Source organism: Mobula hypostoma, chromosome X2 (assembly GCF_963921235.1).
Source record: "Mobula hypostoma chromosome X2, sMobHyp1.1, whole genome shotgun sequence".
Taxonomy (NCBI): Eukaryota; Metazoa; Chordata; class Chondrichthyes; order Myliobatiformes; family Myliobatidae; genus Mobula; species Mobula hypostoma.
Genome location: NC_086129.1, coordinates 15,185,698 through 15,329,876, shown reverse-complemented (window position 1 = coordinate 15,329,876; position 144,179 = coordinate 15,185,698). Strand labels below are relative to the sequence as shown.

The following is a 144,179-nucleotide window of genomic DNA, read 5'->3' as shown; positions in this document are numbered from 1 at the left end:
CCTGCCAGCCTAGTCATCATGTGGGAGCCCAAGCACGGGAGGATGAACCCTGGGCGCCCTCCCAAGACCATGGTCAACACGCTCCTAGAAGACAGCGGCGTGGCTAATGCAGGTGAACTGAACACACTGATGAGGGAGAGGGAGAAGTGGAGAGTCCGACATCATGCCCGATGCCGGCCCCCTAGGCCTGAGTTGACGTAGTAGTAGTTCACTCATCCTGGATCATCTGGACAGTAAAGATGCATACATCAGGATGCTCTTTATCGACTACAGCTTGGCTTTCAATATTATCGTACCCTCAAAACTAATCAATAGGCTTCAAGGCCTTGGCATCAATACCTCCTTATGTAATTGGATCCTTGATTTCCTCACTTGCAGACTCCAGTAAGTTTGGTTTGGCAGCAACACCTCCACAATTACCATCAGCACAGGTGTACCACAAGGCTGTGTGCTTAGCCCCCTGCTCTACTCGCTTTATACTTATGACTGTGAGGCTGAGCACAACTCCAATGCTGTATTTAAGTTTGCTGACATCACCACTATCACTGGCTGAATCAAAGGTGGTGACAAATCAGCATATAGGAGAAAGATTGAAAATCTGGCTGAATGGTGCCATTGAACAACTACTCAATGTCAACAAGACCAGGGAACTGACTATTGACTTAGGTAGGAGGAAACCACAGGTCCATGAGTCAGACCTCACCAGGGGATCAGAGGTGGAGGGGGTCAGAAACTAAATTTCTTGGTGTTATCATGTGAGAGGATCTGTCCCGGGCAATTACAAGTGCAATTACGAAGCAAGCATGGCAGGGATTCTACTTCCTTAGAAGTTTGCAAAGATTTGGTACGACATCGAAAACTGACAAACTTCTATAGATCACAAACAAGAGAAAGTCTGCAGATGCTGGAAATCCAAGCAACACAGAAAATGCTGGAGGAACTCAGCAGGCCAGGCAAGGTGTGTTATGTAGGACTAGATGTTAATATCCCTTATTTGCACTCCTGAGACGTGCTGCCTGGACTCTGTGGGGTGGCCAAGTGAGTGGTGGCATCTTCTGGGTTATCAAGTGGGCATCCTCTTTCCTCAGTGTTTCGCTGATAGGCCCACGACACCTCCGGAGGGTTCAGCAGTGAATCCCAGCGTCCCGGGCTCACCCCCCAGATGCCTTTCACTCACTAGGGGGCCCAGATGGAATCCTTTCTCTTCATCCAGAGCCACTGACTACCCTTTTCAGCAGCTCTGGAGAGGTCTTTGACTGCTTGTCGGTGTGTCTTCCCTCACACTCCCAACTCCCGGAGTAGTCTTGATGTTGATGTGGCTACAAATCCTCTGCGGCCTACTTCGACTGGTCCGACCCTTGCTTTCCAGCCATGTTGTTGCGCATCGGCTGCACGCTCAGTGTACCTCAGCTTCTTGCGCTCGTAGGCCTCCTCCACCGCATCCTCCCAGGGCACTGTAAGCTCAGTGATGTAAACGAGATGGAGTGAGGCCGACCTCAGCATAAGGTCTGGTCTGAGGTTGGTTTCCATGATTTTAGTTGGGAAGCAGAGCCTGTGGCCTAAGTCTGCCACCATCTTCCAAACATGTGCCCTGCCTAGCTGACCGGTGTCTGGTCTCTATGTATCGAGTCTGGCTTGACCCTTACCTTCCCGGACAAATGTTGTTAACGGCCAGCGGGATGAAGGGGGAGAGCGTTGACGCTCATCCGCCGACTTTCCAGCACTGCTGCAAGACACCATAGCACCTGGTTGTGCTGCCAGGTGCATTGGCCTTGAGTAAGGCTGGTCTTACAGCCCACCAGAATGTGTTTTAGTGTTGCTGAAGTTGGGCAGAGGGAGCATGTGGGGTCCTCTCCATACCACTGGCTGAGATTCATGGGAGATGGCAAGACATCGTAGGCAGTCCTGATGGTGAAGCTCGCTCTGAATGTCCCCATCTCCCACAGCTCTTTCCAGATCTTTCTTTTCTTCACTCCCTCCCATCTCATCCATTGCCCCTGCCTTGCCTGAGCGACGGCCTTTGTGCACCTTGCCGCCTCCTCCAGCCAACAAATCTGCTGCGTCACGAGCCCGCGTCTCTGAGACAGAGCAGCCTTGTTCCAGGCTGGTGTACTGTCCCCAAGGCCAAGACTGCTCCTCCCTTGGTGCACTCGGTCCACGATGTCCCTGTGTTTGAGTGCCACCTTTGCTTGGTCGGTTGCTTCTGATGGAGTCCATTTCCTCCCAGTATCCAGGATGTGGGCAGTTTGTACTACAAATGGATCACTCGCCTCTGTTAACATCATCTCCAGTCTTACTCTGGCACACTTGTAGTCCTCTGAAAGACTGGAAATGGGTAGCTCTAGGACTCCTTTGCCGTAGAGCCCTATGCTGCTGAGGCACCTGGGAAGACCAAGCCACTTCCTTACGTATGAGCTGATCAGTCTCTCCAACTCTTCCACCTTCGAGATTGGAACTTCATACAGGGTTACTGGCCACGAGGTGTGGAAGGAGCCCAAATTGCATACACCAGAGTTTCAACTTGCCAGGGAGTGTGGTTCTGTCGATGCTCGAGGCCACTGACGGCATCCTTCCTGAGCTGATCTACCTGCTCTGTGTCTTTGAGGGATGCGTTATACCACCGACCTAGGCTCTTCACAGGCTTCTCGAAGACTGTTGGAATCGTCTCATCGCCCATGTAGAGGCGTTGGTCTACCAGCTTCCTCTTGACGATAGAGATGCTTCTGGACTTGCTCTGCTTGATCTTCAGCTGAACCTGCTCGATGTTCTCTTGAAGCTTTCTCAACAGGCGTACAGTACAAGCCTTGGTCGTGGTGAGTGTTGTGATATTGTCCATGTATGCTCTGATAGGCGGCAGCCTCAGGCCAGGTCTTATGCGCTGTCCTCCAACCCCCCATCGAGATGCTCTAATGATCACCTCCATGGCCATGGTGAAGGCTAGCGGGGAGATGGTACAACCGGCCATGATTCCCACTTCCAGATGTTGCCACACTGTGGTGTAATCTGCTGTTGTCAAACATTGCTGCACGTCCTGGAAGTAGGCCTTAATGAGGCTTGTGAGGGCCACTGGGACCCTGAAGAAGTCGAAAGCAGTCCAGAGGAGGTTACGAGGGACTAAGCCGAAGGCGTTGGCGAGGTCCAGGAACACCACGTGAAGATCTGTTCCCTCCTTCTTGGCGACCCGGATCTGATGCCAGATGGTGCAAACGTGTTCCAGATAGCCAGAGTAGCCCGAGATTCCTGCCTTCTGGATTGATGTATCAATCAGGTGGTTTCTTTGCAGATATCTTGACAGCCTATGAGCCACCGCACTAAAGAAGATTTTGCCCTTAACGTTTAGGAGACTAATCTGGCAAAATTGGCTGATTTCTGATGAACCTTTTTCCTTTAGGATCAGGATTCCTCCGGCTCTCTGCCAGGATGTTGGTATCTCTTGCTTACGCCATACCACCTTCATGAGCCTCCAGAGGAACTGCAGGACACCTGGTGCATACTTGTAGAGCCCGTATGGCACTCCATTGGGACCTGAAGCTGCTGCGGCCCTTGCTCTATGCACAATTTTCTCCACCTCACTCCATCTAGGTGGGTTGATATCTAGTTGGTGTTCCGGTGGATGGATTGGTGGCATGTCAGGTGGGAGGCTGATCTCTTCCTGGCGTCGGTTGTCTGTGTATAACTTTTCCAGGTGTTTCTCCAGTTCTGCCTTTGACACTGAGAGACTTCCACTCTTCTCCCCTGTGAAGAGACCCTTCACAAACTTGAAGGGATCTTTATAGAAGCTTGTACTTGTCCGCTCCTTCTTCCTGCACTTCCTTACCAGGTTCTCAGCTCTCCTCAGTGTCGTGAGCCTGCTCTAGATGTCTGCTTGCAACAGGTTTATGCCTTCCTGCTCCTCCTCTGTGGCCTTCCTCCATTGTTTCTTCAGCTGCCTCCTCTCTCTGACTAGATGGATCTATTTCCTTCTGCCTCCTGGACTTGGTGGGGATTGTCAATGTAGTTTTCTTCCTCTCTAGCACGCCAAAACGTCCCGCTCCATAGCTTCAGATTAATTCCCCCATCCTTTCCAACTTCTTCATGGTGGTTGTCACGTACCTCGTGACGGGAATAAAGAACCAGCAGAGATGGAAAACATTTTGGAGTCTCGTATTGCTACAAACTACTAATATTTATTAGTAACTACGCAATACAGTAATATAAATGTAGATAAATCAAATAGGTTAGCAATGATTATATATAAAAGTAAGTGTGGAATATATATGTATGAAAAACCAAGCTTCTTTAAGTCTAGGGGTAAAAAGATACAGTCTTACGATGTTGAGTAAAGTTCAGTTCAGTTCAGTTCGTGGTATTTAGTTGAGTAGTGATGGAGAGAGAGGGAGAGGGAGTTGAGTCTTCAGGTGAGCTGATGCTGTCGATCTTCTCGTCGTCCTCCGAAATCCTTTACAAGTCACCGACTGTGACTTTAACCAGGGGGACCGGTCTTCTGTGGTGGAGCTATCACCCCGGCAAGGGTGGACACAAAGACAACTCCCCACCAGTCAACCCCTTCTCCTTCAACTGGAATAGCAATTTGGATAAATCCGCCTGATTGATCCTCCAAAACCCACGTTCTCTGCGGGCACAACAATGCTCATTCAGTGTCCAGATCATGTGTCCTGAGGTCTGTATCATCTGACCTCCCATTTATTTCTCTGTGCTGAGCATCACCTGTCATTCAAAGAGTCCCTCCGTCCTTTGTCTGCAAAGAAGTACACAAGCAGGCAACCTGTCCTTGAAATCAACAACCAGCCTTTGGTCACCATAGCAACCTTCGAGCTGCTCGGTGCTGTCTCTATCTCCAAACTCAGTAGAAATCCAAAGTTACTTCCAATGCCTTAAAGTGACAGTCCACTGTTAATCTTCGTCTCTCTCTCTCTTTTCCAAAAGCAACATATCGGTGGTAAATAACTCTGTCTCTCTCTCTCCTTCCCAAGCAAACCATCAATGATGAATGTCTCTCTCCAAACAGTTAATAGGGGCACTCCAGGATCCCCTCACAGTGATGTCTCCGAGCATCTCTAAGATGTTGGAGAGGTCAGCATTGACCTCCTCCTACATTGTCTTCTCGCAGGATTTTGGCCACTTGATCAATGGCTTTCGCCCCTGGATCTTCTTTTCCATAGAATAAAGTACAGTCGATGTTTTGGGCTGAAACCCTCAGTTCTGCTGAAAGGTTTCGGCCCAAAATGTCAACTGTACTTTTTTTCCCCCTATAGATGCTGCCTGGCCTGCTGAGTTCCTCCAGTATTTTGTGTGTGTTGCTTGGATTTCCAGCATCTGCAGATTTTCTCGTTTGCGAGTGGAATCTTCTATAGATGTGTGGTGGAGAGTATATTGACTGGTTGCATCACAGCCTGGTATGTAAACACCGATGCCCTTGAACTGAAAATCTTACAAAAAGTAGTGAATACAGCCCAATCCATCACGGGCAAAGCCCTTTCAACCATTGAGCAGATCTATGAGGAGAACTGTTGCAGGAAAGCAGCATCCATCATTAAGGACCCCCACCACCCAGGCCATGGTCTTTTCACACTGTTGCCATCAGGAAGGCAGTACAGGAGCCCGCGGACCCAGACCATCAGGTTCAGGAACAGTTATTGCCCCTCAACGTTGAACCAGAGGGGATAATGTCACTTGTCCAATCACTGAACTGGACTCACTTTCTTTTTTTTTTGTAATTTATTTTTTATTGAAGTTCATCATCAAACAAACATTTGCATAAGATGTATTTCAGATACTGTACATATGTATCATATAATTATATTTGTCACAAATCTCCACATAATATTTATCTGAGGTACACACTTATAGAAAGGAGAGGAAAGAAAGAACAATTGAAAGAAGAAAACTATGTACAAAGTAGGGAATGATCTTGTTTTTTTAACAACATATTCATTGACTTGTGAGAATAAAATCAGGCCTATGAGGTGTTATGTAGTTAACCCATTTTTCCCAGTATGAATCAAATTGTTCCAATTTATGATTAACAGATGCTGTTATCTTCTCCATTTTGTAAACGTCCATTGTAATTTCACAAGATCACAAGACAAAGGAGCAGAAGTAGGCTATTCGGCCCATCGAGTCTGCTCCGCAGCTCCCCCATGAGCTAAACTATTCACCCATCTAGTTCCAATTTCTGGCTTTTTCCCCATATCCCTTGATACCCTGACTAATTAGATACCTGTCAATCTCCTCCTTAAACACCCTCAATGATCGGGCCTCCACAGCTGTATGTGGCAACGAATTCCACAATTCCACGACCCTCTGGCTAAAAAAATTTCTCCTCATCTCTGTTTTAACTGGGTACCCTCTAATTCTAAGACTATGGCCTCTTGTCCTGGACTCACCCACCAAGGGAAACAACCTTTCCACATCTACTCTGTCCAACCCTTTCAACATTCAAAATGTTTCTTTGAGATCCCCTCTCATTCTTCTATACTCTAATGAGTACAGTCCAAGAGCCGACAAACGCTCCTCATATGTTAGCCCCTGCATTCCAGGAATCATCCTCCTAAATCTTCTCTGAACTCTCTCCAACATCAGTACATCCTTTCTAAGATAGGGGGCCCAAAACTGCACACAGTATTCCAAATAAGGTATCATTAATGCCCCATAGAGCCTCATTAACACCTCCTTACTCTTATACACTATTCCTCTTGAAATGAATGCCAACATAGCATTCGCTTTCCTTACAGCCGATCCAACTTGGTGGTTAACCTTTAGGGTATCCTGCACGAGGACCCCCAAGACCCTTTGCAATTCCAATTGTTGAATTTTCTCCCCATTTAAATAATAATCTGCCCGATTATTTCTTCTTCCAAAATGTACAACCGTACATTTGTCAACGTTGTATCTCATCTGCCATTTCTTTGCCCATTCTCCTAAACTAAGTCTCTCTGCAACCTCTCAGTTTCTTCAACATTTCCTGCTCCTCCACCTATCTTGGTGTCATCCGCAAACTTAGCCACAAAACCATTTAATCCATAATCCAAATCATCGATATACATTGTAAAAAGAAGCGGCCCCAACACCGACCCCTGCGGAACACCACTAGTAACCGGCAACCAATCAGAATAGGATCCCTTTATTCCCACCCTTTGCTTTCTGCCTATCAGCCAATGCTCCACCCATTTCAATATCTTTCCTATAATCCCTAGATTCCTGCAAATGCCTCAATTCCAGGCTTATCCCCCTCTCCTCCCCCAACTCGTTTGATCCTGGGAACAATTCTGTGCATTATTTCCGCTTCCTTTCTCTTGAGCCCAGGAACAGTTCCCTATTCCGTTCAGAATTTGGTGCGCATGCGCCTGTCGTGCATGCAGCTGGTTACAGCCGTTCCGACTAGTTTTCTTACTTTTTTAACTTACATTATTTGTTGTATTTTTTTCACGGTAACATGTTGAAGCTGCATTTAACACACTGGTGGAGAGAGTTTTATTTGGGTTTTTAGCGCTGGAAATAGTTACATTCGGACACGCCTCATTAGCGTGGCAGCAGTATGGTCGCATTGTTTATTCCAGGGACCAGCTGATTGCGCTTATGCCGGCCGGTTTAGCGAACAGAGCGGCGGACACCCCTGCTGAAATCTGGAGGAAAACACACAGAGGATGCAGGAGGGGATCAAAAAGGCGAGGAAGGAGGACCGGGTCGAGACAACAGAGACTTATAGAGAAAAGGAGTTCTCCACTTGGACTGCACATGGACATACCCGACCAAAACTTTTCCATGGAGGGCTCCCAGACCGTTCGGGCTGACCGGAAGTGCACTGAGAGCGGTAAGCATAAAGGAGTTGGGGGCTTGCTGTTCTGGTTAACAATGGATGGTGCAATCCTTGTCATATTACGATCAAGGAACATGTTTGTAGCCCGGATATTGAACTTTTTGCTGTTGGACTCCGGATATATTCCACTGAGATACAACACTGGGCGTCAGGGGAGGTTGTTCCTGCCTGTGGCCATCGAACTTTGCAGCTCCTCCCGTGGAGGGTCAGACACCCTGAGCCAATAGGCTGGTCCTGGACTTATTTCCATCTAGCATAGTTTGCATATTGTTGTTTGATTGCTTGTGGTTTTTGTATTTCTATATTTATGCTCTATTCTTGGTTGGTGCAGCTGTAACGAAACTCAATTTCCCTCCGGATCAATAAAGTATGTCTAAGTCTATTCCCTTTATCCTGGACGATGCCCCCGCCTTACCCCCAATTCTGTGATTGTGAGAATTCGGCCGTCTCAGCCGAGGAAAATGCCAGGAAAACTTATCTGGCTATCAATTAATTCCCTGCAACTAATCCCCAGCGAAAGTCCCCCTCTGCTCCCATCTGGCCCGCTGAGCTCCCTCACCCTCAGCTGATGCAGAGAGGGGCAAGAGCAGAGTGAACGGCAGGAGCGGGGGGAATGGAGGGCCAAGGAGAAGGACGTCCCTTCACCAACCCTGATCTGGGCAACTCCACCCGCAGCAACACATTCAGCCCCTTTCCCACATCCAAACCCTCCTCCTCCCCTCTTCTGCCTCTTGCTCGCTCCCATCCCGCTCTGTCTCCGCAGAGGACGCGCGGTTACTCAGGTAACTAAGGGCGTGGGACTTCAGCCTATCATTACCGACTGGATCCGGGCACCTGGCCATGTCCCGCAGAAACAGACCTGCTCCCACCTTCTCCTTCGGCGTCCCCCTCCCTGACTTGACCCTCAGGTCCCTCACCCTCAACAGTACCTCACCTAACTCCCGGTTCACGATGGCAGCCCTGACCCGTGCGCCTGCACCTGCGCACTGCGATCCTTCAACGTGAGTGGAATGCCTACTCTGACGCGTGGCCTTCTGGGTAATACAGCAGCCATTATTTGGTGCTCGGCGCCGTCCGAGTGATGGCCTGAATTCATAAACTCGAGAGATTCTGCAGATCCAGAGCAAGGCGGTTGTTGGGCTGAGGAATAGCCAGTTGAGGCTGTTGATTGAGTGGGTGGGGACTTTGGCGTGGAGGAGCCTAGTAGTTTGGAAAAGGTTAGTTTGTAGCCTATGTCTGCAAAGGGTGGGGGGTGGTGGTGGTTGAGATTGAAGGGGGAGGGTGGGAGACCGTGGAATACTCCAGAAGTAAGGGTAGCCAAAAAGGGGTGCATCAAGTGAAAGAACTGAAGTAATGGGGGACAACAAATTGAGGAAAATGGGTGAATTGGAGGAATTTATAGTTCTAAGGTCAGAAGGAAGGAGAAGGAAGATTTAGAGCCCTTAATCCTTTGAAAGTGGCAGCAGCATTAGAGAACCAAATAGGTAAAGGATTCCAGGCCAAGATTTTGTCTAATGGATTGCTGAAAATGTGTTGCAAAGATTTTGACCAATATAACAGTGCTAAAATGGTGGGAAAATTGGTTGTGAAAGTGGAGTGTATTACTCTGAAAGTTGATAGAGAGCAAAGGATAAGTAAAGAAAAGATTGGAATGATGGGGAGTCAGTTCTTTCCGAGTTCTCCAACTATGGTTCCTTCAGGCATGTTGTTGATGACTAAAGAGTCTTTTTTGGCGTTTGTTGTTGATGTACTGGTCGGGGCTAAGACTACAGCCAAGAGGTCGGATATGATAAAAGTAGTTGTTGGAGCTGCAGAGGGATTCCTTGATATAAAACAGATTTCGCCGGAAAAATTACCTGAGTATATGACAGACAAACAATCACTGAATACTTCCCAGTTTTTGGGATCAGAGAGTACGGAAGAGCTTTATGTGAATGAAGAGGCCAATAATTAGTATTTCGATGTTTTTAATATTACAATGGAATGCAAGAAGTTTATCTGCAAATGGTCAAGAATTAAAAAGATTTGTTGGAATTTTTAAAGACAAGCCTGATTTGATCTGTATGCAGGAGACATGGTTAAAGCCTCATTTAAATTTTGTGATCCCTGGATATAATAGTTTGAGAGCTGACAGAACAGGTAAATCTGGTGGAGGGTGTGCAACTTTCATAAAAACAGGACTCCAGTTTAGAAGACTTGATTTTAAATCTAACCTTGAAATTGTGGCTGTGGAGGTTTGGCGCTCTCATGGTCAAATAACTTTGATTAACCTTTATAATCCAGGTAATATGATGTTATTAGATTTGGATGAAATTATGAATAAGGTAAGATCCCCAGGAATCTGGGTTGGAGATTTCAATGCCCATAATCCTATATGGGGTAGTGAAAGTACAGATAGTAATGGAGCAATAATAGAGGAGTTTCTAGATAGATTCAACATGGTACTGCTAAATGACGGAAGGCCTACAAGATTTAATATTGTAAAGAATACCTGTAGTCACTTAGACTTATCTATCACTTCCTCAAACTTAGCTAGGGTTGGGGAATGGGATGTTATGGACAGATACACACTAGGAAGTGATCACTCTCCTATATTATGTAGATTTTGGTAGAAACTTGATAGTAGAAGTTGAGGAGAGGTCTGCTAGGTATAATTTTTCTTTGGCCCATTGGGATGAGTACCAGGAGAAAGCTGTGGATATAATGGAAGAGATTAATAGCGAGGGCTCCATAGACGATTGGAATGAATCCCTCTGTTCTATAATTCATAAAGTTGCTCAGTTGACTATTCTGCTATGGAATGTACTTAAGGCTCGAGCATTAGTTCCGTGGTGGAATAAAAATTGTGATATAGCCGTAAGAAACAGAAATAGAGCTTACAGAAAATTAAGAAAGTACCCAGTGTTAGATAATGTTATGGAGTATAAAAAGGAAAGAGCAGTAGCAAGGAGAGTAATTAAAAATGCAAAGAGGAATAGTTGGAGAAAATTTTGTGGAACCCTGGGCCCTGAGACACCTATAAAGCAGCTATGGGCAATCATTCGCAGAATGTCAGGGATATATAGGAAACCATCTATCCCAGCTTCGTTGGAAGGAGATATTGAAGCTGTAACCAATGAGGAAAAGGCTGATATGTTTGTAGAGGTGTTCCAAGCATTACACAGTTCTGGAGAGTTAGGTGATTTGAGAAAGGAAACGATGTTAAAGGAAAGTTGGAAATTGGACAGGAGCTTGGATGATAATAGCTCCATAAATTTGTTTTTCTCCCTTCAGGAATTGCAGGAAGCTGTCCAATCAGGTTCAAACACTTCTCCTGGTAGGGATGGACTGTGTTATGAGTTGCTTAAGCATTTAGATGACTCTGTATTAATAGAAATTCTAGCATTGTTTAATTCAGTGTGGAAAGAAGGAAAATTACCAGTAGAATATTAAAGATTTCCTTAAGGAAAGGACAATTCAAGTAAGAATAGGTGGAACGAGCTCCAAGTCAGTTAAAATAGGTAATGGTACCCCTCAAGGAAGCGTCATTAGTCCAGTTCTTTTTAATGTCATGATAAATGATATCTTTGATCAGGTAGGGACAGGATTTGGCAAATCATTGTTTGCAGACGATGGTGCAATCTGGAAAAGAGGAAGAAACAACAAGTATATATTAAGGCAGGTACAAAAGGCTCTAAGATCAGTTGAAAACTGGGCTAATAAATGGGGTTTCAGGATTTCTGCTTCTAAGTCCAAATACATGATTTTGGCTTTAGAAGAAAGATCCCTGATTGTGAATTGTGTCTATATGTTTCTCCACTAGAAAGAGTCAAGGTATTCAAGTTTTTAGATGTCTGGTTTGATGAAAGACTTACTTGGAGGGTTCATATAGATAAAACTTTCTCACACTTTCCAATTGTATTAAATGTTATGAGAAGTATTGCTGGATGCGACTGGGGAGCAGGGCGGGAAACTATGTACTTAATATATCTAGCTATGATTAGATCAGTTACAGATTATGGTTGTATTGCTTATGGTTCCGCTGCTACAGCAGTGCTTGGAAAACTAGACATTGTGCAGTCCAAAGCACATAGACTCTGTTGTGGAGCTTTTAGAACAACATCAATCCCGGCATTATGTGTGGAGATGGGAGGAGTGCCTCTACTTTTAAGATGAATTCAGTTGGGCCTGCAGTATTGGGCAAAACTAAATGGATTCAATCACAGCTGTCCATCAAAGTGTCTTTTGCAGGGGAAGTCGGAGCACCAAAGTAAAATTAAAAGATACCCATTTTTAGATTTGGTTAATAACTGGGCTGTGAAATTGAAACTGACTGAGGAAGACAAAGCTGACCAGATTTGCTTGCCACCCATCCCTTTTTGGCTCTTTCCAGAACCAGAAGTAGACCTATTCCTCCTTTTTCAGCTTAAAGGAAGCAGTGCGATTTCATCAGCGTTGATCACAAATGAATATTTAAATAATAAATGGTGATCTTATCTGAAGAATTTTACTGATGGCTCAGTGGACCCAGAGAGCAGTAGGGCAGGATTTGGGATGTATGTGTCTCAACTTGGAGTTAAGATTGGTCACCAGGTTTCAGATGGTGTTTCTGTCTTTGCAACAGAATTATTAGCAATCCTCTGGGCCTTATGGTGGATAGAAGACTCTCAACCATATAGGATTATCATCTGTTCGGATTCTGCTGCTGCCTTGGAGTCTATAAAAGGGAGTAAATCAAAAGCTCGTCCTGACATAGTTATTGAGATTCTCTTAGTGTTGTTTAGAGTAGGGAAGATGGGTTGTGCAGTTAGATTTTCATGGATACCTGGGCATGCTGGGGTGGAGGGAAATGAAATTGTGGATGGCATTGCAAAGTCTTCCTTACAGAGCAGGCAAGTAGAAATTAGAGTTCCCCAAGGCAGAGCAGAATTGAGAAGTAGGATTAAAAAAGGTATAGAGAAGAAGTGGCAGGAGGATTGGAAAAATGAATTAAGGGGCAGGCATTATTTTTCTAGTCACCCACTAGTTAAAAAGGTCTCAGACTGTTACCTTTTAAGTCGTAGAGATATGGTGAAATTTACAAGACTTAGGTTGGGGCATTGTGGGCTAGACTATTATTTAAAGATAATAGGAAAACATCCTACTGGATTATGTGACTGTGGTTGTCCAGAGATAGTCCAGCATGTTTTGCTGAGCTGTAATCGATACAAAATTGAAAGAAGCATGTTGTTCAAGAGGCTATCTGGCTTAAATTTATTTTGGTTTTCTATTAAGTCTTTGTTTGGCCATCAAGAGAATCAACATCTGATTGAAGAGTCTATCATTCAGTTTATACGTGAGACTAGGCTGTATTCGAGAATCTGAGTTCCTTGAAGTTCTATAATTAATTATACATCCTGCGGAGGGCTACAATATGCCTAGATGCGTCTAAACAGCCGGAAATAGAAGAAGAAGATCCAGAGCAAAATGTCTAAGGAAATCAGCGGACGGGGCAGAATCTATGGAGAGGAATAAACAGTTGACGTTCCAGGGCGAGACCTTTCATCAGGACCTCGTCCTGGAAGGTCAATTGTTTATTACTCTCCATAGATGCTGCCTGACTTGCGATGTCCTCAATTCTCGGTGGAGCCATTCAGGGAGTGAGGCACTCTTAGGTAAGAGACGGTGGAAATTTAGGTTTACAACTGTAGAACTGGTGATGTTGTGACGTTTGGCGTGTCCCTGTTGTACGGAGAGTATTGACTTGCTTTGTCAAACGTAAACTGAGTATGGAGACGGGAGTCCCGGGCAGGCTGCTGCCGAGCCACTCAATTTCCCAACATTCAATGGATTCTGGGAGTTTTACTGCAATTACAGACCAGTCAGTTTTATGTTCAGTAATGGGGCAAGATTTCAAAATAATTTGGGATAGAACTAGCATTCATGTAGATTGATTTCAGAAATTCAAGTCTGAGTTTATTGGAGGCATGTTACAGAACAGTCACAAAAGATTCTGCAGATGCTGGAAATCTAAAGCAACACACAAAATGCTGGAGGAACTGAACAAGTCAGGCAGAATCTATGGAGAGGAATGAACAGTCAACATTTCAGGCTGACACCCTTCATCAGATCTGGAAGGGGAGTAGAAGGTGGGGGAAGGGGAAAGAGTAGAAGCTAGCAGGTGGTAGGTGAGGTCAGGTGAAGGGGATGAGGTGAGAACCTGGTCATTTATCTTCCCTTTTACTCCTCTCTTTCTCCATTCCCCATTCTGGTTACCCTTTCATCTCTTCTCCTCACCAGCCCATCTCCTCCAAGTAGTTAAAATAAATGACAAATAACAATGGGCTAAACACCAATCACTAGTGACTCCAGTCCACGAAATAACCTTCCACCACCACCACCCCCTGCTTCCTAATATTGAGCCAAAGATGTATCCAATTAACTGCAGTCCATGCATCCTAACTTTACATTGCAGGAACTTCATCAACCTCGGTTACTTCTTCAAAACACTCAGTCAAATTTGCAAGACCTGATCGTCCATGCACAAAACTGTGCTATTACTAATCAACCCATCATTTCAGGTGCACATACATCTTATTCCTCAGAATCCCCTGCAGTAACTTACCGACCATGGATGGTAGGTTCACTGGTCTTTAGTTCCAGCAGGATCCTGCCACCAAGGACATCTTTCTGTTCAACACCCCACCACTTCCTGCTTTCTGCGGGGGTTGCTCCCTACGTGACTCCCTTGTCCATTTGTTCCCCCCCCCCCACATCAACTGATCTCCCTCCTGGCACTTATCCTTGCAAGCGGAACAAGTGCTACACGCGCCCCGAGATCTCCTCCTTCACTACCATTCAGAATCAGGTTTATTATCCGGCATGTGATGTGAAATTTGTTAACTTAGCAGCAGCAGTTCAATGCAATACATAATATAGAAGAGAAAAAATAATAATAATAAGTAAATCAATTACAGTATACATATTGAATAGATTAAAAACATGCAAAAAACAGAAATACTATATATTAAAAAAGGTGAGGTAGTGTCCAAGGGTTCAATTTCCATTTAGGAATCAGATGGCAGGGGGGAAGAAGCTGTTCCTGAATCGCTGAGTGTGTGCCTTCAGGCTTCTGTACCTCCTATCTGATGGTAACAGTGAGAAAAGGGCATGCCCTGGGTGCTGGAGGTCTTTAATAATGGACACTGCCTTTCTGAGACACCGCTCCCTAAAGATGTCCTGGGTACTTTGTAGGCTAGTACCCAAGATGGAGCTGACTAGATTTACAACCCTCTGCAGCTTCTTTCGGTCCTGTGCAGTAGCCCCTCCATACCAGACAGTGATGCAGTCTGTCAGAATGCTCTCCAAACAGTACTTTCAGGTGAGGCGACACTTCACCTGTGTGTCTGTTGGGGCCATCTACTGTATCCAATGCTCCTGGTGTGGCCTCCTGTACATCGGTGAGACCCAATGTAGATTGGGAGACCGCTTCACCGAGTACTTGAAGAACTAGAAGAAGCAGGATCTCCCAGTGGCCACCCATTTTAATTCCACTTCCCATTCTGTTATGTCTATCCATGGCCTCCTCCATTGTCATGATGAGGCCACACAAGTTTGAGGAGCAACACCTTATACCCTGATCACAAAAAAGAGAAAACCTGCAGATGCATCACTGCCTGATATGGGAACTGTACCTCCCTTAGTCGCAGGACTCTGCAGAGAGTGGTGTGGACAGCCACCAGCATCTGTAGATGTGAACTTCCCATGATTTAGGACATTTACAAGGACAGGTGTGTAAGAAGGGCCCGTAGGATCACCGGGGACCCAAGTCACCCCAACCACCATCTATTCCAGCTGTTACCATCCGGGAAGCAGTACCACAGCATAAAAACCAGGACCAACAGGCTCCAGGACAGCTTCTTCCACCAGGCCATCAGACTGATAAACTCACGCTGATTTGAGTGTACTCTGTATGACATTGACTGTTCTATTTATTATAAATTACTATGATTGCACATTTAGATGCAGACGTAACATAAAGATTTTTACTCCTCATGTATGTGAAGGATGTAAGAAATAAAGTCAATTCAGTTCAGATGCTGGAAACCCAAGCAACACACACAAAAATGCTGGAGGAACTCAGCAGGTCAGGCAGCATCTATAGCAAAAAAGACTTTTTGGGCCAAGACCCCTGCAGCATTTTGTGTGTGTACCTTCTATTCCATCTGGGTCACCTCCAACTTGATGGCATGAACATCAATTTCCCGAACTTCCAGTAATACACTGCACCCCTCCCCACCATTCCCCATTTCCCTCTCTCACCTTACTTCCATATCACCTCCCTTTGATGCTCCTCCCCTTTTTCTTTCTTCCATGGCCTTCTGTCCTCTCCTGTTAGGTTTCCCCTTCTCCATCCCTTTATCTCTTTCACCAATCGACTTCCCAGCACCCCTCCCGACTGTTTACTCTTTTCCATAATCTTACCTCAGTTACATGCAACAATTCCATGTGTTTTATATTATTTTATGGAATGTGCGCATAGCTGAAAATGCTGCATTTAATGTTCCTCCACATTACCTCCATAATGTGTTGTGTGCTGGGACAGCAGGCTGAGGGGAGCAGACACCAACAGAATCAACAAACTCATTCATAAGGCCAGTGATGTTGTGGGGATGGAACTGGACTCTCTGACGGTGGTGTCTGAAAAGAGGATGCTGTCCAAGTTGCATGCCATATTGGACAATGTCTCCCATCCACTACATAATGTACTGGGTGGGCACAGGAATACATTCAGCCAGAGAGTCATTCCACCGAGATGCAACACAGAGCGTCATAGGAAGTCATTCCTGCCTGTGGCCATCAAACTTTACAATTCCTTCCTTGGAGGGTCAGACACCCTGAGCCAATAGGCTGGTCCTGGACTTATTTCCTGGCATAATTTACATATTACTCTTTAACTATTTATGGTTTTATTACTATTTAATTATTTACGGTGCAACTGTAACGAAAACCAATTTCCCCCGGGATCAATAAAGTATGACTATGACTATGCTGCCCGGCCTGCTGAGTTCCTCCGGCATTTTGTGTGTTGCTTAGATTTCCAGCATCTGCAGATTTTCTTTTGTCTGGACTGACCTTTAGTTCCCAGGTTTTGTTTTTACACACCTCCTCTGGAAGAGAGAGAGAGGAAAAAAAATTAATAATAAATAAATAACAGATGGGGTATGAAAGGGAGGTGGAGGAACAACATTCGAAGAAGGAAGTCTGAGAATCAGAGCGGGAGTGCGGAGGAAGCCATTTTAAAATTTGTCATTTTTTTTCCCCATCGGCGTTCAGAGAGGCGGGACTGCGCAGGCGTGTGACGTCGGGCAGTGAAGCGCGGAAAATTTAAAAGGAACAGAGCCTCATACAGCGGGCAGCGTAGTGAGCCGGGAGCAGTGTGAAGGCTTAAGGGCTTCGGCTCAACGGGCTTTGGCGGAAACGGGCGAGGTTTGGTATTCATTTTTTTTTGTTGTTATTTGAGGAGAGGGGCAATATGAGTGTGAGGGCAGTTTATTGTTCTCGGTGCAGGATGTGAGAGGCCCTGGAGTCTCCAAGCCTCCCGGACGTCCACATCTGCGCCAGGTGCGCCGAGATGCAGCTCCTAAGGGACCGTGTTAGGGAACTGGAGCTGCAGCTCGATGACCTTCGTCTGGTCAGAGAGAGTGAGGAGTTGATAGAGAGGAGTTACAGGCAGGTGGTCACACCGGGGCCACAGGAGACAGACAAGTGGGTCACGGTTAGAAGGGGGAAGGGGAAGAGTCAGGTAATAGAGAGTACCCCGGTGGCTGTGCCCCTTGACAATAGGTACTCCTGTTTGAGTACTGTTGGGGGGGACAGCTTACCCGGGGGAAGCAACAGTCGCCGTGCCTCCGGCACAGAGTCCGGCCCTGTAGCTCAGAAGGGTAGGGAAAGGAAGAGGAGGGCAGTTGTAATAGGGGACTCGATAGTAAGGGGGTCAGATAGGCGATTCTGTGAATGCAGTCCAGAGACCCGGATGGTAGTTTGCCTCTCTGGTGCCAGGGTCCGGGATATTTCTGATCGTGTCCAAGATATCCTGAAGCAGGAGGGTGAGGAGCCAGAGGTCGTGGTACATATAGGTACCAATGACATAGGTAGGAAAAGGGGAGAGGTCCTGAAAGGAGAATATAGGGAGCTAAGAAGGGAGTTGAGAAAAAGGACCGCAAAGGTAGTAATCTCAGGATTACTGCCTGTGCCACGTGACAGTGATAGTAGGAATGCAATGAGGTGGAGGATAAATGCGTGGCTGAGGGATTGGAGCAGGGGGCAGGGATTCAAGTTTTTGGATCATTGGGACCTCTTTTGGCGCAGGCGTGACCTGTACAAAAAGGATGGGTTACACTTGAATCCTAGGGGGACCAATATCCTGGCAGGGAGATTAGCAAGGGCTACTGAGGTGACTATAAACTAGAATGGTTGGGGGGTGGGAATCAAATTAAAGAGGCTAGGCGTGAGGAGGTTAGTTCACAACAGGGGGATGGGAACCAGTGCAGAGAGACAGAGGGGTGTAAAGTGAGGGTAGAAGCAAAAAGTAGTAAGGAGAAAAGTAAAAGTGGCAGGCCGACAAATCCAGGGCAAGCATCAAAAAGGGCCACTTTTCAACATAATTGTATAAGGGCTAAGAGAGTTGTAAAAGCGTGCCTGAAGGCTTTGTGTATCAATGCAAGGAGCATTCGTAACAAGGTGGATGAATTAAAAGTGCAGATTGTTATTAATGAATATGATATAGTTGGGATCACAGAGACATGGCTCCAGGGTGACCAAGGATGGGAGCTCAACATTCAGGGATATTCAATATTCAGGAGGGACAGACATGAAAGAAAAGGAGGTGGGGTGGCGTTGCTGGTTAAAGATGAGATTAACGCAATAGAAAGGAAGGACATAAGCCGGGAGGATGTGGAATCGATATGGGTAGAGCTGCATAACACTAAGGGGCAGAAAACACTGGTGGGAGTTGTGTACAGGCCACCTAACAGCAGTAGTGAGGTCAGGGATGGTATTAAACAGGAAATTAGAAATGTGTGCAATAAAGGAACAGCAGTTATAATGGGTGACTTCAATCTACATGTAGATTGGGTGAACCAAATTGGTAAAGGTGCTGAGGAAGAGGATTTCTTGGAATGTATGCGGGATGGTTTTTTGAACCAACATGTCGAGGAACCAACTAGACAGCAGGCTATTCTAGACTGGGTATTGAGCAATGAGGAAGGGTTAATTAGCAATCTTGTCGTGAGAGGCCCCTTGGGTAAGAGTGACCATAATATGGTGGAATTCTTCATTAAGATGGAGAGTGACATAGTTAATTCAGAAATAAAGGTTCTGAACTTAAAGAAGGGTAACTTTGAAGGTATGAGACATGAATTAGCTAAGATAGACTGGCAAATGACACTTAAAGGGTTGACGGTGGATATGCAATGGCAAGCATTTAAAGATCGCATGGATGAACTACAACAATTGTTCATCCCAGTTTGGCAAAAGGAAGGTAGTGCACCCGTGGCTGACAAGAGAAATTAGGGATAGTATCAATTCTAAAGAAGAAGCATACAAATTAGCTAGAAAAAGTGGCTCACCTGAGGACTGGGAGAAATTCAAAGTTCAGCAGAGGAGGACAAAGGGCTTAATTAGGAAGGGGAAAAAATATTATGAGAGAAAACTGGCAGGGAACATAAAAACTGACTGTAAAAGCTTTTATAGATATGTGAAAAGAAAAAGATCGGTTAAGACAAATGTAGGTCCCCGACAGACAGAAACAGGTGAATTGATTATGGGGAGCAAGGACATGGCAGACCAATTGAATAATTACTTTGGTTCTGTCTTCACTAAGGAGGACATAAATAATCTTCTGGAAATAGTAGGGGATAGAGGGTCCAGTGAGATGGAGGAACTGAGGAAATACATGTTAGTAGGGAAGTGGTGTTAGGTAAATTGAAGGGATTAAAGGCAGATATCTCCCCAGGGCCAGATGGTCTGCATCCCAGAGTGCTTAAGGAAGTAGCCCAAGAAATAGTGGATGCATTAGTGATAATTTTTCAAAACTCCTTAGATTCTGGACTAGTTCCTGAGGATTGGAGGGTGGCTAATGTAACCCCACTTTTTAAAAAAGGAGGGAGAGAGAAAATGGGGAATTATAGACCGGTTAGCCTAACGTCGGTGGTGGGGAAACTGCTGGAGTCAGTTATCAAAGATGTGATAACAGCACATTTGGAAAGCGGTGAAATCATCGGACAAAGTCAGCATGGATTTGTGAAAGGAAAATCATGTCTGACGAATCTCATAGAATTTTTTGAGGATGTAACTAGTAGAGTGGATAGGGGAGAACCAGTGGATGTGGTATATTTGGATTTTCAAAAGGCTTTTGACAAGGTCCCACACAGGAGATTAGTGTGCAAACTTAAAGCACACGGTATTGGGGGTAAGGTATTGATGTGGATAGAGAATTGGTTGGCAGACAGGAAGCAAAGAGTGGGAATAAATGGGACCTTTTCAGAATGGCAGGCAGTGTCTAGTGGGGTACCGCAAGGCTCAGTGCTGGGACCCCAGTTGTTTACAATATATATTAATGACTTGGATGAGGGAATTAAATGCAGCATCTCCAAGTTTGCGGATGACTCGAAGCTGGGCGGCAGTGTTAGCAGTGAGGAGGATGCTAAGAGGATGCAGGGTGACTTGGATAGGTTAGCTGAGTGGGCAAATTCATGGCAGATGCAATTTAATGTGGATAAATGTGAAGTTATCCACTTTGGTGGCAAAAACAGGAAAACAGATTATTATCTGAATGGTGGCCGATTAGGAAAAGGGGAGGTGCAACGAGACCTGGGTGTCATTATACACCAGTCATTGAAAGTGGGCATGCAGGTACAGCAGGCGATGAAAAAGGCGAATGGTATGCTGGCATTTATAGCGAGAGGATTCGAGTACAGGAGCAGGGAGGTACTACTGCAGTTGTACAAGGCCTTGGTGAGACCACACCTGGAGTATTGTGTGCAGTTTTGGTCCCCTAATCTGAGGAAAGACATCCTTGCCATAGAGGGAGTACAAAGAAGGTTCACCAGATTGATTCCTGGGATGGCAGGACTTTCATATGAAGAAAGACTGGATGAACTAGGCTTATACTCGTTGGAATTTAGAAGATTGAGGGGGGATCTGATTGAAACGTATAAAATCCTAAAGGGATTGGACAGGCTAGATGCAGGAAGATTGTTCCCGATGTTGGGGAAGTCCAGAACGAGGGGTCACAGTTTGAGGATAAAGGGGAAGCCTTTTAGGACCGAGATTAGGAAAAACTTCTTCACACAGAGAGTGGTGAATCTGTGGAATTCTCTGCCACAGGAAACTGTTGAGGCCAGTTCATTGGCTATATTTAAGAGGGAGTTAGATATGGCCCTTGTGGCTAAAGGGATCAGGGGGTATGGAGGGAAGGCTGGTACAGGGTTCTGAGTTGGATGATCAGCCATGATCATACTGAATGGCGGTGCTGGCTCGAAGGGCTGAATGGCCTACTCCTGCACCTATTTTCTATGTTTCTATGTTTCTATGTAACACCTTATATTCCGTCTGGGTAGCCTCCAACCTGATGGCAGGAACATTGACTTCTCTAACTTCCGTTAATGCCCCACCTCCCCTTCAAACCCCATCCATTATTATTTATTTATTATTATTATTAATTTTTTTCTCTCTCTCTCCTTTTTCTCCCTCTGTCCCTCTCACTATACTCCTTGCCCATCCTCTGGGCTTCCCCGCCTCCCCCTTCCTTTCTTCCCGGGTCTCCTGTCCCATGACAACCTCTCATGATAGCACACACCCTCTAGACCAGGCAGCTTCCTGGTGAACCTCTTCTGCACCCTCTCCAAAGCCTCGACAGCCTTCCTGTAGAAATGAGACCAGAACTGTATGTGATACTCCAGATGTGGCCTAACAAGAGTTTTATAAAATTGCAACATAACCTCCCGACCTTTGAACTCAATGCGTTGACTAATAAGAGCAAGCATTCTACAAGTCTTAGTAACCACTGAAACCTGTGGAGCCACTTTCAAGGAGCTATGAACTGGGACCCCAACATTGCTTCTGCTCAGCAACACTGTTAAGGATCTTGCCCTTGACAGTGTACTGTCTCCTGGCATTTGCCCCACCAAGGTGAAACACCTCACACTTATCTGGGTTAAACTCTATCTGCCATTTCTCAGTCCATATCTGCAACTGATCTATATCACATACGCCGTAATCTTTGCCAGACCTCTACACTATCCACAACTCCACCATTCTTGGTATCAGCTGCAAATTTACTAACCCACCCACCTACATTTTCATCCAGGTCATTTATATACATCACAAACAGCAGAGGCCCCAGCACAGATTCCTGCAGGACTCCAATGACAGACCTCCAACCCTTCAACCACTACCCTGTCTTCTTCGTGCAAGCCAGTTCCAAATCCAAACAGCCAATTTGCTGTAGACCCATGCATCTTCTGGATTAGCCAAACACTAAAACCAGGGATTTGAACCCGGGATCTCTCGCACCCTAAGCGAGAATCATAGTCCTAGTCCGATGAGCCTACACATGCTAAATGCTTTTTCACCATCCTGTCTACTATGGCTTCACGTTAAATGAGCTATGTACTTGTTCTCCCAGGACCCTCTGTTTCATTACCATCCTGCCTTCCACTGGCCTACCATTCACAACAGTTGGCATTGTTTCATTATTGTCACAAATACCGAGAACAGTGAAAAGCTTGTCTTGCATACTGTTCATATAAATCAAATCATTACACAGTGCATTGAGATAGAACAAGGTAAAACAATAACGGAGGAAGTGGCTGAAACAGGTATAATAGTATTATTTAAGAAACACTTGGATAGGTACGTGGAGGGGCAGGGCCGTACAGAGATACGTGAAGAAAGCAGGAATTTGAGTCTATTTGGATGGGTAAAATGGTCAGCAAGGATTGCTTCAGCTGAAGGGTATGTCCCTGTGCTGTATTGCTCTATGATTGTCAATGCATTGCCTCACTTACCTGTATTGAAATCTTTTTGCCACTTCCCAAACTGATCAACCTTCTACAGTCAACAATGTCATCCACAAACCTATTGATCAAGCCTTTTGCAATCGCGTCAAAATCATTGATATAAATAATAAATAACGAGGCTCCCAACACCAAACCCTGCAGCACACCAAAAGCCTTCATTCTGAGAAACAGCCTTCAACCACCCACACGTTGCAGGAGGCGCATTCCACCACGCTAGTTGTCACTGAGAGAAATACTAAAGCTGAACAGAAAAATAAAACTTTGTGTTTGTACCTGCTCCACACTTGTGCCTGTCCACCTTCGCCACTCCAAAATTAATGCTCTTCTTGAGCCTACCTACTTTTTATTAGCTGCTGTTAAGTAACTAATTAGCTGAATAACAATTAACTAACAAGGGTTTACTCACTCTACTAGCAACTTAGTAAGTTGCTAACTTACCTCAAAGTCTCCCACTTTTGCTCCAAGTCCCAACTCCTGCAAAGTGAAAATCTCAGTATATTTGAGAGCTCATTGAATCACCTCGAAAATGGGACATGATACCATTCCATACAAGGAGACGCGTTATTGACATTGTTATTTATTAACAGTTGCACAATAAGTGAGGGCTTCTTTTTCTTTTTCAATATTTTTATTGATTTCTTACATAATAGAATACAGAGTACAGTAGGATATAATATATATTGATTGCAATATATTGGAATTACAAATATAGTCTCATTACCCCATATCTGTATACATTAAATTTAAACATAATATTGAAAAGAGATAATTTTATTATGCAAAAAAAACTACACCCACTACCAGAAAATAAAACAGCTGTTTGGTTTAAAAAAAAGGAAAAAATCCTTATCATATAATAAAACATATTGTTAGCCAATATCTGTGCTTAATAGCAAATCAAAGATTTTGAAAATAGTTCAAAAAAGGTCCCCATAATATTAAAAAATCTTGTCTAGGTTCAGAAATTGTCTAAAGAAATATTTCTCATTCCCAGCAAAGATATAGATCCATTATGGAAGGGTTTCAAATTAAAAATTGTATCAAGTAAATTCTTATCTGGACTTTTAGGAAATGTATGTACTTGAGAACGCAGAAAGTCTCTAATTTGTAAATATCGAAAAAAGTTAGTTTTGGGTAGGCTATACTTAGCAGACAATTGTTCAAATGAAGAGAGACTAACTCCAACAAACAAATCCTGAAAACATTTAATACCCAATCTATTCCACTCTTTTAAAAACTACATCAGTCATAGAAGGTTTTAAAAAACAGTTAGAAAAAATGGGACTTGAAAGTGAAAAACTCAATAAACCAAAATATTTTCTAAATTGTACCCAAATCCTCAAGGTGTGTTTAACTACAAAATTATCAGTTAAATTACTTAAAGATGAAGGAATTGAGGATCCGAGAAGAGAAATGATAGAAAATTTATAAACAGAATTAGCTTCTAAAGAAACCCAAGGTGAGGGCTTCAACAAGGAGAAACTCAGTTATTACAGTGTTATTTGTTATTCAGTGAACAAAAATGAGTGCTCAATCATGAGCACTGGACTCTGTAGTATCCAGGACATCAAGGAAGGATGCCTCAAAAAGGCAGTGTCCATCATTAAGGACCCCACTGAGATACAGAAGCCTGAAGTCACACACTCAGTGAGTCAGGAACAGCTTTTTCCCCTCTGCCATCCGATTCCTAAATGGACATTGAAGCCTTGGACACTACCTCACTACTTTTTTGTTCCATTTTTACACTACTTATTTAACTTAACTATTTTATTGGTATATAGTTTTTTTTTCTAATTCACAGTTATTTTCTCTATTATCATGCATTGCATTGTACTGCTGCTGTAAAGTTAACAAATTTCACAACATATGCCGGTGATAAACCTGGACTCTGACTGAAAGAAATAGTGCAAACTGACAACAATGAACTCTGTTTCATCAGAGCTGCAGCAGGATAGGAGGTGAAGTGATAATGAGCAGATCCAAGCTTAAATGCCTTTTCCAACTCTTCCACTGAGGAGTATTTCTCTTTTGCAGGAGCATCAGCCACAGTTCCTTTCACTGCTCTCCCAGCCCAGTTACCTACACTGACCTTTCTCCAGACAACGGAGGTTCAAATACTGCAGCAGAAGTCCCTTCCTCGCCTACTGCTGCTGCTGCTACACGTGAACAACTAGTAAACACAATGTACATCACTGCATCTTCATTGGCTGAGCAACAGTTACATTTCAGTGCAAGTAACTTGCACGTTTGGTCACTTCACCCCTTTTCTCATCAACTTCTAAAGATTCCACTGCTTTGCACTCTTCTCAGCTTTGACTTCATCATTTAGGTGAATGCATTCTATTTTGTATGTTCTGTACCTGAGTTGCATTTAGTGCAAATCTAAACTACTGAGAGTGTAAACTCTCATCCTTTTCCTACTGCCCCCAATTTAAATTGGATGGATGGACTGTATCAAATCTTAAAATTATCAGCGGCCAAACAAAAATATGATTGGCTCTCATTGCTTCAATATCACAACTCACAGAGTGAGTGCCAGTAATATAATATGCTCTCCTCCACCTGATGACTGAGCAACATGGTTATGTTCAGCAAAAAGGCAACACTACATGGGAATCTAGTCAGCCATTAAGCTGGCAAGTTATAATAATTTGATTTTGCATTAATTTGCTCACAAGCCATTTCTCCACTTAGCTCCGAGATGGCACAAAATGGGAAATAGCTAGTCCCAGGTCTCCTCGCACTCAGCAAGTTATGCACTCTCACACATTCCAACTCTTTTCATTAACCTATTGTAACAAATAACTAATAGTTCATGAAAATGTGTTAGAAAACTGAAATACGTAAAACACAAAATGCTGGAAACACTCAACAGGTCAGGCAGCAGCTGTGAGAAGTGAAACAGAGCTAACATTTTGGGTCAAGGATAACTGACAATAAATGGTGAAACTATCAGTCCATCTTTGGAATGTGGGAGAAACTGGGGCATGTGGAGAAAATCCACTGGGTGAACTCCACACAAAAAGCATTCAAGCTCAGGATTAGACTTGGGTGCTGTGCCACCGTATCAGTCTTGAGGAACGTAACAGGACAGATGCAGCAGAAATGATTTCCCCTCAGGCAGAGCAATAGAATCAGGTGTCACAAGCTCAAAATAAGGGGACATCCATTCAGGAACAAGACAAGAAGAAACCTCTTTACCCAGAAGTTAATGAATCTTTGGAACTCCACCCAAGATGGTTATAGAGACTTCACTACTAAATACAGTTTATACAAATCAGTAAGATTTTTAGATATTAACAAACATTATGTTAGTGCAAGAAACTGGCATCAAATTGTGATTTTAGTGAACAGCAGAGCAAATGAAGAGCAGTTGGCCTCCTTCTGCTTCTGTTCCTTGTGCTTTAATATTTTTGTACATCCACTTGAGTAACAAGTAGTAAAGGAGCAGCAATATGGCACTCCTAGTGTTAGAAAGCAAAGCAATAAGACTGATTCCAGGAAAAATGTTTCAAGAACTTTGCATTAGTTTTTAAATCATACTTTGCGGGTTCCCAATCCTTGGGCATTACACACCTTTCTTCCGATCTACCAGGAATCAGGAACTCAAGACAATCACTACTAGAGCAAAATGTAGAATATATGAACCAGAAGCACCTGGGAAAGATGCATTAGAAAATATATTAATCTTAAGAAGCATGAGTGATATGGCCATACCTAAATATAATACACCTGCAGAGATCTCTCAGATTTTGTACTTTTAAAAAATCAATATCACTGTCAGTTAAAAGACAGCTGAATCAAAATTAATCTTATATAAGAACATGAGTCACAAGAACAATCAATTTTTGAAGGGCTGATAGAAGGCTCAATATGCATTTTATAACCTAACCAGCTCACTTTGTTACTTGAATCTTTTGATTCCATCTGATGATTTTTTTTATAAATGATCATTTTTGGGTATGATGAATGTTGGGGCAGGCAACTTAGAACTTCTGCTGTATAGAGGACATTTCTTCAGATTACAGGGCCATTCCCTCCATGCATAACGAATTCCGTTCACTTTCTGCTGGCACTCTTCCAGTGACAAAAACACTAAGTTGACAGAACTGTTAACCATGGGGGCCGAAACCCACTTACAGTTCGAATTATACCACTTTGAACAGCATCGAACCTATGGGGAATAAAAACGTCCAATCATTGACACTGGTTCAGTCCACCTCAGCTCACCAATCTCACCAATCTCAACACACTTGTTCATGTAAAAATGATCACAGGCAATTTTATTCCATAACTACAAACTAACTTGGTCCTGAATTGCCAAGAAAAGCTCTGCCTGGTTTATTGCTTCCTGCTCCTGACAGAAACCTGCTGATCAGTGTGACAGGCACAGAAAATGATCATGGGTACCACACATCATAGTGGTACGGTACCATCTTCCTCCCCATTGCAGTTCTCAGGGGCAAGTAATTGGTAAGTGTTGAGTACATCCAACACTTTGTTTGATTACAGGACACAATGATTTTGTAGGAGCAACGATTATTAAAAGAGTAGTAGAGAGACTGCTCAATTCCTAGCCTGGAGCTGTGCAAAGGATTGATTTCAGAGAGAGAACAATTTTTTTTCCATACAGCACTGATCAGCATTTATTTACCTGACTGAATTAATAACTCAAAGGCTTTGAAGGTACAAAGGAAGCAAGCAGTAATTGGTTCTTACTCAGAGAAAGTTTTGAATAAACGTGTTAATAAATCTGTCAACACATATCTGTTTATTGGAACTGTCTATATCTAAACATAGCATTGTATAGCAGAAAAACAGGCTCTTTAGCCTTTTTGCTACACGAATCCCATTTGCCTGCATTAGGTCCATATCCTTCTATGCCTTGCTTATTTAAGAGCTTATCTAATTGCCTCTTAAACATAGCGACCGCAAGAAAATGCAGAGTGTTGTGGACACATCATGAGAACCAGCTTCCCCTCTGCGGACTCTGTCTGCACTTCTCGTTACCTGAGTAAAGCAGCCAACACATTCAAAGACCCCACCCACCCCAGACATATTCTCTTCTCCACCTCCCCTTAAGCTGATGATGCAAATGCCCAAAGCACGTACCACCAGGCCCAAGGACAGTTTCTATACCACTATTATGAGACTATTGAACATCCCCTCGTGCAAGATGGACTCTTGACCACACAATCTACCCCATTATTGTCTCCCTGTACAACACTATCTCTATAACTGTAACATTTGATTCTGCATTCTATTGATTTCCCTTGTACTACCTCAATGCATTGTTGTAATGATGGTATGCTAACCAAAGATTTTCCACTGTACCTGGGTACAAGTGACAATAATTAACTAATTTATCAATTGTATCTGATTTCTCCACCTCCTCTGGCAGCATTTTCCAGATTTCAAACACTGTGTAAGAAAAAAAACCTCCCCTCAGATCTACTTTAAATCTACTACCCCTCACCTAAAACCTGCCTTCTCTTATTCTTGATACCCTTAGCCCTGGATTCACCGGAACCAATTCCAGAAGATCTGTTAAATAAAACTTTTCTTCAATAAATTCACGTTGACCATGCTCAATCCTATTATGCTCTCAAGTGTGTACTGCATTAGCACATCTCTGAAGCTAAATTTTGCCTCTTTTAGTTATATTATTGCTAATCCATAATCAGGTGTGGCAGTTCAACCAGTCATCAGAAGCTGACTGTATCTGTACCATACCTCAAACACATCTTTACTGAGCTCCAGTACAGCAAGTTCCTGCGAATAGGTGATACTCAATTCTGTGGAGTTCTTTTGCTGGAAGTGCTTTGGAAAAGGACCTTGGAAAACAACTTCAGTCTCTCCGTAAGCTATGGCAAGAGCACCAAGGTATAATCTGTAGGCTACTTCTTGTTTATACCGCGGATGAATGCTGAAAAACATAAAAGTAAGTGTTTGCTGTCACTTTATACAAACCTGATTCTCCAGAGTTTGAATTTTATGGATTCCAGACCATCTCTCAAAGTTAACCCGACAGCCCAGGTAAGCACTTGGTGCAATACTCTCAAAAACTATGGCACATTCACTCCTGCTGAAGATCCCGTACCAAATAAATGAATGCCGGTTCTCTCAGGGTTCCACCTAACTATCATTCATTTGGGATTTTGTGGGATCTTGCCATTCACAAATTTGCTACTATGTTTACCCAAGTGCATTACAACTCCTCCCTTGGAGGGTCAGACACCCTGAGCCAATAGGCTGGTCCTGGACTTATTTCCTGGAATAATTTACATATTACTATTTAACTATTTATGGTTTTATTACTATTTATTATTTATGGTGCAACTGTAACGAAAACCAATTTCCCCCAGGATCAATAAAGTATGACTATGACCACGACTATGTCCATCAAAGGAAAGTTCGTGTTTGTGATGAATTCCAATAATAATTATAACAAATGAAACCAGGTCTTTCATCTGCTAATAATTCTTCACATGGCTCTTTTGCTACAATTATAACTCTGCTGAAGGTTGCACCTCATTGATGTTGTCACTTAGTCTATTCCTTTTGCCCGTCATCACCACCTGGCTGTGATATTCCATCTCCTGTGAAAATACATCCTGGAATGGACAATGCTCACTGAGAACACAGTGTGCTCTCTTCACATCCAGCTGTTTCTGACAGAAGTTATTCAGCGGCATCTGGAAATACATTTTAAACTTTGTCACTTACGTGCCATAAGGAGATTTCTCGTCCCCCAGGTCCATTGCAACTGCCATGAATGTCCTTTTCATTTTAGGATTTGGAGCATAACCAAAATCAGCCGTTTGATGCCAGCGAATCCAAGGGAAGGAATCGTCTGGGACTTTATGGTGATAGGTAGAAAGCTACAAAAAAGTAAATCAATGTTAAAGACCGGAGTCAAGAAGATTTGTGTTCTGAACAGGGGCAAGGCAAATTTTGGTGACGTCAGTCAAGAGGTTGCAAAAGTTGATTAGGCTAGGTTGTTTGCAGGTAAAGGAGCTTAGGCAAGTGGGAGTTTTTTTCCAAGTGGGATAACATGAGTTCAAAGACCACATGTTCCCATTAAAGTAAAAGACAAAGCTGTAGATGTTGGGAACTCTGGATGTCAAGAGATATTGTAAATCTGGTCAAGATAAAGGAGGCTCAAGTTAGATACAGGTATCTGGGTTAAAGTGGATGCCGGTGTAGACTCACAAAGGAGATTAGGAGGGCCAACAGGGGGCATAACATGGCCTTGCCAGAGAAAACTATGGAGAATCCTAAAAGAGTTTTATTTTTTAAGTATATTAAAGAGAAAGGAATAACTACGGTATGTAGAGGACAGGGCCTGTCAAAGACCAAGCCAGAATCTATGTGCAGAGGTGCTGGAGGTCGGCAAAGTTCTCCTTTGTTTTTACCATGGAAGAAGATGTGAAGACTTGGGAACTTGGCAAGGTTAATAAAGTCATTTTGAGATCATTCCATGTTACAGTAAAAGGGGTGCTTCATGTGTTTAGATGTATGAAGATGGACAAATCTCCACGTCAGGACAGGGTATATCCAAGAACATGATGGGAAACTGTGGATTCTCACTGTGATATTTACAACATTACTATCTTTCGGCAAGGTACTAGAAGACTAGGAGATAGCAAACTAGAAGATAGCAAACGTTGTGCCTATATTTAAGAAGGGCTATAAGGATAGACCTAGTAATTATACACTCAGTGCCACTTTATTGGGTACACCTGCTCATTAATGAAAATATCTCATCAGCCAATGCTGCTCAATGCAGAAAAGCAAGCAGGCATGGTCAAGCGGTTTAGTTGTTGCTCAGAGCAAACATCAGAATGGGGAACAAATGTGATCTAAGTGACTTTGACTGTGGAATGATCATTGGAGTTGTTTGAGTAGCTCAGAAACTGCTGATCTCCTAGTATCTTCACACACAACAGGCTCTAAAGCTTATAGAGAACGGTGTGAAAAACAAAACATCCACTAAGTGGGCATAAACACCTTATTTATGAGAGAGGTCAGAGGAGAATAGCTGGACAGGTTCAAGCTGATAGGAAGGCAACAGTAACTTAAATAACCCTGCATTGCAACAGTGGTGTGCAGAAGAGCATCTCTGAACACACGTGTCGAACCTTGAAGTGGATGTTCTACACCAGCAGAAGGCCACGAACCTGTTTGCCGAAGTCTATTTTATCCCTCAGGGTGCTCTCCAGCAACTTTGTTCGTGGAAGGTAAGTTGCTGGAAAGCATTCTCAAGGATAAAATACACTTACACCTAATAAGACAGAGTTCAACTCGGATAGCCAGCGTGGCTATGTGCGTAGGAGATCTCGGCTTATGACTTTTGAGTTTCTTGATGAATAAACGAAGAGGGTTGACGAGGGGAGGATGACAAACAGAGTATATGTGGATTTCAGTGAGGCTTCTGATAAGGGCTGCTCTGGAAGGTTAGAGCACATGATATCCAAGGAGAGTGAGTAAACCAGATACAAAATTAGCAGGATAGTAGGGTGGTAAAAGGGTTTTCTCAGACTGTAAGTCTGTGACTAGTGGTGTGGCCCATGGGTCGTTGCTGGACCCTTTTGTTATTTCTCAGTGATATTAACAACTTGGATGAGAATATAAAGGGAATAGTTAGTAAGTTTGCAGATGATACCGAAATAGGTGGTGTCATAAACAGTGAAGAGGATATCAAGAATTGCAGCAAGATCTTGATCTTAATCAGCTCGGTAGGTCACCATTCTGGTTTCTGCAACAACTGGTAACTTCCACCAACTCTTGCCTTTTAATTCCAGATTTACCTAATTAATTGTTACACCACAATTAAACTCAAGTCTCCAGATCAATAGTCCAGGCACTGGATACTGGCCCAATGACATCCAACATGTATACCAGTGGAAGGGACAGTCCTGGGAAGGTGTTGTATTGGGGTGCACTCATGACAGAATGCTGCATTGGGAGGGTCAGACCCACAATGTTGGACTGTGTAGGTGGGTGTCTGTGATGACATCCTGCACTGTTGGAAGACAATTATGTTGTTGTTGTACTTCTCCAACATGTCATGTTGCAGTGTTAGAGGGCCAACAGGAACATAATGTCCGTGCTCATTACAAGCCAAAAAGATGTACCTGATGAAGATGCAGCCAGTAATATGAAGCTCTTGAAGTTCTGGCTACAATTTGAAAATCGGAATTGCATAAATCAGATTAATACTTTAAGTTACCTGGACAAACCCAAAAGGAAAATTGATTTCTGTAGAACCTTCAGACCCTTGATGAAAAGTTTCCCTCCAATCCTCAATCATAGCAGGAAAGGTGCAGTTATATTCAGCGTTATGCCAGGCTGCGTTCTCTTCTCCTACAAGAGGACCACAGGAAGCTGAGCTCAGCCAGAGAACACAGTAATGGATAAAGTATGTCAAATCACAAACAAGAGAGAACCTGCAGATTCTGGAAATCCAAGCAACACACACACACACACACACACACACAAGATGCTGGAGGAACTCAGCAGGCCAGGCAGCATCTATGGAAAAGGGCACAGTCAACATTTTGGGTTGAGTCCTTCGGCAGGGTAAATTATGTTAGATTAGATTACATTATGAGGACACGCAGTCCTCTTTTATTGTCACTTAGTAATGCATGCATTAAGAAATGATACAATGTTTTTCCAGAATGATATCACAGAAACACATGACAAACCGACTTAAAACTAACAAAAACAATACCGTAATTTGATAAGAACAGATCATGGGCACGGTAAAAAGTCTCAAAGTCTTTCGAAAGCCCCATCATCTCACGCAGACGGTGAACCTCCAGCGCCGCCAACTTGCCGATGCAGCATCTTGGAAGCATCCGACCACAGTCCAACTCCAAGCTTCCGACTAGCTCTCTGACACTGAGCACCGAGCACTTTGGCCCCGGCAACAGGCAATAGGCAAAGCCGAGGATTTGGGGCCTTCCCCTCCGGAGATTCTCGATCGCACAGTGGCAGCGGCAGCGAAGCGGGCATTTCAGAAGTTACTCCAGGTGTTCCTCCGTGCTTCTCACGGCTGTCTCCATCAAATCCGGATTGTGCACAGCCCCCTAGTTAACACATACAATATCATTCGGAACGGCCACGCACGCTGCGTCACTCCGCCATCTTCTCCTCTCTCCTGATGTTTTGGTTTTACCATTCAACCAAGCTCACAGTTTCAACATTCTTTGTATTTTTTTGGTGCAATTACAGATGTGGAATTCAAAAAAAATATTCACCACAGCACTTAATTTAATACATCAACAGCTGATCGTCACCAAGGAACTAAACATCAGGAAGGGTGAACATTCCCCAGATGATGTGAAAGAGGGTTCAGTGATGTAGGAACAAATGCTTCTCTTTGTCCCATTTCTGTGGAAGATCAGCTGTTTGAAATGTTTCTGTCTCCACAAATACTGCTGAATATTTACAGCGCATCCATTTTTCTTTTAAATTTCAGGCTCCCAATGGATTTAAACAAGGAAAAATCTCTACTGGCCTGGATCAGCAACTTATTCAACGTGAACCATGGCCCTTTGCCTTTCATAAACAGTGTCTCAGCATCTTTCCAAATATCCTCTCCTGAAGATAGTGCCCAATCCCAGAAAATGCTCCCGCAATATAGAGCCTGAAATCAATGCCCTCCCTCCCACCCACAGCATCATACCTGAACAGCTTCTGAGAATAAGAACAGCTTATTCACCACCCAAAGCACCAGCCCAGATTTTTGAAAGGAATAGCTGGCATATCCTGCTTTAAACCCTGGTTAGTACAGGACCTCTGTGTGTGACTAAAAATTCCTGGAACTTTCAAACAATTGTCAGCAATGGTTGTTAACATGGGGTCCATTATAATATGACTTGTTTGATTAATATTTCAACAATTTCAAAGAGCTCTATGTTATAATGTTAGAATTGTTTTGAAATGTATCCATCAAGCTGGTATAGGAGCTTGAAGACCCACACTCAATGTTTTATGAATAGTTTCTTCCCCGCCATCATCAGATTTCTGAATGGACACTGAACCCATGAACACCAGCTCATTAGTTGTCTTTTGCACTATTTATTTCTTTTTGTGACTTATAGTAATTCTCATGTTTTGCATCGTGCTGCTGCCACCTGTGACGAAAGTACACATAGACTAAGATGTTAGCTGTCCTGTGCTGGCACCAGTGGGATCAGCAGTTGGTCTGCCACCTGTCTTCAGGAGAAAGAGAGATAAGGAAAACAATGGAGCAGCATTTGGAGATGTTAATGAAGGGACGGGAGAGTTTAACGGAAGGAGACACGGTCTGAGAGCTGTCAAGATCGGCTGCTCTTTGAACCCTGAACTGTTTGAAGTGATGGACAGGCGATACCCCAGCAGGGGGATAAAAAGGGACAGGTTCGCTAAGGCAGGACACACACGACACCACAAGGTAACAAGACCCTGGAAGCGGTGCGCCTCCCACAAGTCGGTGGGAGTTTTGGAGAGCTGGTCGCGGGACCAAGCCATAGACGCACAGGTTGGAAAGGTACGATCGGCGGGAACCTGGTGTGTGTCCGCCCTTGCCTGGGGGCCAGGTTCACTGCAGAGGAGCGATCGTATCTGAAAACGGAGGGGTCACAGTCGGTGACCTCGGAAGACATTACAAAGGGCTCGCCCAAAAGCTGACTACGAAGAATATCGAAGGTCTGGGTGGAAGCCGTTTGAATATTCATTCGCTTTTGCTCTCTCTCTCCTTCCCCCCACTGTCCATCGCCACGGCAGTGATTACTGTGAACTGAACTGAACTCAATTGAACTGAACTTTGCGTCACTTTGAAACTGGTCATTTACCCCTAGACGACGATAGAGCTTGATTGATCCTGTTATCCTAATTCTGTGTACATGTGTGTTTATCATTGCTGAACTGTTGCATTTATATCCTTACTATTAGAGTACTGTGTTGCTTATTTCTTTAATAAAACTTTCTTAGTTCCAGTAATCCAGACTCCAACTGAGTGATCCATTTCTGCTGGTTTGGCAACCCAGTTACAGGGTACGTAACACACCAAACAACAAATTTCACAACATTTGTCAGTGATAGGGGCGCTACGGTAGCGTAGTGGTTAGTACGACGCTATTACAGCGAGGGGCGCCCGAGGTCAGAGTTCAATTCCGGCATCCTCTGTAAGGAGTCGGTACGTCCTCCCCGTTGAATGCATGGGTTTCCTTCGGGTGATCCGGTTTCCTCCCACAGTCCAAAGCCGTGACCTTTGGAAATGAATTGGTCATTGTAAATTAGGCTACTGTTGAATCGGGGGATTGTTGGGGCAGCGTAGTTCAAAGGGCCAGAAGGGCCTACTCCGCACTGTATCTGTAAATAAAAAAATTAAAAATAAAGTAATAAACCCTATTCTATCACCTCACCCTCAGCTCTGAACTGAGAAGTGCTTACAAACTATTTTCAAAACCAGTTCCCCACAAAACCAATCATGGCCACAGTAAGCTCATGCACAAAACACATGTATGCTTTCTCTCAGCACCATCCCACACACATTTCAAAATGGCTGCTCAGTACCACCTTCTCAAGGACAATTATTTGCAGGCAATACATACTGACTTGTGTGTGTCACTCAGACCCAATGAATAAGCTGTCTGACCAAGTACAGGTGGTCACAGTCAGCCACTGTGTAACTTTGAATGAGGTTGTTTCGAGTTACTAGATGCTCCAGTCTTCTTCCAAAGTGCTACAGGTTTTGGGACTGTTGTACATTGGAGGGCAGCAAATACGATCCCACTATTTAAGAAAGGATGGAGAGAAGGGAAACAGGATTGAAGATTGATTCATCGGAACAGAGTCTGAAGAGTAACACAGCCTCTACCACTTTCTGGCAGCTTATGCCATTTCCATGTGAAAAACCTTCCCGCTTTAAATATCTGCTCTCTCACTTTTACCCTCTAGTGTTAGATACCCCTACCCTTAGAAAAAGACTGTACCCATTCACAGGTGTGAATGTCTATAAAAAGAGAGGGGCAATTTGAGCTCAGGTTGTAATGGCTGTGTACCTGCTCAGCCACTACAACAAGAGATCCACAGACCAAGTCACTGCACCTCCACTGAAGGATGCCACAACTTCAGAGGTAATTCTGCCCAAAAACTCACTGCAAAGTTGAATGGTACGAGCTATCATTCAGACAGTTGTACGATAATGTTCACCATGAGGCCATCTCAGATTTACAAACATTGGAGGACAGTGCCTGGAGGATGTACAAGTCAGTAGCTCAGGCTGCTAATAGCAAAGCAGCTGAAGCAACAAGGTTTAGAGAGCAATAAAGCTGTCGAGTGACAGAAGGGGGACTGGTAAACAGTTGCATTCACTGGGATAAACACTGCAACCTCATTAGTTAATATTTTAGATACATGCAGAATCAATGGGAAAAGTTAGGAAAACTAAAGAATGTGATTCAGGGGTTAAATGTGGAACCAGTACATTCTCATCAAAAAGTAAAAAAGATTTGTTGGGTTAGATGCAGGGAACATGTTTCTCCTGACTGAGTGGTCAAATCAAGCTTATCTACTCCTCTGCTAAGATATACACAGCATCTTATTAACCTACCAGCACACTTTTACCATGTAGAGGAAATTGGAGCACACAAGACAAACAATGTGCAGAGTGACCGAAACCGACCACAATACTCCAAGTGCGGTCTCACCAACAACTTTACGACTCAATGCGACCCATTATTATACTCAGTGCCCTGACTTAGGAAGGCCAGTGTACCAAAAGCCTTCTTCCCTAACCACAGAAACATAGAAAATAGGTGCAGGAGTAGGCCATTCGGCCCTTCAAGCCTGCACCGCCATTTATTATGATCATGGCTGATCATCCAACTCAGAACCCTGCACCAGCCTTCCCTCCATACCCCCTGATCCCCGTAGCCACAAGGTCCATATCTAACTCTCTCTTAAATATAGCCAATGAACTGGCCTCAACTGTTTCCTGTGGCAGAGAATTCCACAGATTCGCCACTCTCTGTGTGAAGAAGTTTTTCCTAATCTCAGTCCTAAAAGGCTTCCCCTTTATCCTCAAACTGTGACCCCTCGTTCTGGACTTCCCCAACATCAGGAACAATCTTCCTGCATCTAGCCTGTCCAATCCCTTTAGGATTTTATACGTTTCAATCAGATCCCCCCTCAATCTTCTAAATTCCAACGAGTACAAGCCTAGTTCATCCAGTCTTTCTTCATATGAAAGTCCTGCCATCCCAGGAATCAATCTGGTGAACCTTCTTTGTACTCCCTCTATGGCAAGGATGTCTTTCCTCAGATTAGGGAACCAAAACTGCACACAATACTCCAGGTGTGGTCTCACCAAGGCCTTGTACAACTGCAGTAGTAGCTCCCTGCTCCTGTACTCGAATCCTCTCGCTATAAATGCCAGCATACCATTCTCCTTTTTCACCGCCTGCTGTACCTGCATGCCCACTTTCAATGACTGGTGTATAATGACACCCAGGTCTCGTTGCACCTCCCCTTTTCCTAATTGGCCACCATTCAGATAATAATCTGTTTTCCTATTTTTGCCACCAAAGTGGATAACTTCACATTTATCCACATTAAATTGCATCTGCCATGAATTTGCCCACTCACCCAACCTATCCAAGTCACCCTGCATCCTCTTAGCATCCTCCTCACTGCTCACACTGCCGCCCAGCTTTGTGTCATCCGCAAACTTGGAGATGCTGCATTTAATTCCCTCATCCAAGTCATTAATATATATTTTAAACAACTGGGGTCCCAGCACTGAGCCTTGCGGTACCCCACTAGTCACTGCCTGCCATTCTGAAAAGGTCCCGTTTATTTCCACTCTTTGCTTCCTGTCTGCTAACCAATTCTCCATCCACATCAATACCTTATCCCCAATACCGTGTGCTTTAAGTTTGCACACTAATCTCCTGTGTGGGACCTTGTCAAAAGCCTTTTGAAAATCCAAATATACCACATCCACTGGTTCTCCCCTATCCACTCTACTAGTTACATCCTCAAAAAATTCTATGAGATTCGTCAGACATGATTTTCCTTTCACAAATCCATGCTGACTTTGTCCGATGATTTCACCGCTTTCCAAATGTGCTGTTATCACATCTTTGATAACTGACTCCAGCAGTTTCCCCACCACCGACGTTAGACTAACCGGTCTATAATTCCCCGGTTTCTCTCTCCCTCCTTTTTTAAAAAGTGGGGTTACATTAGCCACCCTTCAATCCTCAGGAACTAGTCTGTCTACCTGTGACCACACCTTGTTAATGAAGGAGGTTGGAGGAGAACGGCCAAACTGGTTCATTCAAGCTGACAGAAACGCAACAGCAACTCATGTAACAATGGGTCAGGAGGCCTCTTCTAAGAGTGCCTCCAGTACGAAGCCTGCTTGTTGTACTGAATAAAGACACCAGCTTCAGTTTCTCTGTGGTGACTTCAATCACAGTCACAACACTGAGCACAACTAACGTCTTAATGTCTCTCCAACATACACTCAGTGGCCACTTAATTAGGTACACCTGCACTCCTGCTCATTAATGCAAATATCTAATCAGCCAATCATGTGGCAGCAACTCAATGCAGATAAACATTTTATGTTTTTCAAGTGGTTCAGTTATTGTTCAAAGATCAGAACGGGGAAGAAATGTGATCTAAGTGACATTGACTGTTGGTGCCAGCCAGGGTGGTTTGAGTATCTCAGAAACTGTTGATCTCCTGGGAATTTCACACACAATGGTCTCTCCAGCAGGGGTTACCAACCCTTTTTATGCTAAGGAACCTGACCATTAACTGAGGGGTCTGTTCACCCCAGGATGGAAACCCCTGTTCTGGAGTTTAGAGAAAGAGTGCGAATAACAAGAAAAACATCCAGTGAGCAGTAGATCTGTGGGCCAAAAATGTGTTGTTAATGTGAGAGGTCAGAGGAGAACGGGCACACTGGTGCAAGCTGACTGGAAAGTGACAGTAACTCAAATAACTACGTGTTACAACAGTGGTGTTCAGAAGAGCATCTCTGAACACACAACATATTGAACTTAGAAATTATTGAGTTTAATTAACGGCAGCAGAAGACCATGAACATAAATTTAGTGGCCACTTTATTAGTTACAGGAGGTACTTGATAAAGTGGCCACTGAGTGTATATTTCTTCTGCAAGTTATTGTAGTTTCTCTTATGACTTGTCAACTCTTTATTTCCAAACCTGTCCCATCATAGTAAAGCCAGACTTCAGTTGTCATCTCTTTTGGGGAAGGAAAAGTCAGCCACAAGGATATTTGGGTTAGAGTTCACAGCTGAGCTCTGGTTGAATGCTAGAATAAAAGAGACCTTGAAGTGGATACCTACAAATCATTCAAAAATCATCCACAATTGGTAGAGAAAACCATGAAATGGGACAATAGAACAGTACACACCAAGGACAGGCCCTTCAGCTGACCGTGTTTGATGCCAGACTATCTCATCCTTTCTGTCTACACTTTATTAACTAAGATAAGTATGTTTATTATCTAAAGCAGAGATTACAGGAAGGTCATGCCAGAAACATATAAGAAGTATAGCTAGCGCACTGTACTGTTTTGGTCATGTTACAGGAAGGATGTTGGGTTGCATAGCTTTGCACAAGAACACAAAGACAAGGGCAGGAATAGGTCGGTGCATCTTTCAAGCCTAATCCACCACCCATTTCCGCTCTCAGTCTCAGAATTCTCAATTCTATTATAGCTTAAACAATCAGCAATCACTGCCCAAGTGCCTTCAGTGAGACTGATTCCTCAGCTCTCCAGAGTCGGGTATTCCAAACATTCCCCTGACAAAAAATGAAATTTCTTCTCAACTCTTTAAATGGAGGACCCTTTATTTTCCAAAAATGACACTATCAGAATCAGAATCAGGTCACCCACATATGTTGTGAAATTTGTTGTTTTGCAGCAGCAGTACAGTGCTATACATTAAAAAAGTTACAATACAAAATACATTTTTTAAAGTAAACAGGTATTTCAAGAGCAACATAGTGAGGTAGTGTTCATGGTCCATTCAGAAATCTGATGTCAGAGAAAAAGGAGCTATTCCTAAAACGTTGAATGTGCATCTTCAGGCTCGTGTACCTCCTCGCTGACTGTAGTAATCAGGAGAGAGCATGTCCTGGATGGTGAGGGCCCTTAATGATGGATGCTGCCTCCTTGAGGCACAACCTTTTGAAGATGTCCTCGATGACAGAGTTGACTGAGTTTACAACCCTCTGCAGCTTTTATTAATCGTGTAATTGGTGCCTCATTATCAGATAGTGATGCAACCAGTCAAAATGCTCGCCAATTTTTATAGCTGATGTCTTTAACTTCACCTGCAATTGCTTTTACAGCATTCGGTGGGTCATACCTGGACTTCCTGTAAAGTTCTGGATCACCGGCCTTGAAAGCCACAAATCTAGCCCTCAGCAGACTGTATCTCCTGATTCATCCACGGCTTCTGGTTTGGGTGTGTCTGATAAGTTCTCGAAGGCGCACACTCCTCTAACAGGTTTTCATCAGGTTGGGGACACATGGCATATTCATTCAGATATGGTCAATACTCAGGGGTTCACCTTCAGATCGGAAAGGCATCAGGATACGCTGTCTCCTGACTGTTGATTATGGTGCTCAGCTCCTTCAATGCCAGTCTGTTGTTGGCCAGGGGTGGAATGTATACTGCAACCAGGATGATGGTGGAAAACTCCCTCGGCAGATAAAATGGATGACACTTGACGGCCATATGTTCCAGGTTGGGGGAGCAGGACTGAGAGAGAACCACCATGTCTGTGCACCACAATGTGTTAATCATGAAGCAAACTCTGCCTCCGCTACCTTTAACTTGTCTCCACTGTTTGTCCATGCAGTTGAAGGTGACACCCTCAGGATGCAGCACTGTGTGTGGAGTGCTGGGGGTAAGCCATGTCTCTGTGAAGCAAATTACACAGCAATCTCTGTCCATCAGGTGCTGCAATCTTGCTCTGAGGCCTTCAATTTCATTTTCCAGAGACTGTACATTAGCCAGCAGGATGGTAGGGAGTGGGGGCCTCAGGGCCCTGTGTTTTGATCTTGCAGGCCAACACGCTTTTCCATGTTTCTTTTTTCTTCAAGGGAAACTACACTCATGACCCAAGTCTGCCAATTTTGAGGGTGGATAGATTTTTTTAAAACATCTCAAAACAATGTTGCTTACTGAAGTACCCATGGCTGTGATTGTGGGTTTCAGCCGTAGTCGTCCTAAATGGGAATATTTGATAATTCCCTTCGGAGCTGCATGCAAAGAGTTGCCACTCTCCGGCATCAGCTTGGATCAAATCCTGATGAAGTGAAACATCTTCTCAACCCACATCAAGCCCATTTTGTATCCTACATACTGTGGCATGAGGATGAGAGTTGTAACGGGATCATTATCATGTCATAACATGTGTTATTGCGCTGGAAACATGATGCAAAGCCACCAGTCCGTTTTGTCCCTTGGATTGGTGAGGGGACTGCTGTGGCTTCACATTGCTGAGATGTGTTGTTCACACTGCAGTCTCCAGAGCACACCGTCTCCCTCATCACCACTTGCTGGGTGTGAAGCAATCTCCCTTTTTAGTTGTGTAACTGCACAGCTGCTCCCAGCCTGTGGCAAATATTATTGCAATTATGATTATGGAAAGAAAGAGCTCAAGAGAGCTATGCAGCCAAACAATGAGGGAGTGATGGCAGCTTCCATTAATCTAAAGAGACTGTAGGGTCTAGGCAGTCTGCCAACACGAGGGATAGGTGCTGCCAGTCCCTAGCAGAGTCTGAGCGCCCCCCCCATCTCGGTAATATTTTTGTCATAAGGTTTTCTCTGATCCAGACAGTGCCCTCGTAAATCTTCTCTGCACCCTCTCTACGCTTCCACATCCTTGTGGTCTAACAAGAGTTTTATAGAGCTGCAACATTACCTCACTACTCTTAAACTCAATCCCTCGACTCATGAAGCCCGACACACCATACACCTTCTTAACTACCCTATCAATCGATTTGGAAACTTTGAGGGACCCAAGATTCCTTTGTTCTTCCACACTGCTAAGATTCCTGCCATTAACCTTGTGCTTCACTTCCAAGTTCGATCTTTCACATTTTTCCGGATTGAACTCTCTCTGTCACTTCCCTGCCCAGCTCCGCATCCTGTCAATGCCCCAATGCAACCTACAAATGAGGGAAAATTTCTTCAGACAGAAGTAGGCTTGAGGGGGCAAATGGTCTATGCCCACTTCAGTTTCTCTTATTCTTGTGGAGACACCAGACAGCAAGGGGACACCGGCCCCAATAAAATGTGTAACTGGATACAAGAGGTTATGCAGTACTTGTCATCAGGTGGTGGCAAGAAATTCAAATAACCCAATCATAGAAAAAAAACAAAAGCCACTGCGCAGAGAAAGAGAGAGCAAAAAACACATTGTGCAAACAATGGAAGCAAGCCAACAGCTGTCCAAACCAGAATGAATCCCAGAACCACTCCTGGAACAGCCAGAGTAGGCCCAAGCCAAGCCTCAGTCCCCAGTTTTAACACCAGCAGGGCAGGAATGCATAGCAGCCAGCTCAGTTCACAGCCTCAGAGCCGCAGAGAAAGGAATAAACATTCACAGGGAGTGAGTGAAATCACCCGGCCCTCGCCTTCGTACCCGACACTCGGGTTTCCAGTCTGTCTGTGCCAGCGGTTAAATTGTCCAATCACCGAGTAGTGCCATGTTCTAGGACCTGGATCCCAGCGCCCCGATATGCCTGAAGTCGTTCTCGATCTCACCAAGTCGGCTCGGTGCTTTGAGTGATACAACTTCACACCCGAGTTAGGTGGATGGGCATTGAAACTCTTCCATGTCGATTCTTCTCCAAGTTGCCACTGCATTTCCGGTCGCAATATGAACCCTGATTGCTTCCCTGGTGGCTCGAACACATTGCGCCTCATCCCCGAACCAGCCTCGTCTCCCCACTGTCTGCAGCGACTGTTCACCACAATTTGCTTCATGAAAGATGTTAAAACTAATTCTTTCCGTCGCTCCTCTTGCCTTATGATTTACCAGTAAGCTGTCGCACATATTCAGTAGTGCCATCTCATTTTGTAAATGATTTGAATGTGAATGTACATGGATCAATTAGCAAGTTTGCTGATGACTTCAGCTCTTTCCTGTTGATAGTGAAGCAGGTTACAATAAATTGCAAAGAGAGATGGGCTGAGGAATGTCAAATGGTTCTCAACTTAACCAAGTGTGGGGTATTGTATTTTGGACAGTCAAACAAGGGTAGGAATTGTACAATGAATGGCAGGACACTGATAAGTGCTGTGGATCAGAGGGACCTGGGAGTACAAGTGTATAGTTCATTGAAAGTGGCCACACAAGTAGACAGGGTGGTGAAGAAGGTGTTTAGCATGCTGGGAGTGTAGCAGAATGAGGGGTGACCTCACAGAAGTTTAGAAAATTGTGAGTGGTACGGATAAAGTGGACAATGATAGTCTTTTCCGAAGGTGGGGAGACCAAAACTAGAGAGCACAAATACATGAAAAGAGAACAGAATTAAAAGAGACCCCAGGGGTAACTTCATGACACAGAACAAACTGCCTGAGCAAGTTGGGGAGGCGGGTAGGATTATACATTTAAGAGGCATTTGGATAAGTGCGTGAAGGGGAGGGCCTTGGATGGGTAAGGTCTGAACATGGGGAACTGGGACTTGCAGGGAGGATGCTGTGTTTGGCACAGATGAGTTGGGCTGAAGAACTTGTTTCTAAACTCTAAATTACAAATGGGAGACTTTCACAAGTGTGATACCAGGAGTCCAAGGGTCGCATGTTCCTGTTAGGATGAAGGGTAAACCTGGAAAATTAAGGAAACTGGCTGACGAGAGATGTTGAGACGTTGGTCAAGAAAAAGGAAGAATTACGGTTGGGTTTAGGAAGTTGGGGATGAGTAAATCCCTTAATGACTATAAAAAGATCAGAAATACACAAGAGAGAAATCAGGAAGGCAAAAGGTAAATGGTATGGATCTGGCAGGCAAGGTTGAGGAAGATCCCTCGATGTTCTATAACCATGTTAAGAGTAAAAAGGATGGCTAGGGATAGAGTAGGTCCCCTTAGAGATCAGCATGTTATGATGCGACCTACAGGGGATGGGTGGGATTTTTAACAAATATTTCTCTTTGGTGTTTACTGAGGAGAAATTTATGATTACTCAAGAGGTAAGGGAAAAACAGAGATGTTTTCAGAGAAAATTCTTACTACCGGGAAGGAGGTACAGTATTTGTAGCCTTACAGTACATGAAGTGGATAAATCCCCAGGGCCTGATCAAGTGTATCTTAGACCTTGTGGGAGGCTAGAGAGGAAATTGCAGGGGCTCATTCTGAGATTTGCTTCATTGTTAGTTCCCGAAGACTGAAAGATGGGTAACGTTGTGTCATTGTTTAAAGGTAGCAAAGAGAAGCCAGTGAACTACAAGCTGTTCAGCCTGATACCAGTGATGGGGAAGTTATTTATTTAGCGATACAGTGCTGAGTAGAACTTTCCGGGTCACCCAAACACTGGGGCCAGCCAACCAGATCACAGGCTGTTCCTTTTGCAAGCCTGCTATTCTTCCTAATAAACAGCTTCTCTCAAATTTAACAGATCATTAGCAGAAGCTCATTGTGTCCACATTCAACTGCTCTGATTAAGTTATCCCAGAGCAAGAACCAATTCATCAAACAGTTCACAAAATGGCAGCAGCAAGGGCAGTCTCACAAAATGGCCATCTCCATTCCTGCCAGCACAATTACTGATAAGTCCTGAAGATTAGAGTTATGCAGCACATAAATAAATCTTTCAGCCCTTCGTGCCCATGCCAATAATCAAGTACCAGTCAATACTCATCCCATTTACCAGCAGTCTGTAGTCATCTAGGTGTGGAGCAACTAAAGGTAGGCAAGCTCCTAATATTTTTCATTTGTATTTACTGTGGAGAGAAACGTGGAAGTGCTTTATACTTACACCCCCACCCCATCCCAACTTACATGCGTGTCCTCTGGTATTAGGCATTTTGACTCTGGGAAAAAGATACCGCTGTCTGTCTATCTATGATAACCTTATACACAAAACTGCGCAAAAGTCTTAGGCACTCCAGATTTTTATATACATTTTGTTTCACATGTTTATATTTTGCCTTCTGCATTAGTGTGTCAATAGAAAAGAGCAAATCTTAGATTTCCAAGCATTCATTTTCCAAAAAAATTAATTGTTACAGAGAAAAATATGTATTTTGTTAAATAAATTTATCATTTATCAAATAAAAACTTGACGACTTTGTAGGTCTCTAGCCCAGTGCGTGATTAAACAAAGATAACAAACAGGTGCTCATGATCAATGACATAATGGGTTGAATGAACTAAACTGATTAACTGAAACAGAAATGGGTGTGGAAGGAATCAAACCGAGTGAAGTACAATCAAACTAAAAGGTGAGGGTTTGACAGATACGATAGTTAACCTTCAAATCATCAATTATTATACCGCAGCAAGAGTGAGCATAGCAACAAGACACAAGGTGGTTAGCCTGCGTAAGCAAGGTCTCTCTCAAGCAGAAATGTTATGGCAGACAGGAGTTACAAGATCTGCTGTCCAAGCTCTTCTGAAGAAGCACAAAGAAATGGGCAAGGTTTATTTAGGACCAGAAATGTAGTGGTCAGCCATAGAAACTGAGTGCAGGAGAGAAGAGATATACCAAACTGACGTCCCTTCCAAGTCAGAAGAAGTCCAGCAAAGCTATCAGATCTGAAATCTCGGAAACCACTAGAACCTCCCTACCCCTCCCATCATGTACCTATCCAAATTTCTCTTAAATGTTGAAATTGAACTCACATCCAGCACTTCTCACTGAGTGAAGAAGGTTCCCTTCATGTTCTCCTTTAAACACTTCACCTTCCACCCTTAACCCATGTTCTTTAGTTCTAGTCTCACATAACCTTAGTGGAAAAAGCTTTGCCAGATGGAGCAAATTTGAACCACTGTCATTCGTCGCCATCTCTGTTGACATTGATTAATTAAGTTTTTTTTGACAGCCACATATCTGACAGCGATTAAAATTTAAGCATTCAGCAGGAGGTGTTTGATTATTTATCATAGCCCCAAGTTCCACAACAGAAGGAATTGAGTATTTTATACAGCACCAGAATTTCACCAGGGTTCTTTGTGTCCCAAATCCACACACATTTATCTTATTGTAATATGACTCAGCGTTTCATCTGAAACTTTGACAAACTTCTATAGGTGTGTGGTGGAGAGTGTATTGACTGCCCGGTATGGAAAGACCAAATCCTGCAAAAGTAGTGGACACGGCCCAGTCCATCACAGAATAAACCTTCCCCACCATTGAGCACATCTACAAGAAACGCTGTCACAGCAAAGCTGCCTCCATCATCAGGGGACTCCACCACACAGGACATGCTTTCTTCTCACTGCTGCCATCAGAAAGAAGGTATTGGAGTCTCAGTATTCACATCACTAGGTTCAGGAACAGTTGTTACCCTTCAACCATCAGGCTCTTGAAGCAAAGGGGCTAACTTCACTTAACCTGTGAGAAGGCGGAGCTTAGGAGGATTAATGCTGCTTAACGGCGACTGCTTCGCTTGCATCTTCGGAAACAGCTCTATTTCTATCTTTAATGTCTCTATTTTACCCTTTCAGGCTTCCTTTGAAGACCCTGACCTGGAGTTACATGCTGACTATGGTTCTTTGAGGGAATGCACTCACTGAGACAACAGTGCAAGTAAGTAAGATGCAAGCTAACATTTTCAGCAAACAGGAGCTCAGGACTCTCAGGGGTTCACAACTGGCCATTGTTTGGCATGCCAAGGGCTCGGCCTAAGAGCTCTGCTTGCCTTTGGAGGACCGGGATCTCGTAGCTCTGGAGACGGAGGGATTGGAGGAGATCGATGTGTCTTTGGAGACAGGAGATCGCTGGCTGTGTGCCCAGAGACCCGAGATCTTTGGGCACAGAGCTCGGAAAACGCGACGCAACGGACTTTTAACATCGCAAACCAGCCAGTGTCACAAAGGGGGGCATTGGGAACGGACCCAAATGCAAGACACAGACACTGAAGTACAAGGAACAGGACTTGACTAGAGTAGGGACGTGACAGGATAGAGGCAAGGAGCAGGGACAAGAACGCAGACTTGGGCTAGGGAAAGCGGGACGAGGACTAGAAACCATGGACTAGGAGACAAGGCTTCGACTCCGAGCCCGAGACTGGACAAGGACCCAGAACCTGGGTCTTGCCTCAGGCTCGGACCCCAGAACCAGGCAAGGACATGACATGGCTTCAGGACAGGATGTGGCTGGGGTCTATAGGCCTGAGTTCGGACAGGACGTGGCTGGGGTCTTGAGTCTTGAGCTTGGCTGCAGGCTGGGGTCTTGGGATCTTCGAGGCTTGTGTTCTTGGTTCAAGGTCACCACTTAATATTCCTGAGCTCCTGTTTGCTGAAAATGTTAGCTTGCATCTTACTTACTTGCACTGTTGTCTCAAGAGCAGAACGCTAGAACGACAATCCAAAAGAACACTGGTATCGAGCTACAATGCTGGAAGTGCTCTGGTGTGAATGAGGGTCATGACTGCAGTTTCAATTAGATGCAAAAAGTACTGGCATGAGTAGGTGTGAGCTATTGAAGGGAGCTATTCACAGAAATTTGGCCAACACTTACGGTCACTTTATATTTGCAAAAATAGATTATCTACACTTTATGTTTGTGAGGGCTCCAGGAATACAATTAGGTCTGTGTTACTTTATCAAAAAGGAATATTTCACTTTCAAACTATTTATCATAAAAAGCTATTTTCTTTGACCACGTTTCAGTATTTTTCATCCTGGCATATAGAACAGCATTTTTCAAATGTTTCTCTGTTAGTCATCATCATCATCATCATGTACTGTGTCATGTGACATGAGTGATCAAGAACTTTGCCAAGAACAGTTTCTTGGCAAAGTTTTCTGCAGAAATACTTTGCCATTCCCTTCTTTCTCAGCCGTGTCTTTACAAGATGGGTGACCCCAGGCGTTATCAATACTCTTCAGAGATTGTCTGCCTGGTGTCAGTGGTCACATAACCAGGACTTGTGATATGCACCAGCTGCTCACATGGCTTCACGTAACTTGTAATTAGCCTCAGTTGCCGTGTGTAACATTTTGCTGTACACATATTGCTTGCTATTATTTCATTCATCCACAGGATGTGGACATCAACAGCAAAATTGTCATTTCATAAACGAAAAAAGATTCTGCAGATCCTGGAAGTCCAGAGCAATGCACACAAAATGCTGGAGGAACTCAGCATCAATATAAATGAATAAACAGTGAATTTCTGGGCTGAGACTCTTCAATATTACCATTTATTAAACATTTTGAACTGCCCTTGAATTGAGTAGCCATTAAATGTCCACTACGTTGGTGGGTCTGTGGTTCCATACAGTGTGAAGATAAAAGATTCTCTCTCCTGAAGAACAATTTCTTTTCCGGTCATTCTAATGGTGACCACAGTACAAAAGTAAAGAGATTGGTCACTTGACCTCTGCTTTGCACTGTGTGTGTCAAAAATTGCCTTAGGAATGCTACAGCAATCTTCTTAAACTCTTGAGAGGAAACGAGGCAAAGTGAGAATCGGAATGCAAACAGCGGCTAGGTGAGAAGCAACAGGTTACTAATAACATCACACAGAGTGCAGTGTGCACGGTCGTGAGACAATTAGCAAAGAAGGAGGCAAATAAGTTGGCTGCAAAGGCAATTAAGTCATCCCTTTCTCAAGTAGAGCTGATGGACTGAATGAGAGTTAGTTAACAGTAGTGTGACAGAGGCTTACTGATAGGTTGCTGTTTTCCCACAGCTTCTCTTCAGTATCTCATCAATTGTTCCTTAAAATTGCAACAGCTGGGGAGTGCGGTAGTGGGGATAACCTTCCATTACCTATCAAATGCTCCCAATGGCGTGCATCTCAAATCACCCCTGACAACCAAGTCCAGCCCCTGGCCTTCATGTGTGGCGTAGCTACTCAGCCCAACTGAACTGTTTCTACTGACAGGAGAAGGGGCACCTTAAAACAAGTCACTTTGGGCAGATGGGGCTCGTCAGTCGTGGTTGGCAGCTCATCTCGGAAAAGCAAACTCTGATCTCAAACCTCTTCTGCCATGTACCATGCCCACTCATGGGGAGGGCTTCCGATGTAAACACTGAGGAAAAAATCCGGAGCTGGAGTCCCTCGGCATTGAATTCAATGCTGTTGGCAACTCTGGAGACGCCGCTGGTGCCAAACTGTGTCGGTCTTTGCTGTTGCTTTGGATTCGTTAGCTGCGTGGCAGAGGGGTGGGGTGCTGTGTGTGTTGGAAGCCTGCTGCATGGGCAAAAGCTTGCTCTCAATAACGTATTGCCCTGGCTTGCATATTAGCTGAACGTAGACAGCTAGGACACAACATCCATGGTTGACCCTGACCCAGTGGAAGTCCTCAACGTGATAGACTGTCAGGGTACTTCGGACTGGATGGTAATCTGACCCAAGGCTGTCCATGAGGGTAGAAGGTTTGTGCTACATTCGCAGGAGGAGGAAGATAATCATTCGGTCCTGTGAGTTCAGGCAAAATTATATTCAGTTAATTTGATAAACCTGGAGGAAGAAGTGGTACTGAAAATGGTAATAAAACTATTAAAACCCTATTCAGCCTATTTTATGGAAAAAAATACCTAAAACATTTTTTTTTTGGAAATATAGGAATCCGTTAGTCTCGTGGAAGGTTTCCAGGGCGCAGGCCTGGGCAAGGTTTTATGGAAGACCGGCAGTTGCCCATGCAGCAAGTCTCCCCTCTCCACACCACCGATGTTGTCCAAGGGAAGGGCACTTGGGCCAATACGGCTTGGCACCGGTGTCGTCACAGAGCAATGTGTGGTTAAGTGCCTTGCTCAAGGACACAACACACTCCCTCAGCTCGAACTAGCGACCTTCAAATCACTAGACCGATGCCTTAACCATTTGGCCACATGCCAAAAAGTATTTTGGAAATACAACATGGTTATAGGCCTTCTGAGGCAATGAGACCATTCTGTCGAATTATTACCATGTAATCAGTTAATCTATGAACCTGTAGTCTTTGGAATGTGGGAGGTAACTGCTTTTGAGTCGAGTGATCTTGGTGTGAATGCTACGTAGCCTCCTCCCAGATGAGACTGAGACAAACAGTTCATGAACAGGTTGGGTGGGGTCCTCAGTGCTATTAGCCCTTTTCCAGTACCTTTCTGAAAATAAGACAATAAGATATACGAGCAGAATTCTGACATTTGGCCCATCGAGTCTGCTGTGCCATTTCATCATGACTGATCCATTTTCCTCTCAGTTCCAATCTCCTGCCTTCTCCCCATATCCTCCACGACCTGACTAATCAAGAATCCATCCACCGCTACTTTAAATATACCCAATGACGACCTCTGAGCCACTGGTGGCAATGAATTCCACAGCTTCACCACTCTCTGCCTAAAGAAATTTCTCCTCATCTCCAGTCTAAAAGGATTCCGAGACAGCATCCTCAGGTCTTAGACTCTCCCACCACAGGAAACATCCTCTCTACGTCCATCCTAGTGAGGCCTTTTAACATCTGATAGGTTTCAATGTGAATCGTGAGTATATGAGAGCAGTGGTTGAGTCTCTACTCTATACTGCGTGCCAAGGCATTGTACAACAAGCGGGTGAGTTTCTTGAAACTGTGCAGCTGCTTTACGACTTCTTTTCAAACTCAGTTGCCCACGATCTTTTCATGAAGAAACAGAGAGAACTGAAAACAACTGCACAGCCCATGGAGTTGAAGAAATCGTCAGATACATGCTGGGCATGGCAGTATACAGATTTGTGGGCTGTAAGGAAATCACTCCCTGCCATTTTAGCTACACTACAGTATATTATGTGTAACCGGGTGACCGTCGGATCTTATTCAGTATCATTAAAAGTATACTTGGGCATCCATCCGGGTAATGCTTGAACAGTTGTCTGTGCCTTTAAGGGAGACGGTGATGTCATTACACATGCACGGGATAGTGGGGAGACCATTTTGTTTCTGCAGAAGACGCTGGTGGGACGTTGGTTAAACTGAGATTGTAATAGCAAGAACTGGTTGGAATTTGTTCGTTTTGTTTTGTGACCCTCTTCTGGCACTTAAACATCTAAAACAGACAAAGGAATTAAAACCCGAAAAGGAATTTGTTGTCCTGAGTGTGTACTTTTCTCCAGGCTACATGTGTTTTGTCACGTACCTATCAGAGCATCTACAAACTCTTTACAACAGAGGAAGTATTTCTGAGATGCATTTATAATCGTATAGAACATTCAATTTACATATGGTCAGCCGACAGATTGCAATGTGTTAAATCCTGCTGATGTGCTTAAGGAATGATTGTTGATGGATAATTGTTACCCAGGGCAACAAGAATAAGTCCTTTGGTTTTCTCTGAAGTCGTCCCAATGACCATTCAAGTTCAAGTTCAGGTTTATAACCATTCAATCACTCACATGTTTACGGCCAAATGAGACAACGTTCCTCTGAACCAAGGTGCACGATACAGTACATAGAACTCAGACACATAATACATATTATCACAAATAAATTAACAAATAATAAGGTGCATATACAATACAAGTTAAAAAGTAGACAGTATAACATCACTGGCTCTTCATATGTGATGAGTTCTGGGTGGTGTCTGGGAGTTCAGTAGTCTTATGGCCTGGAGGAAGAAGCTGCTCCCATCCTGACTGTTCTTGATCTAATGTTACAGTACCTCCGGCCTGATGGTAGGAGGTCAAAGAGATTGTTGGACAGATGTAAGAGATCACTGACAATGCTGATGGCCCTGCGTTCCTCATCTCAGGAAGCAGCCACAAGCTCATTTTAACATCATATCCCATCACAAGCAGAGCTACACCCACTGAGAGGGGCAGCCTACGTCTGATGTTCAGTTCTTCAAAGCAGGCTTTGCACCCACAAGTTTCTGAATCAGAAGTGAGACTGCAATAAACACACTACATATTTATGAAGACAACATCATTTTCACAACGGCCTTTGCTTTTTAAGGTTGTTAAGAGTGGTCACATCAGAAGAGAAAAAGACAAAAGAAAGTGGCACCATGGTATGACAGGTCGTCCTGCCACATCAACCCAACCATAAGTGTAAGTGTTGCAAAGTTGTGAAATTAACTGAACAGGTGGAGATACAATATTCCAGCTTGGGGCTTCGGTGTTCAGAGTTCAATCCCAGCGTCCTGTAAGGAGTTTGTACGTCATCCCCATGGAATGTGTAGTTTTTACCCAGGTGCTCCAGTTTCCTCCCAGAGTCCAAAGATATGCCAGTTAGGAGGTTAATAGGTCATTGCAAATTGTCCAGTGATTAGGCTAGGGTCAAATCACAGGTTACTGGGTGGCCCAGCTTGAAGGGCCAATGGGCCTACTCTGTGCTGTATCTATAAACACAATCAAAATAAAATACAAATTAGACAGTGAATGACTGAACAAGTTCAAGGGACTGATGGTCCACATGTGGAGGGGCTGAGTTCGGTAGAACAAGACCGAGGCCGATTCTCGGTGCTGGGGTGAGGGAGGGCACGGCTATTTACCTTCAGAGGAAAGTATGCTGTCGTGGATGAAGATGAATGAGGGGTAACAGGGTAACTCTTTGGTTAGTCCTACAGAGAAGCACAAAGTTTCAGAGATTAAGGTCAAAGTTCAAATGACTTCGTTATCAAACTATGTACGATATAACTATGATCTGAGCAATGAGATCAACATGCACAAAACAGCTCACCCTAACGCCTTTGCCATCATTTTGGGAGATTTTAACAAGGCCAGTCTGAAAAAAATCACTGAACAATTTCCATCAACAGATGACTCGCAATACCAGAGGAAACAACACACTGGACCATTGCTATGCCACCATCAAGAATGCCTACCGTACTATTCCATGCCCTCACTTCGGGAAGTCTGATCACCTGGGTGTACTTCTACTCCCTGAGTATAGGCAGAGACTGAAGACTGCAGCACCAGCAGTGAGGACCAAGAAGGTATGGACAAGGGAAGCTTTGAATCGGTGGACTGGACTGTATTCAGGGATTCATCTTTCAATCTGGATGAGTATGCTGCAGTTGTTACCGACTTCATTAAAACCTGTGTGGATGACTGTGTTTGCTGGCCACAGCTCAAATACCATCTATAAATTTGCTGACGACACAACCATTGTTGGTAGAACCTCAGTAGAAGGCTGGGCCATAGAGATCAGTGGAAAGACCCATGTGTCTGACTTGGCCAAGCTCAGCAGCTGCAGTGAGAATCCAACTTATCCCCATGCTGAGGCTGAGGCTCAGCTGAGAAAAGGCACCTTTTCCTGAGATCGAAAGCTGGCAAAAGCCCCCAAATGTTTCATCACAATAGTTAAAAATTCACACTTTATTATTATGATTATGAGGACACGCAGTCCCCTTTTATTGTCATTTAGTAATGCACGCATTAAGAAATGATAAATGTTTTTCCAGAATGATATCACAAAAACACATGACAAACCGACTTAAAAACTAACAAAAACCACATAATTATAACACAAACAACAGGAATTCTGCAGATGCTGGAAATTCAAGCAACACACATCAAAGTTGCTGGTGAACGCAGCAGGCCAGGCAGCATCTGTAGGAAGAGGTGCAGTCGACGTTTCAGGCCGAGACCCTTTGTCAGGACTAACTGAAGGAAGAGTGAGTAAGGGATTGGAAAGTTGGAGGGGGAGGGGGAGGGATGGAGCCAAGAGCTGGACAGGTGATAGGCAAAAGGGGATACGAGAGGATCATGGGACAGGAGGTCCGGGAAGAAAGACAAGGGGGGGGGGAACCCAGAGGATGGGCAAGAGGTATATTCAGAGGGACAGAGGGAGAAAAAGGAGAGTGAGAGAAAGAATATGTGCATAAAAATAAGTAACAGATGGGGTACGAGGGGGAGGTGGGGCCTTAGCGGAAGTTAGAGAAGTCGATGTTCATGCCATCAGGTTGGAGGCTACCCAGACGGAATATAAGGTGTTGTTCCTCCAACCTGAGTGTGGCTTCATCTTTACAGTAGAGGAGGCCGTGGATAGATATGTCAGAATGGGAATGGGATGTGGAATTAAAATGTGTGGCCACTGGGAGATCCTGCTTTCTCTGGTGGACAGAGCGTAGATGTTCAGCAAAGCGGTCTCCCAGTCTGCGTCGGGTCTCACCAATATATAAAAGGCCACATCGGGAGCACCGGACACAGTATATCACCCCAGTCGACTCACAGGTGAAGTGTTGCCTCACCTGGAAGGACTGTTTGGGGCCCTGAATGGTGGTAAGGGAGGAAGTGTAAGGGCATGTGTAGCACTTGTTCCGCTTACACGGATAAGTGCCAGGAGGGAGATCAGTGGGGAGGGATGGGAAGGACGAATGGACAAGGGAGTTGCGTAGGAAGCGATCCCTGCGGAATGCAGAGGGGGGGGGGAGGGAAAGATGTGCTTAGTGGTGGGATCCTGTTGGAGGTGGCGGAAGTTGCGGAGAATAATATGTTGGACCCGGAGGCTGGTGGGGTGGTAGGTGAGGACCAGGGGAACCCTATTCCTAGTGGGGTGGCGGGAGGATGGAGTGAGAGCAGATGTACGTGAAATGGGGGAGATGCGTTTAAGAGCAGAGTTGATAGTGGAGGAAGGGAAGCCCCTTTCTTTAAAAAAGGAAGACATCTCCTTCGTCCTAGAATGAAAAGCCTCATCCTGAGAGCAGATGCAGCGGAGACGGAAGAATTGTGAGAAGGGGATGGCGTCTTTGCAAGAGACAGGGTGAGAAGAGGAATAGTCCAGGTAGCTGTGAGAGTCAGTAGGCTTATAGTAGACATCAGTGGATAAGCTGTCTCCAGAGACAGAGACAGAAAGATCTAGAAAGGGGAGGGAGGTGTCGGAAATGGACCAGGTAAACTTGAGGGCAGGGTGAAAGTTGGAGGCAAAGTTAATAAAGTCAACGAGTTCTACATGTGTGCGGGAAGCAGCGCCAATGCAGTCAATAAAGTCAATGAGTTCTGCATGCGTGCAGGAAGCAGCGCCAATGCAGTCAATAAAGTCAATGAGTTCTGCATGTGTGCAGGAAGAATAAAGTCAATGAGTTCTGCATGCGTGCAGGAAGAATAAAGTCATATAACATATAGTTACAACAGTGCAAAGCAATACTGTAATTTGATAAGAACAGACCATGGCACAGTAAAAATCTCAGAGTCTATCGAAAGTCCCATCATCTCACGCAGACGGTAAACCCCCAGCGCCGCCAACTTGGCGATGCAGCATCCCGGAAGCATCTGACTCCGAGTCCGTCCGAAAAACTCCAAGCCTCCAACCACCTATTTGACACCGAGCACTGAGCACCACCTCTGCCGAGCATTTCGACCCCAGCCCCGGCAACAGGCGATACGCAAAGCCGAGGATTTGGAGCCTTCGTCTCCGGAGATTCTCAATCGCACAGTAGCAGCGGCAGCGAAGCGGGCATTTCAGAAGTTACTCCAGATGTTCCTCTGCGCTTCACGGCTGTCCCCATCAAATCCGGATTGATGCACAGCACCCCTAGTTACACATATCGATATTCATACGGAATGGCCGTGCGCTGCGTCGCGCCGCCATCTTCTCCTCCCTCCCACCTTTACATTTATTACATTTTTTGTAATAAACCATGATTGAAGCACCATAGCAAAGGCCAGTGCTTTCCCTTTCACAACACAGAAAGGCAGCCATCCGTTTCTCAATATGTACTCATCAAAAAGGAAGGAGCTGCTGATTAAAGCGGGTCTCTGGCCCAGAGCAGGTGACCAGTTGCACCTGCGGAGGACGGTACTTACGGCAGTACCTATACAATGCAAAGGGGGTAGAGGCTGAATGGTACAGAGGCTGAAGACTCTTGAATGAGCAGAACAAATGCAAGCGACCTGCTCACCACCCTGTGGACTGATCAAAATGCACTGCCTCTGCAGTGGGACCTTGGGTAGGCTGCCCTTCGACCGATTACACTTTACAACCACTCCATGCAATAACAGGGTTAAAAAAACAAAAGCATTTTACAAGGTTATTAGTAATAGCCCTGAGTCAAAAACCAAAGAGCTCGCACCAGTGTGCAGAAATAGCACATTTCACAATGCATATTCCTACTTCAGATATACCAGCAAGATCGTTGTATGTGCTTTCAGCTTCTTTTAGAGTGATTCAGCATGGGACCAGGCCCTTCAATCCAACACATCTATGCCCACAACAAGCTAGTTCCATTTGCCGATGTTTAGCCCACATCCTTCTGAACCAGGAGTTCCCAACTGTTATTACCCTACCCATTAACCAAGGGGTCCATGGACCCTAGGATGGGTGCACTTGCTCTAAACAATTCCAATCCAAATGTTAACATACCTACTTCCTCTGGCACCTCTTTCCAACCCCAGTGAAGAAGTCACCTCTCAGGTCACTTTTAAATCGTTCCCCTCACCTTAAACCTTTCCCCCTAGATTTTGGCAAGGGAAAGGTGGTTACATGGAAACTGCCTATGTTCCAAATGAGCGGAGGCAATGGGCTGACATCGACTCAGTTACAGTGACAATTACAATAGTTTTAAAGTAGGCTTTGGAATCCTGGCCTGAGCAACACCAAGTGTGTTTCTGGACTCTCAGTGTCAGCTGATGAAAAGTTCCTGATGTGTATGCAAAGAGCCCCAGAATATGTAGGGTTCCTGCTGGTGCCATTTTCCAGGGTTTTCTGCTGGGCTTGGGCCATTAGTCATGGATATAATACAAACACAGATACATCCAACACTGGCATCAAGGATTTCCAGTAATGTCATTTTGGAGATGGGAGTTCAATCCAGAAAAGTGTGAAGTGATTCACTTTGGAAGGTCGAACTTGGAGGCTGAGTACAGGATTAATGGTAAGCTTCTTAGTGGTGTTAAGGATTCCCTCAACAGGGATCTCATGGTCCATGTCTGTAGATCCCTCAAAGTTGCTGCACAAGTCGATAGGGTTGAATTAGAAGGCGTATAGTGTGTTGGCCTTTATTAGTTGGAGGATTGATTTCAAGAGATGCGATGTAACGTTGCAGCTCTATAAAATCCTGCTTATTGTGTATTGTGTTCAGTTCTGGTTGCCTGAAAAGGATGTGGAGTTTTTAGATGGAAAACAGAAGAGGTGCTGCCTGGATCAGAGAGCTTGCCTAATAAGGATAGGTTGAGTGAGGTAGGGCTTTTCTCTTTGGTGTGAGGGAGGATGAGAAGTGACCTGTTGCAGGTGTACAGCAATGCTAAAGGCATTGAGAGAAAGGACAGGCAGAAATGGCTAATATAAGGGGACTTAATTTTAAGGTGACTGGAGGAAAGTATAGGGGGATGTCAGAGATTGTTTGTGTGTTTTTTTTTTAAACACAGTGGTAGGTCCGTGGAATGCCCCATCAGGGTTGGTGGAAGAGGTAGATGCATTTGGGATATTTAAGAGACCCTTAGATAAGCACAGGGATGATAGAAAATAAAGGGCTATGTAGGAGAGAAAGGAGTAGGTTGCTAGGTTGTGGGCTGAAGGGCCTGTACTGCGCTGTGCTTTTCTATGTTATTTCCACGCAGCAGTTCACTGAACGTTAATAGTGAATCCCAATACTCAACGATTAGGACATTTGGAACCAGTTCCTTTGACTAGGTCCTTAATCAGTATATCAATGAGAAGACAGTGAGGCAAGTTCTGCACGGTGCCAGGAAGTAAGAAACTGCACCATGTGGCACCGCACAGACTATCTTAGAAAAACAAACACCAAAAAGCGCTCCAAGAAAAAGAGCAACCAAGAAGTTCCTTACGAGGAAGTAAAATTAAAAGACCCGTCCAGCTGAGGCACAACCTAGAAAACCATCAGACCACCTTGGAGAGTGGACTGTATGATGCTGGGGTCCGGGGAATATAAAGGAAATGGAAAAACCTTAAGGCAATAGATGTTTTATCTCCTGTAGTGCCTAGACCAAACTGTTTAACCATATACAGGTGGCTACTCTCCACAGTCAAGGCGTAGTTTACATTTAGTGACTGATGAAGCGTGAACCAGTTTGCTGGTCTGAGAGCGGGAGATCACCTCTCACTGTCACGCTGCAGTTCATGATCACGTATTGCCTCAGGAAACCCTCAACTGACCAAACCTGTCCCCCTTAACATCCGACATGCCCAAACTTCCTTTATGAATTGCATCTGCCTTGCAACGTCTGCCCAGCTCCCTCACAAGGCAGCTTCAAACTGCAGGCTCAGAGCACAACATATGGTCTGCTCAAGATGTAGATCAGGAATCAGGAACTCTTTTCAGTATTTTGCAGCAAATTGACTTCAGCCCAGGTTTGGTTTGGAACAATAAATGCTGCAGACCGCAGCCCAGAGTAGTTCCAAGCTGTACCTAGAATACATCTCGGCAGTCCCAGGCCCCGGCACAATGCAGTCAATATATTTTTTTGCTTTCTTTATTGATAGTGCTTTGAACTTTAAGGAAGGAGCGAAATCCTACATAAAAACTTTATGAAGGCACGCCTATGACAGCACCCTTTGTTTCTACCATTGGGCGGCAGCTGTTCCTGGTGTCTAATGAGCAGAGCCTTTAGCTGTCAGCCTCTCCCTGCGGCCTGTGGTCCCCAGTGGGTTGCTGCTCACCCACGCTGCGGCTCAGCAAGCGGTTGATCAACTGGCTGATCTCATGCTGGCCTCGGTAGATGCGCTTTAGGTCCTGGGGCAGACAGCAACAGGATGTAAGGTTCAGGTAGCTGAGCTGTGAGCAGCTGCTCACCACCACCCTGGAGAACAGAGAAAGAGAAAAATCAAACCTCTCTCCACAGACCTAAAGCAACAAACAGAAACATTTCCTGAGAGAACTGTGGTAATGAAAGGCAGGCTCTGCTTGCAGAGATTCTGCATGGAAAGGAAGATTTAATTAGACCGAATGTTTTTGTGACGAGAAAGCATTTCAGGATGTATACTGTATACATTTCTGACATTAAACTTGACCTTTGAACTGAATTAAGAAAAGATTCACTTTATTTGTCACGTGTATAGCGAAATAGCCATACACCATAAAGAAAGCAAAAGCAATGTTAACATTCATTTGGAGAGGACTAGAATATAAAAAGCAAGGATGTAATGCTGAGGTCTATAAGGCATTGGTCAGACTGCACTTGGAGTACTGTGAGCAGTTTTAGGCCCCTTATCTAAGAAAGGGTGTGCTGGCATTGGAAAGGGTCCAGAGGAGGTTCATGAGAATGATCCTGGAAATGAACAGGTTAATCCATCGGGAGTGTTTGATGGCTGTACCAGCTGAAGGTTAGGAGAATGAGGGGAGATCTCATTAAACGTAGTACGTAAATGCCATTACATAGAAAGCACGGCAGTACCTCCACTTAGAAGTTTGAAAACATTTGGCATCGGTGTGCAGTGGAGAGTATATCGACTGGCTGCATCACAGGCTGGTATGGAATGCCCTCGCGTGGAAAATCCTACAAAAAGTAGTGGATATGGCCCAGTCCATCACGGGTATGGCCCTCCCAACCACTGAGCACATCTACACAGAGCACTGTTGCAGTAAAGCAGTACCCATCAAGGACTGCTGCCACCCAGGCCATGCTCTGTTCTCACTGGTGCCATCAGGAAGGTGCTACAGGAGCCTCAGGACACACACCACCAGGTTCAGAAACAGTTACTGTCCCTCAACCATCAGGCTCTTGAACCAAAGGAGATAACTTCACTCACCCCAACACTGACCTGTTTCCATAACTTATGGAGTCACTTTCAAGGACTTTTCATCTCATGTTCTCGATATTTATATATTTATTATTTCCTTCTATTCTTTTGTATTTGCCTTTTAAACATTGTTTATCCATCCTGTTGGTGTGGTCTTTCATTGATTCTATTATGGTTATTGAAGTTACTGAGTATGCCAAAAGGATAATGAATCTCAGGGTTATATACAGTGATATATATGTACTTTGATCATAAATTTACTTTGAACTTTGATTAGACCACACTTGGCAGTATTGTGTTCAATTCTGGGTGCCTCAGTAGAGGAAGGATGCGGAAGCTTTAAAGAGGGTGCAGAGGAGATTCACCAGGACACTGCCTAGATTAGAGAGCATGTCACATGAGGCAAGGTCTAGTGAGCGAGGGCTTTTCACTTTGGAGCAAATGAGGATGAGAAGTGACCCGATAAAAGTGTACAAGATGATATCAGGCATAGATCGAGTGGACAGCCAGAGACACTTTCCCAGGAGGAAAGGGCTAATTTGAGGAGGCAAGATTTTCAGGTGATTGGAGAACAGTATTGGGGAATGTCAGGGGTAAGTTTCTTTTAAAAAACAGAGTGGTGGGTGCATGGAATACACTGCCAGGGGTGGTGGGGTGGTGGTAGAGGCAGATACATTTGGGAATTTAAGAGCCTCTATGATAGCCACATGAATAAAAGAAAAAAAAATTTCGGTGGCTCAGGTGCATTGAGTGTGAGTGTCAGTGTTGGAGCCCTACAGACGTCAGGAGAGATAGAGAAAAAAAAAGAGTATAAAAGGAGCAGCTTCGGGTAAGGCTGGGCTTTCCTGGCAGCACAACGTGATAAGTGTTGGTATCAGAGGCCAAAACTCAGCTGCAAATAAAATCAAGGGTCAAGCAGAGATGCCAGTACGCCAGTGATAGGAAGGCTTTGGCTTAACAGTTTTCAGTGTACGCACGCAGGCGGAGGCACAGATAAGAAGAGATAGCCTTTTCTTTAGTATAGAGGAGTCAGGATGGAATGCTCCTCCTGTCAGATGTGGATATTCAGGATACCTGACAGTTTCCCTGACGACTACACCTACAGGAAGTGCACCCAACTTCAGGGTCCAACTGACTGGGCCAAAGAGCTGGAACTGGAGTTGGATGTTCTTGGGATCATTTGGGAGGCTGAAGAAATTATAGGTGACTCTTTTGAAGAGGTAGTCAGACCCAGAGTACAGGCTTTGGACAGTAGATGGGTAACCACCGTGAGGAGTAAGAGGATTAGGAAGTATGTGCAGAGCGTCCTGTGGCCATTGTCCTCAGCAACAAGTATACCTATTTGGATACTACAAGGGGTTGGGGTGGGGGTGGAGAGACATCCACTGGGGCACAGCAGCAGCAGCCAGGCTGGTGGGTGTGTGGCCGGCTCTGAGGCTCAACAGGGAAGTGTAAAGTCAGGCAGTGCAGTAGTTATAGGGACCCAATAGTTGGGGGGACAGAAGGGAGATTCTGTGGCTTCAAAAGAAACACCAAGATCGTGTGTTGCCTCCCGGTTGCAAGGGTCCAGGACATATCAGAGCATCTGCAGGATATTCTCAATAGGGTGAACAGCCAGAGGTCCTGTTGCATATTGGCACCAACTACATAGGCAGGAAGGGGGAAGAGGTCCTGCACAGTGAGAATATAGAATTAAGCTACACAGGCCGATTAAGGTGGTTAAGGCGGCTTATGGAACGTTTGCTTTTATTAGTCAAGGCACTGAGTCCAAAAGTCAAGAGGTTATGTTGTAACTTCATAAAACTCTGGTTAGGCCACATGGAGTATTACGTACAATTCTGTTTGCCCCACTAGGAAAGATGCTGAGGGTGTAGAAGATGTTTACCAGGACTCTGCCTGGTTTAGAGGGCATGTGCTATCACGACAAGCTAGATAAGTGTATTGTTTTCTCTGGAGCAGCAGAGGCTGTGGGGAGATCTGATAGAAGTTAATAAGATTATAAGAGACTTCGATAGAGTAGACAGAGAGCATCTGTTTCTCAGAATTGAAATGTTTAATACCAGAGGACGTGCCTTGAAGGTGAGGGGGTAGGTTCAAACTGGATGTGAGGGGTAAGATTTTTTACTCAGAGTCGTAGATGCTTGGAATGTGCTGCCTGGTATGGTGGTAGAAGCAAATACATTAGAGTCTCTTAAGAGATGCTTGGACAGGCACACGGATGTGAGGAAGGTGGAGGCATAGGACATGCTATATAGGTAGGAGGGATTAGTGTTTGGGTGTTTTTAATTTGCTTTTTAGCTGGTTCGGCAAAACTTTGTGGGCTGAAGTGCCTGATCCCGTGTTGTACTCTTCTATGTTCTATGTTTAAAAATGGAGGGCTATATGGAAGAGAAGGGTTAGATTGATCTTCAAGAGCACATTAAAAAGTTGCACCACATCATGGGCTGAAGGGCCTGTACTGTGCTGTGTGGTGTTCTGTAGTCTCTGTGATATTAATTGGTCTTTTCACACTTCAAATCTACAATATAGCAAAGGTGAGCACCACACTGATAACTACCTGACAGCATCCAAGGTGACTTTTGTCCCAGCCAGGTTGAGGGAGCGTAGGATGACATTGCCCTCAGTCCCTGCCAGGATCTCCATGGCTAGCTCAAGGTCCTTCCCTTTGTAGAACTGACCACTGATATCCAGCACCTCCAAAGAGTGTCTCCACTTCAGAGCTATTTGCTGTGAGCCCTGCTTAGCCAGCTGTAGCGTGCTATAATCCAGTCCCAGGAACAACCGCGAGAGGTCTGGTGATAGAACAAGCAGAGAGTTTCGTAAGAACCCAAGAGATTCTATAGATGCTGGAAATTATGCTCAGCAGGTCAAGCAGCATCTAAGGAGAGGAATAGTCAACATTTCAGGAAGGGTCTTGGCCCAAAACGTTGACTGTTGACTCCTTTCCATACGTGCTGCCTGACCTGCTGATCTTCAAAAGAAATCACTTTGGCTCGTTAGCCTCAGATACTATAAGATTGTCAGGGGCAGGCCATTCGGCCCCTCAAGTCTGTTCCACCATTCAGTAAGATCCAACTTTCCTTATGTTTCCTCTCCCCACATGTACTGGTTTTGGTTTATTATCGTCACATGTACTGAGGTACAGTGAAAGCTCGTCTTCTGTTCATGCAGATCATTTAATTACACGGTGCATTGAGGTAGAACAGTGGAAAATAATAACAGAATGCAGAATAAAGTGTTGCATTCAGAGGAAGTGCAGTGCAGCTAGACAATAAGGTGCAAGACCATAACACAGTAGATTGTGAGGTCAAGTGTTCATCTTATCGTACTATGCAACCGTTTAATAGTCTTATTACTGCAGGGTAGAAGCTGTCTTGAGCCCACGGCTGCAAGAAACTGCAGAGAGTTGTGGATACAGCTCAGCACATCACAGAAACCGTGGACTCTGCCCGCAGTTCTTGCTGACTCAGTAAAGCAGAAGGACACCACCCACTCCAGGCATTCTCTCTTCTCCCCTCTCCCAACAGGCTCAAGGACAGCTTCTATCCCACTGTTATCAGAGTCTTGAATGGACTCCCTTGTACAATAATATAGACAATTGACCTCACAATCTACCTTGTTGTGATCTGTTTACCTGCTTTTCTCTGTAGCTTTACCATTACACACATGAAAAAACTCTAAGATAAAGAACACAATAATAAAAAAACCACAATAAAGATAAATACACAGATAGCTTTGATACATAGATTACATGCATGCCCGTAAAATGATGCCAGACACAGGAGTGTCTGTACATAAGGTGACTGACAGGATATGATAAAGTAGTGGTGGTTGGGGGGTGTGGAGGGGTGGGTTAGTGGGTGGAGGTGTTGATCAGCCTTAGTACTTGGGGAAAGTAACTGTTTTTGAGCCTGGTGGTCCTGGTGTGGATGCTACGTAGATTCGTCCCTGATGGGAGTGGGACAAACAGTCCATGAGCAAGGTGGGTGGGAGCCTTCATGATGCTACTGACTCTTTCTATAGCGCTAGCAGCTTGTTGTGGTTTAGAGGGTGCTAAGAAATACGTTACTAACCAATTGGGATAATTGTTATGGTTTTGGTGTATTTGAAGATACTGTATGCGCGGGGTTTTGGGGCAGAAGGCGGGAGAGCAAGACAGAGGATGGACCAGGTGCTGTGAGTCCGCTAACGGGGTCGGACCCCGAGCGGGACGTTCGGCGAGGAGACGGAGACGGACTCGTGTGGAGCGTCTGGTTGACCACCGTTATTGGTCCCAGGCGGCCGGTCGAGGTGGTCCGAGGGGGGGCTCACAGGGTGAAGAAGAAGGTCCTTGAGCTCCAACGGTTTTTGTGCACGAAGAGATTGAACTTTGATAAGTGTGGCGCCTTTTATTTTCCTTTTATATTTTATTCTCTTTTAATTATATAGTTCCAGTAATATCTATAAACTGTAAATCATTTAATTGCATCTGTTATTTGGGCAGGGTGGGGTACCTCACACAGCATCCACACAAACGAATTATCCAGTTTGGCGGGGCCGAGGCTGTTTCCCTAGACGACAGCGAGCCGAGCGACCCTGAGGGTGGCCAGGGGGGAGATAGAGATAGAGATAGAGATAGAGATAGAGATAGAGATAGAGATATACACACACCCCAAAAGAAAAAAAAACCTAAACCAACTAGAAGAAAATTAAACTAAACTGAAGAAAAAGAAAAGAAAAAGAATGGGCTATTATGATACCTCAGATAAGACCATTAGTGTCGTTAACTCTGCTCCTCTCTCCGTATATTGAAGTAACAAAACAGAATTGGAAAGGGTCAAATTACATCATATGAAAGTATTGAATAAATGGTCTCCAAATCTCTTCAAATTTAATAGAAGGGTCGTAAATGACGCTTCTAATTTTTTTCTAAATTTAAACAAGACATAGTTTGAGAAAACTATTGAAATGTAGTAGGAGGATTAATCTCTTTCCAATTCAATAATATGGATCTTCTAGCCATTAGTGTAACAAAAGCAATCATCCGACAAGCCGAGGAGGTCAGATGATGTTGTTCTATCACTGGTAAACCAAAGATTGCAGTAATAGGATGAGGTTGTAGATCAACATTCAAAACAGCTGAAATAATATCAAATATGTCATCCCAATATTTCTTCAGCAAAGGGCATGACCAAAACATATGAGTTAATGAAGCTATCTCAGAATGACATCTATCACATACAGGATCTATATGAGAGTAATAACGAGCTAATTTATCCTTGGACATATGAGTCCTGAGCTTTCCTGATTGTGTGGAATGTGTTCTGGAACCATGACTCTTTATTCTGAACTGTTATTGTTTTACCTCAATGCACTCAGTGACAATTTGACATATTTGAGACCAAATAATAGTGTCTTACATTTTTATAAAAGTCTCTCATGACACACAAATCCTCAGAGAGGAATCAAACAGAGGAAGAGGAGAGAGACAGTTCTCCCTACCTTGGCAGGGCAGAAGCTGTAGTGACGCCGGTGTGATCCGATAACAACCTCGGAGGTCCAAGCTCCGCAGCTTGGTCGACAGGTGCAGCAGCTTTACCAGAACCTCATCTGTGACCAGCGAGCATGAGGTGGCCAAGCACAGCTCCTCCAACTCAGAGAAGCCGACCTCAGGGGAAACGATCGCTGTGGAAACCCTTGGGAACCAGGCCAGATTCAGCAGTCTTAGAACCTGCACCAAATGACACAATTGGTTAAAGACTGGCAGTAGCTGGTTTACTGCAAAGAGGCAAGTTAACACAGACAGTAACTTCTACATATCAAAGGATTTGAGCACCTGAATCACCCTAGCATAGAAAACCACAAGCCAAGTGCTGCTAAATGGCAGTAACACAATGGGAGCCCTCCTGATCAGTACGGGAGCAAAAAGGCTTGCTTCGATGCAAAGTGATGTGATGCATTTCTACAATATAGGACAACGCAGCACAGGCACAAACCCTTCAGCCATCATGGCTATGACAACCACAATACCAAATTAAACTAAACATAATGAGCAATTGAGACTGCTAAACAAGAGAAGAGCCCATGGTGTTACAGGAAAGATACTATATAACCATATAACAACTACAGCACTGAAACAGGCCATCTCGGCCCTTCTAGTCTGTGCTGAACTCTTACTCTCACCTAGTCCCAGCGACCTGCACTCAGCCCATAACCCTATACTAGCATGGACAGAGCAGTGGCTGACTGGCAGGAAGCAAAGAGTGGGAATAAAGGGGGCCTTTTCTGGTTGGCTGTCATTGACTTGTGGTGTTCCACAGAGGTCTGCTTCTTTTCGTATTATATGTTAAGCTGTATGACAGAATTGATCACTTTGTAGCCAAGTTTGTGGATCATACCAAGATAGGCAGAGGGGCAAGTAGTGTTAGGGAATCAGGGAGTCTGCAAAAAGACCTAGCCAGATTAGGAGAGTGGGTAAAGAAGTGGCAGATGGAATATAGGGCAGGGAAGTGTATGGTCATGCACTTTGACAGAAGGAACAAAGGTGTAAACTATTTTCCAACTGGAGAGAAAATTGAAACAGCAGAGGTGCGAAGAGACTTGTGCAGGTTTCCCTAAAGGTTTACTTTGCAGGTTGAGTCGGTGGTAAGGAAGGCAAATACAATGTTAGCATTCATTTCAAGAGGACTAGAATATAAAAACAAGGATGTAATCCTGAGGCTTTATAATGCATTGGTCATATAAGGATATCTAAGAAAGGATGTGCTGGCACTGGAGGGGCTCCAGAGCAGGTTTACGAGAATTATCTCAGAAATGAAAGGGTTAACGTACAAGAAGTGTTTGATGACTTTGGACCTGTACTTGCTGGAATTTAAAATAATTAGGGGAGGGATCTCACTGAAACCTATTAAGTATTGAAAGGCCTTGATGGAGTGAAAGTGCAGAGGATGCTTCCAGTAGTGGAACAGTCCAGGGCAGGCTCAGAGAAGAGGGAGGGCACTTCCGAACAGAGAAGAGGTGGAATTTCTTTAGCCAGAGGGTGGTCAATCTGTGGAGTTCACTGCCACAGAAGGCTATGAAGGTACATTAGGTACATTTAAAGTGGAGGTTGATAGTTACTTAATTATTCAGGGTGTCAAGGGTTATGGGGAGAATGCAAGAGACTGGGTTTGAGAGGGAAAGTAAATCAGCCGTGAATGAATGGCAGAACAGACTCGATGGGCCAAATTTCCTCATTCTGCTCGTATGTCTTATGGTCTTACAGCATCGTAAAGAGACAAGCCAACATGGATGGTGAAATTTACATAGTGAAGGGCTTGAGCACCTGAATTACCCAGGCTACGAGCTAAGTGTTGGAAGATGGCACTGACAGATGGGCGCCCACTAGTCCATATGGTGGGCTGAATGGCCTGCTTCCATGCTTTGTGACTCTCTGCCTTTCTGGAGCACAGAATAGCATAGCATGGGTACAAGCCTTACAGCCAATGATGTAAATTAAATGTTTTTTCGGTTGAGGACCAGTACTATGAAACACTGGTCTATCTTCTACCTGCCTGCATGTGCTCAGTATCTCTCCATTCTTACCCGGTTTGTGTACCTGTCTAAACCACAACTATCGCATCTGCTTCCCCCACCACCCCTGGCAGCCATTTCCACACCCTTAAAGCCATTGAAAAGTTCAAAGTAAATTTGTTATCAAATTTCATATATGTCACCATATACAACCATGAGATTCATTTTCTTGCAGGCATTCACAGTAAATGCAAAGAAACACAATAGAATCAATGAAAAATTGCACACAACAAAACACAAAAAGAAAAATAGTAATAAATAATAATATAAATAAGCAATAAATATTGAGAATATGAGATGAAGAATCCTTGAAAGTGAGTCCACAGATAGTGGGAACACACATCAAAGTTGCTGGTTAACGCAGCAGGCCAGGGAGCATCTCTAGGAAGAGGTACAGTCAACATTTCGGGCCGAGACCCTTCGTCAGGACTAACTGAAGGAAGAGTTAGTAAGAGATTTCAAAGTGGGAGGAGGAGGGGGAGATCCAAAATGATAGGAGAAGACAGGAGGGGGAGGGATGGAGCCAAGAGCTGGACAGGTGATTGGCAAAGGGGATATGAGAGGATCATGGGACAGGAGGTCCGGGGAGAAAGACGGGGTGGGGGGGGGGAAAGAGGATGGGCAAGAGGTATAGTCAGAGGGACAGAGGGAGAAAAAGCAGAGTGAGAGAAAGAATGTGTGTATAAAAATAAATAACAGATGGGGTACGAGGGGGAGGTGGGGCATTAGCGGAAGTTGCAGAAGTCGATGTTCATGCCATCAGGTTGGAGGCTACCCAGACGGAATATAAAGTGTTGTTCCTCCAACCTGAGTGTGGCTTCATCTTTACAGTAGAGGAGGCCGTGGATAGACATGTCAGAATGGGAATGGGATGTGGAATTGAAAGAGTTAGTCCTTACTCTTAATAATTTCTCCTTTGGCTCCTCCCACTTCCTCCAAACTAAAGGTGTAGCTATGGGCACCCGTATGGGTCCCAGCTATGCCTGCCTTTTTGTTGGCTTTGTGGAACAATCTATGTTCCGTGCCTATTCTGGTATCTGTCCCCCACTTTTCCTTCGCTACATCGACGACTGCATTGGTGCTGCTTCCGGCACGCATGCTGAGCTCGTTGACTTTATTAACTTTGCCTCCAACTTTCACCCTGCCCTCAAGTTTACCTGGTCCATTTCCAACACGGCCCTCCCCTTTCTAGATCTTTCTGTCTCTATCTCTGGAGACAGCTTATCTACTGATGTCTACTATAAGCCTACTGACTCTCACAGCTATCTGGACTATTCCTCTTCTCACCCTGTCTCTTGCAAAGATGCTATCCCCTTCTCGCAATTCCTCCGTCTCTGCCGCATCTGCTCTCAGGATGAGGCTTTCTATTCCAGGACGAGGGAGATGTCCTCCTTTTCTAAAGAAAGGGGCTTCCCTTCCTCCACCATCAACTCTGCTCTTAAACGCATCTCCCCCATTTCACGCACATCTGCTCTCACTCCATCCTCCCGCCACCCCACTAGGAATAGGGTTCCCCTGGTCCTCACCTACCACCCCACCAGCCTCCGGGTCCAACATATTATTCTCCGTAACTTCCGCCACCTCCAACAGGATCCCACCACTAAGCACATCTTTCCCTTGCCCCCTCTCTCTGCTTTCCGCAGGGATTGCTCCCTACAAGACTCCCTTGTCCACTCGTCCCCCCCATCCCTCCCCACTGATCTCCCTCCTGGCACTTATCCTTGTAAGCAGAACAAGTGCTACACATGCCCTTACACTTCCTCCCTTACCACCATTCAGGGCCCCAGACAGTCCCTCAGGTGAGGCGACACTTCACCTGTGAGTCAGCTGGGGTGATATACTGCATCCGGTGCTCCCGATGTGGCCTTCTAAATATTGGCGAGACCCGACGCAGACTGGGAGACTGCTTTGCTGAACACCTACGCTCTGTCCGCCAGAGAAAGCAGGATCTCCCAGTGGCCACACATTTTAATTCCACATCCCATTCCCATTCTGACATGTCTATCCACTGCCTCCTCTACTGTAAAGATGTAGCCACACTCAGGTTGGAGGAACAACACCTTATATTCCGTCTGGGTAGCCTCCAACCTGATGGCATGAACATTGACTTCTCTAACTTCCGCTAATGCCCCACCTCCCCCTTGTACCCCATCCGTTATTTATTTTTATACACACATTCTTTCTCTCACTCTCCTTTTTCTCCCTCTGTCCCTCTGACTATACCCCTTGCCCCTCCTCTGGGTTTGTCCCCCCTCCCTTGTCTTTCTCCCCGGACCTCCTGTCCCATGATCCTCTCATATCCCTTTTGCCAATCACCTGTCCAGCTCTTGGCTCCATCCCTCCCCCTCCTGTCTTCTCCTATCATTTTGGATCTCCCCCTCCCCCTCCCACTTTCAAATCTCTTACTAACCCTTCCTTCATTTAGTCCTGACGAAGGGTCTCGGCCTGAAACATCGACTGTACCTCTTCCTAGAGATGCTGTCTGGCCTGTTGCGTTCACCAACAACTTTGATGTGTGTTGCTTGAATTTCCAGCACCTGCAGAATTCCTGTTGTCCACAGATAGTGGGAATAGTTCAGTGATGGGCTTATCCCCTTCGGATCAAGAGCCTGTTGGTTGAGGGCCAATAACTGTTCCTGAACTGGTGGTATTTGACATTCTATGCTGGGCGATGGGGGGGGGGGGGGTTGGCACGTGGCCAAGTGGTTAAGGCGTTTGTCTGGTGATCTGAAGGTTGCTCGTTCGAGCCTTGGCTGAGGCAGCGTGTTGTGTCCTTGAGCGAGGCACTTAACCACACACTGCTCTGCAACGACACCGGTGCCAAGCTGTATCGGCCCTAGTGCTCTTCCCTTGGACGACATCGGTGGCGTGGAGAGGGGAGACTTGCAGCATCGGCAATTGCCGGTCTTCCATACAACCTTGCCCAGGGCTGTGCCCTGGCAACCTTCCAAGGCACAAATCCATGGTCTCAGGAGACTAACGGATGCCTGTTAAAAAATACTGGTGGGGGAGGGGGAAGATGTCTACCCTATATATACTGTATACCCCTTGTAATTTTTGTAACTTCCAACACATGCCAAATGCTGGAGGAACTGAAAGGATAAGGTAGCATCAACAGAGCAAAATAAATGATCAATGTTTCATCTGATGAGGGGTCTCAGCCCAAATGTTATAATTGTATTCCCCTCCATAGATGCTGCCTGACCTGCTGAGTTTCTCCAGCATATTCTTTGTATTGCTCAAGATTTCTAGCACTTGCAGAGTCTTTTGTTGCTATAAACTTCAATAGGTCTCCCCTTAGCCTTTGTAGGTGGAACGTAAATGGATAGGCAAGGGTGTTCTTTATGAGTGAGGGGTCATTGAAAGAGAGTTCAATAGACAGGCAGTAATTTTATTTTCATTAGAAATAAAGCACCTTAACACCCCACCCAATTAGACTCCTGTGACTAATTAACCCACTAACCCATACGTCTTCAGAATATGGGAGGTACCACAGCACGCAGAGGAAACCCACAATGCTACAGAAACTCCATACAGACAGTGGTGGGAATTGAACCCGAGTCACTAGCATTGTAATTACATTACACGAACCGCTACATTACAGTGCCATCACCCTCAACACCCCAAGTACCTGTAGTTTGGGGCAGCCAGTCTGTAGCATCTCAATGCACAACAGGAAGAAGGGATTAGTCCGCCTGATCTCGGAGTTGATCTCCAGTACTCTGAGTTCAGTGCAGCAGCCAGACTAGGAGACAGGAGCACACAGATTAGGTGAAGGAAACTGTTAGCAAACTGGACCAAATACCAACCAGCTGCATAAAGACATCAAATAAAACATGGTGATTGTCAGCTAATTGGAAGATTGGATCTCACCTATATCAAAACTCCTCTCCAGTAACTTTACAGAGATAGTCCATTGTGGGTAAAGTCCTCGCCACCATTGAGCACATCTACACAGAGCACTATCGTAGGAAAGCACCATCTATCATCAAGGACCCCCACCATCCAGGGTATGCTCTCTTCTTGCTGCTGCCATCAGGAAGGAGTTACAAGAACCTCAGGATCTTCACCACAAGTTCAGGAACAGTTATTACCCCTCAACCATCAATAAAGCTCTTGAACCAAAGGGGATAACTTCACTCATGCCAATAGTGAACTGTCCCTTCAACCTATGGACTCACTTTCAAGGACTTTTCATCTCATGTTTTTGATATGTATTATTGTTTTCTTTGTATTTACTGTGAATGCCTGCAAGAAAATTAATCTCAGGGTTGTATATGACGTGTTGGCGTGTGGCCAAGTGGTTAAGGCGTTCGTCTAGTGAGTTGAAGGTTGCTAGTTCGAGCCTTGGCTGAAGCAGCCTATGTGTCCTTGAGCAAGGCACTTAACCACACATTGCTCTGCGACGACACCGGTGCCAAGCTGTATGGGTCCTAATGCCCTTCCCTTGGACAACATCGGTGGCGTGGAGAGGAGAGACTTGCAGCATAGGCAACTGCTGGTCTTCCATTCAACCTTGCCCAGGCCTGCGTCCTGGAAACCTTCCAAGGCACAAATTGATGGTCTCATGAGACTAACGGATGTCATAAATAAATATGATGATATATGTACTTTGATAATAAGTTTACTTTGAACTTTAAATCACCAGTAGTCTGATCATATAGATGAAATTCTGCTCTGAAAACATTTGAATAAGATTGTATGTTTCAGAATCAGGTTTATTATCACTGACACATTTCCTATACTGGGGGGGTCTAGGACTGAAGGGCACAACCTCAATTTAGAGGGACACCTACATAGTACAGAGATGAGGAGGAATTTCTTTCGTCAGAGGGTAATGAGTCTGTGGAATTCATCGCCACAGATGGCCGTAGAGGCCTAATAATTGGGTACATTTAAAGCGGAAGTGAACTCCACCACGAGTGTCCCAAACCGACCGCAAAAGGAGGCGGGTTGGGCATGGGGCTAGCAACCCCATCCTGTGGAGAAAAAAAAAGCAGTGCTACTGAAACACCAACGGAAGCTCTAAAGACACCATCCCTGGGACAGGAAGGATAAACCAAGAGGCAGGACAGAGGACTCTGGCGAGCTACTGTCAGTGGCTTTTGCCCCAGCAGGTGTGTTGGGGCTTAAGTAAAGCAGAGGTTGGTAGGCTCTTGATGCCTTGACTCAGAAGTTATGGGGAGAAAGCAGGAGAACAGGGTCGAGAGGGATAATAAATCAGCCATGATGGAATGCCGCAGCACCTGCGATGGACCAAATGGCCTAGTTCCGCTCCTAAGTCTTACCTGATGTGAAATTTGTTGGTTTGCAACAGCAATAACATTTAAGAACAGTAAGAACATTTAAAAATATATAAATAACAAAAATAAATACATAGTACAAACAATAAAAGGAATAATAGGTGGTGTTCATGGCTTCATGTGTGTGTGTGTGTATATATATATATATACACACACATTTAATATAAGTATACAAGCTCTCACATATTTGGCGATACTCAGACTTGTACATATGTTTTTATGATTGCTTTTACATTTTACATTGTGTTTTATGCTTCTTGTTTTTTTGAAAAATGCTGCATCGGATCTGGATCTGGAGTAACAATCATCTTGTTCTCCTTTGCACTCATGTAATGAAAAATTACAATAGACAACCTTGAAATTGTGCTGGGTGGGGGGCTGGTCCCTCCTGTCAGTGCTGTCCTCCAGGGTTGGCTCAGTGGAAGGCAAGCTGAACTGCATTCATCTGCAGCTGCACTTGCGCGACATGTGGAACTGCTGTGGGCTGTTCTTCCAGAAACGTGGCTCCGGGACAACATCCCATGTACCATCATTCTACAGGCCACGACATCCAGGGGCTTGGGCTATATATGTTTTTGTGTAACTGTATGTTTTACTGACAATGTAATTCTATGTGCAATATCTGCCTTGTGCTGTGTGACTGTTGGTACTATGCTTTGCATCTAGGTCCCAGAGAAATGCTGTTTTGTTTGGCTATATACATGTGTATGGGTGAATTACAATGAAAACTTGAACTTGAATCTTGAGGGGATGTGGGCTTCACAGGTTGAGCCAGCATTTAATTACCAGTCCCTAGTTGCCTTCAAGGAGGTGCGTGGCCTTCTTGAATCGCTGCAGTCCCTGGGATGTGAACACACCCACAGTGCAGTGGAGGAGGGAGTTCCAGGACCTTGACCCAGTGACACTGAAGGAATGGTAATGTATCTCCAAGTCAGGATGGAGTGTGGCTAGAAGGTCGCTACTGAACATTCACAAATTTCCTAACAGCAGGTGACCAGAGTTAGATACAGTATTCTGGAGGCAGTGTTCATGGATTATTCAGAAATCTGATAGTGGAGGAGAACAAGGTGACCCTAAAACATTGAGTGTGTTTCTTAAGGCTCCTGTACCTCCTTCCTCATGGTAGTAACGAGAAGAGAGCATATCCTGGGTGATGGGGTCTTTAGTGATGGATGCCACCTTTTTGAGGCATCGCCTTTTGAAGATGTCCCAAATGCTGGGAAGGATAGTGTTGAGATGTTTCCTATGGAGGATCCCTCCATATCAGATGGTGATGCAACTAGTCAGAATGTTCTATCAAAATTTGCTGGAGTTGGAGATAACTCAGAAAATGTGTAGCTCGGGTGGTTGATGGTAGGGTCGCTAGAGTCTTTGGTGACATACCAGATCTCTTCAAATGTCTAATGAAATATGACTGCAGGCGTGACTTCTTCATAACTGCACAAATAAGTTGGGCCCAAGACACATCTTCAGTGATGTTGAGACCCAGGAACTTGAAGCTGCTCACCTTTTCCACTGCTGATCCCTTGTACAACCAAACAAAATAACGTTTCTCAAGACCATGGTGCACCCACAAAACATATCACTCACACACACACAGGATACAAAACAAAATATTACCATAAATAAGTGAAAATATAATATAAAAAAGACTGTAGTATGCAGTACAAAGAAACAGTAAACCGCTCTCTGTCCAAGTGACAAAAGCTCAGTGGTGAAAGGGTATTTATTAGTCTCACAGCCTCAGGAAAGAAGCGGTTACCTAGTTTGGCAGCCCTAATCCTGATGCTCCTGTACCTCCTTCTTGTTGGTAGTGGGTCAAAGCGATTGTGGAATGGGTGGTGGAGAACCTCAACAATACTTCGGGCCCTTCATCTGCAACACTCCTGGTAAATGTCACAAATGGGGGGGGGGGGAGAAGAGGCAGGAAACCCCGGTGTCCTCTCAGTTCATCCCTTCCTTCCCATGGCACAACCCAATTATAGTGGGATCCTGCAACTCCACCCCATTGCCCACCTCCTGAGCACAAGGTAACCTTACCATAATGGCATTCAAGATGTTGTGCGGGCGAATGCTGTACGTCACAAAGAGCTGTCTGAGGTTCAAACCTGCTGTCTCCAGAAAGCTGACTACTGCTGCTGTGTTAACCTGCAAAGAAAGGTCAGGGATAGTCAATCAATCAGGACCCCTCAACCCCTCTTTACCTTCGTAAGATCTAGGATCAGAAGATCAATTAGATCATGCCTAATTGTATTTCAATTTTGGTTCATGACTTGGCTTCCACATTCCTGTCTAATCTTCTTTCCTTATTTACAGATAGAGTGCAGAACATGCCCTTCTGGTCCTTTGAGCCACAGTGCCCAGCAACCCCCATTTAACTCCAGCCTCATCACAGCACAATTTACATAACACCATAAGAAATAGGAACAGAATTTGGCCATTTGGCCCAAAAAGTCTGCTCCACCATTTCATCATGGCTGATCCATTTTTCCTTTCAACATCAATCTCCTGCTTCCCTGCATCCCTTCATGTGTTGACCAATCAAAAATCTATCAGACTCTGCCTCAAATATACATAAAGACTTGGCCTCCAGAGCTACCTGTGGCGAAGAATTCTACAGAATCACCACTCTGTCTGAAGAAATTCATCATCTCCGTTCTAAACAGACACCCCTCTATTCTGAGGCTGCATCCTCTGGTCTTAGACTCTCCCACCATCAGAAACATTCTCTCCACATCCACTCGATCAAGGCCTTTCACCATTCGATAGATTTCAATTAGGCCACCCCTCATTCTTCTGAATCTAATGAGTACAGGCCCAGAGCCATCAAACGCTCTTCATATGGTAAGCCATTCAATCCTGGAACCATTATCATGAACATCCTTTGAACCCTCTGCAGTTGCAGCATATCCTTTCTAAGATAAGGGGCTCAAAACTGCTCACAATACTCCCAGTGAGGCCTCACCAGTGCTTTATAAAGTCTCAGCATTACATCCTTGCTTTTATATTCTAGTCCTCTTGAAATGAATGCTAACGTTGCATTTGCCTTCCTCAGCACAGATTCAACCTGCAAATTAACCTTTATGGAATCCTGCACATGACTCCCAAGTCCCTTTGCACTTCAGATTTTTGAATTTTCTCTCCATTTAGAAAATAGTCAGTCCTTTCATTTCTGCTACCAATGTGCATGACCACACAGTTTCCAACGTTGTATTCCATCTGCCTTTTCTTTGCCCATTCTCCTAGTCTGTCTAAGTACCCCCTCTTCTTCCTCAAAACTACCCGCACATCCACCTATCTTCAAATGGTCTGCAAACTTTGCAACAAAGTCATCAATCCCATTATCCAAATCATTAACATATAACACAAAAGAAAGGGGAGGTGCAACGAGACCTGGGTGTCATTATACACCAGTCATTGAAAGTGGACATGCAGGTACAGCAGGCAGTGAAAAAGGCGAATGGTATGCTGGCATTTATAGCGAGAGGATTCGAGTACAGGAGCAGGGAGGTACTACTGCAGTTGTACAAGGCCTTGGTGAGACCACACCTGGAGTATTGTGTGCAGTTTTGGTCCCCTAATCTGAGGAAAGACATCCTTGCCATAGAGGGAGTACAAAGAAGGTTCACCAGATTGATTCCTGGGATGGCAGGACTTTCATATGAAGAAAGACTGGATGAACTGGGCTTGTACTCGTTGGAATTTAGAAGATTGAGGGGGGATCTGATTGAAACATATAAAATCCTAAAGGGATTGGACAGGCTAGATGCAGGAAGATTGTTCCCGATGTTGGGGAAGTCCAGAACAAGGGGTCACAGTTTGAGGATAAAGGGGAAGCCTTTTAGGACCGAGATTAGGAAAAACTTCTTCACACAGAGAGTGGTGAATCTGTGGAATTCTCTGCCACAGGAAACAGTTGAGGCCAGTTCATTGGCTATATTTAAGAGGGAGTTAGATATGGCCCTTGTGGCTACGGGGATCAGGGGGTATGGAGGGAAGGCTGGGGCGGGGTTCTGAGTTGGATGATCAGCCATGATCATAATAAATGGCGGTGCAGGCTTGAAGGGCTGAATGGTCTACTCCTGCACCTATTTTCTATGTTTCTAAAAAGAATCGGTCCCAACACTTTGGAACACCACTATTCACCAGCAGCCAACCAGAAAAGGCTCTTTGCCTCCTGCCTATCAGCCACTGCATTATCTATGCTAGAATCTCTCCTGTAGTACCATGGGTTTGTAGCTAGTGAAGCAGCCTCATGGGTTAAAGGCCTTCTGAAAATCCAAGTACACAACATCAAGCGATTCCCCTTTGTCTATCCTGCTTATTAGTTCTTCAAAGCATTCCAACAGATTTGTCAGGCAAGATCTTCCCTTGAAGAAACCACCCTGACTACAGCTTATTATCATATGCTTCCAGTACCCCAAAACCACACCCTTAACAATCGACTCCAACATTTTCCCAACCACTGAGGTCAAGCTGACTGACCTATAATTTCCTTTCTTCTGCCTCTGTCCCTTCTTGAAGAGTTGCAATTTTCCAGTCATCCGGAACCATTCCAGAATCCAGTGATTCTTGAAAGAACATTACTAATTTCACCACAATCACTTCAGCCAACTCTTTTAGAACCCTTCGTGTATACCATCTGGTCCAGGTGACTTCATTTACCTTCAGACCTTTCGGTTTCCCAACAACCTTCTCTCTAGTTATGGTAACTTCACATACTTTATGAACCCTGACTCCTGGAATTTCTACCATACACAATGAAGATGGATGGAAAATAATTAGTCAGTTTGTCTGCCATTTCTTTGTCCCCCATTACCACCTCTCCACCAACATTCTTCCGGCGCTCTGATATCCACTCCCCACTCCCTTTTATACTTTATGCATCTGAAGAAACTTTTGGTATCCTCTTTGGCCAGCACTTTCTGATTCCATCTTTACCTTTTTAATGTCTTTTTTGTTGCCTTTTGTTGGTTTTTAAAAGTTTCCCAACCCTTTAACTTCCCACTAATTTTTGTTCTATTATATACACTCTCTTTGGCATTTCTGTTGGCTTTGACTTCTCTTGTTAACCACGGTTGTGTCATCTTTCCTTTAGAATACTTCTTTCTCTTTGGGATCTACATATCCTGTGCCTGCTGAATTGCTTCCAGAAATTCCAGCCATTGTTGCTCTGCTGTCATCCCTGCCAGTGTTCTTTTCCAATCAGTTCTGGCCAACTCTTCTTTCATGCCTCTGTAATTCCCTTTACTCCACTGTTATACTGATACATCTGACTTTAGCTTCTCCCTCTCAAATTTCACAGTGAATTCAATTATATTATGATCACTTTCCTCTAAGGGTTCTTTTCCCTTAAGCTCTCTAATCACTATTGGTTAATTGCACAACACCCCGTCCAGACTAGCTGCTCTAAAAAGCCAATTCATAGGCATTCTAGAAATTCCCCCTCTTGGGATCTAGCGCCAGCCTGATTTTCCCAATCTACTTGCATACTGAAATCCCCCATTCCTATTGTAACGTTGCCCTTGGCCTTCATTTTCTATCAGTTTGAGGTCTGCATATAACTCCCAACACAGTTTTTTTACCCTTGCAGTTCCTTAATTCTATTACCAAGATTTTACACCTTCTGACCCTATGTCATCTCTTTCAAATGATTTGATTTCATATTTTACCCACAGAGCAATGCCACCCCCTCTGCCTTCTTGCCCATCCTTTTGGAACAATGTGTATCCTTGGACATTAAGTTCCGAGCTATAACCTTCTTTTAGCCATGATTCAGTGAGGCCTAAAACATCGTACGTGTCAACCTGTAACTGTGATACAAGTTCATCCACCTTATTCCCGTATACTGTGCACATTGATAGACAACACCTTCAGTCCTGTATTCACCCTTTTCGATTTTGTTTGCCTTTTACATTGCAACTCATCCTGTTGACGGCAATTTTGCCCTATCACCAGCCTGTCCTTGCTAGGAATCTCGCTACTCACTGGCTTTGTTTGTAAACCAAGCACCTCATCCTCAGCACTATACTCCGGTTCCCATTCTGCTGCCAAATTAGTTTAAACCCTCCTGAACAACTCTAGCAAAGGTGCCACAAGGGTCTCAGACTCCTCGGGTTCACGTGTAACCGATCCCTTTTGTACAGATTGCATCTTCCCCAGAAGAGATCCCAATGATCCACAAGTCAGAATCCCACCCCCTGTATCAGTTCCTCAGCCACGCATTCACTTGCCAAATCATCCTATTCTTACCCTCATTGGCATGTAGCATGAACAGCAACCTAGAGATTACTATCCTGGAGGTCCTGTTTTTCAGCTTTCTACCAAGCTCCTTAAAATCTCTCTTCAGGACCTCTCAACTTACCTACCTATGTCATTGATGCCAATATGTACCAGGACTTCTGGGTGCTCACCCTCACTCTTGCAAATGTCATGGAGCCAGTCCAAGACATCCCTGAACCTGGCTCCAGGAAGGCAACATCCCACCTAGGTGTCTCTATAACACCCACAGAATCTCGTCTCTGTTCCTCTGACTATGTATGGAATCTCCTATCAACACTTCACCAATCTCCTCTTCATCTCTTCACCCAGTCACTGTGGCTTCCCCCGGTAGGTCATCCCCCTCAATAATATCTAAAGTTAGATATCTATTATTGAGGGGAATGGCTACAGGTGTACTCTGCACTGGCTGTGTATTTTCCCTCCTTCTCCTGACTCTCACCTGTCTCCTACAATCTAGAGGTGACTACCTCCCTCCAGGCTCCTGTCTATCACCTCCTTATTCTCCCGCACAAGTCCAAGGTCATTGAGATGCAGCTCCAGTTCCTCAACATGTTCTCTCAGGAGCTGCAACTCGGTGCACCTGGTGCAGATACGTTCAGACTTCCCACGTCCCACACAGAGTACTGTCACTGAACTACTATGCCCAATAGATGAGGAAGGAACAAATAAGAACAGTAAGAGTGAAACCAACCAGAGCCTTTACGTACTACCTCTTGCTGATTAGTTGCTCAACGCAGAGAAACTGCCAGAAAGCAGTTACAAAGGCCAATTAACCTACTAATGGGTAATCTTTTTACTGTGGGAGGAAATGCACACATTCCACTGGGAGAACGTACATACTCCTCACAGAGAACATCGTATTGAACTCCGAAGTCCAACACCCTGAGCTGGTATAGTGTCATGCTAACGGCTACATTACCGTGGCACCCAATTACATCAGTTCAATTAGATTAGATAAATTCAATTAGATCGTGACTAATCATACTTTAATTATCTCATTACTTTGCTTGCATGTCCCTTTCTTATCTCCTCAACAACATATTGTTCAAGAAGCAAAGAAAACTGTAAATCATAAGAGATTATGCAGATGCTGGAAATTCAGAGCAACACACAAAATATTGGAGGAACACTGCAGGTCACACAGTATCTATGGAGAGGAATAAACAATCAACGTTTTGAGATGAGATCCTTTATCAGGATAGGAAAGGAAGCAGGCAGAAGCCAGAATGGAAAGGTGTACAAGCTGGCAGGTGATAAGTGAGACCTGGTGAGATGAAGATGGGTGGGTGGGGAAGGGGGCTGAAGTAAGAAGCTAGGATATGATAGGTGGAAAAGATAAAGAGCTAAAGAAGATGGGGCTCATCAGCTGTGGTTGGCAATTCTTCCGGGAGAGGGAAAAACTCTGATCTCATCCTCCTCTGCCTGCAACTACACCCACTCATGGGGAAGGCTTCAGAAGTAAACCCTGAAAAAAAATCCTTAGCTGGAGTCCCTAAGGCAGTCCTACATTGAGTTCAACACTGACTGGCGGACCTTCGCCTGCGGCTCGATGGAGTAATACATAAATTTTGCGGCTGCCTTTAATTTCTCCTTTTTCCCAGTTTAAACCTTGAATTTTTAACTTTTATTTCTCGGATCTTAGAGGGAAATAGTTATTATTATGTCATATCCTTTAAGAAGTGGAAAGCAGCCTCTTGAATCCAGCAATGGAAAGGGAAAAACTTTGAAAGAAAAATCGGAAGATATGCCTGTCTGGGCTGAGCGTTTGGAACGTGTGTTGATGGCTCTCGACAACAAAACAGACAATAACACTTTTGAGTTGAAGTCGTTCCGACAGAGTTTTTAGACTATTGAGGAAAATATTATTTCCTTGAATACTGACTTTAAAGAATCGAAACGTCAAATTGTGGATATTTCAACCCGCTTGGAACAGGCTCAATGTAAAATTGTCCATTTGGAAGCGGTCTCGTCGGAATAATATACGAATTATCGGACTAAAGGAAAGTTCTGAGAGTGGGAATTTATTGGATAATTTTACCAATTTGTTTTAATCTTTGTTTCCGGATATTCTCCCTCAACCTCCTGATATTGAAAGAGCTCAGAGAATTTTCATTTCGAATTCTCAGATTTCAGGTAAACCTCGGCTTATTTTGGTCAACTTTCTTCGCTTTAAAGTTAAAGACCAAATCATAAAATGTGCGAGGAAACAGAGAGTTTTTAAATTTAACGGTTCCGAGATCCATTTTTATGAAGACTATCCACGGGAAATTATGGAACAGCGGATCAAATTTGTCCCAGCGATGAAAATTGCTCATGCAAAGGGAATTTTTCCATTGCTTCGCTACCCGGCTAGACTAAAATTATTTCCTAACGATTCTGCACCTCGTCAGCTTTTGGATCCCCAAGTGGCATTGGACTTTGTTAACTCTATTATGGCTGTCGCATAAAGGATACTTGGGCTGCTGAACAATTTTCTGAAAGAAAACAGGCTTTGAAGATTTTTGATATGCTGAAGATTTCCTTTGATTGATGAACTACTTAAAAAAGAGTAGAACTTCTTGGTTTGACTAATGAATGACTTTTTTGAAGTCTGGTATATGGAGTGAACTAACACAGTGGACAGATTATTAACTGGTTTGATTATCTGCTTCTTTCTTCCTTTCCTTTTATTAATTAAGTGATAGCTTTCATAGTTTATATAGACTCTTTCTTATATAGTGAGGAGTGTTTAGAATAGCTTTAGTTTCCTTTGTTAAAGTTGGGTAGTAAGCTAAAGGAATAATGGTGTCTTTTTCTTGTTAGAGATTGTATTGTTTAGGTTTAATAGCGTTGTTTTGACGCTTCTGGAGACTGTTTCTGCACTCCTAGTTTATTTTCAATGATTAACTATAAACATCTTTTTTCTGCTTCTCTGGTATCTTAGGGTCATGTAATTTCTTTGTAAAGGGGAGGGGGGGAATTGGGAGAAAAACTTTTAAATCACTATTTAAAAGTGCACACGGCACACGGAGTTCTGCTTTTTCTCTTCTCTTTGGGGAGGTATTCCGGCTTTTTCCTGCAACACACATCAAAGTTGCTGGTGAACGCAGCAGGCCAGGCAGCATCTCTAGGAAGAGGTACAGTCGTCGTTTCAGGCTGAGACCCTTCGTCAGGACTAACTGAAGGAAGAGTGAGTAAGAGATTTGAAAGTGGGAGGGGGAGGGGGAAATCCAAAATGATAGGAGAAGACAGGAGGGGGAGGGATGGAGCCAAGAGCTGGACAGTTGATTGGCAAAAGGGATACGAGAGGATCATGGGACAGGAGGTCCGGGAAGAAAGACAAGGGGGTGGGGGAAACCCAGAGGATGGGCAAGGGGTATAGTCAGAGGGACAGAGGGAGAAAAAGGAGAGTGAGAGAAAGAATGTGTGTATAAAAATAAATAACGGCTGGGGTACGAGGAGGAAGTGGGGCATTAGTGGAAGTTAGAGAAGTCAACATTCATACCATCAGGTTGGAGGCTACCCAGACTGAATATAAGGTGTTGTTCCTCCAACCTGAGTGTGGCTTCATCTTTACAGTAGAGGAGGCCGTGGATAGACATGTCAGAATGGGAATGGGATGTGGAATTAAAATGTGTGGCCACTGGAAGATCCTGCTTTCTCTGGCAGACAGAGCGTAGGTGTTCAGCAAAACGGTCTCCCAGTCTGCGTCGGGTCTCACCAATATATAAAAGGCCACATCGGGAGCACCGGATGCAGTATATCACCCCAGCCGACTCACAGGTGAAGTGTCACCTCACCTGGAAGGACTGTCTAGGGCCCTGAATGGTGGTAAGGGAGGAAGTGTAAGGGCATGTGCAGCACTTGTTCCACTTACAAGGATAAGTGCCAGGAGGGAGATCAGTGGGGAGGGATGGGGGGTCGAATGGACAAGGGAGTCGCGTAGGGAGCGATCCCTCGGAAGGCAGAAGGGGCGGGGAGGGAAAGATGTGCTGAGTGGTTGGATCCCGTTGGAGGTGGCGGAAGTTACGGAGAATAATATGTTGGACCCGGAGGCTGGTGGGGTGGTAGGTGAGGACCAGGGGAACCCTATTCCTAGTGGGGTGGCAGGAGGATGGAGTGAGAGCAGATGTGCGTGAAATGGGGGAGATGCGTTTGAGAGCAGAGTTGATGGTGGAGGAAGGGAAGCCCCTTTCTTTAAAAAAGGAGGACATCTCCCTCGTCCTAGAATGAAAAACCTCATCCTGAGAGCAGATGCGGTGGATTGATGGTGGAGGAAGGGAAGCCCTTTTCTTTAACAAAGGAGGACATCTCCCTCAGCCTGGACTCCTTTTTTAAAGAAAGGGGCTTCTCCTCCTCCACCATCAACCCCGCCGCATCTGCTCTCAGGATGAGGCTTTTCATTCCAGGACGAGGGAGATGTCCTTCTTTTTTAAAGAAAGGGGCTTCTCTTCCTCCACCATCAACCACCGCATCTGCTCTCAGGATGAGGCTTTCCATTTCAAGACGAGGGAGATGTCCACCTTTTTTAAAGAAAGGAGCTTCCCTTCCTCCACCATCAACTCCGCCGCATCTGCTCTCAAGATGAGGCTTTTCATTCCAGGGCGAGGGAGATGTCCTCCTTTTTTAAAGAAAGGGGCTTCCCTTCCTCCACCATCAACTCTGCTCTCAAACGCATCTCCCCCATTTCATGCACATCTGCTCTCACTCCATCCTCCTGCCACCCCACTAGGAATAGGGTTCCCCTGGTCCTCACCTACCACCCCACCAGCCTCCGGGTCCAACATATTATCTTCCGTAACTTCCGCCACCTCCAACAGGATCCAACCACTAAGCACATCTTTCCCTCCCCCCCTCTCTCTGCATTCCGCAGGGATCACTCCCTTCACGACTCCCTTGTCCATTTGTCCCCCCCATCCCTCCCCACTGATCTCCCTCCTGGCCCTTATCCTTGTAAGCGGAACAAGTGCTACACATGCCCTTACCCTTCCTCCCTTACACTTCCTCCCTTACCACCATTCAGGGCCCCAGACAGTCCTTCAAGGTGAGGCGACACTTCACCTGTGAGTCGGCTGGGGTGATATACTGCATCCGGTGCTCCCGATGTGGCCTCCTATATATTGGCGAGACCCGACGCAGACTGGGAGACCGCTTTGCTGAACACCTACGCTCTATCCGCCAGAGAAAGCAGGATCTCCCAATGGCCACATATTTTAATTCCACATCACATTCCCATTCTGACATGTCTATCCATGGCCTCCTCCACTGTAAAGATGAAGCCACACTCAGGTTGGAGGAACAACACCTTATATTCCGTCTGGGTAGCCTCCAACCTGATGGCATGAACATTGACTTCTCTAACTTCCGCTAATGCCCCACCTCCCCCTTGTACCCCATCTGTTATTTATTTTTATACATACATTCTTTCTCTCACTCTCGTTTTTCTCCCTCTGTCCCTCTGACTATACCCCTTGTCCATCCTCTGGGTTCCCCCCCCCCCTTGTCTTTCTCCCTGGGCCTCCTGTCCCATGATCCTATCATATCCCTTTTGCCAATCAACTATCCAGCTCTTGGCTCCATCCCTCCCCCTCCTGTCTTCTCCTATCATTTTGGATCTCCCCCTCCCCCTCTCACTTTCAAATCTCTTACTAACTCTTCCTTCAGTTAGTCCTGATGAAGGGTCTCGGCCTGAAACGTCGACTGTACCTCTTCCTTGAGATGCTGCCTGGCCTGCTGCGTTCACCTGCAACTTTGATGTGTGTTGCTTAAATTTCTGGCATCTGCAGAATTCCTGTTGTTTCTGGCTTTTTCCTTCCTTTTTGCCGGATTTCTACCTTTTGGGATGGTGGGAAGATTCGGGGGTTTTTGCATTTTGGGATTTATTACAGGTTTTTTCCCATTATGGAGCTCTGGAGCATGCGTGTTTTCTATATGGTTATACTCATCACCACCATCTTTGATTAGCCCACGAGGGTATGCGTGTATTTTTGTGTTTAAAACAATATTCTATGGTTACTGAACAGATAAACGTTATTAATTGGAAAGTACGTGGCTGGAATCACCCTATTAAGCAAGAGAAGACTTTTAAAATTATTAATCGATTCCAGCCCGATATAATTTTTGTTCAAGAAAGGCATATCAGAATGGGCGAACAAAATAGATTTTTTAAAACATGGAAGGGCCTTCAGTATCATGTTACTTGTCAAAATAAAACAAAGCGAGTATCTATTTTTACTAAATCTAATATTTTATTTATCCAAGGAGATATCGTCTCAGATATCAATGGTAGATTTTTAATTATTAAAGGAACAATTTGTAATAGAAAAATTGTCTTGATTAATCTATATGCACCTAATGTAGATGATTCTTCTTTTTTAAAAAATGTATTTGGTTTATTACCAGACTTAAATGAATATAAGCTGCTGATGGGAGGTGACTTCAACTGTTGTTTAAACCCTGTGTTTGACAAGAGTTCAACCACTCAGCAGCTTCTGAGTTGTTCAGCATCACTTATTAATTCCTTTTTAATTGATTATGGTTTGATAGAAATCTGGAGAAATCTACATCCTAATGATAGAGATTATTCTTTTTATTCACACAGGTCCATAAAAAATACTCGCGAATTGATTATTTTATAGCTGATTTCCGATTTTCATCCAAAGTCCAGAAATGTGAATATGATGCTATTGCTGTCTCGGATCATGCACCTTTAAGCTTAACTTTTGAATTGAATGATGTTAGTAATGTAAACTTGCCTTGGCGTTTTCCAGAAAACTTATTACAAAGTTCAGACTTTGTCAAATTTATAGAGATTCAAATAAAAGATTTTTTTCTTTTTAATAATGCGGGAGATGTGACGAAATTGATTATATGGGATATATTTAAAGCGTATTTGCGAGGTCAGATAATCTCCTATTTGGCTAAGCTTAAGAATCAGACAAAAATAGAGTTGGATAGGATTTCAAAACAGATTAAAGACCTGGATAACACTTCTGCAGTTTCTCCTAATATTGATTTATTTAAACAAAGGGTTGAACTTCAATCACAATATAATTTATTATTAACTTATCCTATTGAAAGAAATTTGCTTAAATTAAAAAGTAAATTTTATGTGTTTGGAGATAAAAGTAATAACTACTAGCATCCCAACTAAAAGCAGTTAGAGCTTAAGAGACAAATTTTAAAAATTCGTAAGGGAGATGGCAGTTTAGCTTGTAACTATGAAGATATTAATAAAATTTTTCAAGACTATTACAGTGAACTCTATAAATCTCAATTTCCAGCTGATCCTTCTAAATGAATGCCTTTTTACAAAAGATTGATTTTCCTAGAATATCTGTTGAAGATCAACAAATTCTTGATACTCCTTTTACTGAAAGAGAAATTCAGAAAGATATTTTTTCAATGCAATCTGGTAAAGCTCCTGGACTAGATGGTTCTTCTGCAGGATTTTATAAGAACTTTGAAAATTTGCTTACTCCTTATATGTTGGAAATGCTTAAAGCTTCTTTTTTGTTAGGACAGTAACCTTCTACATTTTATGAAGCTTCTACTTCTTTAATTCTCAAGAAAGATAAAGACCCTACGGATTGTGCTTCATATAGACCTATCTCATTATTAAATGTAGATGCCAAAATTCTTTCAAAAATAATGGCTAATCAGTTGGAGAATATACTAGCTAAAATTATTTCTCAGGACCAAACAGGTTTTATAAGAGGCCGTTATTCTTTTTCTAACACTCGGAGACTGTTAAATGCTATATAACTCATCCCCCTCGAAAACTCCCCAATGTGTTGTTTCTCTTGATGCTGAAAAGGCATTTGATAGAGTTGAATGGAAATATTTATTTAACGTTTTAGAGAAATTTAGCTTTGGTACTAATTTTAATAAGTGGATTAGAATGATATATAAAAGCCCTATTGCCACTGTGATTACTAATAATTGTAGATCCCCCTTTTTTCGACTTTCACGGGGTACGAGACAAGGATATCTGTTAAGTCCTTTGTTATTTAATTTGGTGCTGGAACTTTTGGCTATTGCACTTCGTGAAGCCAAGGATACTCAAGAAATTTCCATTAATGGGTTTATTCAAAAGATTTCCCTTTATGCTGATGATCTCTTAGTTTATATTTCGAATCCTGAAGAATCTATTCCTAGTTTATTGAAATTATTAAGTGAATTTGGAATGTTTTCAGGATATAAATTAAACCTGCATAAAAGTGAATTATTTCCTTTAAATGATTCTGCTTTTATATATGATGTTCCTTTTAAAGTTACAGATTCTTTAAAATATTTAGGTATTATCATCACTAAAAATTATGGAGACCTTTATAGAGCTAATTTAGTTCCATTAGTGGATTTTATGAAGCAATTATTTTCTAGATGGAATCCCCTTACACTTCCGTTAGTTGGTCGAATTCATGCAGTTAAAATGATGATCTTACCAAAATTTTTATATGTATTTCAAGATACTCCTATTTTTTTAACTAAGAAGTTTTTTGATCAGATTGATTCTATTATTTCATCTTTTGTTTGGAATAATAAAAGACCAAGGAAAATGTCATTTACAAAAATTAAAAAAGGATGGAGGTCTTGCTTTGCCTAATTTAAGAATGTATTATTGGGCAGTTAATATACGCTATGCGTGTTCTTGGTTATATTGGACTGATAAAAATGAACGACCACCATGGGTTGACTTGGAATTGAAAGCTGTGAAACAATTTTACTTAAGTTTGTTATTAGGAGTTTCTTTACCTGTACAACTAGCCAAAATTTCTATTTTAAATATAAATCCTATGATTAAGCAGTCATTACGAATTTGGTACCGGTTTCTTAAGTTTTTTAATCTTAAAAAATTTAACCTTCTTAGTTTAATTTATCAAAACTATTTATTTAAACCTTCACTTAGTGATCCTACCTTTTCTCTTTGGAGGAAAAGGAATTTATTCCTTTATGGATTTGTTTCAAGAAGGCCGATTGATGTCCTTTGAGAAATTAGTAACTAAATACTCTCTTTCATACTCACACTTTTTGCAATACCTTCAGGTCAGACATTTTTTTACAAGAATATTTAAGTAATTTTCCATATATACAAGATTCTGACCTGTTAGACACTATTTTAAAAATGAACCCTTTAGTGAAAGGTTTTATCAGGAAAATTTATAATTTACTATTACAACAGGATAATTATCCTCTATTTAAGATTAAGCAAGATTGGGAAAGAGAGCTTAACATGACCTTGATAACAGAGGATTGGTTGCAAATTTTGAAGCTGGTTAACTCTTCTTCGATTTGCGCCAGTCATTCTTTAATTCAATTTAAAATTGTACCTCGTTATTATTTGACAAAGGAGAGACTGTCCAAAATTTTTCCTAATGTTAATAGTCAGTGTGATAGCTACATTGGCACATATGTTTTGGTCATAGAAACCATAGAAACTACAGCACAGAAACAGGCCCTTTGGCCCTTCTTGGCTGTGCCGAACCATTTTCTGCCTAGTCCCACTGACCTGCACACGGACCATATCCCTCCATACATCTCCTATCCATGTATCTGTCCAATTTACTCTTAAATGTTAAAAAAGAACCCACATTTACCACCTCGTCTGGCAGCTCATTCCATACTCCCACCATTCTCTGTGTGAAGAAGCCCCCCCGCCCAATGTTCCCTTTAAACTTTTCCCCCCTCACCCTTAACCCATGTCCTCTGGTTTTTTTCTCCCCCTGCCTCAGTGGAAAAAGCCTGCTTGCATTCACTCTATCTATACCCATCATAATTTTATATACCTCTATCAAATCTCCCCTCATTCTTCTACACTCCAGGGAATAAAGTCCTAACCTATTCAACCTTTCTCTGTAACTGAGTTTCTCAAGTCCCGGCAACATCCTTGTAAACCTTCTCTGCACTCTTTCAACTTTATTAATATCCTTTCTGTAATTTGGTGACCAAAACTGAACACAATACTCCAGATTCGGCCTCACCAATGTCTTATACAACCCCATCATAACATTCCAGCTCTTATACTCAATACTTTGATTAATAAAGGCCAATGTACCAAAAGCTCTCTTTATGACCCTATCTAGCTGTGATGCCACTTTTAGGGAATTTTGTATCTGTATTCCCAGATCCCTCTGTTCTACTGCACTCCTCAGTGCCTTACCATTTACCCTGTATGTTCTACCTTGGTTTGTCCTTCCAAAGTGCAATACCTCACACTTGTCTGTATTAAACTCCATCTGCCATTTCTCAGCCCATGTTTCCAGCTGGTCCAAATCCCTCTGCAAGCTTTGAAAACCTTCCTCACTGTCCACTACACCTCCAATCTTTGTATCATCAGCAAATTTTCTGATCCAATTTACCACATTATCATCCAGATCATTGATATAGATGACAAATCACAATGGACCCAGCACTGATCCCTGTGGCACACCACTAGTCACAGGCCTGCACTCTGAGAAGCAATCCTCTACTACCACTCTTTGGCTTCTTCCATTGAGCCAATGTCTAATCCAATTTACCACCTCTCCATATATACCGAGCGACTGAATTTTCCTCACTAACCTCCCATGCGGGACCTTGTCAAAGGCCTTTCTGTATTGAAACAGTTTTGGAAATCTATTTTTTCTACAATTTCTAAAGCTTTAAAAATTAATTTACAACCTAATAAATTGACAGTTTTGTTTGGTATAATTCCTCAATATATTCATTGTATTTCTATATCAGACCAACATGTAGTTGCATTTGTTACATTATTGGCTAGAAGGGCTATTTTATTAAAATGGAAAGATGCTTCTGCTTCCACTTTGACACAATGGTTCTCTCAGGTGATGCTATGTCTTCATTTGGAAAAAATCAGAAGTCGAACTTTTAATCCTCGATTGGACTTTGAGAAAAGGTGGGGCTCTTTTGCCTGCTACTATCATTTGATTTGAGTTAATTAAGATGGTCCCCTTCTGATTCTTGGGTAAATAGATTTGGTTGGCGGATTGATGTTTTTTTTTATATAGAAGCTTTTATGGCGTATAGCTCCGGGTTTGTGCTCCAAATGGGGTTTTTTTCCTCTTTTTTTTTGTTAGCTGGGGATTTTTTGTTTTAGTTAGTAGGGGTTCTTTTTTCTTTCTTTCTCTTTTTAAAAAAAAATAGCTTTAACATTTTTTAAATTATTATTATTGATATACTGTTTAGCTTGGTTAATAGTTTGACTCATACATATTGATATATTGACTTGATTATGTTAATGTATTTTTTGTTGTGAATTTTCAATAATAATTGATAAAAATATTTAAAATAAAAAATAAAAACACTGACTGGCAATATCTGCAGTGCTGCTGGTGCCAATCTGAGTTCATCAGATGCATGGAAAAGGGGAGCTTGCTACATGGGCAACAGCTTCTTCTCCATACTGAGCTGCCCTGGCAACATCCATGGTCGACCCTGACCAACAGAGGTCTCACTGCTAAAGGAGGAGTCTGACTGGAGAGGAAATTGAACAAAGAAAACACAAAAGTGCTGCAAATACTCAGCAGGTTAGGCAGCGTCTATGGACAGAAAACCAGGAGTTGATGTCTCACCAAGGTGAAACTGAAAATTAATTCTTCACTCTTCAAGGTGTACGATGACACACTGGACAGTGCTGCTGCCTCTCAGCTCCAATCAGCCATGACAAGATAGGCCAAAGCCAGCATGGTTTCCTGAAAGGAAAATTCTGCCTGACAAACCCACTGCAATTCTTTGAGGAAATTACAAACAGGGTAGACAAAGCAGATGCAATAGATGTGGTGTACTTGGATTTACGGAAGGCCTTTGACAAGGTGCCGCACATTAGGCAACATAAGAGCCCAAGGAATTACAGGGAAGTTACGAGCATGGGTGGAGCACTGGCTGATCGTCAGAAGACAGAGAGTAGGAATAAAGGGATCCTATTCTGGCTGGCTGCTGGTGACCAGTGGAGTTCCACAGGGGTCAGTGTTGGGACCACTGTTTTTTAACGGTGTATGTCAATGATTTGGATTATGGGATTAATGGATTTGTGGCTAAATTTACCCATGATACAAAGATAGGTGGAGGAAACAGAGAGACTTAGATAGTTTAGGGGAATGGGCAAAGAAGTGGCAAATGAAATACAGCACTGGAAAGTGTATGGTCGTGCATTTTAATGGAAAAATAAACCGGCCAACTATTATTTAGATGGGGAGAGAATTCAAAATGCAGAGATGCAAAGGGACTTGGGAGTCCTTGTGCAGGATACCCTAAAGGTTAACCTCCAGGTTGAGTCGGTGGTGAAGAAGGCAAATGCAATGTTGGCATTCATTTCCAGAGGTATAGAATATAAGAGCAGGGATGTGATGTTGAGGCTCCATAAGGCACTCGTGAGACCACACTTGGAGTATTGTGTGCAGTTTTGGGCTCCTTATTTTAGAAAGGATATACTGACATTAGAGAGGGATCAGTGAAGATTCATGAGAATGATTCCAAGAATGAAAGGGTTACCATATGAGGAACGTCTGGCAGATCTTGGCCTCTATTCCTTGGAGTTCAGGAGAATGGAGGGGGGGGATCTCAAAGAAACATTCCAAATGTTAAAAGGCCTGAACAAATTAAATATGGCAAAGTTACTTCCCATGGTAGGGGAGTCTAGGACAAGAGGGCTTGACTTCAGGATTGAAGGACATCCATTTAGAACTGAGATGCAGAGAAATTACTTTAGTCAGAGGGTTTGTGGAATCTGTGGAATTTGTTGCCAAAAGAGGCCGTGGAGACCAAGTCACCAGTTGTATTTAAGGCAGAGATAGATAGGTTCTTGATTAGCCAGGGCATCAAAAGGTATGGGGAGAAGGCAGGGAAGTGGGGATAACTGGAACAATTGGATCAGCTCAAGACTGAATGGCAGAGCAGACTCGATGGGCCGAATGGCCTACCTCTGCTCCTATATCTTATGGTGGCACGGCTCATTGGGTGGAAGGACCTGTTTCGCACTGTATCTCTCAATAAATAACCGGGGAATTCATTCACAACTCAGCTGCAAAAACTTACTAACATCTTACCACTGAGTGCTGGAGATTCAGACTTTCCAGCTTCTGGGAATGGGTGGCCAGCGCTTCAAAGACATCAGATGAGATATCGTTACAGTTGGTCAGTCGCAAGGAGGTTAAGTGAGGACAGGACTCAGCGACAACCTGGAGAGAGATGGTGACATTGTAAGAACAGTGGAATAACTTGGTCTCTACATCTTAAGTTGGACTCCACAACTCACGTTACCAGCACTGTTTGTTTATTTATTTATTTATTTATTTATTATTAGTATTTGCACTTTCTGTCTTCTGTTGTGCGTTAGTTGTTTGTCTGACTTGTGTGTAATTTTTCATTGATTCGATTGTATTTTCAAATTCAAAATGTTTAATGTCATTTCTAGTACACAATGTAAAGAAAAATGAAGTAATTGTTACTCTGGATCTGATGCAGAACAAAAATAACTCAATAGGATAAAAAACAATAAATATAAATACATAACACATCTGATATGAATAGATTGATTGTACTCTTTATTCTACTGTGAATGCCTGCAAGAAAATGAATCTCAGTGTAGCACAAGTACATTGAAATTAAATTTACATTAAACTCAACACTCTGCTCCTAAGTCAAACAGAATTAGAGTGCATAAAACAGATCTACTGTATTGGAGTTCTCCATGGATGAGGGATTTCAGTGACAACATTAGACTGGAGAAGCCGGGCCTGTCTCGTTGGAACAAAAAGAATGGAAGGAAATTTAAATTGGTAACTTGGTGTATTGTTGTCACATGTTCCAAGGTGAAGAAAGAAGAAAGGTAAGCAGACATCCCACCCTGTAAAAACTCATTTCAGGCAGGGAGCACCACCATTTCAGGGAGGTAGCACCCCACCCCCCGCAACCCCATATCCACCCCGCCCCCAGTCGACCTCCAAGGGTGTATGTAATACTTTGTTTAGTCATTTTGTCTAATCTGTAAACCAAGTTGGGTATATGCAGAAAAGGTGACATTAAAATATGTACTTATATGAAATTATCATGTTTATTCTATTACAACTTTAAGCAAGTCTACAGGGGGTTTGGCCTCATCACGAAGGACATCAATAGCGCAGCTCCTTAGCAGCTAGCCAGCTAGTTTAAATAACGTTAGCTATGCTAATGAACGAATGACACCTGTTAAACTCACCTCAACATGTCTTTTACATTTTAACCGACCATGGGCAATAGAAAAGTCACCGTTGCAAACAGTGCAGCGAGCAACACTGTCATTCTTTTTGAGGTCGACTGTAAAGCCCGCCCACAGAGAAAACTGATAGGTCTACTTAGCAGGGGTCCCCAACATTTTTTGCACTGCAGACCGGTTAATATTGACAATATTCTTGCGGACCGGCCGATGATGGGGGGCAGGGGTGTTAATCACGACCGGAATATAGGTAATAAGTCAACTACAAGTCACTTATAAGTGGCTAATACACTCAGTTTCATTTCTAAAAGGGTTTATCTAACGAATTTAATATTAAACACACAGCGCATATTTTCCTTGCGTGAATATAGTGAGAAGTCAATTATAAGTCAATAGCATCATAACATTTTAAGTAACGTTTAGGTATTAAATACAGTGCATATATTCCTCGTATGAACATATAAAATCATTGTAACACACCAATATCGCTGAATCAGTGGGAGCCCTGGGCTTGTTTCCCTGCAACAAGACGGTCCCGTCGAGGGGTGATGGGAGACAGTGATACTCAAAGGGGGTTCCTTATGTCCAGTCTATTCCACAATTTAGTTTTCATTGCATTCATTGCAGAAAACTCCACTTCACAGAGATACGTTGGAAATGGAAGCAACGTTTTCAGTGCTTCCGAGGCAATCTCAGGATATTCAGCCTTGACTCTGATCCAGAATGCCGGCAAAGATGTTATGTCAAACATACTTTTCAGCCCACCGTCATTTGCAAGCTCAAGGAGTTGATCTTCTTCCCACGCTGACATGGACGTTCACTCTCCCTCTCCCTCTCTTTCTCAAAAAAAATCGATTTCCGGGATATTGTATATAATTTCCAGGCATCAGGGAGCAACTATCAATATGCGGGAGACTCCCAGAACTTCCGGGAGAGGTGGGATGTCTGGGTAAGGTACAGTAAGAAGTGTGTCCTGCATACTGTTCATAGAGATCAATTCATTTAACAGTGTATTGAGGTACAAGAAGGGAAAACCCCAAATGTACAAAAGGCGTAAATCAAGTGGGCACCCAGAGACTTTTTCCAGGGGCAGAAATGGCTAATATCAGGGGCCATAATTTTAAGGTATAGGATGGATGTCAGAGGTAGGTTTCTTACACAGACAGTAACACACACAGAATGCTGGAGGAACTCAGCAGGCCAGGCAGCATCTAAGGAAAAGAGTGAACAGTCAACCTTTTGGCTGAGACCCTTCATATTTTCGGCCTGAAATGGCGACTGTTCACCCTTTTCCATAGAAGCTACCTGGCCCTGCTGAGTTCCTCCAGCATTAGGGTGTATTACTTTGGATTTCCAGCATCTGCAAATTTTCTGTTGTTTGCAGTTACACAGAGTGGTAGGTGCGTGGAACACACTGCTGGGGTGCTGGCAGAGGCAGGTACATTTAGGTACATTTAAGTGTACAAACATAAGACACAGATGAAGAATTAGGCCAATCGACCCATCAAATCTGCTCTGGCAGTCCATAATAGCTGATCTATTATCCCTCTCAATCTCATTCTGCTGCCTTTTTCCCATAACCTTTGACACCCTGACTAATCAAGAACCAATCAGTCTCTGCTTTAAATAATCCCAATGAACTGGCCTGCACCGCTGTCAGTGGCAACAAATTCCACAGATTCATCACCCTTCATCTGCATTCTAGAAGAATGTCCCTCTATTCTGAGGCTGAGTCCTCTGCTCCTAGACTTGCCCACTACAGCAAACATCCTCTCCACATCTGCTCCCTCTAGGCCTTTCAGCGTTCGATAGGTTTCAATGGGACCACCCGCCCCCCACCATTCCAGCAAGTACAACCCTAGAGCCATCAAATGTTCCTCATATGTTAACGCCTTCATTCTCGCGCGCTTCTCCAATGCCAACCCGTCTCTTATGAGGTAGAATGGAGCACTGTGTGGGAGGGAAGGATTAAATTGATCTCAGAGTAGGTTAAAAGGTTGGTACAACATTGTGGGCTGAAGGACCAGTACTGTGCTGCAATGTTCAATGTTCGAAGACAACAGAAGAATGCAAAATAATGTCCTAATAAAAGGACATCATATTAAACTGATGGGCAAAAGATGTTGGATGACATTAGATCTTTTGTTTTCAGTAACCAGTCTAACCACAACTGCTCAAGTGCACCCTCATGAATTTTCCACAACCAATATCAGGATCCTTCTATCTTGAATGACAACTACCACATATGTACAGCAGTATGTACAACTGTACATATGTACAGCCCTTCGGCCCGCAATGTTGGACCAAACTTTTAACCTACTCTGAGATTAATCTAACCCTTCCCTTCCTCAAACCTCTCCATTTTGCTATCATCCATGTGTCTATCTAAGAGTGTCTTAAATGTCAATAATGTATCTGCCTCTACCACCACCTCTAGTTCCAGAACCTAGCTCTGATATTCCTGCTATACTTCCCTCAAATCACTCTTCCTCACCCTAGGAAAAAGTCTCTGGCTGTCCACTCGATCTATGCCTCTAATCATCTTGTACACCTGTATAAAGTCACCTGTCATCCTATTTCTATCGAAAGACAAAAGTCCTTTCTCAATCAATCTGTCTTCCTCTATAATCCAGGCAGTATTCAGGTAAATCTCTTCTGCACCCTCTCTAAAGCTTCCACATCCTTCCTATGAGGAAGTGACTACAACTGAATACAAACTGTTACGTATACGTGGCTTCTGACTAAAGAAGAGATGGTTGGAGTCGCTTCGCACTTTTGTGCCTGGGTGTTTACTCGGTGAGTCAAAAAAAATCAATCTTATATATAAAAAAAATCGAAAAAAGAATTCTACCAATATTTACAAAAGATATCTACCAGAATAGGTCCCCATTACTTCCAGTGTGAACTCCTGGCAGCTTGATCTCTTCCAGCTACTAACAGCAATCAGCTCTGTTATGTTTTTTAGACACGAGGACATACCATCTTTGATTCAGCAGAAAATCCTACAAAAGGTAGTGGATTCAGCCCGGTACATCATGGGTCAAACCCACTGAGAACATCGACATGAAACGCTGCCATAGAAAAGCAGCATCAATCATCAAAGATCCTCACCACCCATGCCATGCTCTTTTCTCACTACTGTCATCAGGTAGAAGGTAGAAGTACCTCAGGACTCGCAAGGGAATAACTACACTCAGTTACCTTTCTATAGGTTTACTAAGTATGCCCGCAGAAAAAGAATCTCAGGATCGTATGTTCTCTGAAATAAATTTTACTTTGAACTTTTGAATTAAAATATGATGCACCCTAAACAGAAGTAGCTACTTTAAATACAGTATACAAAAAACATAAACATATTTTCACATCCCCGTTACCAAAGAGATGGAATATTCCGCAGTGCATGGTGGGAAGGGCACCATAAAGCCAATCCTTTACAAGAATATACTGGGGGGGAAAGACACTGAGGCGCGCACTCTCAGCACCTTAACAACAGAATGACAAAGTAATGTCTGTTTGTTTATAAATGCTGTTTTTTATTGCACATCTACATGCATGTACATTTGACAATGAACAAAGTTAATTCTCATCTATATTTCAAGAATAACTTCATTTGTCTATCACACGTACATTGAAACGTACACTTAAAATACATCAGATGCAAGCATTGCATTTCACTGTGTTTCAATGTACATGTAACAAATAAAGCTCATCTATTATCTGAAATGTGTCTTATGCATCAATGGTCAAAGTAGTCCGAGCATGTGCTAGGGGCATCTCGCAAGTGTCACCACATCTCCAGCACCATCAGAGCATGCCCATAACTTACTAACCCTCCCAATTTCAGATTCCCTCATTGCAACTTCACCATCCAGTACAGATGTACTGTGGAGGGCATTCTGACTCCCTGCAACACCATCTGATATTGGGGGCTACCGCACAAAATCAAAGTAAACTACAGAGAGTTGTAAAATTAGTCAGCTCCATCATGGGTCCTAGCCTGCATAGTATCCAAGACATCTTTAAGGAAAGCTGCCTCAGAAAGGCAGTATCCATCATTAACGATTCCAGCCACCTGGGACCTGTTCCCTTCTCATTGTTACCATCAGGAAGGAGGTACAGATGCCTGAACACACAATCACTGATTCAGGAACAAAATTCAAAGTTCAAAGTAAAATTTACTATCAGAGTTAATGCATGCCATCACATGCTATAAGACATAGAAACAGAAATAGGCCATTTGGCCCATCGAGTCTGTTCCACCATTCAGTCGTGGCTGATCCTTTTTCTCCCCCTCCTCAGCCCCACTTCCTGGCTTTCTCCTCCTAGTCATCAATAGTGTCCAATCAAGAACCTACCAAGCTCTGCCTTAAACACACCCAACAACTTGGCCTCCATAGCTGCCTGCGGTAACAAATTCCACAAATTCACCGCCCTCTGGCTCAAGAACTGTTTTAAATGGACCCCTCTCTATCCTGAGGCTGTGCCCTCTTGTCCTAGAGTCCCTCACCATGGGAAACATCCTTTCCATATCTACTGTCTAGGCCAGGGGTCAGCAACCTTTTTGCCTCTGTGGGCCAGATCGCGTATTAATGAGCGGACAGTGGGCCAGATAAATGCCATAAGAAACTTGAAATATGGGAATTATCCATTTAAATACATCTAGTTATGTTTTGCCTCAAATTAAAGAATAACGCATGCTAGAAAATCGTTTGTGCTTAACCAAGGATGCCAATTAGTAATCAAAGAACTCAGTTTAGTTGCAATTTATTTCAATCAAGGCATCTTTTGAATCTATTAAAAGGACACAAAGAATCCTTAAACATAAAACGTATGAACATGATGCAGTCAATGGTGGTAAATTAAGTATAATAAAAAAGAACATTTTAATGCAAACAGTCGATAAATCAATGTGAAACTTGATGCTGTTTGTGGCTTGAAAGCTTCTCAATATTGGGTGTCAGACTTGTTGATGCCAAGACCAAGACATCATCCAGATGGGCATTAGTCAATCTTGTTCTCAAATGGTTCTTGGTTGTTTCATTTTTGAAAATAATTGCTCACACAGATAAGTGCTGCCAAACAATGATGCCATCTTTTTTGCATGGTCCACTAAGTTAGGAAAGATGAATATATTTTCTATAGAAGTCAAGCACTGACACATCTTCAGAATGAAATTTCAATCTCAATATGTCGTCACACTGAATCTCAATATGTCGTCACACTGCATCTCAATCAATTCCATTTGAAGAATTTCTGATGCAGTGTCCACTTCCACATCATATGGAGTAGCAAGCAGCTTGAACTCATTTGCATGCAAGCGAAAATCAGCAAAACGAGATGAAAACTCTTTTCTCAATTCTTGGACCATATTCACAAAACTGCCTAGATCTTGTGCTTTACTTTTTTGACATTTCTTCAAGTTGCCGTGTGATCGTTCTTGCTGACAGGCTGATAGATGCAAATAAAGATTTCTTTTCAGGACAAACAATATCCACCACTGCCAGTAAACATTCTTTGAGAAACTCTCCATCTGTAAAAGGCTTTATCTTTTCTGCAATACGTTTTGAGACTTCGTAGCTGGCACAGGTATTTCCTTCATTTTCACTGCTTTTCTTGGGGAAAAAAATGATGTTTATTTTCCAAAACTAGCCTTTATTTGCTCAACTTCATCTTTTCTTGCTTGCCCGGTAAACTTGTTAAAATTTCCACTATGGCGGGTCTCGTAATGTCGCCTGATATTTGCCACCTTCTTCACAGCAACATTTTCCAGGCAAATGAGACAAACTGGTTTCCCAAGTTTCCAAGTGTCTTGGAAATTTCGGCACTCAGTGTCTACCTTCCTGTGTTTTGCATTCATTGCCATTGGAATGTTTTTCTTCAATTTTATTTCGTAACGCGAGTTATTCAACAAGTATCATAGCACATGTAAATATCTGGATATTTAGCGTGGATTTCATGTTAAAACACAGTGACGCTGTTTCTGTTTACAAATTTGAACGATCCCATCTGAAAACCTGTGCGTGCATGGAGTGTATCTAATACATATTAATAAGGTAGTCTGCCTTCCCGTCATTCGCATATGACCAATGTTTGGTTTGGAAGAAAACAGAACCTGGGGCCAGTGTAACAAGACGCCATGCACGTCCATCAGTGTGGTCGTGCGAAACACTCAGAATAAGGAAAAATCGCTCACGGGCCGGATAAGCATAGTTTCCCTAATATTTGCTCGTGGGCCAGTCAAAATACCTTCACGGGCCGGAATAGGCTGCCTACCCCTGGTCTAGGCCTTTCAACATTCCAAAGGTTTCAGTGAGATTCCCCTCCCTCATCCTTCTAAGTTCCAGCGAGTACAGACCCAGAGCCATCAAACTTCCCTCGTAAAATAACCCTCTCATTCCCAGAATCATCCTTCTGAACCCTCTCCAATGCCAGCACATCATTTCATAGATGAGGGGCCCAAAACTGTTCACAATACTCAAGGTGAGATCTCAGCACCACATCCTGCTCTTGTATTCCAGACCTCTTCAAATGTATACTGACACTGCATTTGCCTTCCTCAGCACCAACTCAAACCTGCAAGTTAACCTTTAGGGTGTTCTCCGCAAAGACTCCCAAGTCCCTTTGCATCTCAGATTTTTTGAATTTTCTAGCTTGCTTTCATATTTCAACTTTTCCTTCCTAATGATTCTTTTACTTTCTCTCTGTAGGTTTTTAAAAAGCTTTCCAATCCTCTGTCTACTCACTAATTTTTGCTTTGGTGTATGTCCTCTCTTTTGCTTTTACATTAGCTTTGACCTCCCTTGTAAGCCACGGTTATACTATATTGGCATTTGAGTATTTCTTTGTTTTTGAAATACATCTATCCTGCGCCTTCCTCATTTTTCCCAAAAACTCATAGCAATGCTGCTCTGCTGACATCCCTGCCAGCACCTCCTTCCAATTTACTTTGACCAACTCCTCTTTCATACCACTGTAATTTTCTTTACTCCACTGCTACGTCAGACTTCACTTTCTCCCTATCAAGTTTCAAGTTGAACTCAATCATATTGTGATTGGCCCTTGTGGCTACGGGGATCAGGGGGTATGGAGGGAAGGCTGGTGCAGGGTTCTGAGTTGGATGATCAGCCATGATCATAATAAATGGCGGTGCAGGCTCGAAGGGCCGAATGGCCTACTCCTGCACCTATTTTCTATGTTTCTATGTTTCTATGATCACTGTCGTTTCAGGGTTCTTTTACTTTCAGCTCCCTGATCACCTCCACTTAATTACATAACACCCAAACCAGTATAGCTGATCTCCTCGTAGGCTCAATGACAAACTGCTCTAAAAAGCCATCTCGTAGACATTCAACAAACTCACTCTCGAGATCCGTTACCAACCTGATTCTCCCAATCGACCTGCATGTTGAAATTTTCCCATGACTATCATAACATTGCCCCTTTGACACGCCATTGTACTTACCATTGTAATCTGTGGTCCACATCTCAGCTACTGTTGGGAGGCCAGTACATAACTGCCACGAGGGTCATTTTACCGTCGCAGTTTCTTAACTCAACCCACAAGGATTCAACGTCTTCTGATCCCATGTCATATCTTTCTACTGGTTTGATGCTATTCTTCACCAGCAGAACTACACCATCCCCTCTGCCTACCTTCCTATTCCTCTGATACAACATGTAACTTTGGCTATTCTGCTCCCAGCTACAACCATCCTTTAACCACAATTCAGTGATGGCCACAACGTCATACCGGACAATTTGTAATAGTGCAACTAGATCATCCACCTAAATTCTTATACTCCGTGCATTGAGATACAACACTTTAAGAGTACTGTATTCGCTACCCTTCTTGATTCTGCATCCCTAATGCACTGGTACTCACTGTGATAGCTACAATTTTGTCCCATCATCTGCCTGCCCTATCTTAAGTCTGACAGCATGCAATCTTTGCTTTTTTTTTTACCATCCTTCTTACCGAGTCCCTTCACTCCAGTTCCACCCCGTCAGATTAGATAAAAACCTCCCCAACAGCTCTAACAAATCTGCCCGCGAGAATATTGGTCCCCCTTGGGTTCAAGTGCAACCCATCACTTTTGAACAAGTCATACCTTCCCCCAGGAGATCCCAATGATCCAAGAACCTGAAGCCCTGCCCCACTGCACCAGCATCTCAGCCACACATTAATCTGCCAAATCATCCTTTTTCTACCCTTATTGCTGCATGACGCTGGCTAGCTTTCTGCCAGGCTCTCTAAATTCTCTTTTCAGGACCTCTTTGCCTTTCCTTCCTATGTCACTGGTACTAATATGTACCAAGACATCTGGCTGCTCTCCCACCCTCTCCAAAATGTTATGGACATGATCTGAGACGTCCCTGACCCTGGCACCTGGGAGGCAACATACCATTCGGGTGTCCCATTCACATCCACAGAACCTCCTGTCTGTTCCACTGACTATTGACTTCCCTATCACTACCACAACCCTTTTCTCCCTCTTTCCCTTCTGCATTACAGACCCATGCTCTGTACCAGTACCCTGCCGTGGCATTCCTCAAGGAGGCCATACCCCACAACAGTATACTTACTTTTGAGGGGAATAGCCACAGGGGTGCTCTGCACTAACTGCCTATTCACATTTACATTCCTCCTGACAATCACCCAGCGACTCACCTCCTGCGACTTAGGGGTGACTACTTCCCCGTAACTCTGATCAATTATCTCCTCACTCTCCTGTACCAGCTGAAGGACATTCAGCTGCTGCTCCAGATCCTTAACATAGTCTCAAGGTGCTGTAGCTGCACGTATTTCACACAGATTTAGTTCCCTGGGAGATTCTGGGTCTCCCAGGACTCTGATATCCCGTATGGAGAACACACAACAGCCAGGTACAGCAAGAGTAAAAAGGGAACCTTAACAGAAGGTGACCTAGAGCCAATGCTTCTTTGAGCCAAAGCCTGACACTTCTACTCTCATCACTGGCCTACTCTGCCCCAACAATGGCCATCCCTTTTGTACTTTTAAACTGCGAGAAACCTTGTTGCTATGGCCTGCTCCTGCCACTGATTGTGCCACCAGAATGACCCTGAATGCCTCGAAGCTCTCCTTTTAAACAAGCGTTGCTGATCTGTGACAAACCGCGTCGCTGTGGCCTGCTTCTGCCGCTGATGGGGCCACCGGAATACAACCTGAGAATATTTTTCTGTGAGCATATAGAACAGTGACTGTAAACAGGGTCAGTGCACAACACACTGTGCAAATGCAGATATGAATAAATAGCAATAAATAATAAGCATGAAATAACAACATAAAAGAGTCCTTAAATGAGTGTAGTTATCTCCTTTTGTTCAAAAGCCTTTTGGTTGAGGGGTAGTAGCTGTTCCTGAACCTGGTGATATAACAGCTTCTTCCCCTGTCATCCGGTTTCTGAATGGACATTGAACCCATGAACACTACGGCACTACTTTGCAAAATTTCTGTTTTTGTATTACTTATTTAATTTAACTATTTAATATACATACAGTGCCTATAAAAGCTGTTCACCCCCCCTTGGAAGTTTTCATGTTTTAGTTTTACAACATTGAATCACAGTGGATTTAAGTTGGCTTTCTTGACACTGATCAACAGAGCAAGACAAAGTGAAAGCAGATTTCTACAAAGTGATCGAAAGCAATTACAAATATAAAACACAAAATAATTGATTGCACAAGTATTCACCCCCTTAAAGTCAGTATTTAGTAGAGTAGATGCACCTTTGGTGGCAATAATAGCCTTGAGTCTGTGTGAATAGGTCTCTATCAGCTGAGCACATCTGGACACTGCAATTTTTCCCCATTCTTCTTTAAAAAACTGCACAAGCTCTGTTAGATTGCATGGGGATCATGAGTGAACATCCCTTTTCAAGTTCAGTCACAAATTTTCAATTGGATTGAGGATTGACTCTGACTTGGCCACTCTAGGACATTAACTTTGTTGCTTTTAAGCCATTCCCGTGTAACTTTGGCTTTATGCTTGGGGTTGTTGTGTTGCTAGAAAACAAACCTTCTCCCAAGTCGCAGTTCTCTTGCAGACTGCATCAGGTTTTCCTCCAGGATTTCCCTGTATTTTGCTGCATTCATTTTACCAGCACCTTCACAAACCTTCCAGACCCTGCAGCAGTGAAGCATCCCCACAAAATGATGCAGCCACCACCACATTTTACGTTAGGGATGGTGTGTGTTTGGCTTACACCATATATAGAAACAGTAAATCAACAGCACATTACAGCCCTCAGGCCCACAGTGTTGTGCCGACCATGTAAACTACTCTACAAACTGCCGAGAACTTCCCTACCGCACAGCCCTCTATTTTTCTAAGCTCCATGTCCCTATCTAACAGTCTCCTCAAAGGCTTTTATATTATATTCCCTTTGAACTGTATGTTATTTCCCTTAAGTGTGTTGGACACTTTACACCCTGGTTCGAAGAAACGTTGTCTCATTTCTACATACATTATATATGTTATATACATTTATGCAGTTAAACGACAATAAAGTTCACTTGATTGGCTTTGAAAAGAACACTGGCAGGGATGGCAGCAGAGCAGCAATGGCTGGAATTTCTGAAAGAAATTTGGAAAAAACAGGATATATACATCCCAAAGAGGAAGAAGTATTCTAAAGGAAATATGAAACAACTGTGTCTAACAAGAAAAGTCATAGCCAGCATAAAAGCCGGAGAGGGCACCTAACAAAGGAAAAATCAGTGGGAAGTTAGAGGATTGGGAAGCTTTTAAAAAGCAACACAAAGCAACTAAAAAAGTCAATCAGAAGGTAAAGAAGGAATACAAAAGTAAGCCAGCCAATAATATTGAGGAGGATACTAAATATTTCTTCAGATACATAAAGTGTAAAAGAGAGGTGAGAGTGGATATCGGACTGCTGGAAAACAATGCTGAAGTAGTAGTAATAGGGGATGAACTGAATAAATGTTTTGCATGTCTTCACTGTTCATGTTGTGTAGTTGGATGTTCAGAAGGCCTTTGACAAGGTGCCACACATAAGGCTGCTTAACAAGCTACGAGCATGTATATGACAGGAACGATCCTAGCATGACCAAGAACATAGAAATCTACCTCACATTACAGGACCTTTGGCCCACAATGTTGTGCCGACCATGTAACTTAGTCTTGAAACTGCCTATTTCCCTACTGCATAGTGCTCTATTTTTCTAAACTCCATTTATCCCTCAAAAGACCCTTTTGTATCCACCTCCACAACCATCGCTGGCAGTGCATTCCACGCACCCACCACTCTCTGTGTAGAACAACTTAGTTCTGTCATCCACCTTGTACCTACTTCCAAGCACCTTAAAACTATGCCCCCTCGTGTTAGCCATTTCAGCCCTGGGAAAAAGCCTCTGGCTATCCACACAATCAATGCCTCTCATCATCTTATATGCCTCCCTCACCAGTCCCTTCTTGCACGGTCACTCAGTTTTTGAGGGTGGCCTGCTCTAGGCAGATTTACAGCTGTGCCATATTCTTTCCATTTCTTGATGATAGACTTAACTGTATTCCAAGGGATATTCAGTGACTTGGAAATTTTCCTATATCAATTTCCTGACTTGTGCTTTTCTATAACTTTTTGCGGAGTTGCTTCAAGTGTTCTTTAGTCTTCGTGGTATAGTTCCTGTTAAGATACTGACTCACCAGCAGTTGGACCTTCCAGATACAGGTGTATTTTTACTACAATCAATTGAAACACCTTGATTGCACATTGCGATCTCCATTTAACTAATTATGTGACTTCTAAAACCAATTGGCTGCACCAGTGATGATTTGATGTGGCATAATAAAAAGGGTGAATACTTCTGCAATCAATTATCTTGTGTTTTATATTTGTAATTAACTTTAATTACTTTGTAGAGATCGTTTTCCCTCTAAAACAAAAGTGTCTATTTTCTATTGATCAGTGTCAAAAAAGCCAGACTAAATCCACTGTGATTCAATATTCTAAAACAATAAAACATGAAAACTTCCAAGGGGATGAATAGTTTTTATAGGCCCTGTATATATACTTACTGTAATTCAGTTTTTTCTTTGCAATATTTATCACATATTGCACTGTACTGCTGCCTCAAAGTTAACAAATTTCATGACATATGCCTGTGATATTAAAACTGATTCTAATTCTGAGGTCATGATCTGTTCTTACTGCTACCATCAGGCAGGGGGTACAGGAGCCGTAGAACACACACCACCAGGTTCAGGAACAGTTATTACCCCTCAGCCACCAGGCTCTTGAACCAGAGGGAATGACTTCAACTCAATTTCACTTACCCCAACATTGAACTTTTCCTGCAACCCATGAACTCACTTTTAAGGACTATACAACTCATATTCTTAATATTTATTGCTCATTTGTTTTTTATTTTTTCTTTTATTTCATATTTGCACAGCTTATTGTGGTTTGCACTGTGGCTATTTGTCCATTTCTGTCGTGTGCAGGTCTTCAATGAAGGGACTGTTCCATGTTGTATCTCAATAAAAAATTACGATGACATATAGGTACTTTAATAATAAATTCTGAGGAGCCAAACTGAAACAAAGTGATGCCTCTGATGTGTCAGGAGAGGAAGTTACTGGCTTACCTTCAGGGTGTAACCCACGAGGCTGTTCCAGTGGCAGAGAGAGAACACGCGAAGTTGTGAAAACCTGTGTGTAAAAAAGCACATCAATGCAGATCAATCAGTTGGCAATTTCTCTCTCTGTTCCCTACCTCTATAGTAGGAAAGGAACCTGAATTCGGAGAACCAATAACTATCTACACATTAAACTCATTTCACCGCACATTTTTATCAACTTGGGTAGCACAGCCAGACATAGGAGCAGAATTAGGCCATTCTGCCATTTATTTTCCCTTTCAATCCTGTTTTCTCTCTGTGACCTTTGATGCCTTAACTAGTTAAGTACCCATGAACCTCTGCTTTAAATATACCCAATAAATTGGCTTCCACAGCTTATAACAGTGGGATAGAAGCTGTCCTTGAGCTTGGTGGTACGTGTTTCCAGGTTTTTGCATCTTCTGCCCAATGGGAAAGGGAAGAAGAGAGAATGTCCGGGGGAGGGGGGGGAGGTTTGGTCATTGATTATGCTGGCTGCTGTATCAAATCAGCGAGTCCATTGAGGGAGGCTGGTTTCCATGATGTGCTGGGCTGCATCCCGAAGACATGGTGGTTGGTGGGGTGATTGGCCAATGTATGTAGGCAAGTGGTGGAATCTTGGGCAGGGAGAATCAAAAAATGGATCCGCAAGGACTCAGTGGGCCAAATGACCTTTGCTGTTGTCTCTCTTACAGAGGTAGAATCCAGGTAAGAGGGTTGACAGGAATAAGGGGAGAATAAAACAGGATTAGTACTAGGATTAATATAAAAATAGGTGCAGACCGTATGAATGTTTGATGGCTCTGGGTCGGTATTCACTGGAGTTTAGAAGAATGAGGGGGGATCTTACTGAAACTTAACAAATATGAAAGCCCTACATAGAGTGGATGTGAGAGGATGTTTCCTATAGTGGGGGAGTCTAGGCCTCAGAATAGAAGGATGTCCATTTGAAACATTGTTTTGCGGCAGCAGCAGAATGCCAATACATAATAAATTACAATATGAAATACATACTGTACATAAAACAAATTAAATTAAATAAGTAATGGAAAAAGGGAGCAAAGAAAAAAGAAAAAAATAGTGAGTTTGTGTTCAGGGTCCATTCAGAATTTGGATAGCAGAGAACAAGCTGTTCCTGAAACATTGAATATGTGTCTTCAGGCTCCTGTACCTCCTCCCTGATGGTAGGAATGAGAAGAAGGCATGTCCTGGGTGACGGGGGTCCTAAATGACTGATGCTGCATTGCCTTTTAAAGACGTCCTCGATGCCCTCCTGGGGTATGACTCGATTCCTCTGCAGACTTGCAGTTCTTGTCCTCAAGTTTAAGTCCATTCAGAGACAGACCATTTCATCTCTCTTCACGGTACATCAGAGCCCTCATTTATGTCCCCCAGCTGAAAATACATCAGCTCTGACAACCCCAACCAATCATGTCAAAACCACTAATGACAACACTTCTGCCTTAACAAACCTGTTCTCTGTCAGCCAGCTTAAGGTGTTCTGGATTTTTTGCTGAACCGGTGGCTGCAATTTATTTCCAGGCCTGGCCCAGCAACGAGAGATGGTAACCTTGCGCCACAGTGTGGGGGTTTCAGCGGCTGCGTTCCATAGCTGACACACTCGAGCCATTCTGTTTCAAAATGCAGGATCAAAGATCAGATCAAAAGAACACCTCAGCCAAAAGATAGAGATTAGCTTTAACTGTCACACGTAAATCCAAATGCATTGAAACAACCAACACAGTCCAAAGAAAATGTGTGGCCTACAAATGTCGCACACTTCCAGTGCCAACAGAGCATGCCCATAACTTACTAACTCTAACCCGTACACCTTTGGGATGTGGAAGGGAAGTGGAACACCCAGAGGAAACACACAGTCACACGGAGAATGTACAAGCTCCTTGCAGGCAGTGGTGGGAATCGAATCCCCATTGCTGGCGCTGTAAAGCACTGTGCTAACCACGCTACCATGCCGTGTATATCCAGTCTGTAACTCTCAGGGTGCAGCAGAGGCATTCTTGTTCTATCCAACTGTATGAAACAGAAATTTAAAGTCACCATCCCACCTCCAACTTTGAGCTCTCTCACGATCCTCCCACCTCCCAAATCCAGAGTACTCCCAAGTTCATTGACGGTACAGAACACCCAAAGGGTTAATTAACTAGTATAAACCTGGAGCACCACACACCAAGTGCTGGAGGAACTCAGCAGGTCAGGAAACATCTATGGAAATGAACACATTTGACGCTTTGGGCTAAGACCCTTCATCAGGACTGAAAAGGAAGGGGGAAGATGCCAGAATTAAAAAGGTGGCAGGGAGAGAAAGGAGGACAAGCTAGAAGGTAATAGATGAAGCCAGGTGGGTGGGAAAGGTGAAGGCTGGAGAAGCAGGAATCTGATAGGAGAGGATAGTGGACCATAGGAGAAACGGAAGGAGGAGGTGATAGGTAGGTGAGAAGAGGTAAGGAGCCACAGTGGGGTCTCGAAGAGGGAAGGGAGTGGGGAAAAGAAAAAAATGTGGAAAAAAAAGTTACCCAAAGGAGTAATTGATGTTCATGCCATCAGGTTGGAGGCTCCTAGACCTCCTCTACCCTGAGAGTGGCCTCATTGTGGCACACGTCAGAACAGGAATAGGGATAGGAATTAAAATGGTTGGTCACCAGGAATTTCTGCTTTGGCGAATGAAGTGAGGTCCCCAATGTATACTGTAAATGAGTGGTGGAATCAAAGGGGAGCTAATGGGAGTGCAGGGAGAATGAAATAGGATTGGTTGTGGGATTGGCATCAATGGGTGTTTAATAATTCGCACAGACATTGGGACAAAATTCCTGTCCTTGTCTAAATTCTGTACTCATCACCATCCACCTCCCATGGGAACCAGTTACCACCCCACCCTCCCCTCCATCTCCAAATCCCACTTTCATCAGCCCTACACTCACATGCCACTAGTCACCACACATGTGCATCAATACCTCAATGCAGAACATAGAACAGCATATCACAGTACAGACCCTTTGGCCCACAATGGTGTGCTAAACTTTTAACCCACTAAGATCAATCTAACCCTTCCCTCCCACATAGTGCTCCATTTCTCAGTCATCCATGTACCTAAGAGTTGAGAGTCGAGTCATATAACACTACAGCACAGAAATAGGCCATTCAGCCCATCTAGTCCATGCCAAACTAATCTGCCTAGTCCATTGACCTGCACCCGGACCATAACCATCCATGTACCTATCCAAATTTCTCTTAGGTGTTGAATTTGAACCCACATCTACCACTTGCACTGGCAGTTTGTTCCACACTTTCACCACCTTCTATGTGAAGTTCCCCCTCATGTTCCCCTTAAACATTTCACCTTTCACTCTTAACCTCTAGTTCTAGTCTCACCCAACCTCAGTGCAAAGAGCCTGCTTACAAATTACCCCATCTATACCACTCATAATTTTATATACCTCTATCAAATCTCCCCTCATTCTCCTACACTTTAGAGAATAAGGTCCTGACCTGTTCAACCTTTCCCCATAACTCAGGTCCTCAAGTCCTGACAACATCCTTGCAAATTTTCTCTGCACTCTAAATATTTCTAATGTATCTGCCTCTACCACCACCCACACATCCATGCATCTACCACTCTCCAAATAAAAAGCCTACCTCTGAAATACCCCTATACTTCCTTCCAATCACTTTAAAACTACGCCATTTCATATTCACCATTTGGCCCCGAGAAAAGGTCTCTGGCTGTCCACTCAATTTACGCCTCTTATCATCTTATACACCTTTATCAAGTCACCTCTCATCCTCCTTCACTCCAAGAGAAAAGCCCTAGTTCACTCAGTCTATCCTTATAAGACATGCTCTCTAATCTCGGCAGCAACCTAGTAGATCTCCTCTGCACCCTCTCCCACCTTGGCCCCTCACCTGCAGAGAAATGGTACAGCTCCACTGGATGACACCACGTAACTGAAGATATGAACCAATACTTCAATCGGAAGCTGTTGACCCCACCAGTCGACTTCCTCTTCTTTCTGGTCCTCTGGTTCTGGATCTGTTGCTTTGTCCTGATCTTCAGCACATTTGGAGCTGGTGCCCCTCATCTCCGCACGGGCATTAGGCGTCTTGTTGAGCCAGTAGTTGTTTCTCTTGCCACTTGACTTTCTGGGCCTGGGCCTCCTCTGCCCATTACCCCCATTGGAAGTCATCAGGAGCCTGTCACTGTCGGTCTCATGGACCGTATCATTGGTGCCATTGCACCGCCTTGTCCGCACCATCTACTTCGCTGGCTTGGTTGTCACCCAGCTGCGTGATCCACCCCGACTTTCCACACTCCCTTCCCGTTTGCGAGATGCCTGCCTAGAGGTGTAGGGAGACAAACAGCCTCCTATCGGGGTGTCCCCTCTCAGTCCTCCTCGTGAAATAATTTGGCTGGACAAGTCCTTATCCAACAGCAAAAGCACAAAGAGGAATGTCACAGTGTCACTAGAGAAAGAAAAAAAAAATCATCATTTCACTGTTTGCTGACTGCAATCTCACCCGTGGCAGTGAGGTAAAATACTATATAGACCAGGCCCTTCGGCCCACAGTATCTGTGCCAACTATGATGCTGTTGCAGTGAGCGTCCATCATCGAAAGCCACTCCCCCGTGGTAGCCAGCGACTGACCCATTTAAGAAGCATTGCAGCCCATCTCACTAGCTGCTGTTTAGCTGATGAGACCACGGCATCACTGGAGTTCACATCTAGCACATGGAAAGCAACTGCTCTCCTTTTGCTCTGTGGATCACTGTGACCCAAATCACAGATGGTGCCACAGAAAGTGGAAGTTTGCTGCAGGAAGAGAGGGCCTTGCGCACAAGCAGTAGGAACAGAGTATAACTTGAAGGGTTTACTGAATGTTTAGTGTGTCTCGCCTGGCAGATGACCAGAGAAGGTCATCATTTAAGCTGACAGGAAGGCAACAGTAACTGAAATAACCACGCGTTACAACAGTGGTGTGCTGAAGACCATCTCCGAACAGACAGCTCGTTGAACCTCAAAGTGGATGTACTATAGCAACAGAAGACCACACACATACAGAAACACACTTCGTATACTTGGATGCCACAGTGGCGTAGCAGTTAGCGCAAAGCAATGGCAGCTCAGGGTGTCGGAGTTTCAAGTTCAAATCCAGCATCATCCATACGCACTCTCTGTACGTCCCACACGTGGAATGTGTGGGTTTTCCCTGAGTGTCCTTCCTCAGTCCAAAGACATACTGGGTAGGTTAAATGGTCATTGTAAATTGTCAAGTGATTAGTTTAGGGTTAAATTGGGATTGTGGGGGTTACTGAGGCGGTCGGCTTGAAGGGCAGATTCCACACCATCAGCAAAAGAGCTCCCAACCACTAAAGAATTTACTGGATACGCAAGAAACAACGGGTGCTGGAATCTGGAGCAACAAACAATCTGCTGGAGAAATTTGGCAGGTCAAGCAGCATCCCAGTGGGGAGAGGGGTGGTAAGGAATCGGTGATGTCTCGACCCAATTCCTCACCAGTCCCCTAGCCACAGCTACCTTTCAACCAGCAGACTGCTGCACACACCACTGTTGTAACACGTGGTTATTTGAGTTACTGTTGCCTCACAGTCAGTTTGAACCAGTCTGCCATTCTCCTCTGACCTCTATCATTAACAAGGCATTTTCACTCACAGAACTGCCACTCACTGTATGTTATTTGGTTTTTCACACCATTCTCTGTAAACTCTAGAGAATGCTGTATGTGAAAATCTCAGGAGATCAACAGTTTCTAAGATACTCAAACCACCCCATCTGACAACAACAATCATTCCACGGTCAAAGTCACTTCGATCACATTTCTCCCCCCACTCTGATGTTTGGTCTGAACAACAACTGAATGTCTTGACCATGTCTGAGCACTTTCATTCATTGAGTTGTTGTCACAGGATTGGCCGAGTAGATATTAGCATTGATGTGCAGGTGTACGGGTGTAGCTGATAAAGTGGCCGCTGAGTGTCATAATGAGAACAAAAGAAATAAGATGATGGTGAGGCCTAATTTGGAGTATTGTGTGCAGTTCTGGTCACCTACCTACAGGATTGAAAGAATCAGGGAAAATTTACAAAGATGTTGCTGGCACTTGAGGACCTGAGTTATAAGGAAAGATTGAATAGGTTACAGCTTTATATCCTACAGTGTAAGAGAATGAAAGAAGATTTGATAGAAGTTTATGAATGGGGATGTAATTTTCACGGACATATTTTTTAAACTCATTATAAATATCCTCACCTCTCGTTCTCTCCTTTAATTGCAAAAGAGTGAGGAAGACCTCATTGCTGTAAAATCCTGGAATGCCATTCTGACAAATACAACAAGCTGAGCTGTTTGCATTACATCCAGGGATTCATCGAACTGTAGTGAAAAATATCCATGTCCTCTGACAATGACTCTACCCTCCTTGTCACTGTTGCAGGGCCAAGCGGTATATTATGTATTGCGGTTGTGATGTCCTTTTTGTTTTTAAAGTCATTAAAAACAGTCTCTGCGGTAATGGCTATTGCTTCCTTGAATAAAAATCGCCATCTGTAAAAGGCTTCTTGTGTTCCAGTGGTCCCCAACCTCTGGGCTGCTGACCGATACATTGCCACGAAGAATGCAGGGGTGCAGCGGTAGTCGGAACACACCCAGCACTTCTTTAAGAAATAAGCCAAAATAAAGATCATCTGGGCCGATATTAGGACATTAATTAAGGCGGCACTTAATTAATTAGCTTGTTTATTTTGGCTTTTTCTGGTGGTTGGTGTTGTGGTGCCGCTCCAGATTCCCTCTTTTAGTCAGTGCTTGTGTTTGGTGGCACAACATACATACACACTTGTCTTTCACCAAGGTAAATTGAAATTCCTCTTCCCATTCTGGATGGGATTTGTAAGTTGTTGCCTTCTTTCGCGTAGCCTCCGCCATGCTATCAGGATATCACCAGCTAGTGTTGTATATTGATGTTTGCGACAGTTTATACTCTTATCTAATCTAACTGGTCACTTTGATGCAGCACAAGCTACGCTGAAAATACGGTGCATGGTGGGGGAGCTACACACATGCACACTGGGGAGAAAAAACTCCACAACCTGGAAACAATCTCTCTTTACAAACAGCTTTCAGTAGTGAAAGGATTGCTATATTACCATTATCCTAATTAGTATTACTTATTTTTATAATGCTCACATTACAGCACTATTTGTGTATTTATTTTTGATCTTTTTCGGGACCGACTGGGAAAGTCTCAAAGATCGACCAGTCGATCACGATCGACGGGTTGGCGACCATTACTCTACACCTTCTTATCCTTTGTCATCCCTTTCTAATGATTTAATATTATTTCTTATAAACGTTTCCACACTCCCTCCTCTGTCTATTAACCTATCTTTCCAATACACTGTATATCCTTGGATGTTCAGCTCCTAATGGCAGACATTCTTTAGCCAAGTTTCAGAGATGGCCACAACGTCATACTTGCCACCCTGTAGATGAATTTCAAGATCGTCTATTATATTAGTGTCAAATATAACACTTTGACACAAATATAACACTTTCAGTCCAGCATTTGTTGCTTTCTGTTGTAAATCATTCCACCTACTGTGATTATGCCTCATTTCCTGCCTAGCCTTTCTATCATCTCTGCTGCACGCCATCTTTGATTTATTTATTTTCCCCTTCCTCAGCCCGATCACTCCAGTTCCCATCCCCATGCCAAATTAGTTTAAACCCTCCCTGACAGCTCTATTAAACCTGCGTGCTAGGATATTGGACCCCTTTGGGTTCAGGTATAACCCGTTCTTTTTGTACAGGTCATATTTCCCCCAGAAGAGGCCCCAATGATCCAGGAATCTGAAGCCCAGTCTCTCAGCCACGCATTAATATGCCTGATCATGCTATTCTTGCGCTCATTAGCATGTGGCACAGGCAGCAATCCTGAGATTACTACCCTGGAGGTCCTGCTTTTCAGCTTCCTGAATTCTGTCTTCAGGAACTCCCTCCCTCTTTCTCCCCATGTCATTGGTACCAATGTCTACCAAGACATCAGGCTGCACCCTCTCCCTTCAGATACGCTGCACCCGATCCGAGACATCCCATACCCTCGCGCCTGGGAGGTAACACACTATGTTACCAGCCAGCTATCTATCCTGGAAGGCAAGCTTTCACAATGCTGTGGAAGGACTAAGTCTTAAACTTAGTGAAGAGCTGGGCCTTCTCTGTAATTGGCTTGGCTTCCAACATGCCACAAGGGTTAAGGCAGTGTACACTGCTAATGCAGCTCTGGGTCTAAAAATGCTGGGGCAGAGGCTGGTCAATCGAAGAATGTCTTTTCAGCAGTCTCGACAACTTTCCAAACTCTCACACAGAACGGTGGGAGCTACTGGAACGTGCGGATCTGTCGTTGGAATTACAACCAACAAAAAATGAGGGTTACCTACCAGGACTGAATTTCTCAGATGCTGTAAGAGGAATGAACCCCACAGTGGAGAAGTGAAACAAGATGAAATTCATCTGCCGACACACAAACTTTGAAATTACCCTAGTTTTATCCGTTTAACTTCTGGCAACACCTCATTCAAAGAGAGGTCATCAGCAGAAAGACGGAAAACCAAAACCCCTATCACGATCAATAAAAAGAAATAGAAAACTCTGGCACAGACCATTACCCGTCCATAAGAAACTTCACTCCCTAAAGGAAATGCAGCGAAAAACCACTGGCAGCCTGGCAGCACTCAGTCTGTTTCACATGCTGTGCTTCAATGGGACACCAAAGGACGGAAAGGCTATCGTACACTGCACCGACAGCAACAGTGACCAGGACATATCAGTGCTACATTTAGGGCCAGCACCTTGGCTTCTACCGGTTCCAGCATACCCACAGCAGAGTACGGTGAGGAGCCGGATGATCGTCCGTCAGGTGTAGCTACTTCTCAGCCACAGAGGTATCTGGGACAGGGTTCCCAGCATCGCAGAAGCTCTAAAGCAGAGGTTCCCAACCTGGGTGTACAGACCCCTCAGTTAATGGTGGGGGTCCGTGGCATAAAACCCCTGATCTAAAGTGAATCCATGCACAGATCCAGGGCCGTCACGTGGACTGTCAAGGGCTGCACACACACAGTCATCCGGGACTCCAATACCCTCCCTGAGTTTCCACATTGCACAGGAGAAGCACGATACAGAACTGAGCTCATCTGCAATAACTAAAAAAGTTTTGAGGGTGGAAAGAAAGACAAAAAGAATGAACCTACCCTCACCTCAATGCTACTCATCTCCTCACCAAAGTCCACACTATGACAGCCATCAGGACTCAGATTAGAAATCAACCCTCTCCAATGGGCCACTGTGCGTGACCCTACTTCTTTTTATTGGCTGTTAGTACTTAGCCAATCATCTATTAATTGACAGGTGACATGGTAGCGTACCAGTTAGTACAAGGTTATGACAGCTCAGGGCATTGGAGTTCGGAGTTCAATTCTGGGCACATTCACCCCGTGAACTGCGGGCGGCTCCTCCCACAGTCCAAAGACGTACCGGATAGTAGGTTAATTGGTCATTGATAGTTGTCCTGTGATTAAGTTAGGGTTAAATAGGTGGGTTGCTGGGTGGTGCAGCATATTGGGCCGGAAGGGCCTGTTACGCACTGTATCTTTAAATAAATAAAATTAACAATTAGCTGACCCACCTCTTTTCCTGCGAGTGAAATTCTCGCACAAGCAACAAGAATCACTTCTTTTCAATTTTCCTGTTCTTGCTCTGTCCCGGGTCCTGCGAATGAAACTTAATAATAAAACAGAAAGATGTTCACCTTAGCCTTGGCCTCGGAGCCAAAGCCTCAGCTCCCTCCTCTAACCCTGTCCACTCAGACTGCAGCTGCTCCCAGAATAGCTGTGCCACTTAATCCCAACTTTTTATTGGCCCTAGTGAAACACACAACCAAGGAGGCTTGTTCTTTTCAATGTTTTCCACTGCTATTCACAATCCTTCAAAGTCCTCAGGCAACATCTATGGGATGAGAAACAGAGTTAAAGTTTCAGGTGCAAGAACCTCTACCTCAACGAGAAAAGAGCAATAACAAAGAAAGTTAAGATGCAGAGAAGGCAGCAGGATGAATGAGAAGGACAAAGGTGAAGGTCTGTGAAAAAGGTGAAGCCAAGCTCAACCTGCCGCAAAGAGTCATAGAGCCCTTCAGCACACAGAAGATGAACATGGACCATCTAGTCCATGCCTAACTTAGAAACCATAGAAACTACAGCATAGAAACAGGCCTTTTGGCCCTTCTTGGCTGTGCCGAACCATTTTCTGCCTAGTCCCACTGACCTGCACACGGTTATATCCCTCCATACAACTCCCATCCATGCATCTGTCCAATTTATTCTTAAATGTTAAAAAAGAACCCGCATTTACCACCTCGTCTGGCAGCTCATTCCATACTCCCACCACTCTCTGTGTGAAGAAGCCCCCACTAATGTTCCCTTTAAACTTTTCCCCCTCACCCTTAACCCATGTCCTCTGGTTTTTTTCTCCCCTTGCCTCAGTGGAAAAAGCCTGTTTGCATTCTCTCTATCTATACCCATCATAATTTTATACACCTCTATCAAATCTCCCCTCATTCTTCTACGCTCCAGGGAATAAAGTCCTAACCTATTCAACTTTTCTCTGTAACTGAGTTTCTCAAGTCCTGGCAACATCCTTGTAAACCTTCTCTGCACTCTTTCAACCTTATTTATATCCTTCCTGTAATTTGGTGACCAAAACTGAACACAATACTCCAAATTCGGCCTCACCAATGCCTTATACAACCTCATCATAACATTCCAGTTCTTATACTCAATACTTTGATTAATAAAGGCCAATGTACCAAAAGCTCTCTTTACGACCCTTTTAGAGAATTTTGTATGTGTATTCCCAGATCCCTCTGTTCCACTGCACTCCTCAGTGCCTTACTATTAACCCTGTATGTTCTACCTTGGTTTGTCCTTCCAACGTGCAATACCTCACACTTGTCTGTATTAAACTCCATCTGCCATTTTTCAGCCCATTTTTCCAGCTGGTCCAAGTCCCTCTGCAGGCTCTGAAAACCTTCCTCACTGTCTACTACACTTCCAATCTTTGTATCATCAGCAGATTTGCTGATCCAATTTACCATATTATCATCCAGATCATTGATGTAGATGACAAATAACAATGGACCCAGCACTGATCCCTGTGGCACACCACTAGTCACAGGCCTCCACTCGGAGAAGCAATTCTCTACTACCACTCTTTGGCTTCTTCCATTGAGCCAATGTCTGATCCAGTTTACCACCTCTCCATGTATACCTAGCGACTGAATTTTTCTAACTAACCTCCCATGCGGGACCTTGTCAAAGGCCTTACTGAAGTCCATGTAGACAATATCCACTGCCTTCCCTTCATCCACTTTCCTGGTAACCTCCTCGAAAAACTCCAATCGATTGGTCAAACATGACCTACCACGCACAAAGCCATGTTGACTCTAATAAGTCCCTGTCTATCCAAATGCTTGTAGATTCTGTCTCTTAGTACTCCCTCCAATAACTTACCTACTACCAACGTTAAACTCACTGGCCTATAATTTCCCGGAATACTTTTCGATCCTTTTTTAAACAACGGAACAACATGAGCCACTCTCCAATCCTCTGGCACCTCACCTGTAGACAGCGATATTTTAAATATTTCTGCCAGGGCCTCCGCAATTTCAACACTAGTCTCCTTCAAGGTCCGGGGGAACACCCTGTCAGGTCCCGGGGATTTATCCACTTTAATTTTCCTCAAGACAGCAAGCACCTCCTCCTTTTCAATCTGTACAGTTTCTATGATCTCACGACTTGTTTCCCTTAATTCCATAGACTTCATGCCAGTTTCCTTAGTAAATACAGACGCAAAAATCCTATTTAAGATCTCCCCCATTTCCTTTGGTTCCGCACATAGCCGACCACTCTGATCTTCAAGAGGACCAATTTTATCCCTTACAATCCTTCTTATACTCCTCAAGCACTTTAATTACTCCCTGCTTCCTATACATGTCATACAACTCCCTCTTCTTCTTTATCAGAGTTGCAATATCCCTTGAGAACCCAAGGTTCCTTATTCCTATTCACTTTGCCTTTAATCCTGACAGGAACATACAAGTTCTGCACTCTCAAAATTTCTCCTTTGAAGGCTTCCCAGCTACCGATCACATCTTTGCCAGAGGACAACCTGTCCCAATCCACGCTTTTTAGATCCTTTCTCATTTCTTCAAATTTGGCCTTCTTCCAGTTCAGAACCTCAACCCTAGGACCAGATCTATCTTTGTCCATGATCAACTTATTCTGCTTGGTCTCATCAACCCACACCTGGGCCATATCCCACCATATCTTTCCTTCCATGTACTTATCCAAACTTCTCGCGTGTTAAAATCAAGTAACACTCTGAGTGAAGAGGTTCTCCTGAAATATTTCACCTTTCACCCTTAGCCTATGACTAGAGCTCTAGTCTCACCCAACTTCAGTGGAAGGAGCCTGCTTGCATTTACCCTCTCTATACCCCTCATAATTTTGTATACCTTTATCACATCTCCCATCGTTCTCCACATTAACCTGAGAATTCCTAGTGTATTCTTACCATGTGGAGAAAGATATCAAGTTGACTTCATTCGAGATCGTTAAGCTAAGTATTGTACTGTGGTGCAAGATATGAACAAGACTCTTAATACTAAATACTGCGACTGTCCTCAAAAAAGGGGGCAGTAAATCATAAATACAAGAGACTGCTGGAAATCGAGAGCAACACATACAAAATGATGGAGGAACTCAGCAGGTCAGGCAGCATCTATGCAAATCAATAAACAGTTGACATTTTGGCCCGAGACCCTTCATCATGGTTGGAAAGGAAGGGGAAAGAAAAAAATGGGGGGAAGGGAATGAGTACAAGCCAGAAGGTAATACAGGTTTCCCCCGCCATCCGAAGGTAGAGCGTTCCTATGAAACGGTTCGTAAGCCAGAATGTCGTAAAGCGAAGAAGCAAATGCCATTTATTTATATGGGAAAATTTTGTGAGCATTCGCAGACCCAAAAATAACCTACCAAATCATGCCAAAAACCTAAAATAACAGTAACATCTAGTAAAAGCAGGAATGATATAATAAATACACAGCCTATATAAAGTAGAAATACTTTTCCACAATCATTGCCGGCACTGTTCCCCATAGCGAAGATCTCACGCAAGCACTCTTGGCAGAAAATCTCACGCAAGCGCTGTTGGCAAAAACACTCTCTCCAGTAACCTTTAAGCTATGAAGTTGCCAAATCATACCAAATAACACGTAAAAATACACAGCTGATATAAAGTAGAAATAATGTATGTACAGTGTAGTATCACTTACAGGAACCGTGAAGACATCGAGCACACTTATGTGTGTTAGACTGAGTCATTGGAGTTTGGGGTGGTGTAGTGGCCCCCACCCTCCGGGCCGCCGACCGATACCGATCTGCGAAGCATGCAGGGCTACAGTGGTAGCCGGGAGGCACCCAGCACATCTTTAAGAAAAAAGCAAAAAAAAACATGCCAATTAATTAGGTGCCGCCCGGCACGTAAATGTCGGCGCAGATCAGAGGCGACGCAATCGGCAATCCCCTCTGATCTGGACCGACATTTACGTGCCCGACGGCACTTAATTAATTAGCATGTTTATTTTGGCTTTTTTTTTAAGATGTGCTGTGTGCCTCTCGGCTACCGCTACATTCTCCGCGAATCAGTATCTGTCCGCGGCCTAGGGGTTGGGGTGATGGGACACTGGGGTGTCATCTCATCGTCGTCTGTTTCCATCAGGGCAGGCAGCTCATCTTCTCCTATGACTGCCCGCCTCGACGTCGAAAGTCGAGGTTCGTCATCTGCTATGGCTGATGTGGAAGGCTTGCTTGACTGCTGAGCCTCGCGCATTTTTCTATCATACAGTTCTTTGTAAGGACTCAAACCATCTTGCAAATATGCCCTAAACGGGTGTATCCTTTCAAAATTAAAGTCGTACTTTATCATTGCAGCAAAAATCTCACACAGTTGCTTCATGTTCAGTTCCTGGACGACTTCACTTTCGCTGCTGAATTCGGTTTCGATTGTTATCCTTTCCTCTTGCAATTGCAGCAGCTCTTCATCTATCAGTTCTTGGTCATGGGGTGCCAAAACCTCTTCAACATCATCTTCGTCAGCTTCCACAAGCCAAACTCACTTTGTCCTTACTTCGTTCACCACGATCGAAACGCTTAATTATGTCTAGTTTTACACTAAGTGTACCACCCTTACGAGTTCTTTTCGGCTTTTCCGATACCTTAGAACTCATCTTGCTAACGGCTGCTCACAGGTACGTGTTTAAGCAATGCCAGCGAGAATGCCGTTCCGAATCCGGGGAGAGCGGCTGCTCGGGGCGCGCGCTGATTTTTTTCACCGCATGCTGATTTTTTTCGCGCGCTGATTTTTCTGCACGCTGCCTTTCTTCGTAACAGTGAAAACACCTTCTGTTAGCGAAAACAGGTAACTAATGTAGGCCTTTCGTAACAGTGAGGTTTCGTAAAGCGGAAGTTCAAAAAGCGGGGGACACCTGTAGGTGAAGCCAAGTGGGTGGGGGGGGTGAAATAAGAAGCTGGAAGGTTATAGATAGGAAAGGCAAAGGTCCAGAGAAGTAATCTGATAGGAGAGATTGGATCATGGAAGAAAAAGAATGAGGAAGGGCCTGGGGGGAGGTGACAGGCAGGTGACGAGACTTGAATTGAATTGACTTTATTTCTTACATCCTTCACATACATGAGGAGTAAAGATCTTTACATTACATCTCTGTCTGAATGTGCAATGTGCAAATTAGAGTAATTTGTAATAAGTAATATGATTAACAACACAACATTAAGACATACAACAGAACAGTCAATATAGCTAAGAAATACGATTCTGTCAGTGTGAATTAGTCAGTGTGATTGCCTGGTGGAAGAAGCTTTTCTAGAACCTGTTGGTCCTGGCTTTAATGCTATGGTACCATTTTCCGGATGGCAGCAGCTGGAACAGTTTGTGGTTAGGATGACTCGGATCTCTAATGATCCTCTGGAACCTTCTTACACACCTGTCGCTGTAAATATCCTGAATCATGGGAAGTTCACATTCACAGATGTGCTGGGCTGTCCACACCACTCTGCAGAGTCCTGCGATAGAGGGAAGTACAGTTCCCATACCAGTCAGTGACACAGCCAGTCAGGATGCTCTCAATTGTGCCCCTGTAGAAAGTTCTTAGAATTTGGGGACTCATGCCAAACTTCGTCAACCGTCTGAGATGAAAGAGACGCTGTTGAGCTCTTTCTACCACACAGCAGGTTATGTACAGACCAAGTGAGCTTCTGGGTGAGGTGTATACTGAGGAAACACAGAAACATAGAACACCTACAGCACAATACAGGCCTTTCGGCCCACAATGCTGTGCCAAACATGTACTTACTTTAGAAATTACCTAGGCGTACCCTTAGCCCTCTATTTTTCTAAGCTCCATCTACCTATCCAGGAGTCTCTTAAAAGACCCTATTGTACCATCGCCGGCAGCCCATTCCACGCACTCACTACTCTCTGCATAAAAAACTTACCCCTGACATCTCCTCTGTACCTACTTCCAAGCACCTTAAAACTGTGCCCTCTCGTGCTAGCCATTTCAGCCCTGACTGAGGGAGGGAGGAGAAGATGGCAGCACGACATAGCTCGCAGCGGCCACTCCGGTGATGAATATCTGTTATCTGTCAAGTAGGGTGCCGTGCACAATTCTGATTTGATGGAGGCAGACGTGAGAGCACAGAGGAACATCTGGTGAAACTTTTGCCTGCTTTGCTGCCGCTGCTCCTGTGTGATCCAGAATCTCCGGAGGAGAAGGCCCCTAGTCCTCGGCTTTGCTTGATGCTCGGCGGCCGTGGCAGGGTCAGCAGACGATGGTGCTCGGTGTCGGAGAGCTGGTCGGAGGCTCGAAGTTTTCGGACGGACTCAGAGTCCGCTGCGGTCGGGTGCTTCCAATGGCGCTGCATCGGCAAGTTTGCGGCGCTTGGAGGTTCAGGGCAGGGAGAGTTTCTCTCTTCTACCACCTGCGTGAGATGATGGGGCTATCAGGACTTGAGACTTTTTTTATCGTGCCCATGGTCTGCTCTTTATCAAATTACGGTATTGCTTTGCACTGTTATAATTATGTGGTTTTGTCAGTTTTAGGCTTGGTTTGTCCTGTGTTTCTGTGATATCATTCTGGAGGAACACTATCATTTTTTAATGCATGCATTTCAAAATGACAATAAACGAGGACTGAGTGTCCTCATAATCTAATCTATCCATGCAACCTATCATCATCTTATACACCTCTATCAGGTCACCTATCCTGCTCCATCGCTCCAAGGAGAAAGAACACTGATCACCTGGAGTGGTCAAAGAACACTGAGGCTGTCAACAAGAAGGGTCAAAGCCGTCTCTATTTCCTGAGGAGACTGAGGTCCTTTAACATCTGTTGGACGATGCTGAGGATGTTCTACGAGTCTGTGGTGGCCAGTGCTATCATGTTTGCTGTTGTGTGCTGGGGCAGCAGGCTGTGGGGAGCAGACACCAACAGAATCAACAAGCTCATTCATAAGGCCAGTGATGTTGTGGGGATGGAACTGGACTCTCTGACGGTGGTGTCTGAAAAGAGGATGCTGTCCAAGTTGCATGCCATCTTGGACAATGTCTCCCATCCACAACATAATGGACTAGTTGGGCACAGGAGTTCATTCAGCCAGAGACTCATTCCACCGAGATGCAACACAGAGCATCATAGGAAGTCATTCCTGCCTGTGGCCATCAAACTTTACAACTCCTCCCTTGGAGGGTCAGACACCCTGAGCCAATAGGCTGCTCCTGGACTTATTTCCTGGCATAATTTACATATTACTAGTTAATTATTTATAGTTTTATATTTCTATATTTATACTCTATTCTTGGTTGGGGCAACTGTAACGAAAATCAGTTTCCCTCGGGATCAATAAAATATGACGATGACTATGACTAAAAGGCCAAGTTTACTCAACCTATTCTCATAAGGCATGCTCCCCAATCCAGGCAACATCCTTGTAAATCTCCTCTGCACCCTTTCTATAGTTTCCACATCCTTTCTGTAGCGAGGTGACCAGAACTGAGCACAGTACTCCAAGTGGGGTCTGACCAGAGTCTTATATAGCTGTAACCTTACCTCTCGGCTCATGAACTCAATCCCACAGTTGATGAAGGCCAATACACCGTATGCCCTCTTAACCACACAGTCAACCTGCGCAGCAACTTTGAGTGTCCAATGGACTCAGACCCCAAGAACCCTCTGATCTTCCACACTGCCAAGAGTCTTCCCATTAACATAATATTCTGCCATCATATTTGACCTATCAAAATGAACCACCTCACACTTATAGACAATTGACAATAGGTGCAGGAGTAAGCCATTCGGCCCTTCGAGCCAGCACCGCCATTCACTGTGATCATGGCTGATCATCCACTATCAGTATCCAGTTCCTGCCTTATCCCCATAATCTTTGATTCTGCTATCTTTAAGAGCTCTATCTATCTCTTTTTTGAAAGCATCCAGAGACTTGGCCTCCACAGCCTTCTGGGGCAGAGCATTCCATATATCCACCACTCTCTGGGTGGAAAAGTTTTTCTTCAACTCTGTTCGAAATCGCCTACCCCTAATTCTTAAACTGTGGCCTCTGGTTCTGGACTCACCCATCAGCGGGAACATGCTTCCTGCCTCCAGCGTGTCCAATCCCTTAATAATCTTATACATTTCAATAAGATCCCCTCTCAACCTTCTAAATTCCAGAGTATACAAGCCCAGTTGCTCCAATCTTTCGACATATGACAGTCCCGCCATCCCGGGAATTAACCTTGTGAACCTACGCTGCATTCCCTCAATAGCAAGAATGTCCTTCCTCAAATTTGGAGACCAAAACTGCACACAGTACTCCAGGTGTGGGCTCACCAGGGCCCTGTACAGCTGCAGAAGGACCTCTTTGCTCTTATACTCAATTCCCCTTGTTATGAAGGCCAGCATGCCATTAGTTCTTTTCACTGCCTGCTGTACTTGCATGCTTGCTTTCAGTGACTGATGTACAAGAACACCTAGATCTCGTTGTGCTTCCCCTTTTCCTAACTTGACTCCATTTAGATAATAATCTGCCTTCCCGTTCTTACCACCAAAGTGGATAACCTCACATTTATCCACTTTAAACTGCATCTGCCATGCATCTGCCCACTCACCCAGCCTGTCCAAGTCACCCTGCATTCTCATAACATCCTCCTCACATTTCACACTGCCTCCCAGCTTTGTGTCATCAGCAAATTTGCTAATGTTATTTTTAATTCCCTCATCTAAATCATTAATATATATTGTAAACAGCTGTGGTCCCAGCACTGAACCCTGCAGTACCCCACTGGTCATCGCCTGCCATTCCGAAAGGGACCCGTTAATCGCTACTCTTTGTTTTCTGTCAGCCAGCCAATTTTCAATCTATGTCAGTACTCTGCCCCCAATACCATGTGCCCTAATTTTGCCCACTAATCTCCTATGTGGGACTTTATCAAAGGCTTTCTGAAAGTCCAAGTACACTACATCCACTGGCTCTCCCTTGTCCATTTTCATAGTTACATACATCCTCAAAAAATTCCAGAGGTTTAGTCAAGCACGATTTCCCCTTTGTAAATCCATGCTGACTTGGACCAATCCTGTTACGACTATCCAGATGCGTCGTAATTTCATCTTTTATAATTGACTCCAGCATCTTTCCCACCACTAACGTCAGGCTAACCGGTCTATAATTCTCTGTTTTCTCTCTTCCTCCCTTCTTGAAGAGAGGGAGAACATTAGCCACCCTCCAATCCACAGGAACCGATCCTGAATCTATAGAACATTGGAAAATGATTACCAATGCGTCCACAATTTCTAAAGCCACCTCCCTAGGTACCCTGGGATGCAGACCATCAGGTCCCGGGGACTTAGCCTTCAGACCCAACAGCCTATCCAACACCATTTCCTGCCTAATATAAATTTCCTTCAATTCATCCATTACCCTAGGTCCTTTGGCCACTATTACATCTGGGAGATTGTTTGTGTCTTCCCTAGTGAAGACAGATCCAAAGTACCTGTTCAACTCGTCTCCCATTTCCTTGTTCCCCATAATAAATTCACCCGCTTCTGTCCCAATTCAAGGGCCCAATTTTGGTCTTAACTATTTTTTCCCTTTTCACATACTTAAAGAAGCTTTTACTATTCTCCTTTATATTCTTGGCTAGTTTACCTTTGTACCTCATTTTGTTCTCCACGTATTGCCTTTTTAGTTACCTTCTGTTGCTCTTTAAAAGTTTCCCAATCCTCTGGCTTCCCACTCGTCTTTGCTATGTTATACTTCTTCTCTTTTATTTTTATACTGTCCATTACTTCCCTTGTCAGCCACGGCCTCCCCTTAGGATCATTCTTCCTCTTTGGAACAAATTGATCCTGCACCTTCAGCATTATTCCCAGAAACACTTGTCATTGCTGTTCCACTTATCTGGGTTGAACTCCATCTGCCACTTCTCAGCCCAATTTTGCATCCTGTCAATGTCCCATTGTAACCTCTGACAGCCTTCCACACGGTCCAAAACACCTCCAACCTTTGTGTCATCAGCAAATTTACTAACCCATCCCTCCCCTTCCTCATCCAGGTCATTTATAAAAATCATGAAGAGTAGGGGTCTGAGGCACCACCGACCTCCATGCAGAATATGACCCGTCTACAACCACTCTTTGCCTTCGGTGGGCAAGCCAATTCTGGATTCACAAAGCAAGGTCCCCTTGGATCCCATGCCTCCTTACTTTCTCAATAAGCCTTGCATGGGGTACCTTATCAAATGCATTGCTGAAATCCGTATACACTACATCTACTGCTCTACCTTCATCACATCCTCAAAAAATTCAATCAGCTCGTAAAGCACGACCTGCCTTTGACAAAGCCATGCTGACTATTCCTAATCATATTATGCCCCTCCAAATGTTCATAAATCCTGCCTCCCAGGATCTTCTCCATCAACTGAAGTAAGACTCACTGGCCTATAATTTCCAGGGCTATCTCTACTCCCTTTCTTGAATAAGAGGACAACATCTGCAACCCTCCAATCCTCCGGAACCTCTCCCATCCCCATTGATGATGGTCTTTGCCAAAGCCTCAACAATCTCCTCCCTCGCCTTCCACAGTAGATTGGGGTAACCTCATCTGGTCCTGGCGACTTATCCAACTTGATGCTTTTCAAAAGCTCCAGCGCATCCTCTTTCTTAATATCTACATGCTCAAGCTTTTCAGTCCACTGTAAGTCATCCCTACAATCACCAAGATCCTTTTCTGTAGTGAATACTGAAGCAGAGTCTTCATTGAGTACTTCCGCTACCTCTTCCAGTTCCAGACACACTTTTCCACTGTCACACTTGATTGGGTTCTATTTCTCACGTCTTACCCTCTTGCTCTTCACATACTTGTAATCCTGCTTGACAAGGCCTTCTCCTGGCTCTCCTCATTTCATTCTTAAGCTCATTCCTGCTAGCCTTATAATTTTCTAGATCTCTAACATTAACTAGTTTTTTGAACCTTTCGTAAGCTTTTCTTTCCTTCTTGACGAGATTTACAACAGCCTTTGTACACCATAGTTCCTGTGTATTGGGGGTAAGGTATTGGTGTGGGTGGAGAATTGGTTAGCAGACAGGAAGCAAAGAGTGGGAATAAACGGGACCTTTTCAGAATGGCAGGCGGTGACTAGTGGGGTACCGCAAGGCTCAGTGCTGGGACCCCAGTTGTTTACAATATATATTAATGACTTGGATGAGGGAATTAAATGCAGCATCTCCAAGTCTGCGGATGACACGAAGCTGGGTGGCAGTGTTAGCAGTGAGGAGGATGCTAAGAGGATGCAGGGTGACTTGGATAGGTTGGGTGAGTGGGCAAACTCATGGCAGATGCAATTTAATGTGGATAAATGTGAAGTTATCCATTTTGGTGGCAAAAATAGGAAAACAGATTATTATCTGAATGGTGGCCGATTAGGAAAAGGGGAGGTGCAACGAGACCTGGGTGTCATTATACACCAGTCATTGAAAGTGGGCATGCAGGTACAGCAGGCGGTGAAAAAGGCGAATGGTATGCTGGCATTTATAGCGAGAGGATTCGAGTACAGGAGCAGGGAGGTACGACTGCAGTTGTACAAGGCCTTGGTGAGACCACACCTGGAGTATTGTGTGCAGTTTTGGTCCCCTAATCTGAGGAAAGACATCTTTGCCATAGAGGGAGTACAAAGAAGGTTCACCAGATTGATTCCTGGGATGGCAGGACTTTCATATGAAGAAAGACTGGATGAACTGGGCTTGTACTCGTTGGAATTTAGAAGATTGAGGGGGGATCTGATTGAAACGTATAAGATCCTAAAGGGATTGGACAGGCTAGATGCAGGAAGATTGTTCCCGATGGTGGGGAAGTCCAGAACGAGGGGTCACAGTTTGAGGATAGAGGGGAAGCCTTTTAGGACTGAGATTAGGAAAAACTTCTTCACACAGAGAGTGGTGAATCTGTGGAATTCTCTGCCACAGGAAACTGTTGAGGCCAGTTCATTGGCTATGTTTAAGAGGGAGTTAGATATGGCCCTTGTGGCTACGGGGGTCAGGGGGTATGGAAGGAAGGCTGGGGCGGGGTTCTGAGTTGGATGATCAGCCATGATCATAATAAATGGCGGTGCAGGCTCAAAGGGCCGAATGGCCTACTCCTGCACCTATTTTCTATACCATCCTTTCCCTGTCTCATTGGAATGTACCTATGCAAATATCCCAACATTTGCCACATTTCTTCCATGCATTTCTGAGACCATCTGCCCCCAGTTTATGCTTCCAAATTTCTGCCTGATAGCTTCATATTTCCTGACTCCAGTTAAACGTTTTCCTAACTTGTCTCTTCAAAGGAGATAAAATTGTGATTACTATCTCCAAAATGCTCTCCCACTGAGAGACCTGACACCTGACCAGGTTCATTTCCTAATACCAGATCAAGTACAGCCTCTCCTCTTGTAGGCTTATCTACATATAGTGTCAGGAAACCTTCCTGAACACACTTAACAAACTCCACCCCATCTAAACCCCTTGCTCTGGGGAGACACCAATCAATACTGGGGAAAATAAAATCTCCCATCACGACGACTCTGTTACTACTGCACCATTCCAGAATTGTCTCCCTATCTGCTCCTCGATGTCCTTCACCCTCTCAACTCCAGATCCGTTGATGTCAATAGGCCTGTCTCTATTTCTCCTGTAGCCCACAACCACCTTCTTTGTTTTTGCAACATTGAGGGAGAGGTTGTTTTCTTGACACCACTGTCAGGCTGATGGCTTCTCCTCTGGAGGCTGCCTCATTATTATTTGAGATAGGGCCAATCAATGTAGTATCATCTACAAATTTAATTAGCCAGTTGGAGCTGTGGATGCCAACACAGTCATGCGTGTACGGACAGTAAAGGAGGGGGCTTAGGACACAGCCCTGGGTGGCTCCTGTGTTGAGGGTCAGAGGGGCAGAGGTGAGAGAGCCCACTCTTACTACTTGCCAGCAATCTGACAGGAAGTCCAGGATCCAGCTGCACCAGGCAGGTGAAGGCCGAGGTCTCTGAGCTTCTTGTCAAGCCTGGAAGGTATTATGGTGTTGAATACTGAACTGTAGTCCAAGAACAGCGTTCTCACATAAGCATCCCTATTCTGCAGGAGTGTAAGGATGGTGTGTACAGCTGTGGCTATTGCGTCACCTGTCCATCGGTAGGGAAATTGTAGGGGGTCCAGTGTGGCTGGTAGCATGCTGCAGATGTAGCCCTTGATCGGCCTCTTAAAGAGATAAGAGACCAGAGTGGGGAATAGAAGAGGGAAGTGTAAAGGAAAAAATAAAAATCGCAGAAGGAGAACTCGATGTTCATGCCATCAGATTGGAGGATACCTAGACAGAATCTGAGGTGTTGCCTCTCCACCCGGAGGGGGTCTCATTGTGGCAGAAGAGGAGGCCGTGGGTCCACGTGTCAGAATGGGATCGGGGATAGGAATTCCAAAGGAAAGCTGGGAAATACTGACTGAGATAAACAATCTAAGAGAGAAAATACTGATGGTGTTTGAAGGCAGATAAATCACTGGGCCTGCATGAAATCTAACCCAGACAGCAGAGGGGCACGTTCCACAAGAGCAGAAGGACCTCTCCGGACCTGCCTGCCTCAGTTTTTTTTGCACTACCTTACTTCCCATTTTTCTATTTATGATTTATAATTTAAATATTTACTAATTTTAACTATGTTTAATACTTAATATGTGTAATCCAGGGAGTGTGAAACGCAGAACCAAATATCGCCGTGATGATTGTACGTTCGAGTACCAATTGTTTGGTGACAATAAAGTATCATGGGGTAAAGAAGGTGCGGACGGTCACAAGTTCAAGTTTATTGTCTTTCAACTGTCAGTATGTGTACCACCAAACAATGTGATGTCTGTGCAACATAGTACATATAACTCACACACCTAACACTTCAAATAACATTATCACAAATAAATTAACAAATAATAAGGTGCATATATGATACAAGTTAAAAAGTAAACAGTATAATGCTGCTGGCACTTCATATGTGAGGAAACCTGGGTGGTGACAGGGAGATCTGTAGTCCTACGGGTTGGGTGGAGGGAGATTTTCCCATCCTAATTCCAATGCTGTGGTATCTCCTGCCTGATGGTAGGTCGAAGAGATTGTTGGACAGATAGGAGACCAATGGCAATGCTAAGGGCCCTGCGTACACAGCGCTTCCGATAAATATCTCTGATGGGTGTCAGAAAGGCCCGGATGGTCTTTGATGACAGGGTGAAGTAGAGGAAAGGATGCCACGGGGCAAGGAGTGGGTTATTGAAGGACGGGCTGGAGGTCCATAGAGGGGAGGGTATCACAGTATGGGAGGGTCATAGATTGTAGGGGGTAGCCACAGGGTTGGAGGGAGAGGCAAGATTGGAAAAGGCTGTAGAAAGTGGTAAACTCAGCCAGTATTAACTGTAATTGTTTGTTATATTTTTCACCTATTACATTGTACTACTGACGTAAAATTAACAAATTTCACGGCATGTGCTGATTCTGCATTGTGATTCCAAAGGTGATGCCTCAGAAAGGCAGCATCTATCATTCAGACATGCCCTCTTCCCCAATGCCATGAATGGAGAATAAACTATCTCACTACTTTTCTTTCTCTTTTTGCAACGTATCGCAATGCACTGCTGCAGTAAGACAACACATGGCAGTGACATTAAACCTGATTCACGGAGAAGTGGATTAGGTTACTCAGAGAGTGAGAGGGTCACGGGTGAATGAAGTGATATCGGGGGTGAGAAAGTCACAGGTCGACGAAATCGGCAGCAGTAACCATGGCAACAAAGACTTGACTTTACAGGCACCGCCCACTCCTCTAAGGCGACATCCTCATCTTCATCCTTATCCTCTACTGCCGTCCAAAGCTCACCCTCCGACCGCCGTCCCTCTGATCCCGCACTCACTCTGCTCACTCCCTCAGGCGTCGCCACACTGAAACTTCCCGCCTTACGCCACCTCTCCCACTAACCTGATAGCTGGGTCTAGGTTCCGCCCACACCTCAAGACAATTGGCTCTGTCACCACAGCTCCACGAATAGGAAACCAGGGTGCTGCAGATCTATTGGTCCAACTCTCCCGTCAATCACCAGACGCCGGCGGCCGCTCGCGATCAAGTGTGGTTGACACCTTTAAAAGGACGAGCGACTTTCTTTTCAAACTGGCAGTGAGACGCTTTAAAACATATATGTTGTTTTGAATTTGCGTGACACAAAGCAAAACGCTGACGTTTATGTTTTATTGTGCTGCTCATTTGCATGAACAGCCACTGCTAAAGGCATTTTTGAATCATCTCGGCTGTAAATTATTAAACGTACCATTTAATTTTACTTAATAGCTCTTTAGAGGTTTGGTAAGCGGATTCTTGGCTGTTCTAAATTTGTAATAGCGACATCCAGTTCTCATTTGGGGGCCGGGGGCATTAACTGAAAGGCTGTCACAAACACACATATCCAAGGTACAAATACCATGACAAATGGTTTTTTTACAGCAGCAGCACGCTAGATTACAAACATAAATGTTGCATGAAATTATGGAATCCCTCCAAAAGTCTCTTTGAACCCCAACCATCAGGCAGGAGGTATTGGACAAGGGCTGTTTTTTTATATTTCAAAATAAACTTTATTCAAAAATAAAATTATATACAATAAACCATTCAATAACTTTCCATCCTTTACATACGTTTCCACTATAGTCAGTACATATCCATACTTATGGCCACCCACGTGGCACTCCAGTTATTCACCTTACCACATCCTTGTTGAGGGGTATACTCCCCACCACCCGACCCCTCCTACTCCAGCGGGTGTAGAAACCTATATCGTGGTCCTTCCCCACCGGGCCCTTGCGGTGGCTGCACCGAGTCTCTGTTAGGATGGGAAACAGGTTCTTCCTCCAAGCCATGAGACTACTGAACTCTCTACCACATCACATATAAATAAAGCACACGTACTTTTAAATTGCCTATACACATGCCCTATTGTTTGTTAATTTATTTGTGGTTGTGGAACTTCATGTGTGAATGATATGTATGGTGTTTTACAGTTTGGTCTGGAGGAATATGGTTTTATTTGTCGGTATACATGTGTACAGTTGAATAACAATAAACTGAAATTGAACTTAAATTTGAATTATGAAATTATGGATCTGGTGCTCCCAACATAGTGATACAATTATGAAGAAGAGTTGCAGGGGAATGGGAACCAGAGTGCCAGAACAGATAGGGGAGAGGTTGGGGAGACAGATGTTGATAATGCATAAGTCTAAGTCAGGAATCAAAAGGTTGAGCAGAGTGCGACTACAATCCTAAACTGCACATATTTCAATGCAAGAAGTATCGTAGGAAAGGCAGATGAGCTCAGTGCATGGATCAACACATGGAATTATGACATTGTGGCCATTAGTGAGACTTGGTTACTGGTAGGGCAGGAATGGTGGCTCAATATTCCGGGGTTCACTTGTTTCAGATGCGACCGACAGGAGTGATTAAATGGGGAGTGGTAGCAGTCCTAGCCAGGGGAGATGTCACGGCAGTGCTCAGTCAGGACAGGCTGGAGAACTTGTCCAGTGAGGTGTCAGGGGTGGAAATGAGAAATCAGACAAGCATGACCATGTTAATAGGCTATATTACAGACCACCCAACAGTCCGAGGGATTTAGAAGAATGAATTTGTAACTGCTGTCGTCCTCATCCCCACTTACTTCTTCCTGCATGTCACTTTCAATTAAGACAGGCTCAGGCTGATTCCTCTGGATGAGGTCGTTTTCTGACTAAAAATCGATCCATTTTTCACGCCGGCCAAAATAATGCACGTGCCAGGCCGACGCCAGCTTGTAAAAGCACAATGTGTGCGTGTGGCATCCGTTAGTCTCGCGAGACCACGGATCTGCGCCTGGATGTATACAATCAATCTCTCGCGTGAGTCAGAGCGAGTGACATCACCACCTTGAGTGATCTGAGATCAGCTTAACTGATCTGAGGACAGCAACGGCAAGACAGTGATAACGAACGAATAAGCAGAAGTGTAGAGTGGATCTGAGAGAGTTTATAACTTTATTGCTGCGTGGGTGCTATGGTAATTGGGGGCGCTGTTTCACTAGATCAGCTGGAGAAACAAACTGTGTTCAAAACTATACAGAGAAAGCAAAGCAGCTGCAGTTAATTTCTTGGTGGTGCTATGGTGGGGCTACTGCAATTTTTGCTGGACCTTAGCGCCGCCCCTGCTCCTGCATATTGATAGTGGCTCCTTGACGCCCGCAAATTATATACAATATTCCCAAAATGATTTTTTTGAGAGCGAGTGAGTGAGAGGGGGAGGGGGGTGGGGAGAGAGAGAGAGAGGGGGAGAGAGAGAGAGAGAGAGAGAGAGAGAGGGGAGGGGGAGGGAGAGAGGGGGAGAGAGAGGGGAGGGGGAAGAGAGGAGGGGAGAGGGGGAGAGGCGGGAGAGGGGTGGAGAGGGAGATGGGGGGAGAGAGGGAGACAGAGAGCGAATCATAGGGGTCGAAAATAATGACAGTGTTGATCGCTGCACTGTTTGCAACAGTGACTTTTCTGTTGCCCATGGTGGGTTAAGACTGTAAAAGACATGTTGAGGTGAGTTTAACAGGTGTCATTTGTTCATTAGCATAGCTAACGTTATTTAAACTAGCTGGCTAGCTGCTAAGGAGCTACTCTATTGATGTCCTACGTGATGAGGCCAAATTCCCTGTAGTTAGAGGAAGGAGGAATTCACCTCCCAGTTTCTCACTTCATCCACCCACCTACCTTACCCCTCACCTGGCTTCATCTGGTCGGCCAGCCTGTCCTCCTTCTCCTCCACCCACCTTATTATTCTGGCTTCTTTTTCCTTCCTTTCCAATGCTGATGAAGGGTCTTGGCCTGAAACACTGACTGTTTATTCCTCTCTGTAGATATTGCCTGACCTGCTGAGTTCCTGCAGCATCGTGTGTGTCATTATATCTACTACCTCTTGTATAACAAAGAAGTTTCCCCTCAGGTTCTTATTAAGCTTTTTACTCACCCCTGCACTATTTTTCCATTCCTCATTCTGGTTCCCCTCTCACCCATTCTATTCTCCTCACCTCCCTCTGGGTCCCCTCCTCCTTCCCTTTCTTCCATGGTCCACTCTCCTCTCCTATCAGATTCCTTCTTCTTCAGCCCTTTACCTTTTCCACCCATCTACTCATTTATTCCAGTTTCTTTCTTCCCCCCCAATGTCCAGCATGAATGTGGACCCATTGTTACTGATCACCTTGAACGGCCCCTCATACAGCCACTGTAGCGGTGCCTGGTGTGCGCCCCTTCGTACAAATACAAACTTACAGATCTGCAGGTCTTTGGGCACGCAGGTCGGGATCTATCTGTGTTGTGAAGTTGGTACGGGGGCCAGGTTACCGAGCCTTTCATGTAGTCTGTCCAGGACTGCTGCGGATTCTTCCTCTTGCCCCCTTGAGGCTGGTATGAACTCTCCTGGGACGACCAGGGGTGCGCCGTACACCAACTCGGCCGACGAGGTGTGCAGATCCTCTTTGGGTGCTGTGCGGATTCCGAGCAGGACCCAGGGAAGCTCGTCCACCCAGTTAGGCCCTTTCAGGCGGGCCATGAGAGCCGACTTTAAGTGACGGTGGAAGCGTTCCACTAGTCCGTTCGACTGTGGGTGGTAGGCAGTTGTGTGGTGTAATTGTGTTCCCAACAGGCTGGCTGTGAACTGGGCGCCTCTGTCGGAGGTAATGTGGGCTGGTACCCCGAAGCGTGCTACCCAGGTTGTGATCAGTGCTCGGGAGCAGGAATCGGCGGTGGTGTCGGTGAGCGGGACTGCCTCTGGCCATCTCGTGAACCGGTCTGTCATAGTTAGGGGGTACCATCCTCCTCATGATGCTGGCGGGGGCCCCACGATATCCACATGAATATGGTCGAACCTCCGGCGGGTGGGTTCGAACTGCTGCGGTGGAGCCTTGGTGTGCCGCTGCACCTTGGCTGTTTGGCACTACGTGCACGTTTTGGCCCATTCACTGACCTGTTTACGCAGTCCATGCCACATGAACTTGCTGGAGACCATCCGGACGGTTGTCCTGATAGATGGGTGTGCCAAGCCGTGTATGGAGTTGAAAACTCGCCGCCGCCCGGCTGCCGGGACGATGGGGCGAGGCTGGCCGGTAGCCACGTCACACAGGAGGGTCCTCTCACCTGGGCCTATGAGGAAGTCTTGCAGCTGCAAACCCGAGACTGCAGTCCTGTCGCTGGGCATCTCGTTGTCTGCCTGCTGTGCCTCCGCCAGTGCTGCGTAGTCCACCCCCTGGGACAGGGCCTGGATAGCTGGTCTGGAGAGTGCGTCCGCCACGACGTTGTCCTTTCCCAAGACATGCTGGATGCCCGTCGTGTACTCGGAGATGTAGGACAGATGTCGCTGCTGGCGGGCCGACCAGGGATCGGACACCTTCGGTCAACGGTTTGTGGTCCGTGAACACGGTGAACGGCCTGCCTTCTAAGAAGTACCTGAAATGCCGGATTGCCACATATAGTGCCAACAGCTCCTGGTGGAAGGCACTGTACTTGAGTTCGGGTGGCCGTAGGTGCCTGCTGAAGAACGCCAGGGGTTGCCAGCGCCCCTCAATGAGTTGCTCCAGCACCCCACCAACTGCTGTGTTGGATGCTTCCACTGTGAGGGCGGTTGGAACGTCCGTTCTGGGGTGCACCAGCATCGCAGCGTCTGCCAAGGCTTCCTTGGCTTTAACGAAAGCGGCCGCGACCTCTTCGTCCCAAGTAATGTCCTTGCCTTTACCCGACATCAGGGTGAACAAAGGGCCGCTGAGGGGAGGAAACGGTGGTAGAAGTTCACCATACCAACGAACTCCTGCAGGCCTTTGACTGTGTTGGGCTGGGCGAAGTGGCCTCTACCTTGGCGGGCAGAGGTGTTGCCCCGTCTTTGGTAATCCTGTGGCCCAGGAAGTTGATGGTGTCAAATCCGAACTGGCATTTGGCCGGGTTGATCGTGAGGCCGAAATCACTCAGGCGGGAGTAGAGCTGGCGGAGGTAGGACAGATGCTCCTGACGACTACTGCTGGCTATGAGGATGCCGTCCAAATAGATGAACGCAAAGTCCAGGTCGCATCCCACCGCATCCATTAGTCGCTGGAATGACTGTGTGGCACTCTTCAGGCTGAACGGCATTCGGAGGAATTCGAACAGACCGAACGGGGTGATGAGTGCTGTTTTGGGGATGTCTTCAGGGTGTACCGGGATTTGATGGTACCCCCGGACAAGGTCCACTTTGGAAAAGATGCTTGCCCCATGCAGGTTTGCTGCAAAGTCCTGTATGTGCGGCACGGGGTACCAGTCTGGAGTTGTAGCCTCATTCAGACTGCAGTAGTGGCCGCATGGTCTCCAGCCCCCGGCTGCTTTGGGCACCATGTGCAAGGGGGAGGCCGCCGTACGATCCCCAATTCCTCCATCCTCTTGAACTCCTCCTTTGCCAGGCAGAGCTTGTCCGGGGGGATCCTTCGTGCGCGGGCATGGAGGGGCAGTCCCTGGGTCGGAATGTGGTGCTGTACACCGTGTCTGGGCATGGCTGCTGTGAACTGCGGTGTCAGTACCGATGGAAAGTCTGCCAGGATTCTGGTGAATTCGTTATCAGACAGCGTGATGGAGTCCAGGCGTGGGGCCGGCAACTTGGCTTCACCTAGGGAGAACGTCTGGAAAGTCTTGGCATGGACCAGTCTTTTCCCTTGCAAGTCAACCAGCAGGCTGTGGGCTCTCAAGAAGTCTGTCCCCAGGAGTGGTTGGGCCATGGCGGCCAGTGTGAAGTCCCACGTGAACCTACTGGCGCCGAACTGTAGCTGCACTGTGCGGGTGCCGTAGGTCTGTATCATGCTGCCGTTTGCGGCCCTCAGGGTGGGTCCCGTCGCCCTGTTGTGGGTGTCATACCCCATCGGGAGTAAGACGCTGATCTCCGCTCTGGTATCAACCAAGAAGCGGTGTTCCGACTGTTTGTCCCAGATGTACAGGAGACTGTCCTGGTGGCCAGCCACCGTAGCCATTAGCAGCGGCTGGCCCTGGCGTTTTCCCGGGAACTTGCAGGGCGGGCAACAACGGCGGGCTTCTGTGCCCCACCGCTGGTGGTAGAAACACTATTCATTGGCCTCCTCACTCCTGCCTCTGGGTTGTGTGCGCTCCATTGCTGGGCCTGGTCTGGCCTGCTGTTGGGCGTGTGGCTTGGTAATCTGTCTGACGGACGACCCGCTCTCCCTCTTGGCTTTCCACAGCATATCTGCCTGGGCCGCCACCTTCCGGGGGTCACTGAAATCTGCGTCGGCCAGCAGCAGGTGTATGTCCTCGAGCAGTTGTTCTAGGAATGCCTGTTCAAACATGAGGCAGGGCTTGTGTCCTTCAGCCAGGGCCAGCATCTCGTTCATTAGTGCTGTGGGCGGCTTGTCTCTCAAACCATCCAGGTGCAGCAAGTGGGCACCTCGCTCACGCCATGAGAGGCCAAAGGTCTATATGAGCAGCGCTTTGAATGCTGCATATTTGCCTTCTTCAGGGGGTGACTGTATGAAATCCCCAACCCGTGAGGCTGTCTCCTGGTCAAGGGAGCTCACCACGTAACAGTAACGTGTGGAATCCGAAGATATCTGCCGAATCTGGAACTGGGCTTCTGCTTGGTCAGACCACACGCGTGGTCGCAGCGTCCAGAAAGTTGGCAGTTTTAGTGAAACTGCGTGAACAGATGAAGAGCCGATCATCTTTGGTCCAAATCCCGTTTGGACCATCGGGGTCACTAATGTAGCGATGTGCTACACACAGAGCTAGAAATAACAACACACAGTCTGTAAGTCGCACTCGAGACTCGTTTATTCAAACTTTGCGGCACTGGTTTTTAAGCAGTTTCCTTCCAGCCCTCTCCGGGCGGAAGTGACGTCAGAGGTGCATTACAAAAGTCTCTCCCCGCGCGCGGGCTATTTTGTGAATCGGTTCGCTTGTGTAGAAAGTGGGTCGCCACATTACAATACTTCACACCTTTAATTCTAAGTTTCATTATTTAATTTTATTTCAACATGAAAAATAAATGAATAAAAATTGACTGTTGCACTCAGTGTGATGACTGGGTCTGAATACTTTCTGCTAGTTCCTGAAATTTAGTCATAGTCATAGTCATACTTTATTGATCCCGGGGGAAATTGATTTTCGTTACAGTTGCACCATAAATAATAGTAATAAAACCATAAATAATTAAATAGTAATATGCAAATTATGCCAGAAAATAAGTCCAGGACCAGCCTATTAGCTCAGGGTGTCTGACCCTCCAAGGGAGGAGTTGTAAAGTTTGATGGCCACAGGCAGGAATGACTTCCTATGACGCTCAGTGTTGCATCTCTGTGGAATGAGTTTCTGGCTGAATGTACTCCTGTGCCCAACCAGTACATTATGTAGTGGATGGGAGACATTGTCCAAGATGGCATGCAACTTGGACTCATAACTACAGACAGCCAGTCAGAGATAGTCAGTAAGACAGCTCCTGTACTTAGATTTAATCATTTTCATCTGTGAAAATAGAATTTCACATGGCAAAGTTGACCCCAAGTAGGCACTGACTTTTATTGCTATACAGTAAAACCAACGTGCACACTGCGCATTGATGGGGCCCCATCAGTAGTAATTGCCACCAGTTTATGAATCGGGATGTCATTTTCACAGACATATTTTTTAACTCATTATAAATATCCTCACCTCTCGTTCTCTCCTTTAATTGCAAAAGAGTGAGGAAGACCTCATTGCTGTAAAATCCTGGAATGCCATTCTGACAAATACAACAAGCTGAGCTGTTTGCATTACATCCAGGGATTCATCGAACTGTAGTGAAAAATATCCATGTCCTCTGACAATGACTCTACCCTCCTTGTCACTGTTGCAGGGCCAAGCGGTATATTATGTATTGCGGTTGTGATGTCCTTTTTGTTTTTAAAGTCATTAAAAACAGTCTCTGCGGTAATGGCTATTGCTTCCTTGAATAAAAATCGCCATCTGTAAAAGGCTTCTTGTGTTCCAGTGGTCCCCAACCTCTGGGCTGCTGACCGATACATTGCCACGGAGAATGCAGGGGTGCAGCGGTAGTCGGAACACACCCAGCACTTCTTTAAGAAATAAGCCAAAATAAAGATCATCTGGGCCGATATTAGGACATTAATTAAGGCGGCACTTAATTAATTAGCTTGTTTATTTTGGCTTTTTCTGGTGGTTGTAGCTCAAATAACCACGTGTTACAACAGTGGTGTGTGCAGCAGCCTGCTGGAGAAGTTCAGCTGGTTGAACGGTATCTGTGGCTAGGGGACTGGTGAGGAATTGGGTCGAGACATCACCGATTCCTTACCACCCCTCCCCCCGCTGAGTCCTGATGAAGGGTCCCGGCCTGAAACGTCGACTGTACCTCTTCCTAGAGATGCTGCCTGGCCTGCTGTGTTCACCAGCAACTTTGATGTGTGTTGCCCCCACTGGGATGCTGCTTGACCTGCCAAGTTTCTCCAGCAGATTGTTTGTTGCTCCAGATTCCAGCACCCGTTGTCTCTTGCGTATCCAGTAAATTCTCTAGTGGTTGGGGCTATGCTCCAGCTCCAGGTTGATGGGACGAGGCAGAATCGTAGTTGGGCACATGGGCAAAAGGGCTTGTTTTGGTGCTGTAGTCTGTTATGACTCTATGCCTCACCTACTACACACATCCTCAAAGAACTTCACGAGTTCACTTTCGTGCCCCATGTTGGTTTTCATTGATCACTATATTGCTTTTTAAGTTGGAATGAAAGTGTTGGGCCAGAAAGCCCAGTTCCGTAATTTCAAGTGTCTTGGTATTCCATCCCTTATTATCGATTCCATCATTTTCCCAACTGCTGGCATCATTGCTACAAGAAATCTGCAGGAACCTTTTCAAAATGAAATGAGTTTTGAAAGATAATACCTCAGCCATTAAGGTCAGCTCTTTAAAAATTCTGGGAAGCAAATCATCACGATTTCACGATCTTTAATAAATATTTTCTATTGGTACTCATTTTTTACCCATGCTCGTTTAGGCTCTTCAATATTTCTGGAAGGTTCTGTGTTTTCCAGAAAAATCAAGAAAAAGTCCTGATGTAATTCTCAGCCATTTCTTTATTCCTCATTGTAAATACAATGTTCTTTTTTAAATTAATATTTTTATGCATTTCTATAGTGAAACTACAAAGAGGAACCCAACAACAAAATGGAGATTATACAGTGCAAAGCAAACAAATCCAATCTATAATTCCTAACAGTAAGAAAAAAAGCACCCAAAAGAGAATTATGTAAAATTAATATCCACCCCAACCTCCCACTGAAAAAAGAAAAACCCAGGCCAACCACTTTATATATGAAAAGAAAATCAATCAGAACATTCAACCCCAGAGAACTGTAGATATATATAGGAAAAAAAATTACAATGCCGACTACCAAAGATATAATATAACTCATAACAAAAAACCATATAACTTTCAAGAAAGAAAGCTGAAAGTAAGGTATTGTAGCGTACTAAAATAAAGGATAAACTTAACCTGAAGGAGCACTATGGAAATATTCAAGAAAAGGTCCCCACACCTTATGAAACTTTATTTCCGAATTAAGAAGTGAATAATTAATCTTTTCGACGTCTAACCAGGCCATAATATCACTAAGCCATTGAGCATGAGTGGGTGGGGCAGTATCTTTCCACCTAAGAAGAACCAATCGTCGAGCCAAAACAGAGGCAAAAGATAATGTTCGGCATTTAGTCGTACTCAAGTGCATATTTACGTCACCCAAGGTGCCAAAAAGAGCAACCAGAGGGTTAGGTTCGAAATGACAATTAAGAATATGAGATTTTTTACTTCAAAATATACTTTATTCAAAAATAAAATTATGTACAATAAACCATTCAATAACTTTCCATCCTTTACATACGTTTCCATCATAGTCTGTACATATCCACCCACGTGGCACTCCAGTGGTTCACCTATGAGATAGGGTTGAAAAAACTTCTCTCCAGAATTTCTCAAGACTAAGACAGGTTCGATACATATGAATAAGGGAAGCCTCAGCCCCCTTTACACTTATAACAAACAGGACTAATGCCAACACAGTCATGTGTATACAGAGAGTAGAGCCGTGGGCTAAGCACACACCCCTGAGGTGCGCCAGTGTTGACCGTCAGTGAGGAGGAGATATTATCCCCAAAACACACAGACTGTGGTCTTCCACTTAGGAAGCTGAGGATCCAATTGCAGAGGAAGGTACAGAGGCCCAGGTTCTGCAACTTCTCATTGAGAATTGTGGGAAAGATGGTATTAAGTGCTAAGCTATAGTCGATGAACAGCATCCTGACATACAGTAGGTGTTTGTGTTTTCTCAGTGGTCTAAGGCCCTGTGGAGAGCCATTGAGATTGCGTCTGCTGTTGACCAATTGTGGAGATAGGCAAATTGCAACGGGTCCAGGTCCTTGCTGAGACAGGAGTTCAGTCTCGTCATAACCAACCTCTCAAAGCATTTCTTCACTGTCGATGTGAGTGCTACTGGGTGATAGTCATTAAGGCAGTCCACATTGTTCTTCTTAGGCACTGGTATAATTGTTGCCTTCTGGAAGCAAGTTGGAACTTCTGCCTGTAGCAGTGAGAGGTTGAAAATGTCCTTGAATTCTCCCGCCAGCTGGTTGGCACAGGTTTTCAGAGCCTTACCTGGTACTCTATCGGGACCTTCCGCCTTGCGAGGGTTCACTCTCTTTAAAGACAGTCTAACATCAACCTCTGAGACGGAGATCACAGGGTCCTCAGGTGCAGCAGCGATCTTCACAGCTGTAGTTGTGTTCTCCCTTTCAAAGCATGCATAGAAGGCATTGAGTTCATCTGGTAGTGAAGCATCACTGCCATTCATACTATTGGGTTTTGTCTTGTAGGAAGTAATGTCTTGCAGACCTTGCCAGAGTTGCCGTCCATCTGATATCACCTCCAACCTTGTTCAAAATTGTCTCTCCACCCTTGAAATAGCCCTCCGCAAATCATACCTGGTTTTCTGGTACAAGCCTGTGTTGCCGGACTTGAGTACCACAGATCTAGCCTTCAGCAGATGATGTACCCCCTGGTTCATCCACGGCTTTTGTTTTGGGAATGTACAGTAAGTCTTTGTAGGCACACACTCATCCACACAGGTTTTAATGAAGTCAGTAACAACTGCAGCATACTCATCCAGGTTCAACGATGAATCCCTGAATACAGTCCAGTCCACCGATTCAAAGCTTCCCTTGTCCATACCTTCTTGGTCCTCACTACTGGTGCTGCAGTCTTCAGTCTCTGCCTATACGCAGGGAGTAGAAGTACAGTTCGGTGATCAGACTTCCCGAAGTGAGGGTGTGCAATAGTATGGTAGGCATTCTTGATGGTGGTGTAGCGATGGTCCAGTGTGTTGTTTCCTCTGGTATTGCAAGTCATCTGTTGATGGGAATTGCTTAGTGATTTTTTTCAGACTGGCCTTGTTAAAAATCTCCCAAAATGATGGCGAAGGTGTTAGGTTGAGCTGTTTCGTGCATGTTGATCCCATTGCTCAGATCATAGTTATATCGTACATAGTTTGATAATAAATTCATTTGAACTTTGACCTTAACCTCTGACTCTTTGTGCTTCACTGTAGGACTAACCAAAAAGTTACCCTGTGACCCCTCATTCATCTTCATCCATGACATCATACTTTCCTCCGAAGGTAAATAGTCCCATCACCGAGAATCGGCCTCACAACACTCCGATACCGCACCTCCCCACCCATCACCCAAACATCAGGCTTCAGTATCTCCTTCCTGATGACAGCAATGAGAACAGGGCATGTCTTGGGTGGTGGGAGTCCTTCAATGATCGAGCTCTCTCTGCAATACTTCCAGTGTTTGTGATCTTTGGAGCATTAACTTAAATTTTAAAACCATAAAACCATTGCCACTTCCGTGTCCCTCCCCCGGGGTGACACACACTTTCATTGTTCGAGGGTCTTGTTCTACCGAACTCAGCCCCTCCACATGTGGACCATCAGTCCCTTGAACTTGTTCAGTCATTCACTGTCTAATTTGTATTTTATTTTGATTGTGTTTATAGATACAGCACAGAGTAGGCCCATTGGCCCTTCAAGCTGGGCCACCCAGTAACCTGTGATTTGACCCTAGCCTAATCACTGGACAATTTGCAATGACCAATTAACCTCCTAACTGGCATGATAGGTATGTGACAAAACACATGTAGCCTGGCGAAAAGTACACACTCAGGACAACAAATACTTTTTCAGGTTAGAACCACAGAACCATAGAAACTACAGCACAGAAACAGGCCTTTTGGCCCTTCTTGGCTGTGCCGAACCATTTTCTGCCTAGTCCCACTGGCCTGCACACGGACCATAACCCTCCATACATCCCCCATCCATGTATCTGTCCAATTTATTCTTAAATGTTAATAAAGAACCCGCATTTACCACCTCATCTGGCAGCCCATTCCATACTCCCACCACTCTCTGTGTGAAGAAGCCCCCACTAATGTTCCCTTTAAACTTTTCCCCCCTCACCCTTAACCCATGTCCTCTGGTTTTTTTCTCCCCTTGCCTCAGTGGAAAAAGCCTGCTTGCATTCTCTCTATCTATACCCATCATAATTTTATATATCAAATCTCCCCTCATTCTTCTACGCTCTGTGGAATAAAGTCCTAACCTATTCAACCTTTCTCTGTAATTGAGTTTCTCAATTCCCGGCAACATCCTTGTAAACCTTCTCTGCACTCTTTCAACCTTTTTTATATCCTTCCTGTAATTTGGTGACCAAAACTGAACACAATACTCCAGATTCGGCCTCACCAATGCCTTATACAATCTCATCATAACATTCCAGCTGTTATACTCAATACTTTGATTAATAAAGGCCAATGTACCAAAAGCTCTCTTTACGACCCTATCTACTTGTGACGCCACTTTTAGGGAATTTTGTATCTGTATTCCCAGATCCCTCTGTTCTACTGCACTCCTCAGTGCCTTACCATTAACCCTGTATGTTCTACCTTGGTTTGTCCTTCCAACGTGCAATACCTCACGCTTGTCTGTATTGAACTCCATCTGCCATTTTTCAGCCCGTTTTTCCAGCTGGTCCAAGTCCCTCTGCAGGCTCTGAAAACCTTCCTCACTGTCTACTACACCTCCAATCTTTGTATCATCAGCAAATTTGCTGATCCAATTTACCACATTATCATCCAGATCATTGATATACATGACAAATAACAATGGACCCAGCACTGATCCCTGTGGCACACCATTAGTCACAGGCCTCCACTCGGAGAAGCAATTCTCTACCACCACTCTTTGGCTTCTTCCATTGAGCCAATGTCTAATCCAATTTACCACCTCTCCATGTATACCTAGCGACTGAATTTTCCTAACTAACCTCCCATGCGGGACCTTGTCAAAGGCCTTACTGAAATCCACGTAGACAATATCCACTTCCTTCCCTTCATCCACTTTCCTGGTAACCTCCTCGAAAAATTCCAATAGATTGGTCAAACATGACCTACCACGCACAAAGCCATGTTGACTCTCCCTAATAAGTCCTTGTCTATCCAAATGCTTGTAGATTCTGTCTCTTAGTACTCCCTCCAATAACTTACCTACTACTGACGTTAAACTTACCGGCCTATAATTTCCTGGATTACTTTTCAATCCTTTTTTAAACAACAGAACAACATGAGCCACTCTCCAATCCTCTGGCACCTCACCCGTAGACAGAGACATTTTAAATATTTCTGCCAGGGCCCCCGCAATTTCAACACTAGTCTCCTTCAA

At 44.3% G+C, this 144,179-nt stretch overlaps 1 protein-coding gene and 1 pseudogene across 1 annotated transcript; both read right to left on the bottom strand.

Annotated features, from left to right (window-relative positions):
- Positions 1 to 26,742: 26,742 nt before the first annotated feature.
- Positions 26,743 to 33,046, bottom strand: LOC134340702 (sialate O-acetylesterase-like). Its single transcript, XM_063038164.1, has 5 exons — positions 32,995 to 33,046; positions 32,093 to 32,226; positions 29,587 to 29,741; positions 28,594 to 28,786; positions 26,743 to 27,034 (listed from the first exon to the last, which is right to left on the bottom strand). The coding sequence occupies exons 1-5, from the start codon at positions 33,044 to 33,046 to the stop codon at positions 26,801 to 26,803; spliced, it is 768 nt and encodes a 255-aa protein (XP_062894234.1). The 3' UTR covers positions 26,743 to 26,800.
- A 25,498-nt stretch (positions 33,047 to 58,544) lies between these two features.
- Positions 58,545 to 136,276, bottom strand: LOC134340867 (F-box/LRR-repeat protein 6-like; annotated as a pseudogene).
- Between the last annotated feature and the right edge of the window lie 7,903 nt (positions 136,277 to 144,179).

Bases quoted from the DNA above. Each gene is read 5' to 3' on its own strand.
- LOC134340702 (XM_063038164.1), bottom strand. From the start codon at position 33,046: ATGGTAAAACCAAAACATCAGGAGAGAGGAGAAGATGGCGGAGTGACG. The intron at 28,787-29,586 runs GTAAGTGACAAA...TATGTTTTTCAG, and splicing joins GAGAAATCTCCTTATGGCAC to CATTCATCCGCGGTATAAAC. The intron at 27,035-28,593 runs GTATGGTACAGA...TATTCCCCATAG, and splicing joins TCAGTAAAGATGTGTTTGAG to GTTCGATGCTGTTCAAAGTG.